Genomic DNA, 124,039 nt, shown 5'->3' with positions numbered 1-124,039 from the left:
CTGATTTTCATATTATGTAATCTCCTTACTCTACGTCCCCAAGAACCCTGAACTCCTTGAAGTCATAGACTGTGGCTTACTTATTATAGCAGTTACTGCAGGACCCTAGCATATTGCTAGATACCCAATCTGATATAGAAACTTGTTTAAAAATCTAGTTATTGTAAAGAGCTGTTATAGTCACAGAATTTATAACCTCTAGGATCTAGAAATTTAGATAGATACATAGATACATAGACAGACAGACAGATAGAATGAAGATAAATTCAAAATTTTGTCCTCCAATTTTAATGAACAATTCAAATAAATGATTTTTAAGATTTATGAGATAGAGAAAACTCTAGAAATAACAATGCTCCGACACAGAAACACCTACATATGTACCGGATAGAGAATCCTAGTTAAACAGAAGATATAAACAGGATGTCTACATGTGTGACTGTTCCCACACGTATATGCACAAGTAAGGTGACTAGATACCCCTTACTTCTCTTTTCTCTCCAAGTGTTCATTCCCTTATCACTTCAGCTACCTCTGTCTCAAGCTTCTGGCCCTCTGACTCATTTTCAGCAATGCTTTAGTCCACCCATCCCTGCCGGGTTATTTCTACCTCATCGTTAATTCAATCGGCACATTTATTGACTGTCCATTTTCTGCTGTGCCCATGTTAAGTACTGAATGGTGGGAAGTCACACTGAAATAAACACTAGGGGCCTCTTCATTCTGTTGTTTGGTCCACATACACCTCTACCAGATCCTACTCTCCTCTAAATTCCTACAACAGCCACCCATTCGTGTGTTATTTAGTATATTCTGTCCTGTTGGATTCTACAACTCTGAGTAGGAATTCCAGCTTGAAGACTGGTGGGGTGGCCACTCCTAAAACCTATTGACGTGAGGCATGGAGAAATCCCTGGGAAATTATTCATTGTAAGGAAAGAGTCAGGGCAAGAAGGCTTTGCCCAATGACAAGAATAGACTGATGTTCAGCTTTGTGTCTGTCTCTTTATAAAGTCCTTCAGCTGAGGGCTTATAGCTGAGTCCTAGGGAAAGGAGGCTGTAAAAGCAGAACTGGTTTCTCAAAACAGAAAAATGAAACAAAACAAAACAAAACAAAACAAATCTATAATAGACCTTGGGTAACACTGCTTTGGAATTGTTTCAAAAGAATTTAACACTAAGGCGAGGCAGATAGATTCTTCCAACTTAACTGAAAACAACCCAACTTCACCATAAGAGGGCAGGAGGGTGCCACCAGCGGAAGACATTCACACGCCCCAGAGGCTTCCTGGAGGAGGTTTGCAGGGCACCGGGGAACAGAAGCTGTTGACGAAGCTGTGGACAGAGGCAGTGATAGAGTCCCTGCCGCAATGCCCGCCACCTAAACGGGGCGTCTCGGGCATTCTCAGGAAAGGACACTGCCCACTAAAAATTGTCGCTCCCCATCTGACACTACAAGAACGAAGTCACCAGCCACTGAAGTCCCTGACCTGCAACACACCCTGTGATGGGAGATTTATTTCATGCTTTTTTTATACCTTTGAATATTTTTGCCTTGTGCATATTACCAATTTTGACTTTTCTAAACTTGCAAAGCAATACAGCTCTTGAATAACCCATTTTCTCCAGCTGGCCACATCTCAAACCGGCCAAGTACGGTCCCGCCCGAGAGCGACTGCACCTGCTCCCTCTGCCTGGAATGTTCTTCTCTCCAGATATTCAAATGGTATTGATCCCTCACCATAGGACAACATTTATATATTTCCTTATCACATAGGAGAGACACCTTCCCCCCATTTAAAATAAACATACCTCACACAATTATGCCAATCTCCACCCTTTGCCATGTTTTGTTCTTCTTTATGCATCTACTGCCATCTGACACTACATGTCACATGTGTTTACATATCTGTTGATTCTCTCATTCACTCCCTAAGACACAGCTCAGGGGGACCGGGGTCTTTTGTTGGTTTGTGCCTCTAGAGTGGCACTGGGCACAAACCAAGGCTCCACATGCACTTGAGCTGAGGAATAAATCTGCAAGGTGCTGGTGGGTCTGAGAAGTAACCACACAGAACTCACACACCCTGCAGAGCTGCTCAGCCTGGGACCCAGCTAACTCCCTGGGGGAAGGAATCTGAAGTGCATTTGAAACGAGGCCCCCTTTCTCTGTTCTGAAAGACACACGTAGACAAGCCCGGCGCTGCAGTTGGTGTTGAAAACCTCCGCGGGTACCAGTTCAGGGATGTCGGCGCTGCTAACTCCTCCGCTGAAGGAGGCTGATCACCTGCGTGCCACCAGTCCCCTCAACGAAGACGACTCCAGAGACGCAGAGCAGCAAGCCCAGCACGCCTCCTGCCGGGTGCAGCCCTGAGCTGGTGCCAAGAAGAACCCCCTTCCCTAAGGTCTCAGCTCGAACGCCCGCGCCTATCACACAGCACAGCTCCACCTGGATGTTTGGCTGTGCACTTGCTATTCAGTGAATGGGGCGAGGAAAAAAGATGAAGCACATGCTGAGGTCGGAAAACATACTTCAGTTATACATCCTTTCCTTTTAAGGGTAAAAATTTTATTTTTGAGGAACTTCAGACTGCACATTTTCAAAGAGAGTCACATCAGAAAGCAAAATGTTACCCTCCCCTCATCCTAGAAATAAATAAGAAGGGCATAAAATTTCTTTTTAAATCACGACACTTGGAAGTTTAGCACCAGCATCCAAAATGAACAAAAAAGGAAAAAAAGCATTTACTATATATTTCAGATTTCTTTGGTTGGGGGGGGGGGTCTCCCCATGTGGTATTAATAATTCCTCTTTCAATTCATATTACCAAAACAGTAAAAACCAGAAAAAATAATAATAAACCGAGTGGTTGCTGAAAGCGGGGAGGTCACTCTCTTGCTCTGTGCAGGCATTCCCAGGGTCTCAGCTTGCTGGAGACACCGGCTGACGCTTTCCTTGTGTAGCTGTTTGTCTTGTCAAGAACAATAGTAAACATTCTAATGTCCACATCTTGGTTACTAGTCTTCCACTTTATTGCTTGGACGTTTCTTTGGTGTTGGTAAGGTCGTGGTCTGTTTTTTGCTTAGTCTTATTTTCTGAATGGTCATTAATTTCTTAGGTCACCTGGAAAAAATTCAAATCGAAATTATAAAGAGTGGCACGATGACCGAGAGTTAAAGCATAAAAAGGCAAAAAATACAAAACAATTATGTAATTCAAAAAGCAGTATTTCAAAAGCTCTAAACAAAATCTACATGTGTATCTTTTATAGATTTGCAAACTAAAACATTAATTTAATGGAAACCTTTAAATATTTTTAAAAACCAGAACAGTCAGGACATAATAGTAAAAATTCTGTACAATTATATAAAAGAAAATTACCATCATGAAGCCTTTTCAAATAAATGACACTATAGCATTGATGATTCTTCATAAGCATTTTAATGGCTGTACAGTATCTCCTCATATGGATATACCACAATATTAACCCCTTCTCCAATATTAAGACTATAAATAGTAGAAATATGTTTCCTGTATTTTGGATCATTTATTTCCTTAGAGAAAATACCTGGAAATAATGTTACTAAATAAAAGGTTATGACCAAATAACTGAAACATAATTCTGTCAGTAAATGCAAGCAAGTCTGAATATGGAATTTATTTCTATGATAAGCTTTCCATGCTACCCAGAGATAAAACAGAATATTCTCAGCATAGCAAATGGTCACCAGTGAAAGGCTAATTTAAATCCCAAATCTCTGCGTATAAAAGCAGACGGCATTTATAAAGTAGAAACTTACGGGGAGGGTATAGCTCAAGTGGTAGAGCGCACGACTAGCATGCACGAGGTCTCTGGGTTCAATCCCCAGCGCCTCCTCTAAAAATAAATAAATAAATCTAATTACCTCCCTCCCACTAAATAAATAATTAATAAAAATTTTTTAAAGTAGAAACTTAATAATGATCGCAAAACTTTATGAAATCTTAATTTTTGGAAAAATAACACTGAGACTATGAACTTTACAACATCTCTTTTAACTAACAGCTAATTCTTTATTTACTTAATGGAAAGGGCAACAATTAAGAAACAGTGAAAAATTAAAGTCTCAGGACTTACTGGATGAAAAAACTAGAATGAAGCCAACTATGGCTTCTAAATTCTTTTAAGACTGGCTCCATAACTGAGTCAGTCTTTCTAGTATATGTCTACCTGTATAAATGCAATTTCCAAGATCTTTAACAAGAAGATAGAAAAAAGCAGGAAGCAACAATGAACAAAATCAAGCTGGCTTTTACGGAGCGGCCATCCTTCCCCACACCCTGCTTAAGTACATCGTATGCGGCACCGCACTAGATCCGTGCAGCGACCGCAGTGGGCAAGTCTGGCGAGCAACCTCATCCTACGGGCAGCATACATTCCTGAGGCCGAGGATGAAGCAACTGCCGGCGACCACTCAGGACACGAGCAGATCCTGCACTGCACACGTAAACCCGGCTCTCACGCGCCACATGCAGTGTCTCAAAATAAATGGTGGTGGCTATCAAAGGGAAAGGGGAAGGGAAAACCACTCTGGTTTATTCTACAGATCACAGTCCTGTTCCTCAAATGAGGCCTTTAAATGGTCAAACTGGCCACTAGGTGTCACAAAGGTAAAACTTTTCAAAAGTTTTCTTAATTGGTATTAATAGTTAACAACTGTCTATCTAGAAAAAAGAAGTTGACTCTCCTTAACCCTGTCTGCGTGTTTATGCCCCTAAAACTTAGCAAAAGCAGGTCAGTCTCAGGGAGGCTGACCGCCAACACCACCACCGAAACCGCTCTTTCTCCAGAATCCTGATGGAGACGAGAGGTTGGCCCAGATGCATCTCAGAACCAGTGTCGGCCGGTCGGCGCAACTGTCGAGAAGGCAGCGCTGTGTGAAAGGCACAGCGCTCCTACCTGCAGGTGGTGAGGTGCCTGGGGAGCCTGCTGTCACTCAGCACTGCTCTGCTCGGTGGCCGGAGCGGGGTTCTCAGATGGCGCGTCGCCTGCCTTGGTCTAAAACACACAACAAAACCACAACCCAGAAACAAATCAATTCAGATGGAGGTGGAAGGTCCAAGGCTAAAATCTCAAAAGTTGGAATCTTCCTGCCTGTGAAGGTAAAGCACTGTGCAAAATCTTAACGATGCTAAAGTATGCGTCAAAAATTAGAACCAGAGAAAAATGGCCTCTAAATGGCGATGAAGCCCCACTACTCCCCTGAACAAAAAGCTGTAAAAAATTATACAGTTGCTTTCAACACATGCTGAGAGGTTGAGAGGCTCTCTGTAAATGCTGTCTTTTGTCCAGAGAGCCCTGAATGCTTCAGCTCTGAGTCCCCACTAGTACAGCTAATTAGTTGAATTTAAATATTTGATTTGTGTTATGTGCAGGGCATCCCCTCCACCACATACATATACATGGATCTTAAGCAAAATGTTAACTATATATAAAAATATTATATATATTATATGTATCTGAAGTCTCAGTTTTCAGATTACAAAACCACTCTCAGAAGGGATACTGAAGTTTGACATGGTTAAGGATGCTCTGGCCGCCTCCCCTCCGGCTGGCTGGCTTCTCGCACCTCTTTGCCATCTTGTGCAGGAGCGTTGGGAGGGCGGGGGCGGTGCCGATAGTTATAGGGGCGCCGGTATCCACGGCGAGCAGACGGCTGGTTGGGACCACTGGCAGCTTGTTGATTCTCTTTATCTTCAGTCTCTCCAACAACCGGGGCGGGTCGTGGGCGAGGAGGGCCCCTGGAGCAGGGAACACGAGAGAACAGAGGACACGTGCAATGGGATGGGGTCCTTGAGAACATGAGGTTTTATTCTCAAAGGTTACTAAGTCAAGGGATTGGGACTCACTGCTAGAATTAGACACAGACTAATGCGGCAAAGGGAACAAGGTGTAAAAAAAACTGCTTTTCCATTATTTTCCCCCTTCACCCGGACACCTGTTTGTGGTGAACAAACGTATGCTGAACACAGCAAGGTCCTGGCAGGCCCTCTGGCAGGCACTGAGGATGGGAAGATTAAGAAAGAAAATGGCCTGGTCTCTGCCCTCCGAGGACCGTGTGTCGGGGAGACTCAGGGGGCTGAACATGGGGAGAAAACTAGCATCACTCACTTTGCGCCAAAGCCTGTGCTGGGATGCTTTCGTGTTAAATATTTAATTCAATTTCAGCGCTAATTCTGTGAGTTAAGATTTGTAGAGAGAAAACCAGGAAGTTTAGAGAGGATAAGTATTTGGCTGAAATATACTGGATTACTGCTTTTATAGGTCAAAAAAGGTCAAATATCACTTCCCCAGGTCCCACAGCTCGGGACTCACAGAGCTGGGATTCGTGTATGCTACCGTCTTTTTTCTGTTTTCATTAAGACATTTCTATGAAGCCTCTTCTATTTGCAAAATCCTAATAAATCATTAGAAGGATTACATCTAAAACTGAAATGAATCTTACGAGAAAAAAAGACGCAGAGTGGTACAAATCCTCTCCCAGAACCATACACTCACTCTCCTCTCAATAGACCCTCGCTGCCAAACCCTGAGGTGGTATGAATGAAGCTCTATTTTTTTTACTTACATCAAGGGTAGGGTGAGGAAACAGGAAGGCTTATATAATATAAAAAGCTTAAAAGAACTTAGGGAGTCTAGCCCAATTCAGTCGTCACAAGGGATAAAGCAGAAATAAAATAACACTCCCTTACTAACACTAAGATCACTGGTAGTAACAATAAGCAATATTTACTGAGGGCTTTCTAGACCAGGCACCGTACTGATTATCGTAAATGCCTTAGTGCATTGAACCCTATTGACAACTGTAGAATATTGCTTATAAACCTGGGGACTAAGTCTAAGAGGATTCTAGAAACTTGCCTAAGTAATTGTAGGGTGGGAATTTAAATACAGACCAAATTTCATCTGTATCCTGATTTAGACATCTGTATCCTGTATTAGACTGCCTCGGCTATCAGAGTATTCAGTGTCCCAAATACTCCCTGGCACTCAATTCTTCCTCCGTTTGTAGCACTACCCATCAATTAATTTCTGTTTGTCTCATTAAGTATAAGAAAAATTAAGCATTAATTTATATCATGTGAAACAAATAATGCTTTTGGTTATATCATGTGAAACAAATAATGCTTCTCTAATTGTTAAGTAGGGGGAAACGTCACACAGCCATCTAAAATAAAACACCCCAGAGTCCAACCCCAAACCTGGACGTAAGGTCAAAGCAGCCACATCTTCAGTCACATAGTAGACCCACAAAGCTGACCCACAACTTCCATCTCCATCCCACTGTCACTCCCAAGTCCTTCAGCCAGTCGCCGTCAGTAGGAAACACATACCTACGGAACCTCGGGCGGTAAGTCGGATTCCGATGGACTGGTCCCTGAAGTTGTGCTCCGTCTGGGACTCCATCCTTTATCTCCCCAATCTCACCAGCCTAGAAGGGGGCAAGGAGAGTGTTACACTACAGGACAGAAGAGATTCGGCACACAGCTGCGTTCAGAATTTTTCTTTTAAAGGAAAAAAATAGAAGGTTTCATCACAAAGCTGGGAACCCTCAATTCGAACAGGGAGCTACGCACTGATTGGGTCTTTGTGAAAGACAGGATTGAAGGAAAGATTCTTTCCCACTGGGCAGTATTTTGCCTGATCCCAGTGCACCTAATTCTATTTTAAAATATTAAACACTTTGAAGTGTTCCATTCATCTCTTGAAAGAGAACCTCTATTCTAAAAGGACAAGGAATGACATTCTCACTGGAGCAATGAGCATCTCTTCAATCTTTTCCAACTCAGGCCCACCGATCCTGCAGACAGGGTGTCCCCTCAACAGGGTGACGCCTTCTCCACTCAGAGGTTCTCCCACGCCTCCAAACCACAACTTCACCAGATTTCTTCCTTTCACTATTTTTTCCCTTTTATCTGTTTCATTCTTTACTTAAGTAAAACATTTAAAAAAAAATAAAATAAAACGTACTTCCTTGAGAAATTTATTTTAAGCTGGGGGGGTAAAATTAATTCACTGCAGAACTTCCAAGAGAAGAAAGAACGAAAAAACTAACAAAAAATCCAAACAGCAATCTCTCAAATTCTTACAATACAGCCACATCTCAACCTTTTTTTTTCCCCTCAAAATGAATATTCCTTCCTTCTCCGTACTTCACCAAGAAAAGAGAAGCAATCAGAGAAGAATTTCCATGTTAACTATCAAATCTACCAACTTGCCGGCCTTTGTTTTCCTTCTCTCATGACACTGATTAAGCGGTCCACGCTCAAAGCCAAAGCCGACCACCTCTCTCGCCTACCTGAGCCTTCAGCTCCGCCCCCTTCACTGGACATTGGTTCCCTTCTCCCCGCCATCATCTCCATCCAGGCATAGAAATGAGCTGAAATAGCACCCATCTTCTCCAGCTTTTTTCTTTAAATAATCACAAACTTACAGGAGACTTGGAAGTATAGGATCTAGTCCTCAGACCCCATTCAGGCTTGCCACTTGTCCCCAAAATGCCCTTCACAGCAACGAGACTCATGGAGAACCACACCTTGGACTAAGCTGTCTCTCCACCTGGAACAGTCCTTCGGTCTCCACCTGGCTTTCGTGACCTTGGCACTTTTAAAGGCTACAAGGCCAGTTTATTTGTAAAATACCCCTCAGTTCTGGTTGTTTGGTGTTTCCTCGTGGTTTAGTTTATGCACCTTTGGAAGGGAAGCCACAAGAGTGGCACTGAGTCCCTCTCACTGCGCCCTGTCCCACGGCGCCTGGTTTCACTTCCCACCATTACGGACAACACTGACCTTGAGATGGAGTTAAGGCTCCTTGCTGTGAGTTTCCTCCTTCCCCCCCTTTGTAATTTATGCAGATTTTGTGAAGAAGTACGTTCAAAGTCTGTAAATATCTCATTTCCCCTCAAATTCAGTATCTGTATTTCTTTCTCTCTGCAAAGATCGCATGGTTCTCTGTTTTATTCCACGAGAGAAAGTCTGTTACTCTCATTACTGGCCGGTGGGAGCCCATTCACGCTGGCTCGGGCCCCTCTGACCCGGCTCCAGCACTCTCTGAGCACTTCCGTGCTTCCTGGCACAACAAGATGTTCCAGGCTCATATTGTGCTTTCTCTGGCCTGGCTCTGAAATCAGCTGTTTCTCCAGAGGAGCTTCTTTTTATTGGGGAATGGTATCTATAAATGAAAAACTGGAGGCCAGGCATGCTTAATGCTATTAAGGTGTCATTGACTTCACGCCATTTTGGGAGACAGAAAATAAGGAGCACACAACACACACACAAACACACACACACTGCACAAACACCTGAGTTATACGCATATAAATGGATGGGTGTGTGTGTGTGTGTGTGTGTGTGTGTGTGTGGCATATTTGATCTGGCCATCTAATGGCTTCAGAAGTAAGCTGTTGGTGAGGGAAAGGGTAAGGGAGACCAGGAGTGAATTCATTCAATGTAAAAACAAAATCAAATCAAACAGAACCCTCGCCCTGACCCACACCCTCCCCCAGCCCCTGCCCCATCTCCCTGAGCTCCCTCACAGACATACACGTTAAACCACTTCTCCCACCACAGAAACCTCCTCAAAGGGGAAATGTGATACCCCTTCCTCCTCAGTATGCTGCCTCCTTCCGGCTCTTCCTTGAATTCATTCTAATCAGACTTCTGTCCTCACCACACCACTAACCTCCAAGTACCAAAGCCACACATCAAGTCTCAGCCTCACTCCCTCCACTGACCCACAGCACTTAATACAGCACCCACTCCCTTCTGGAAGTACGTTCCCCTGCCCACTCCCTTTCTCGAGTCCTCTGCTAGACTCCTCCCCTCCCAAATCCAATCCTGAAACGTCGGGGTGCCCCAGACCTCAGTCCCGGGCTCTGTTTCACTTGTTCGACAGTGCCTCTCACCTGCACCATGCCCCTGGGTGTGTTTTGATGACTCCACAAGTGGCTCACAGCCTGGTCTCCCCCACTTGGGGCTCCCCTCGGCCCTTGCCCTTGTACGTGCCCTTCCCTCTGCCTCTCATGCCCTTCCAGCATGTGAGTGCCTCACTCCATCGCTCCTTTTAGGTCTCGCCCCAAATCCAACCCCAGGACTTTGTCAGCCACCTTATCTGAAACCACACCTTCTTAGCCAAGCCACTTTCTACCTCTCGACTGTTTTATTTTTCTGCCCACTTAGTATCTCCGCTCGGAGGCAACACTGCCTGTGTGAAGATGGCCTCCAGATGACTCCTGCCTCTCCCCTTAAACCCGATCTCTCGTCACAAAGGCTTCCTTCACTCCTCACACCACACACTCACTCCATCAGAAAGGCTGTCACTTCTGTGTTTGAAACGCTTCCTAAATCTGACCTTATCACACCTCCACTGTGGCGGCTCTAATCCACGCCACGGTTGTCTCTCCACAGGGAAATCCTTAGAGCGGGTCGGCCGACTCCTCCTGCCGACTCCTCCAACAGTCCAATGAGTTCTCAATTACGTTACCTGCCTTAGCAGGTCAGTAGTTCTTTTCGTGGTCTGCCGGGCTCACTTCAGCTGCTCTAGGATGTCACCTTCACCTCACCTCCTAGCCCTCTCCTCTTCACTCCTACCATCCCAGCACACGAGCTGCCCTTTGGTTCTCAGAACGAGCAAAGCTGCTGCTTCTTCGGGAACTTTGATTCACACACACACACACACACACACACAAACAGCAATTAAACATACAAAGGATGAGGGGTCACCAGAATACTAGACTGGGAAGAGACTGAAACACACAGAGTAAGTTTAAATCAAGCTCTGCCCCTTTTTGCCCATGTGACCTTAGGTAAAAGTGGCTACTTTTTTTTAACTGCTCAAACCTTTTCATCTGTAACGACGACAAAAATACAGAAACCACTGCCAACTTCCTAAAGCTGCAGGGAAAGCTGAAGAAGAACTGATGTCAAACATCTGTCCTTGGTGGATGCCAAACGACGTTGCTCCCTTTCCTCCGTCAGATAATCCTTCTCTCAAAGACTACAAATATTTCAACTATGAAATGGGTAAGAATTTAAACCTAAGTTAAAACAACTGAGTGCAATGATCAGAAAAAACAGACATTTTCAAAATCAGTTTTCACCCTGCCTCTGGAAATGATGCCCTGCACGGCACTCAACACTCCCTGCGCTCTGAACCTTCAACCCCTCACGTGAGATACACTGCATTTCCAACAGTTTGGAAAAGAATCATCATATTCTCAAAAAAGTACAGCACATACGTATACGCGAAACAGCAAGGATTATTTCAGGAAGGCACTACTAACGCCCTAAAAATAAATGTGTATTACATCTCCCTGACTCCTCCTGCCCCCACTTCCTAGAAGCCTGGAGTCTGCCCTAAAGAAACCCACTACGCCTCAGGCACCCAGTCTCTCCATGTATGCAGGGCTCCTGTTATTTTTAGCACATTTGTCAGGGACAGCTGCAGAGGAGAAGGGCAGAAAGCAAGAAGCAGCGCGGAAGGAACACAGCCGTGCATGGCAGGCCAGGAGAAGGGGAGCAGAGCACAGACTGAACACAATGTTCAGTCAAAACACTTGGTGGAAAAACAAAAAACAGAAACCAAGGACATTAAGAGGAAAAAGCTGTGGCCAGTAGTAAAGAAAGCGACGTCCTATCCCAAGATGTCCAGGTTTCCTGGGAACTGCGAAATTGGTAAAAGGCTTGTTAATGGCAGGTCAAGCTCACAACAGCTCTATCAATAATTTGCAGTGAAAAAAGAGAAATCAATCAATAATCAATCCTATGTTAGCTTCTCTTAAAAATCGATACTCTCTCATCTCAATTAAGGCCTTTATAGCTGTTATCTCTCCTGGGGGCCTCATGCCAGCCTCTGCCTTTGATTTGCTCATCACAACCCCACGGAGGAGGCAATTATCCCCATTTAAAGGATGGACAAGTGACTCTCAGAAGCTCACAGGTAATAAGCAGCAGAGACAAGATTCACATCCAGGCCTGCCTGGCTTCAGAGCTGAGCTCTGACACACACTGTCTGTCTCCACTGCATGTCTTTTATTCTTCCACAAGCTAGAAGCCATGCCCTACCCACCGGCGTCCCCAGTGACAGGCAAGGCTCCTGGGGTCACACCTTTAGAAGTGTTACTGGAATGATCATTCTGCAAAAGCAGACTGGAGGCCTTGCCCCCGCTCTGGGAGCATTGGGAAGCCACAAGCAAGGTTTTATTTCCGGCAGCTGGTGTTGGAGGAGGAGGAGGAAGAGGATGCAGAGGAAGGATGGAGGGGTGAGGACTGCTGAAGAGAGGTCCCAGGTGCAATGTTACCTGCATTCTGCTGGGATGGGGAAAGGCCCGGGAGCGGCGGTCAGAGGTCTGTCCCACGTGGTAAGGCGGGAACCGCCGCCGGTACTGAGGGCGATACTGGGGGCGGCGCAGCTGACTCCGGGCGCCAGGGAACTGCCCGTCAGTGGCAGGGGGGTCAAATCCTTCACTGCTGCCGCTCCCTTCCTCCTCCTCCTCCCCAGCGTACTAGCGAAGCAAAGAAACAGAGGTTCAGAAGGAGTTTCAGCAAGGAAAGAACCAAAGAATACCATTTAGGGTGAATATCACCGAAAGAAAAACAATTTCCCCCAAAGGAACAATTCTACTATACAGGCAAAAATGCATTTAACCCAGATTATCAGGTGACTTCCTGGGATAAACGATTTTAAGATTAAAGTAGATCTGTGCAGATAAAATACCAAGAAGCAGAAAAGCAAGTGCCATCACTCTGTAACGCATTTGGTAAGCATCCAATAATTACAATCGGTGAGTTATCAGTTGATCAACCACCCAAAAAACATCTACAAGGTTTATAATATTTACCTCCACCAAATGTGTCTCCATCAACATTTGCCATCCACTGGGGCAAAGTCAAGGGAAATATATTTCTTGGCGGCTGGTGCTACCAACAGGTTAGTCCAAAGTGGTTTGCTTCCTGGAGCAGTTCTCAAAGTGTGGACAGGGTCTCTGAAACCCTTCCCAAGGCGTTATCATAGTGCTAGTAAGGTACTGTCTGTCTGCCCCTTCCCCTCTCTGAGTGTTGAGGGGGTGGTGTTGCCCAGAAGCTAGAGTGACTCGTGGTCTCTCGGCAGCCCGAATGCAGAAGGGCTGTGGGAACCCAGCTATCTTCTACTAAACCAGACATCAGAGATTTGCAAAATATAAAGCAACACCACTCTTCTCACTCAATTTAAAAATCTGGTTTTCATTAAAAAAAAAAAAGTTACTTATATTTATATGTAAGGAGTTTATTTTAAATAAATTAAATGTTTTAAATTTCTGCCTTAATTTCTAATGCATTAAATATTAAGATATAAAACCACACAAATAAAAGCTCTGGGATCCCATATTTAAGCACAAATGGGTCCAAAAACCAAAAGGTTTGAGAACCACTGACTTACGTCATGGTTCTCCTTGTATGTTTAGGAATAGTTTTAACTGCACTTTAACAGATAGTAGTAAGTAATAGATACAGACAGTTTCTAAATATAGTCCTTATTAACAAAGCAAATTATTGACTCATTTTATATTTTTTCCTATATTTAAACTACCATATCACATACTAATGTTTTATATAAAAAAATATGTTAGCAAACAGCTAAACACCCCTCAAAGAAATTTTTACTTTGATTCTTACTTTAAAGAGGAATTGCAACGACACAGGCAGGCTTAAGGGAAGTAACTGATTTTTTTAAATGAAAAAAAATAAAATGCCTGCTTTTGAGGGTGAGGCCATTTACGGTTCAGAACCCTCCAGAGCCAAGCCCACATGGGCAACTAAACTCCCAAAGAGGAAAAACTTCGATTTTAGCCTCAACTGGTCTAATTTCAGAAAAACCAGGCCCTTCTACACTTTCTGAAACTGGTATCCGATACAGTCCCCAACGACGTAAAGACACGTCAGCACAGAAAACGCCGACCAAACTATCCAAGTGAGACTCAGTAAAGCGCTTTCTCTGTAGGTTTTTCTGTGTCTTTTGAGCTGCGTAGAGCCAAACCCTTCATCAGGAGTTCCACTTTACAGAGCAAGAGTAATGGCACCACCACTGCCAAGCAGGCTCTTGACAGACACTCAACAAGCCGCTGGGACTTAGAGGCATCAGAGCAGGAAATCTTCCCTTATGTTTACATTCAGAATTTTGCCAATTTTATTTCTAAGTATTTTTCACCTGCATGACTTTAGAAATTTCCAGCTGAGGAGGAAAGTCTTTAAAGAGAAAATTGGCACTAAAGGTTTTCTACCACTTTTACATCTAAATTAGCCTAGAAATCAAAAAAAAACTAAAACTTGAGCTCCGTGAATCTGGTGAACTTGAGTTAGCAGTAAACTCTATGGTAGTGCAATCTTACCACCCCCTACACAGCTTATTATTAAAAATTAAATACAAAAAGCAAAACATAGGTAAGAAAAATATATAAAGAGAAAAACAATATGCCATGAGGCATCTGACAAAAACCAATGTGGGCTGCATTCGAAGATGGCAGAATAAAGAGAGGAAGCACTCAGGGCAACAGAGATACGAAGCTATCAATGTGTAGAGATAAATCATTCGCAGTCTGCAAATACTTTCTTCTGGTGAGATTTTTTCAAAAGTATTCCTTGGATAATATACATAGCCCCAGTCCTGGGCTTACAAAGTGTCCTCAGTTTTATTCTATAGCACGAACCTCAGGTACTAATTCTAGAAATGTCCAGAAATGACTCAAATCTAACAGGTTCCCCGTGACCACAGATGAATGGGATTCTTCTGGGTGCCTTGAGAATGCTTTAAACTGAGCCTCCTCAGAAAACTCTGGCCAGACAAGGTTGTAAACCCTTCCACCTGGATTGGTACCAATCTAAAGAACTAAAAATCTGGAGAACCACTTATTGCCTCTTTGCTTTGAAATAATGGGAAATGCTATGCTAAATAAAACAGCCACAAAACTGAGGCAAATTACTGACTATTTCTATGGCCCACACTGTTTATTGCTTATTCCTCAGCTATTCCCCCTTCCTCTTTGCCAACCAAAGGCTGATTTTCTTAGAAGTTAACGGTACCAGCGCCAAGGGATGAACAACAGGTTTAAGCCAATCACAGAAATCCCATTCCTCGGTCCCAGTGAGTGACTAGGTTCCAGCCAGACAAGAGAGCCACATGAAGAGAAAGCCTTTTGGACAACCTTGGCACAGCCCACCTTAATTAAGCCTTCTTGTTACGGGATAATTATATGTCTGCTACTTGCAGCCAAATAACACAGAAACTGATACAACTTCTGAATGGTGAGTTTCCACTAGGACCAGTGGCTACAGATCAATTCTGGACACTAAAAATTTCCCATCAAAAAAAAAAAAAAATCATTGTGTCTCCAGGAGAAGATACAGCATTTTTCTGCTCCAAGTATCTACACTTAATTTTAGCTGTGAAGACATCTTCAGTCAACATTAGGCTGGGGGACCACGTACATTGCGGGGCGGCCCCCGGCGGCGGCCGTAGTAGCCACGGCGGTACCGGCGCCGGTCCGCAGCGTAGCGGCTCCCTTCCACGGGCACTCCATCCGGGCCGGTCACGTTGGCTGCTTCTGCCCCCTGAGAAAGAAAACAGAGGCGGCCTCAAAATTAAAAAGAAGCCAACCTAACTACCAACAAAGCCCCCGTAGACCGCCAGAGTTACAGACTGCCAGAATGTACCAGAAACTCTGATCATGACCTCAAAAACACATCCACGTTTTCCAGGGTTAGCAAAATGCTTGCTGTCCTGATTTAAATGTACACAGCTGGTATGCTTCCACAGCCTGAACCGTGCCTTCTTGTTTGGTTCAAGAGCAGGACTCGCCTCTTTAAAGAACAAACTGGTAAATATAAGGAAACTGTAAGTGCAGAAACGCTAGACTGGGAAGAATACTCCTCAGGAAAATAACTGAGATACTGTTATCTTCCTAGAGAAGGTTGCAGCCCACGTGTTACTCTCCGAGGTACTAAGAGAATCCACTGGTGGGCTTCCATGGCTCTGTCCAGCATCAAGTTATCATGAGGGAAACTTCTCCCATCTCAGCAGCAGCAGGAATGAAGGGTCCTTGACTGAGCTTCCACATACATATGGTCTCCACAAATGTGGTCACTCTTTAAACCTTCTTCTTATCCTTGAAACAGACTTGGCATTCTTATTCTCATATGGACAAATGGATCAAATGGTTCAAAAATATAATTCGGACAAAGGAGATTCAAAAGAGTGTATTACACACTCTACATCAATTTGTATAACCTTAAATTCTGAAAATACACAGAGGTAAAATTAACCTAGCAGAACAAAATTTTAAGAGCTGGATGGGACATCAGAGATCACTATCGGCCAGCATTTGCTGGTAAATGATTTCAAATTCCATGAGATTTGCAAGATACCTGGGGGATCACATTGGTAAAGAAGTCATTTAAATTTCTGTATTAGATGAAACAAAGTGTTTTTCTTTTAAAATAGAAAATAGTTTGAGAGCTGCTAAGAACATGGGCTGTGGAGTGGTGCGTATGTGAAAAGAGCGCACAGGAGGTGACTAACCATTCACTCAGCTTGTAACTCAGCTGAGACGGCTGGTAATCTGCCAAGGCAGCTCCACCATAGACAGTTTTAAAATGTTTTTGTCCCTCTTTAACATCATTTTACTGACCTCTATAATAGACCGCTGATTGAACACAAAGATTAAAGGACACTGCTAATATTGGAATTAAATATGTAACAGCATAAAAAAAAATTCTGCAGATGCACATCAAGATGATCCATTGGCCCCTTGGGTTGTTCTTCATCTGAACACAGTTGTCATACAGGCCACAGGCGCCTCTGGCTTTCCAAAAGCCAAGCCAAAGAGAAAACACAATGATTATATTTGATTTGAATCTTCTTTTACTGTGACTAAAACACTATTTACTGTGTATTATTTGGGCAGAAGAGCTTGCAAATCACAGCCTAAAATCTTTAGTCTTAGAAAAAGAAATCTTTGGCACCAAAGCAGCTTTTATCTATTTTAACACTATAAAACCATTTAATTTTAATCTATACTTGAATATACACTTGGTGCCAAAATAAAATATGCCATGTTAAATCTTGAGAAATTAGCTTTTCCTTCCATAATGAAATAGGGTTCATCATTTATTAAAATAGAAATTAAATGTCCTTTTATATTATATCAAACAATGCATACGATGCCATTCAATAATCAGAAATGTTTTTACTTGAGTCCCTTCTTTCTGTCATTCAAAAACTCCAAAGCACTGTCAATTCATTAAGGGCTGAGAGACCATTTACTCTGCGAGAAGGCCGTACCAGCACCCTGGGCACCTAACCACCGCCTCCTCTCACCTTCTCTCCTTCGACCACATCAAACTCTACAGTTTCTCCATCTCCTACACTGCGCAGGTATTTCCGTGGGTTATTCTTCTTGATGGCGGTCTGTCAAGAGGATAGAAAATTCCAGATTAAGTATATGCCCAAACTGGCCACAGATTTCATCACCTTCAAGTTTCCCAGTTATACTGAAGAAACTGTTGCTCTAATATTACTTTTTAAAATTATTCTCCCAACAAACCTGGATCTCCAAAACCACAACAAAAACAAATCAAAAAAGCACTATAAACCTACGTTCCACATTACTTTCCTGATTCATGCTATCCTTCAAAATCCATCTTGATAGGTGGATTAACCAGTGCGCAGTCACAGCCTGACACCTGGCTGCGATGCTGGGTAGATTACTTCCCCCGCACTACTAAGTGTCTAAGATTCACACTTTATCTTCATGAGGGGAGGGCGGGGAGGATGCTTTCATGAAATCTTACACGCAGAAACACACAAATACATTCTAGGGCAGAGATTTCATAGATGAGAGAAACTGCTAACCTCAAAAGAAGTTTTAAAAATGTCAAGGGGATAAATATTTCTGATAAAATATACAAAATTACCTCAACATTAACATTAACTTTAACATTACAATCTTCCCCCTCCCATGTTATGGCTGAGGGAACCATCCGGAGGCTAGTAAGTGATTTATCTGAGATCACAAAAGACAGCCTGGGGAAGACAGCGGGGAGGAGGAGGGAAGGGGGGGCATGTATACCCCTGTGCTCTTATCTATATGCTAGTTACTCAAAATTTTCCCATCTCACCATTCACATGTCACCTCATCCCTACACAGTCCCTGATAACACACTGAAAAGTTAATGAAAATGCTCTCCTGCACTGAACACCTGCACCTAAATATCTGCTTGTGAAACCGGCCCGTTTTTTTCAATCAGTGGAAGGAAGAGAATGATTCCTGCAAATAAAATTTTCCATTTCTTTAGCTGGTATCTCTAAATAGTTAAAGGGGCCTCTGAGTTTCTTTGGAACTAGGTCAACCTTATTTTATAAAGCGATTAGGCATGTGTAATCCAGCCCTTCCCTTACTCTGAGTAGGAGGGAGGGGAAAAAAAAAAAAAGAATGAACCAATAGGGCAGAGACCTCACCCACAGAGGAAAAAGGCAGTTCAGGACAGGATATACGCGCAGGCAGCCTGAACACTCAGCCATTCCAAAAACAGCCCCTCCCTGCCGGCTCGCTCCCTTTTTCCTGTCAAACTGGGCGAGCCTCGGCACACCGAGGTGACTCACTGCACAGCCTCCCTCCCGGGGCTGGAATCAGGTCACAACTCACAGGCAGATGAAGCTGGCCATGGGTACAGAGACTCCTTTCACTCCAGCCGTCCCCAAAACGCCGAGTTCTTACCCCAAAAGGCCTACTAGCCTCTAGGTGTTATAAGCAACACTTTCTTTCAGTCTGTTATGACTAAAAGTCACTGTGTCTGGACAAAATAACCTACTCCAGCGACCGAGGTACAACTGAAATGTCACTCATAGAAACCACAACGGGAGAGTCTATCCTTCCATATCACTATCTCCAGGAACCAGACTCCACCCCGGTACACACGTGGTCCTAAACAGAAGGAAACACACACACACACACAGCCAGCCAGCTGCTGGCCAGCCTGCAGGTGCTGGTACCTGCCTCTGCGTCTCCTTGTCGTTACAGACTAAGAACTACATACACGTGAGACAATTCACTGAAACCTAACACATGGAACGAACAGAGAGCACACCTACTCCTTTCAACCTATTTTGTAAAGCCAAGTCCAGCACACATAATGTCCTATTAGAACAACATCCTAGGCTAATACGGTGAAGAAAGACTGAGGTTCCTATAGCAGAGAAGCCCACGTTTTCCAGATTTTACCAATTTGCTACATTTCCTTTGAATCTAGGGGAATGTGGGCCTTTTTGCCCCGCCCACATGCTAACCCAGCCTGGTTTCAGCAGGAGTGAGGACCAGCGTGGGAATCAGGAGCTTTCTCCAGTCTTAGGTACACACACCCTAACCATCGGCTTTGCTGTGCTGCGCTATTCACTTCAAGTTCCAGCTGCTCCAACAGGGAACCCTTCACCAATGCCCGCCCAGGCCGAAGAGGACGGGTCCCAGTCAAACACTATGGAGGAACCACAAAGGCAGGAGAATAGGATGCTGACATGGAGACCCAAGGGCTTTTGCTAAAGCTTTAAAATTCAGAAAGTGGTCTGACTAGTACTTCCTTAAACTACAAAAATAAAAACTGTGTGAAAACAGTACGATGGGACAGAGGAGCTTATGTGCTAATCTTCAGAAGTGGAACTGAGCACTCTTGCCAAAAGAAAACCCCAGAAAGAGCTGGAGTAGAGCAGCAGTGTGCAGGACCTCACCTTGGGAAGGGGATGACAGCACATTACAGAAGCCCCTCCCCTCAAAGAGCAAACGTCACATTTATTCTCCCACTTACCTGATGGACAAATACATCTTCTTTGGTGTCATTTCTATTGGAAGATAAAAAGTTCACAATTAAAGATACTAGGTATGTGAACAAACGTAAAAGAACAGATGTTTTGTGAGTTTGGATTCCCAGACCTCAAAACACAACATGTTTGTTTATCCTTGAAACTTAATTCAGATGCCTCAAAGCATCCTCATTAAAAACTTCTAAACCCTCAAGATACCCACCCTACTCCAGGTGACCCCAGTGCTTCGAAACAGGCATACAGATTCAACAGCCAGAAACATCCCTTTCCTCTCAGCTCTTCCTAAATCACATGCTGTGTAACCAGAGCCCCAGATTCCCCTCCCAGCAAAGCAAAGCAAAGCAAGATGGTTAAAAGGACAGGGCACAGCTGTGAACGAGGCTCTCCTTACACTGAAACCTAAAACAGCTCCATCCTCGTCCTAATCGCCCCAACGCACCCACCAAAATATGCAAGGAAGAAACTAGAGGAATTTTTTAAAGGGGGGGGGTATGGGCAGGGGAGTAAAGAAAATGAGGATATCATGTGGAAACATTATGACACCCCCAGCAGCTCACAGTTGTGTTCTCATTCCTATATGGCTGGAAGTTACCATGGCTTCAAGAAAACACTACGGTTTCCACACAGGACTTGGACCAGACCTGGGTTACAGATCCAGCTCAATTACTCATTAGTCGTGAGACCTTAGGAAAGTTGCTTAAGCAGTCTGAGACTCCACTTCTCTGTCTGTGACACCGTGGATACCGACTCAGTCATCCCCCGGCCCTTCCCATTTCTGATTTAATCCTCCCCCCACCACCTCTTGTCTTTTCATGGCCAGACTGTGTAAAATACGTTATTAATTTATCAGTGTTTTAGAAATGTATTTAATTAATATTTTCTGATCAGCTTAGAAATGAGAATATTTACAGTGCTCAGAAATCTTAAAACTTAACACCAGCCATCAATAAAGGATGGGAAGAGACACCAACAGCAGGTGCCACAACATAAGTACACATTGAAAACACGCAGAGATACACACACCTACCGATTTATAAATCCATATCCATTTCTGACGTTGAACCATTTGACAGTGCCAAGGACTTTGGTGGCTAAAATAGGATTAAGCAGATAAATTAGTATCTGACCTACAAAGAGATACAGCTCATACCACTAAGGTCTTGATAGCATTATTTAAAGCCTAAACATACCTGAGGAAACCATTAAAAGCTTAACTCCAAAGTATATTGGGAAGGAAAATGGAGCAAGTGAAGATGTCACAGGGAAAAACTTTTCAGAAGACTAAACCTTTCTTCCCTGTTAAACTTTTCAGTAAAGTCCTAAGATCAGGAATGGGCATAAGTCTATATAACTCTGCAAGAGGCAAAATTGAGAAACACCATTCAAGGAAAAACAAAACAAAAAATGCTCTTTAAAGTTTTGTTTGTTTGTTTTGTATATTTTTTTAAATTGACGTATAGTCAGTTTACAATGTCGTGTCAATTTCTGGTGTACAGCATAATGCTTCAGTCATACATATACATACATATATTCGTTTTCCTCTTTAAAGTTTTAACACAGAAAATTTTTCTGAGCACAAAGGAAAGGTCACAATGCAAGAGACTGCAGACACACAAAGTATGTACCAATGACCTGACACATAACTTTCACACTCTCAAATAGTGGCCAAACTTTAAACAGTGAAATAGTAGCTCCTTGTTAGTAGCTAATCTACAAAGACCTGAAGAAACTTGTCTCAGTGCCAGACGGGGCCTATCAGGGAGTCAAGAGTAATAATAGAAGTGATGCGGTCTCAGCCCAGTTCTGTCCTTACCACCCTGAGACATGATGTAACAGGCCTTTTCAAAGCAGTGATGAATTTGGGATTCTGTTTCATTGTTTACCCTACTCTCCACAGCTGGTGGGAATCAAACAGCATTTTCTTAATAACATCCCTCTCTTTACCTTGATGATTGTCTGTACTTTGTGTCGTGAGTACATTTCTGCACAACACTAGATTTCAATACATTTAAGAGAAGGAATCCAAACAAACAGTATGGCCATATAACTTGTACTCGCAGATTCATATCTATTTCAGCCACTTATGATTTTAGATGACTCCTTTGAATCGACTGTGAATAGCAAATCCAGTACTTCTAGGACATGCCTATGTCTAAGCTCAGGACATGCATAAAGCAATGATCAAGACTCAGTGAAACAGGAACAATAGGGAACTTTGAAAAAGAAAAAAAAATGCTTAGCAGAGAATGGAAGTAACAATTAACATTAATCCAAGCTGCCTCTCTATGAGATACAAAGTTTTTAATTTCCAAGGATAAACAATAAGGATTCAGTTTTTAAATTCAAGACTAAAACAGTAATTAGGACTGGTTTTGCTGTGGGCGGGGTTAGTTCTGAGTTTGGTAGACTGATATGCTTGGGGAAGTATTTTAGCTCTCTTTGTAAAAAGAGGGGGAAAAAACATCTTCCTGCCTTCAGAGTCACTCTGCCCACCACTGACTGAGCAACCTCCAGACCTAATTCCAAGTAAGGAAGATCTTTCCAATGAAGAGATTAAACCCTTAAAATCTTCAGTTTTAGGCCATTCTAATAACAGCAGCAAGGCAAAGAAGAAAAAAAAATTCTGTATTTTAAATCCAAACGTACACATATGACTGTTTTTGATAAATTACATGCTTTTAAATCACACATTATTTCAAATCATATGCTTTTTGTCTCTCCTTTCATTTGCCCCACAATTAATGACCCAGAAGAACATAAGGAAAATGCAAAGCTAGGAACTCCTTTGATTCATTTTCATACAGTTAATGTCCCTAGGCACTGTCAAAGGCATGATCTTCGTTAGAAAAGCAACAGTACTCAGGAGAAAGATCAAAGTGATTTCCAAGTATCACTTCCATCTAGGCTGCAGGTTACTTTTACTCCCAGTGTAGTTTTAAAAAGTTTCCTAATTCCACAAACATTCCCAACCACTTCATAAGGCCAAATGCATCCATGCACCCTTCTTGCCTTAAAACCATAAACTCACTTCACATCCACGGAGGGGGACATGGGGGCAGAGGAAGAATGTCAAGCTTCTATGATGTTCATTAGAAGGGAAATTTTCTTTCGGGAGGTGGACTCTTTCCCCAGCCTGTGGCTAAGCACTCAAGTTCAAGACCGTTTGTAAAATCGAGAATGGGAGAATCCCAAACTGGAATTCCATTTCAGTCGCTTTGTCCCTGGCACATTTCAGGCACCCATGTGTTTGCTTGGCTAAGGAAAAGGAGATGGCAGAACACACTGGACAGAGACAGTGTTGAAATGTCAGGTAGAAGGCTGTCTGTCATTTGAAGAGCTGGAGTGACAGTGGAAAGGTCAAAGACCTCCATACTCATCACCAGGGATGTTAGAGGCTTACGAGCAGTTGGTGGTTGAGGAAGTTAATTTATCTGTTTCCTTCATCTTTAAAGATTTCTGTTTCAGCTTAAAATTTGAGAAGATTAGTCAGACCCAGAAGGATACAAGAATCAAGTGAAAAACTGCAAAATTTCTTTACAGGAAAATAAGTTATCATTAAGAATATATCTTAATACTGCTTTGGATAAGCCAAGGCTGTCTCTCTGACATTCTGCACGGAAGTGTTCCAAGAAACACTTGTTGGAAACAGTATCACAATGCAACACCGAGGAGATACAAGCAACTTTTAGTCCGGTGAACTGAGGCTGTTTCGTTTCTTAACCTACACAAGTTACATCGAACATGTTGACAGTAACTAAGTAAAATTTAGCCCTTGAAAAACATGAAAACAGGCCCCTTAAGGCAGGAAACATTAGATGGCACTTTTCTTTCTTCACATTACTCCCCCAGTTTTCTTCCTAGAAAATTGGTCAGGCAAGACTCAGAGTCATCAAACAAATCCCACCCAAAATAGTGAGAATTTCTCTAAAGCATCCTACACGCTCTCTTAACTCTCCTGTTTAAAAAAGAGTGAATGAAAAAACAAACACTCACCTTTTAGAGACCTGATTCCCCACCCACCTGCTTTATGAGCCCGTTTGGGCCTCACACAGGGCGTCACTTAAGGAGAGAACGCGCCAAAATACATGACAAAACCAACAATGACCACAGGACACCCTTTGTAATGCTCTGCCCCACCCCGGACCTGAACATCTCATCTTCCCATTTCCTTTCTTAAGTTACCAGTCCCAAGATAACGATGCTGTGAACTAACGTCATATCCACACTTCCGAGGAAGTTTTTTCAGCTGCTGCACGAAAAGCTTTCCCACAATCCAGGAAGAAGACAACGTGTAGCGATTGGTAAACACTGAACGGTTCTCTGCAGCAGCGGGCTCAGAGAGGGCGGAGGACGCGGGACCCAGAGCCAAGTTTCCCGGAGAGGATTGCAACACCTCTCTGCCGGCATGTGGCCGTCAGCAGCATGGCCTGGTTCCCGTGCCCCTGTGGGAAGGGCGTCAGGGACAGACACCTGAGCCTTCCCGGCAAGAAGCTTTTCCAACTTCCCCTCCCGGTCTCCGAGCGCCTTCCTCTCCCCCGAAAGAAATGCTCTCCCCGATCCTAAGCGAGGACCCCTAAGTTCCCGTCCGACATATGTACCTGTCCCATCCCTCCATCCACATGCATCCCAACCCTGGGTCCTTCCTCGCGACTGCCGCTCCTTCCCCCTTCGCATCCGGGCCTGCTTCGCCGCGGGAGCGTGCGACAGTGCCCGTCTCGGGGACCCAAGACCCCAGCTTGCGGGTCCTGGACCAGGAGGGCGCGCTCGGGGGGCGGGAGCGCAGGGCGTCGCGCGCTCACCTGGCAGCGCCAGCGGGACAGGCGGAGCCCGGGCACCGGCCCCTGGGACCCGACGTCCCCCGGGACGCGACGCTGTCCGCTCTCCCGTCGGGTGGGGGAGGCGGCCGGAGCTGCCCACACGTGCTCGGCGGCCGCCCGCCCCGCCCGGGGCAGCCCCCACGCTCCCGGGCCTGACTCACCGAGAACTTTCTTCTCCGCGTCTTCACTGCCGGCGGCGGCCGAAGAGGCGGGGGCCGCGGTGCCCGGGGCTGCGGGGGCCGCGTCCCCCGCTGGGTTTCCCGCGACCAGGGCGGCGGGCGCCGGGGCCGCGCCGCCGCCCGCGGGGCTCTTGGGCGCGGGGTCCTGGGGGGCCGTCGGCGGCCGCCTCCGCCGGAGCCTGCGGGAGGGTGGTGGTCGCGGTGGTGGTGGTCGCGGTGGTGGTGGTGGTGGTGGTGGTGGTGGTGGCCTCGCCCGCCTCGCTCATGCCGCCTCCTCCGCGCTCACTCGGGCACCTCGCTGGCGGTTGGTCGGCGGTTAGCGCGGCTGCTGGTCGCGGCGGCCGGGGCTCGCTCTCGGGGAGGCCGGTGCGGATCTCGCGGCGCGGGCGGCGGAGGCGGCTCGAGCTCTCGGGCTGCGCGCTCGCTCTTGGGCTCCTCGCTCGATCTTACTGCCCCAAAAATGGCCCCGCACAAGTTTTTCTAGGCGGCGCACCGGCCCGGGAGGGAAGAGGGTGGGGAGAGTTGGCTCCGGAGTTGGGCATCGACTTCATTAGCATTTAAAGGCACCCGGTGCCTTTCCGCCCACCGGTCAGGCCGGGATGGAGCGCAGGGGCCGAGCGGCCGCCAGAGGAAAGCAAGGGTGGATCTGAGCTTGGCGGGGTGTCTGGAGTTCTCTGCCGAGCCCGCGCGGCCGTCCCTTTGTTGGAGCCGGGCAGCGGGGCGCTCCTGCCTCCCCACATCTTCTCGGAGAGGCAGACTCGGGCGTCCAGATGACCTGGCGCTCCTCCCTCCCAAACGCTGGTTTTTAAATCCTTTCCAGTTATTCAGTCAACTTTTATGAAGCACCAGAAACTATTTCTGCTACAGCAATGAACTGGAATAATCAAATCTGAAGGCGGTTTGGCTCCTTACTCCGGAGAGATGATTTACGGATCATTTCGTCTCTCAGCCACAGGTGAGGAGACTGAAGTCCAAACCTCCGAGAATTAATATAAATATCCGAGTTTACAGCAGATTAACGGCAACAAGTGAGCTGTTCAGATGCATAAACTACTACTACACTTCTTTAAAAATGAGTAAATCCACACCCCACCTCCTGTTCTAATTACCTCTGCCAGCTGGTGAGAGCCTCCGCAACTGAGCCCTCTTGGCCTCAGCGAGGAGAGGTACAGACAAACAGATCACCCAGTAAACGTTATTCCCAGTTGGAAGAGCCCACGTGGCCTTTAGAGAATGGACAGGATTATGCTAGGCACCTAGCCAGAGGGACTCAAGAACTGAGATACAGGATATTCGGTGTTCTTTGCCTCCAGGGTCTAGACAGAGTGTAGGTATGCACTCCAGCGCTGCTCTTAATTAACCGAGTTGACTTGAACTAGGCGTTCAATGTCCCAGAGTCAGTTTCCTCCTTTATGAGCGTCTCTCAAAGGCACCCTGGAAGGTAGATGGGATTACCATATGTAACTCCAGTATCTGGGTCCAACAAAAGCTCCCTTTTTTCATCCCCTGTTCCCCCAAACCATTTACCTATTACTTCCCGCTGGAATTACATGTCATGTGGCTACATCAGGAGGGTAGCTAGCAAGTGTAATTCACCACTGTATCTCCACTGGTAAGCACGGGATCTAGCATAGAGCTGTAACATAGTAAATGTTTGCTAAATGAAAACAAACCAAAAGACCAACATTTTCCAAACTCAATTACTTCTCAACACGTTTATTATCGATGATTATAAAACTACTCTGTCTTATCACTTTCTTACTTTATCCATGAAAAAATACAAATTCAAAAAGAAATTCTTAGGAGAAATAGCAAAATATGGACTATTTGGCTTTTCCATGTAACTCACCTACATTTTTAAAATTGCAAATTTGTAAATGTTAGATTCCTATTTTGGACTGACTTCAGTATGGACCATATGGCAATATTGTCTATATTTGGGTGTATTTTTTTTAAATGCTGATCTGATTCTAAGCATGATTAAATTATTTCTTAATTTTTAAACAGTATAGTATTAATTAAAATTAAATTATATGCGTGATTTATACTGGTGAGGACTGGCCATTGACTTTCTTATCTGGCAGAGTGATTATTGCTATGCAGAATTGGGTTTGCAAGAAAAAAAAATGAGAGGGCTTGAACTCCTCAAATTCAATTTAATAGTGAATCCTTAAAAAATATATATATATATATGTATGTATGTATGTATATACACACACATATTCACACACACACACAGAGTCTTCACCCTTTGAAAATAATTCTTAACAGGTGTGGTCTCCAACCTCTGGAAGACCCTAAAATAATTACAGATGCATCCTGAGATTTCCTAGAATTTTGTGCTGGAATGGCTCCCAAAACTACTACTCATTTTCATCCCAAAAAAGCAGTGAGCAGCTGGGAGTTCTTGGTTCTGTGCTAAATAAATGTAGAGAGAATTAATTAGAATAAACAATGATCTATGTTCTTTTAATAATCATAACTGGAGCACAGCTATGATACAGAGGCACACAAAGTCTTCCACTTCTTCACTCATTAATTCACATGCTCACTCGTTAGTTCGTGTTTACTAAACACACACTCTGCATGTGCCAAGTGCTACATTATGAGTATCCAAAGCTGATCAAAATGGAGCTTGCTGTAAGGTTTTTTTTTTTTTTATGGGATGTTAAATCATTTTTCCCCTATCATTTCTACTGTAAGAAAATGTCATTTCTTAAATTTGAGCTCAAAGTGGAACAATAATGAAAAAGAATCATAATCTAATTGTTGACAACAATCATTTTTAAGCTATGACTGGTTTGGTCATGAAAACAAAAGCCGCTCTGTTGCGAGTATGAAGGGAGTCAGAGCTTGCACAACTGTTGGAAGGGCTGGGGCGGGGAGAGAGTCCCAGAGCTCCACCGACGACCTCAGACTCCAGCCCCCCCAACCTGGTGGTTCTCAAGAGCTTTCCTAAAGCCACTAGAGTCCCGGAGGCTCCCAACCATATAGGGCTAGAGCGAGGTTTTGTGACACATAAAGTTTACACAATTTAGAGAGCTCTCTTTAAGATAAAATAAATGAATTTATGAATACAAAGTCACAAGCCACCTCCAGAGTCTTAGAAAGGGTCCATGCAAGAAAGGAGCCCTGAAGTTTAAACTTCATTAACTTCGCTGTGAGTCTGCCCACGCCAGCTCTCTCAGCAGCCACATGGATGCTGGATGTCCTCAACAAGTTTATCTAGAAGCAGCTTTGAAGCTCTATCTGCCCATGTGTCTTCCTGTAGCTGACTGAGAAAAAATGGTGTCCTCTTCTGCCTTCTAAATCATGAACTAGTGCCTCTCATTGACAGTTTCCAACCTGGAACCACACAGGGAAGGAGATTCTAGGAAATGTAGTTCCTGCGTTCCAGGGGAATAAAGATGCTGCTGAGTTGAGAAGAGACTATGCTGCATACACCCCAAGGTAGACAATGCAACTAACTCACTGAGGAGTTTAAGGAGAGTTTAAACTATTCAAGGCACTAAAGCTTAAAGTATGGGAGCATTGACATACGTGCCTATCATCTGAAACCAGAAAACAGTGAAGTATTAATCTACACCTGATTGATTCTAAAACAACACAGAAAGGAAATGGTTGGTTTGGAATAAAAAATAGAAAAGTAAGAAAGCAAACGTTTTTCACAGTCATCAACAATGTTCATGGGAGAAGGTACCCTGAGTGTGTCTCTCATTCACTAATAATGCATTCAATGCATTTATGGATTATTCACATGAGGTGCTAAGGATAACATGCAAATCAAGACCAGAATAGCCCTGTCTTCAAGGAACTTATGGTCTAGACCAGCACTGTCCAATTGAAATATAATTTGAGCCTCAAATATGAACCACATATGTAATTTTAAAATTTCTGGCAACAACAGCACATAAAAAGACACAAGTGATATTAATTTTAATGCATTTTACTTAACCCAGTATGTCCAAAATATATATTATCATTTCAACATTTAATCGATATAAAAATTACTAATAATCTATTTCACAGTCTTTTTTTTTTTGGTACTGTCTTCAAACTCTGATGTGTATTTTAAATTCATAGCACGTCTCAGTTTGAACTTGCCACATACAAAGTGCTCGATGTGTTTTTTTATATTCTTATTCATTCATTGTAGGTTATTACAAGACATTAAATGTAATTACCTGTGCTATGCAGTAGGACTTCACTGTTTCTTTATTTTATATATAGTAGTTTGTATCTGCTAATCCCAAATTCCTAAAAAAATAAAGTGCTCAGTGTGGCTAGTGGCAACCCTGTTGCCACTGGAAGAGTTATACACATCTCCTGGACAATCAGAAATTTAGCCTGAACAATTCTCAAGAAACCCATTGTGAAAAACAGCCTGGCCCTGCAATCTGGACTGCTCATCAGTCTGCAGTGACCCACCAGGATAATACTGCCTATCACACTCACCCAAGCTTCCTTCTGACATGTAATACCCGAAGATTTTACATGAACAATAATTCTGAATAGCTGTATGATGACAATAAGTTCTAGAGCACGCAAATTAATTTACAACATCCATTCCATGCCATCACTGCCTTTGCAGACATGCACTCTTCTTCTTTAACTTTAATATATATTGGCATATCAAAGCAAAGATGTATTCTGAGCTTTCTTCCTTTTCATTAAAAGAACTAGGAGCAGGGTGCGAGACTGACTGTGACTTAACCCTCTCCTGTGGGAAACTGGATTTAGGATTTAGAAAATGTTGCACTTCTAGATCTGAGATTATTGAGAGGGGAGAAGGACTTACTGAGAACTTCAAAAAGCAGGTTTTAAAAAATATGATTATTTCAGCATATCTTGATTTTATATAAAAGTTCCAGCTTTTAAAAGACTTTGTAGTGTTGGTTTTGCTTCTGTTGGGTTTTTTTCTGAACTAGTTTAGATAAATTCCTAATTTTCTCTAAAGACTAGCAGATTGGCATCCTTTTGGTTGAAGAACTTGGAGAGATTCTCTGATAGATAAATAAGAACTGGAAATAAATCTTAGACATTATCCATTTCAACCCCATTCATTTTACAAATGAGGCTCAGAGAGATTAACCAACTTTCTCAAACTCATTCATCTCTTTCATGGCAAAGCTAAAGCCCAAGCCCGAGTCTCCTTACACTCAATCCAGGGCTCTTCGAACTGTACAATCCTGGCTGAAAGAATCCCCGTGTTCTGGCATGGAGTCTCGTGGTGTTTCAACTCTCCACTCTGATTAAGTACATAATAATTGAATCTGGTAAAACGTAAGAAACATGCAGGGAAACGTGTAAACACTCTGAACTCACCTCCAGAAGAGAGTGAACCGAGCAAGGCCCTCTGGACGCTAAAAAATGTTCACATCTTCCCAATTAAGAGCCCTGGATAGGAAACCAAGCAGCTGTGTGCGATTTTATTTTAGAGTCTTTTGGAACTAACTCTCTGAAACCATTAGTAAAGTAGAGTCTCCTCTTCCTGAAGAAACTTCCTCAGTCTCTTTCTGCAGATCACTTCTCTTTTTTTCCTGTCTCATCTGCCTCTCTATTTATTTTCATCTTCTCCATTACTTCCCTTAATGTCCTCACTTGTTTAGGAATTAAATCTCATGGGATAGCTAGTCTAAATTCTTGTCTAGAAGATCTAATGTCTGTGTTTCCTGGTGGATATGATAATTCTGGGAAATAAATCCAGCAAAAGACAAAAGGAAAGCTTCCAATAGATCTCTTCCAATTCTTCTCCTCTCCTCTTTAATCTGAACTCTTCATCAGGCTTTTGTTTTATCTCTATTAACATCCCCAACTACTTCTTGTAACTGATCCATTAAGTACGCATTTTTGGGGGTAGACATCTGTTTAATTTGATTTTTGTACTCCTCCAACATGGGAACTTTAGGGTAGAAATTGAGAATGAGAAAATTGGGGAGGGTAAAGAAGAAACTAGCTCCTAACAAAATTGCAAGAGAGAAAGATTAGTCAAGTCCCATCAGAATTTTGATTTCCGTGTAAGGGCATAACGTGGGAGAAAAAAAGTATTTATGCAAAAAATTACAATAAAGTAGCAATATTTGCAAGTGTAGATCTGTGTGTATTTATTTTGATATTATGAACTAAATATACACAAGGAGAGTAAAATCTATTTCTTCCAAGTATTTAGGTCTCTAGAAATCTTGTGAGAAATCGATTTCTAGTCCTCTTTCTTTTCTTCTGCCTTTGCCCGAATCCTTTACATCCATCCCTATTGGTCCTGGCCTTTTAATAACATGTTGGATGTTGAAGAGCAGAGTTTGAGCAAAAATAAGTATTATAATAGGATTCCTGTAAGCCTTACTAGGTTGCATTGTACTGCAATTTGCAGAAACACATCCACCTAATACTCGTTTGGGTTAAGGCATGAAATATATTTTCAAAAATAGTTTTAGTAAAATAATCTTTGTTTAATTTGTACTCTTGTTAAGGCAATTTACAGTAATTTTCAACATCTTGACTCTCAAGCCAATTTTTTTCCTCCTCTTTGGCTCCTTAAGCCATTTCAAGTGAAAAGGGGTAATAAACAAGAGTGATTTCATTGGCAGAGATGGAACAATTTTAGAGTTTTTAAACATAAAAGTGGAACTTTTATAGTTTAAGCTATACCACGATAGGATTCCCCACAGTGAGAGTTTACATGGATGGAAAATGATGAAAACTAGGAGTTGTAAAGTATCAACAGGGGAAATTTAAGTTTGGGTGGGCTAATTTTTAAAAATAAGACTGTAATAAACAAGTGGAGTGGTTTTATTTGTTTTTTGAGAAGACTGCTTTGTTTTGATGGTGATTGGGGTGATGATTTTTTTGTGTATGTATGTATGTATTATTATACATATTTTTTACCATTGTAAAAAATAAACCCACCAAGCTAAAAAATCATGTCTTCGGGACGGCGGACAATATCAAGAAGTATGCTGTGGTAAAGACCTATGTTACACTGTTCGGCTGTAGCTACTCCAGTTCTCCTGTATCTCAGTTTCATGAGTTTCTATACAAATTCCAGGTCCACAATCTATAACTATAATGAAATGAAACATTGTCCTAAAGCTGAAGTGTGGAACCTGACATTTAAAAAGACCCAGAAGAGATGTCAGGCCCTAAGAAAGTAGAAAAATGTCATTTTTCTTTGAATTCACTAGTGTACAATAGTATAGCTGGCCAGCTATTTCATTATCTTTAACAAGAGTAAGCTGAAAGATCCCAAGTTTAGTTATTCCAAGAGGGATCTCAGTTTAATGACATCTAACTATGAGATGATGAGAAATTCAATCATGTGACAAACGACTTTGAGGTGTCCCTGATTGGAAGGGTTCTAAAGTCAACCTTGGTGGACGGGAGTTTGTGGATATAGCCTTGACTTACTGTGAAATGCTCTGGGGGATGTGTATTTTATTACCTGGACTTGCCAGGAGCAGGAGTCTGCTCTCTACTTCAGCACTCAACTCCTCTTTGTAGCTTAGGAAATACGATTTCCTATGGCTGTTCAACAGGTATAACTGGGCACGCTGTAGCCTTAGTTTCTGACCTCAATGAATTCTGGTCCCTCAAGATTAGCTGGCACTTTCCTGACCTCTATTCTGGCTGAAACTCTTAAGTAAGCCATACATACCTACAGAAATAGGCCAGGGTGTTGTTTGAAGTGGAAGTCTGTTAAGAAAATGCTGGACTGGGATTACGGATGCCTATTCCTCCAGATGGAGACCAAACTCATATTGAGACTAAGTTCTGTAATCAGAGAATCTGGCCTATCCCCATCTCAGACAAAAACTGGAAAGAAGAGAGAATGAATTGGGATATTTATTTCAAAGGATCCCGTATGGGTGGACTAGGTCCCTTTACTGAAGACAGCAGATCCTGTCTGGTGGCCCTTCTTTATGGTTATTCTGCCTGGGTTGGGTTCTGGCAACCATTTCTTCTCCTTGCCCTCTCAGTCTTAAGGTCTTTGGAAGCATCCTCATTTTTATCCCCTGGCGGTGGGGGAAGGAACGGGGCACTGCACCATTCCTAGTTCATTTCCTTTAATCGTATCATACCTTTTATATATATCTTTGTTAAATCCTCCTCAATTAATTACCTTTTATCATGCCATCTTTTTCTTGCCAGGACCCTGACGAATGCATTGTGTGGATTTATTTTTTTCACATCAGGGAATGTGAATTTATAACCCTTATAAGATATGCCATTTTTTTCTGGAATTACCAAAAGTCCTTGTGTGGTCCATATCAGAGTTATGGGTAGATTACAACTCCTAGCACTGAAATAAAATCATTGAGTTTTTTGACACTGAAAGTCCCACATCCTGGGAAATGACTCTGTCCCCAGCAAATAGGATGATTGACCAACCTGGTTATGACTCTCATGTAGAGTTGGGTGTGCACCCTCAGAAGTCCCTAGTGATTTGTGTCTAGCAGGCTATGATAAGAAAGAATTTGAAAATTACTACGTAATTATTTCTACGTGTGAGATTGTACAAAAGGAGTCAAAGGAAATTAGGATAAATGCCACCCTGCTCAACAGTTGTTTCAAGAAAACTTTTTAGTGGGGCACAGATACAAAAAATTCATTTCAGCATGAATTGTTAAAAATTAAACTACTTCTTGGAGATGGAGATGTTGTCAGAATCCAAGATACAAGGTAAAAACTATTCTCCAAACCTGGACAGGCCGTCAGAGGCATGGTTTAACGTGTTGGAACAGATGATAGAGCTAGGAAAAGGTATTTAGCTTATGATGGAAATGATTGCCAGACAGTGAGAGGGTTTTTAGGAGATGCAGTTTCCATCCCAAGAGAAAAGACAGTTCTATCTTGGATACTACTAACATTGAGATGACAGAAGCTAAGGAAAAGAACATGATCTACAGGATGCCTGAGGAGGTCACCCTGAGGAGGCCACGAGTGCTCTCAAGTCAAATATTTTAGTGGCTGTGGTTGTAGGTATTTAAGAGCTGGTTCCAGGGGCTTAAATCCAGAGAATATGGTAGGTAAACCTCCTAAGTGTTGCCAGAAAGGTAAGGAAAGTTGACTGTATTCACAGTGAGGTTAGAGATTTTTTTTTTCTTTTTACCAAGGAACCTCCCCTAAGAGCCTGGGGAAGAGAGGAAATGACTCACTTAGCACAGGTGTGGGCAGGGGCAAAGATGAGCATCCTTCCCAGAGCAAAGCTGAACCTGACTGAACTCAACCCGTTCCCAAGCTTCTCCCATATAGGGAAGCTGTAGAAAAAGGAGAGAAGAAGAAGTTATTTCCTTCCATAACAGGGAGGTGGAGTTCAGGAAGATGGGTCCCATTTCATCCATGGGCCCAAACTGTGCGAGAGAGTAGATGGGGAGTTAACATGGCAGATAAAATACCTGAACACCAGCTACTTTTCAAAGTTGGAGGTAACTAGGGGCAGATATCCTTCTTGAATTCTCCCTGAGAGAACCAACTTCTGTAATGAGTGAAACTTGGTGCTTCCACCAAATTGTCATCGACTTTAACCTGCCGTCAATATGGGGGCAAGAGGCACCCACTTGAAAAAGGCTGGACCCCATAGTGAAACTAACATTGACCAGGATCTTTGCTGTTAAGAATGGAGGTCTGGGCCTCACTTCAGCAGTGCATATACTAAAATTGGAACAATACAGAGAAGATTAGCATGGCCCCTATGCAAGGATGACACACAAATTTGTGAAGTGTTCCATATTTTTATGCAATGTATGGCACAGGGAATATAACCAATAATATTATAATAACTTCGTATGGTACATAATCTGTAAAAATATTTAATCACTGTAGTGTACATCTGAAACTAATACAATGTTGTATGTCAGCTATACTTCAATTAAAAAAAAATGGATGTCTGAAGCCATATTTCCTGGATTTCTACTTTAGAAGCTGTGGGACATATTTGTAGGAGAGCCGTTTACAGTTTAGGGCATACAATCACCCTTCTTTTAGCATGCTTTTGAGGAAGATTGACATTCCATGGTTGACAATGCCACGAGCGCTTGTGATGAAAAAGCTAAAGTGTGCTTTGAATTTCCTAAGGGAACACCCATGAGGCTATTCTCATCTCAGTAGAGGCCTCGTTCAATTGGTACCTCTTTTGCTTGACTCACAGCCCCCTAACTCCACCCTCGAGTGACCTGCTTTCTGTGCCTATGAATCAAATAGCATTAGCTCTACAGAGTCTGCTCAGAAAATGAGTTACCAGTTGTTACCAGGTAATTTTTCTTTACTGGAGAACTTTTTGTGCTTTGTTTGGTGAATAGTTTTTAGGAAGTCATAAGTAAATTGGAATTTGGAAAGAGAAGGAGGCACAGTCTAAGGCTTCACCAGGTAATGGATGAAGGTCAAGGATGGATAAAGGACAAGGGCCGATATACCACCTTCTCACTCTTCCCCCAAACACGGATGGATGTGAGCAGGTGAGAGGTGAAGGAAGAAGGTGGTACTTCTAAGGATAAAGGATGGTGTCTCTAAGGCTGAAGAGTCTTGGCTAAAGATTTGACTTCAGTTGAACAACTCACATCACTTCCCAGCAATAGACCCTACATTTCTGCCTGAAGCCCTTATTAAATTAATTAAACACAGAGACCATTAGACTGAAGTGGCTTTAATGCCTTAGTAACCTATGTAAGCAAACCAAAACCGAAGCCTGTAACGCCTCAAGGTTGAGAAATTAAGACCTAGGCGTAACCAATCACAAACAGCCAATGAGGGTTTCCCAAATAATGCAACCCCTAAAGCTATGGCCAATCAATTTTCTTGCTTTGTTTCCATGTCTTCTCTGTAGAAGTCTTTCCACCCAGCCCCGTGGGTGGAACACTCTTGACCATTTCTGGTTTGGCATTGACTAATTTGAATCAAGTGTTGTTCAGAGTCTTAAAATGTTTAGTATGCCTCACTTTATCTTTTCTGATGTCAGTTGTGATGTCCAAAGGAGACCCTCACTTCACCCACCAGTAGCCCTTGGGAGCAAAGAGCGATAAGCAGACCTGGGTACCAGCTGAGCGCCCTGCGCTCACTGCTTTCTCTCCGGGTCTGGAGGTTGCGGGTAGGTCTCTCTCAGATGTGTGAGCTCTGCAGCTTTTGCATCATGAGCTCTCAGATTTTATTTGAGTATTTCTTTTACCGGACTGGGTCTGGAGTTGGGCTACATACATCTTAAATCAGAGTGGGTCCAATATGAGGCCTCGAGTTAATTAAAAAACAAAAATTTGAAGAGGGGGGAAAAAGAGAAAAAGGATTTCTTCAAGTCCAAAGAATCTGAGACTCCTCCATCTGGGACTCTGGCTGACTATATGAATAAAATTATGGGCCCAGAAGTTGTGTTTGTTTGAACAAGTAGGTTAACTTTATGAAAGATAATCTTGAATTACAGTGGCCACAGTGGAAAACTTTCAACCCTAGATAAGCTTATCCATTATGAGGTAGGTGCCCTAGAGAAAAAGGAGTCACAGCTAAGACCTCACAAGGGCAGAAGGAAAATTATTTTTCCTCCTCTACAGTTTCTGGTCACCCAGAAGGGACCTGCTGGGAAACCCACTCACTCTGGAGCCTGCCTCATATTGTCTTTATTAGGTCTTTGATTACTTGGGAGAACTGAGTCTTCTCAATATTAAGAAGAGCTAAATTTTGTTTATAACTATGTAACCTTCCGTATTTGCCTTTAAAATCTTTTATTGTTACTTTTGCTAGATAGATAATTAAGCATTATTTCATAATGACCTGTGATCCTATTTAATCAAATGGTCAAACCTCTTGATATTTTTTACAGCTTCCCAAATCAAATCTAAATGGAGTCTGTTAGACCTCAAACTAACTTTGAGATTTCCCAGCGGGCCCCTGGAAATTCTCAAAGAATTTGTCTCTCACATTACAAAGGAGATGCTAAATGAATTAGGTTTGTTTGGCATATTAATTTACATGCAAAGCATTGTCAAATCGGAAGTGATAATGAGCCTTCTTAATTGTATGTATATGGATATAAGTTACTAATGTAAGTATTCCAGAAATTGAAGTGCATAGAAATTTATCAATACCTTCATTGTCTGATTGTCTTCAATTGTTGTATGCCACAGAAATAACTGAATTTCCTTGCCAAATGAACTCTTATCAGATCTTGAACCAGGGTCATTTAAAAAGGCTTTGGTCATTGAGAGACAGTTATTGTTTTACACGGATGCTTTTGCAGAAGTGCTCCATCTTCAGAGAGATTCATGGGAAAGACTCAGACAAGTACTCTGTAATGCAAGTTTCTGATACTTTCTGATCATACCACAGAACTGTATAAGAATTTTCAGAACTTTAATGGAAAAACTGGATTCAAGCAGAACAAGAATTAATAACATGGGATTGCATGAACTGATGAGGATGATCATAAATTTTAATGCCTTTATGTTTGAAACATTGCTGGCTCTTTGATGTTCTGGCTTTCCAGGCTTAAGGAAACCCTTCTCTCTTTTCTTTTAAACTGTCTTTTACTTACAGCAATTTGGTAAATTATACCTTTGTAAACAGAATTGAAGTATTAACTTTTTCTCCCTACCTGATCCCTCCAGAATTTGGATTATCTTTGATAGGAATGATGGTGACAGTAGAGAGAAAAATTATGTTTCAGTGAAAAACTACAGCACAACCTTGTGGGAATTAAATTCTAGTCTTGTTCATTGTCTCTGAGGCTTTGTAAACTGGACTGGATCCTGAATTCTTCCAGTTTCCTCAAACATCTGGCTACAACTCTCCAAACTAGTGTTTCCAATTTTCTCCCACCCTTCTGACTTGGATTCACTAAGAACAAAGACTGCCCTTGAAACTGTTTGGAAGGTCACTACCTAGTCAGAGGCCAAGCTTCAGGGCCTTGAACCGTGGGTCCACATCTCTCAGTTAAAAAGGACTCCTCCAGACTCTTGGAACTACATGCTACCTGGAGAGCTAAAACCAAAATCGACTAGAAAGTTTCCTGCCCAGAAACAGACGACATCTTGAGGTGGACATTTCCCCCAAATCACAGATCAGGATCCTCATCTCCAATATGAAAACTTTATTCCTTTTGCCTTTTCTATACTTTCTTTGTCTCACTATGAATGCATGGGAAGACAATGCTTTCTAATGCTGGCGACCATCCTGGAATCTACTGCTAAGGCCAGAGCTATACAGCAATCCCCAGGCTTTCTTTCTAAAGTGGAGATCAATTTATATCACGAGTGACTAATGATTTAATCAAGCATACCTATGTAATGAAGTCTTAAAAAAAAAAAAAAAACCCAAAGAATAGGGTTTGGAGAGCCTCTGGTTTGGTGGACAAGGATGTCAGGAGGGTGATGCACCCCAGACTCTAAGAGGACATATGATCCTCTGCTCAGAACTCCAGCTTTTTGCCTCTTGTATTTCTTCATCAGGCTGGTCATTCCTATTTTTCAATATCCTTTGTAATAAATTGGTAATCTAGTAAGTAAACTCTTTTCCTGATTCCTGTAAGCCACTCTAGCAAATGAATCAACCCCAAGGAGGGGGTCATGGGAAGCTCAGATCTATAGCCAATGGGTCAGAAGCACAGGTTGGCATCTGAAGTGTGTGTGTATGGGGCGGAGGGGGGCAGTCTTTTAGGACTGTGGGATCTGACACTATCTCTAGGTAGATAGGGTCAGAACTGAGTTAAATTGTAAGACACCCAGCTGGTGCTGAAGAGTTGGTTGGTTGATGTGTGAAAAAAAACCACACATCTGGTTTCAGAAGTGAAATCTTCTGTGAGTAGACAGAAAACAGGAAAAATTTTTCCTCTATGATTACACATACCTCCAGGCAGTGATTTTTCTGACAGTTCTTATCTTTGAAACATCTCTCATTCAAACTTTAAAAAAATTTTTTTTCTAATGCTTTGAAGAGAACAATGGAATAAAAGTAAATTTTCTTTATAGAAATGTGAAGGCGAATAGTGGGAAGGGGGAGAGCAATGTATTAAAATATAACATGAAATTACATGTATTTTTCCAGTCTGGTTAGATAAGAGGTTGGATTTTACTTAATCTTAGTTAAAGAAAGTAATTATTTTAAGACAATTCTTAAATATCTGCGTTTGTGAAGATTTGTGTCCTCATATTATTATTTCCTCAAAACCTTCTTGAAACCACAGAAATTCTCTAACAGGTAGAGATGTCTGGGTAACAGTTAATCTATCTTCAGCATTCCTCCAGCAGTGCACTGTGGAACTAATTCCAGGAGTTTATCTGTACACCCAGCCAGTGGATCACAAGAAGATCCCTTCCCCCCCTCCTCCTTGGGCCAGCTCAGGCCTTCTCCCCGGGTCAGCCCCATAGGAGGGCACCTGCCACCTCCGTCCCGGGCAGCACACATCCAAGGCCAGAGCTCAGGCCTGCAGACTGGGATGGTGCCTCCTCTGCCTCAGGGGCATGGGAGCTCGGGAAGGGACTTTAAAAGAAAAAAAAAAAAAAAAGAAAGGAAAAAAAGCAAAGTCTTTGGCAGTTTCCACCCACTCACATCCTCGAAGGCTGCAAGGTTTTGCTGATCTGGGTTCACTGGGAACGTTTCCTTGCCAGCCGGGGCCAAGACCCAGGCCTGCTGAGAGCAGAGGCCATCCAGGTTCCCAGGCTGCCACCACCCCGGGGCCTAGTCTTACAGAGGCTGCAGACAGCTGGGACTGCCACCATCAAGAAGCCCCTCTTGGGGGCCTGAACTCCTTTGCCAGCGTGGATTCCTCATGTCAGGACTGCATAACTAAAGCAGCTGAAGGGTTTTTTTTTTTATAGTTTTTTTCCCGAAAATGATTTGTAGTTGGGGGCGCAGCTCTTCGCCCTGATATGTGTGCTCTACAATAAAAACCAAATCTAGTATATTTGAAAAAAAAAAAAAGTCCAAAAATCATTAGTTCAGAGGCCAAACGTCATCAGGGCAAATTCATTACTACTATTGGAATTATAATTCCCCACATTTCTCTTTCTTATATTAGCTTCTTAGATGTACTTAAGAAGCAGCGTTAGGGATGTCCACCTTGTCAAGGCCACGACACGCTACCTCCAGAGTAACCCAAAGAAATCTTCACTTTCTAATTTTTTCATTTGATTAAAAGAACAGTAAGAGGGAAAACATGTACTACGTATGTTAAAAAGTTTAAACAGTAAAAAATAAGTTAAAATGTCCCTTTTAAAGCCTTTCCCTGTATATCCCACTCACCAGAGAGGACCATCCTTAACAGCTTGTTTTACACAATTAAGTTCAGTAATAAATTATAAACCATTGAAAAATTAGAAGTTCATGAGTGATACTGGTAAGGAAGTGGGGAGAAGGGAAGGTTGCTACTTAACAACAAAATGCTGAGGGCTGACTGGTGGCCGTGGGGCACGGGCTGGGGTCGTAAATCGGCCTTTTGGAGCCATCACAGATTGGATCGGGTGGGGTTTATCGATGGACACCACAGGGAGGGGGAAATGTTAATGAACTGCAGGACATTTCCGTGGACTTAAAGTATCTCCCCACGGATCATTTATTAGTTGGAAGAGAAAACATAGTAACGATATCGTGGAGAATGAACTATATGGTGACCAAGTGACCAGAACACCACCAATGAGGGACGGATGAACATCTCATGTCTCCAGATAAGGTTGCCTGTGATCGCCCCTGAGACCTGCTGCGTAGTATTCCGGCTGCAAGGGCACACTTTGAATCTAAAAGTCAGGAAAAATCAGACAAACCCAAATTGAGGATCCTTTTATTAAAAAGAGGGGGGACTATATTCTTCAAAAATGCCAATGTTATAAAAGACAAAGAAAAACTGTCGAAATACTCCAGATTAAAGGAGGCTGAAGAGACATGACAATGAAACACAGTCCTGGATTGCTTTTATGTGCTGGATGAGACCCAATAAAGGCTTAAAAAGACATTGTTGGTTTGATTCACAACATTGGAATTCAGATAATAGATTAGACAAAAATATTATACCAATGTTAGATGTACTGAAGTTGATAACTGTACTGTGGTTATGTAACAGATTACTGTGATTCTTAGGAAACACACACTGAAAAGTTTAGGGGTAAAAGGCCATGATTTATATAATTTACCCTCAAATGGTTCAGGAAAAAGAGAGAGAGAATAATAAAGCAAATGGAATAAAATGTTAACAAGTGAATCTGAGTAAAAGGTATGTGGATTATTTTTGCACTATTCCTATAGTTGCAACTTTTCTGGGTGTTTGAAATTGTAGATAATTTCAGAATTGTAGATAATTGTAGAAATTATAGATTAAAAAAAGTTAAAATATTTTTTAAAACAAGCTTTTTATCCTCTTTGGCTTTTTACATGTTTACAATGTTTGTATGTGTCCACCATACATTCAAACACACTTTTCTGTCATTACAAATCAAATTTAGCTTTTAAAATTTATTAATCAATTGCTATGGAAAAACCACAGAGTTAGGCACCAAAGAGGTGTTCTCAATGGTGCACGAAGAAATTGAAGTCCTTGAAGCAGACAGCGTGGCATCTTTGTAATTAATTATGATTGTCATGGTCTCGGGACAGGTGGGGAAGGGATCAAAACAAGAGTGATGGAGAGAAGAGTATCGTGTGAATATCTTACCCTGTCTCAGCATCCAAATTAAAATATACAGCACATTAAAGACAGTAAGTATGCGCCATTACACACTTTCCATGTAGGTCACTTATCCATCTTAATATATGGCAGGGTAAACTGTGTTACATGTAATCTATTATATATAATCTGGGTAACAGCTAACATATTGTGGCGATTTAATAAAATTCCAAGATCACTAAGAAAATATAACATTATTTATTACTTCCTGCTGGTCAGTTACCAGGATCATGACCAAAAGGCAAAAGAGATTCTAGTTATAAGACAGACTTTGCTATTGATTGTCAGTCCCGCAGAAAATAACCTGCAAATGGACGCCTCTTCTTCCAGTCTGTAAGAAGCCATGACAATGCTGACCCATTTCTCAGCATTGCTCTGAGGAGTAGCTTGTAAAAGAGTGCAAAAGACTTCAATAACTTGGGAGTGCCTCATAAAACTGAGTTAATAATGACAGGGCCTCTCTGCTCCACACCAGCACTGGAGGCTTTGAATGTCAAGGGTGGAGTGAAGGGGTGTTGTGAAGACCCGCCTGCCAGAAGCAATCAAGAGCTTTATGTTATATTGTTTGTGCACATTGTGACAGTGAAGATGTAAGTTACTGTTATTGTTTGGGGACATAATTCCCGGAGCAATGTACTATGTACCTAAGCAGAATCAAATAGAACAATGAAACAAAAATTCAAAACAGCTACAGCTACCGCTACCGAAAGGTTGGTGATCACATAGCTCAAGAAGCTTGTTTCAGAAGCTTACCTACCTCTCCAGTCAAGTCTGTTTGCCCTCACTCACCTCAGTGGTAGGAGGAAGGAAAAAATGTAAAGGAATCTGCAGAGCTTGACTCTGAATGCTTTCTCTGCTCCTTTAATCATTCTTCCCCTCTCCCAGCCCCTGGTCCGCCTTCAGCAACACCAACTAGCATCTCTTTACTCTTGCCTGACATGTAGACAGAAGGCTGCGTGTCACCCATGAGAACTAATTTGAGTTATTCATACTAAAAGCTTCTCCTACTATAAAATGTCTGCCCCGCTAGACTGAGATTCTACCAAATAGAAATTCGTACATTTCAATTAGGTAGTTCTGGCAAAAGCTGCATATTCGTGCAAACTTCAGTTGATTGGTAATGGCTACCTAGACTTCCTTGTTGAGAGGGACTCCGAAGTAAGGGCTCATCTGAGCTCAGCGCGGAGGAGTGGTGTCTATCACGAGTGGGTCAGTAAGGGGCTTGTTCCTGGGTCAGATCTGACATTGTAGGCAAATGTATTGCCTCCTCTGGAAATCTTTTTATTCATGTGCTATCATGTCTCCGTGCACTTTTACAGACTGTTTCATCTCTCTGGAATACCCTTTCTCCTTCTACATAGCTCAGAGCTTCCATTTTTCCTTGAAGACTGTGTTCAACCTTTACTTTGCCTGTGAAGCCTTCCCTAGCCTCTCCAGTCATCTTCGGAGATCACCAGACTGGGAGCCTCTGGAAATCTGGCTGCTAGTCTTCCTGACCGCCCCGGCTCTGTGGCACCAGCAGAGTGTCTGACCAGAAGCAGGTGCCAAAAGAAGGATGAATAAGTAAATGTCTACTCTCAGGAAAAACCGCAGTCCAGTAGGGGGAGGAGGAAACGGAGTGTGTTTGATACAGAAAGCTGAGCATGAAAACAACAATTAAAAAAATGACCTGAAGTGTTGTGGGGATTAGGAGGCTAAGAAAAAATTGGGGAATAAGGGGAAGAATCATGAAGAAAGTGACTTTTGAGTGACACCTTTCCATATTTTCCTGGGAAGGGTGGCAGGTCCCATTGTTCAGGTTTCTACTGCCTCATGACGGAAGAGCAGCGGAGGATAAAAACGCCCTCCAAAGGCATTTTTATCATTTATATTATTGACAATACAATGCTAACTAGTTTATGCCATAAAACAGACTCTTTTGTACTGAATAGTCAGAGAGGATGCACAACTACATTGTAGAAGTTCAGGGTCAGATTCCCACCCCCTCCCCATCCCTAGGAGCAGATCTCAGAGCAGAAAGACTAAAGGATTATTCAACAATGTAGGGAAAAGATAGAGGCTAGATTGTGAAAAATAAAGTTTCCCTAATTAGGTCCGCCAACAAAGTCTTGACGAATTAAGATATAAAAACAGTGACCATTACTCAGAGAGAGGAAAGCCAAGGGCAAGGCATAGGAAATCAACTAAATGAGGAAGTCATTCTGGTGTAAGAACCTCTGGTTCATAACTGCAGCCAGGAAACTTGGGAGAAGCATGATAAGGGGGACTAGAAAACTCATCTTTGTAGAAAGGCAAGCATTTGGCCTCAAACTGTTGTGGGTTTGACCCTGAATTCGTGCCTAAGTGACCTTGGAATTCTGTTTTCTTGTTTGCAAAATGGGAATGATGATGGTTATGATGATGATGACTGTTGGGGTTCACGGTGGGCCAATGTTATGGGCAGTAAAAGAATTTACCAGAGACAAAGAAAGGTTTAAGAGCAAAGAAAAGTTTAATAGATACGTTGCTATAGGCAACAGCAGGCCACACAGAGAGGTGACTGTGAGCGCTGGGGTGAATGTGCAGGGTCTTTTACTGAGGAAGGGGCTGTGAACACAAAGGGATGGGGAACAGATTTTTGATTGACTGTGACTGAGGTAAGGGGCTTTGATGTATGGCAGGGTAGGCGGATTTATGACTGATAAGGAGGAAAGAATGGGCTGAGACAAGTCACCCTGAGCTATTGTGAGGTTAGCCATCTCCCAGGGCTCTTAATTCTGCCAGGGCAAACACACACCAGAAAAGGATGTACTTTATCTTCTGAAGAAGAGCAGGTGGATACTTAGGGGCTGGAAGTTTGGGAGTCACGGGGCCTCACAGGCACCAGCTGGCACTGCAGTGACAATTCTAGGGCCCTTATGAAGATTTAAAAAGCTAATGCACCTAGTGGAGTGCCTTGCACGTAACAGGACTCTTAATATACGGCGGCTATTATTTTGAATGCCTACTACGTGCCAGACCTTTTAATGTATGTTATCTGATAGTGTTCTCAACATCACTTTAAATAAGTATTATGAAAGCCAATATTCTTGGCTTTCCAAGATTCTTGGGAAATGGCAGACCTGGGCCTTAAACTCTGGATGGCCTGACAACAAAATCTGTAATGATTCTGTTATACCATGATCCTTCACAAACATGTGACACGCTGGACACATATTTCTTTGCTTTTTATTTTGCCTGGTACTAGCCTGACTACAGCCTTTGTGCTTTCACTCATCTCTGAGAGGATATGAGAAGTCATCTGTGAATGTATCTATACATTTAACTTCCCCACCCACCGTTATCCCCATCTGTGATTGGGATAAACTAGAACCCTGAGAAGTAAAGCCAGTGATCGTATGTAGCTGCTTTTTTGTTTGCTTATGGTTTTTGGTACTTTGGGTTGTGTTTGGTATAACTCTGCATGAACCCAGAAAAATGTTAGTTAGAGACAGTTCTGTCCTGAGATTACAGTGAGAGTTCTTAAAGTTCTCAAAGCTTCTTGACATCAGTCTTGGCAATAATTTTTTTGGATCTGACACTAAAAGCAAAGGCAAAAATATACCAGTGGCACACATTGTAACTGACTATACTTCAATTAAAAAAAAAAAAAGTGGGACTATATCAAACTGATAAGTTTCTGCACAGCAAAAGAAATCAATAAAATGAAAAGACACCCAATGGAATGAGAGAAAACAGTAGAAAAGTGGTTGACAGGGGCTGAGAACAAGGGAAATAGGGAGAGGGTGGCAACAGGGTACAAACTTTCAGCTATAACTGAATAAGGTCTGAGGATCCAGTGTATATCATGATGACCACAGTAGTAACACCTGTATCGTATAGCTGAAATTTGCGAAGGGAGTAGAACTCACATGTTCTCATACATGCACGCACACACACACACCCACACACACAAACGTGTGAGGAAGAAAGAATAAATGGAAGGAAGGAAGGGAGGGAGGGAGGGAGAAATGGTACTGTCCTGAGGACAGAGCAGGAGGTTTCAAAGAGCCATCCCTAAACCAGCAACATCACCCCCATCTGGGAACTTTTAAAAATGCAAATTACAAATGATCAGACCCTAGCCAGGCCTAAAGAAGCAGAAACTGGAGGAGGAGGGGCAGGTAGCAGTCCTTGTTTCAACAAGATCTCCAGGCAATTCTGAAGTGCACTACAGCTTGAAAGTCGCTGATGCAGGGTATAAACAGCATGTAATTTAGTTTTTGATAGAAGCTCGCATTTGTAACGCATTGGTAACTTTTACATTTCTCTTTTGCTAAACAGAATAAATGTTGGTTGTTAACAACTTAATGATGTCTCTTAAAAAAATTTTTTTTTCACTGACTTGGTTCTAATCAGGAAGTTAAATATCCTCGCTAGGTCTGCTCTATTATTTAAGAATCATTTTCCAGGAAAGATGTGTTTGTTGTAAACAACAACCTTACTTTCAATGACCCCAACTTTAGTCAGAAGTCTTTCTGTATGTCAAATTTAAATCAGACTTTTGTCATTTTAAGTGTATTTCTACTCGATCTATCATCAAAGCATTTTAATTTTTATAATTCATTTTAAAATTGGTAGGCTGAAGCATAGCTATTGTAAGTGTAAATCCAGAATTTTCTCATTTTGGTCTAACTTTAAATATTCTGCAAAATTATCCAAGTCTATGTCCCAAATTATGGTTTGACAGTTATCACCACTAGCAAGGGGGAAATGGAGAAATGCCAATGGGTTTAGTATTTCATCCTGATATTCTTTCAAATTCCCCAGAAAGGTATTCAGCCAGTGGTAACACACATTTTCTAGGGTGGCTGCCTGGCTTAGCACATCCTTCTCAGATAAGCATCATCCTTGTCTGTGCTCAGTTACTCTATGGCCACAGCCAGACCAAGCTGGATTCTTTCTCTCAGAGGTTAGGGATCTGGATTCAAAGACGTGGGCAGTCCCTGCTAGCCTCCGGAGCTGAGGGTGTGTGAATTCAAGAGCTGTGAGGTCTAGAGAAAAAGAGAAAGCCAGTTAACAGAAAGAGGCAAGAGCCCCGACATGCTGGGAAAACCGTGGGCTAAAGAACGTGGAGAGAGAGAAAGAATGAGTGTGAGCAATTGGCCTTAATTCCTAACGGTTTTATGGTTCCTGAGTGGGAGAGTCCCTGAGTCGACTGTGCGTGTCTAATAACTTTGTCATGAGGTCTGTTTTTAGATGGATGGTTCATGTCTTCTCTATGTGCGCTGGCTGTTATTCCCTTGATTGGAGGATGGCTGGTGTTATGGTGACCCCACACTTGCCCTGGTTGTTGAGCGGGGGCCTCATCTTTGCTCTGTGGTTGTCACAGCCCAGACAGGGGCGGGGTCTGCTCCCCTGTTCATTCTAGTCTTGCCTATCACCTAAAGAAAGTTCTTGTCTTTGGATTCTTTGAAATGCACCTTTATTCCATTGAAAAATCATCCTTTCACCAAGTTTGAAATTCTGTTCTTTCTAACTCAAAGGGCCTTGATGAAGATGACAGCCAATGAAAAAAATGTTCCTGCCCCACTTAAGTGGCAGGAAAGAAATATGAGTGACTCTGAAATAAATCCTAAAATTGAAGTCGCTTTAGTGATCAAAACACTACTTAATAGTGCCCCCTGCTAAAACGGAATCAAATCTTTTAAGTGTCCCTTCAGTTAGAAAGAAAAGAGGGAACATCTCATTTTTGTATCAGTGAGGAGGGTGGTGAGGAAGAAAGGTCGCTTTGTGTCAATCAAATTCGTTTTCCTCAGCACTCCCAGCAAATGTGATGAATCGACCGTGGACTTTGACGGGAGACACAAAATGTTGAATTCTGGCTGGATCACTTACTATCTCTGCTACCGTAAGTAAGTTACTTTATTTCTCTCTTCCTAGTTTCTTATGTAAAATGAGGATGGGGATGGTAAAGTTTCCTTTGCTGGACAGGAAGGACTGTGGAGGGTCCAGAGCACAGCGGTTCTCCCGGGGAGCCGTCATCTCCGGCCGTCCTGCTGGGTGTGCAGCCTTTGTTCTCCCAGCTTCTCTGGCCTCGCTGACATCATAAAAGCGGGGGAAGAGCTCTGTGTAAACTTTAGCCATTGAAGAAGCCTGTGCCTTACAATTCAGCTGTGAATTTACTTTCAACTCAGTGTTACCGCCACCTTGTGGATTTCTTGGGTAATGAAACTCAGTCTGAGCCATTAAAAGGGGGATTAGGGTTACTTTAGAAAATCTCAGTTGTCAGTGTGAGTGCCTTCTGAGCGTTGGAGGGGGAAAGCACACTTATTCCATGATGGTTTGCAGAGATGAAGGCAGTGCTGGAGCATGAACGAGATCGTTAATTAATCTGCCCTCCTCCGTGGACACCCCTCGCTTCCCACCTAATTTTCAAATATTAAAGCTGAAACACAAATAATTCGAATTTCACGGCTGAGCAGTCGTAAATCTAGGAAGAGAATTTGGGGTCTCTTCACTTCCAACCAAATATACTTCCCACTTACACAGCTGGATAACAGAGGCTTGTTTTAACAACTAGCCGATGGGTTTTGTTTTTTCCAGTATTTACTTATTTTATAGGCAGTCGTTAATTGATCAATTAATTAATTTCCCTTGTAACATTGTACTTACATGTGCTTCTGCTCTCTCCTAGTCTGTTTCCTGGGTGCGGCCAGTTTCCCTCCTTTAGAAGTATTCTCTTGCCATTATTTCTGTGGAAGTACTGGGTGATAGTTCAAGAGTCTGCCCCTACTTGCTGAAGAATTTCCACATTTGTGTATTCTTCCTGCTTCCTCAAAGATCCCTCCACTTCTCTGGTACCACGCAAACCCGACTTCTTCTAGGCACAATTCAAGTTCCACCTACTTCCGAGCCTTGCAGGCTGCAGTGGCCTAACGCCGCATCTTTCAGAGCTCATAACACTGACTTATATGTTATTTTAACATGTGCATTATTATTGTTTTAGCTCGACTATGATCTCTTTGAAAGCAAAGATGTCTTCTTTGCATTGCTAGGAGCACCTGAATTCCCAGCATATACATGACTAATATGTATTTTTGGAACCATCATGGGTGTCCTGCTTTCATTTCCCCTTTCTCTCAAGTTTTCATCTTTCCAAGCAAGCAGAAAAAAAAAAAAAAGTAGCAGATGATTGCTTTTTGTTTCCACTGGTTTTTACTTGTGGTAACCCAGTTCCTCACTCGTGCACATGCGTGCTGTGCATGGTGTGTGTGTGTGTGTGTGTGTGTGTGTGTGTGTGTGTGTGTGTGTGTGATTTCTCACGGAACTCTTCGGTTCTGAGCATTTTTATCTATGGATATTCTCTAGGATCTGTGTTCAAGTTACTTTCTTCCACAGAGGTTTTCTTCTTTGCTTCTTAGAGGCAACTGACGCTAAGGCTTCAAAACAAATTCTTGCGGGTTGCGGTTTGGAGGACTAAAGGTAGCAAGCGTGTGTGAAGGCTGACTTTGGTTATGAATTCTCAATGGAGATTATTTTCCCTCCCTCCATCCCCTCATTTCCAAGGTTGAAACCTATAGTAAATCTGCTGTTCCTTTTTCTGAGGAGGGGAGTTTTTTGGGTTTTGTTGGGTTTTCATTTGTTTGTTTGCAGTTCGCTCTGACAGTGAGAGTGCAGCCTTCTTGTATTCCAGGTGCACGTATGCGTGGAGGGTTGGTTTCCATTAGTCTCCAACTTGACTGATGATTTCACCAGTGAACTGGAGTGAGTACTTGGTTTTGTGCCGGTCCTTTTTTCTCATGGGCTATAAATTGGAAGCTCAAGATTCTCCTGGTTGGACAGATCCCCTCAGGTCAGACCCTAATTTCAGGCTTTACTTCCTACCATGGAGCATTGCTTTCACTTTATTTTGTTAAATCTCTGAGCATTTCCTTTGATTTTTGCTAGCTCAGCAATGCACTGAAAAAGATTTTTTTCATGTCGTATCTAGAATTCTTAGTTTTTGAAGTGGGAGGGTTGTTCTTAACATACCGTGCTGATCACTTGATCTCTTAGATATATTTGAAGATTGATTTGCAAATTTCACAGAACAATTCTGGTATGACTTTGGATTAAGATTTCATTGAATTTATAGAGGAATTAAGGAAGATTTAATATCTTTACCGCATTTATTCTTCCCATTTCCAGTTATTGCATCTTCATTTGTGTTCTTCAGTAACATTCATGATTTTCTTTTAAACCTCTTACACTGAGGTTTTGTGAATGGTTTTTTAAACTGGCATTTTCTATAGGTCAGTGCTGTATAAAAGAGTCAGATTTACATAATATTTACGATGTGCCAGGCATTATTTAAATCCTTCAGTAGTGGGGTGATTATAGCTCAGTAGTGGAGTGAGTGCTTAGCATGCTCAGGGTCCTGGGTTCAATCCCCAGTACCTCCATTAAAATAAATAAATAAGCAAATCCTTCAGTAATCTTTTACCTGATGAACTTGCTTATTAACGTGAATAGTCTGTCACTTAACTCCTCTTGAATTTTTCAATAAAGGCAATTATATCACCTACAGTTATTGACTCTTTCCTTGCTTTCTTTATAATATCTGTGCCTTTTATTTGTTTATTCATTTTTTTCTTATTGCTGTTGTAGTTGGTCCCTCTCTTTAATGAAATTGTTTCTTCCCTGTGTGTTTTGTTAGTCTTGATTGCAGGCTTATATTTGCTTTCGAGAATTCCTCTTTCCCTGACTGCGGACACTTTTCAAATGCACTCCCGCCCGCCTCCACTGCTGCAGTGGAGAGGGCTGGAACCTACTAGCACAGAGTCTTCCAGTAGTTTCTGTTAGGATTTTTCCATTCCTTTTGGGTGTTGCCAGCCACCTGGAAGACTGTATTGCCTCTGTGACCCAGTTATTCATGCTGACTTCTCCAGCCTGGAAGCAGATGCTGAACTGTTTACTGCTTGGCTGTGTGTCTGTGTCTGTGTGTGTGTGTGTGTGTGTGTGTGTGTGTGTGTGTGTGTGTGTGTGCGCGCGCGCGTGAATGTTTGTGTTTGTGTAGGAGGGGTGGAAGCAGGGCCAACCTGCTTGACTGCTCTACATTCCATCTCTAAGCAGTCACACTACTCATTGTCCTTGGCTCCTTACTCCTTGTAATTTTAATTAATTATGAGTTATAAGAGTCTTAAGAACTAATCTTGCTCATATCGGTCATTATATCTGGTGTCTACCTTTGAGCCAGATTTCCCTCCTCAATTCAATCCTGTCAGATTTCTATCTTTTAGACATATATAAACATTTTTGTTTTCCTAATGACATTCTTTTTTTTAATCCAGTATGGTTAAGGACTTATTCCTTATTTTAAAATTAATTTTCATGCAAATCAAAACTACAATGAACTATCACCTCACATTGGTCAGAATGGCCATCATTAAAAAGTCTACAAGTAACAAATGCTAGAGGGAGTGGAGAAAAAGGGACCCATCTTACACTGTTGGTGGGAATGTAAACTGGTGCAGCCACTAGGGAAAACAGTATGGAGAGTTCTTTAAAAAGTGACAAAAGACTTACCATATAATCTAGCAATCCCAATCCTGGGATATATCCAGAGAAAACTCTAATTCAAAAAGATACACGCCCCCCAATGCTCACAGCAGCACTATTTAAAATAGCCAATACACAGAAGCAACCTAAATGTCCTTTGACAGGATGAATGGATAAAGAAGATGTGATACATACACACACACACACACACACACACACACACACACACACACACACACACACAATGGAATACTACTCAGCTATAAAAAGAATGAAATAATGCCATTTGCAGCAACATGGATGGACCTACAGATTATCATACTAAGTGAAGTAAGTCAGAGAAGGACAAATACCATATGATGTCACTTATATATGGAATCTAAAATATGATACAAATGAACTTATTTACAAAACAGAAATAGACTCACAGACATAGAAAAGAAAATTATAGTTACCAAAGGGGAAAGGAGGTTGGGAAGGGATAAATTAGGAGTTTGGGATTAACAGACACTCATTACCATATATAAAATAGATAAACAACAAGGACTTACTGTACAGTACAGGGAACTATATTCAATATTCTGTAATAAACCATAATGGAAAAGAATATGAAACAGAATATAAACATATAGATCTGAATCACTTTGCTGTACATCAGAAACTAACAAAACATTGTAAATCAACTACACTTTAATTTAAAAAAAAAGAAAAAAGGAAATTCATTTTCAAAGATTTGTTGTGAGGTGAAGTTTGTTGCATTTGCCCATTCTGTTAGTAATACTTACTTACTGGTTTCCTTATTTCTAGCTATTTCTCATTGGCTCAACTGCTAGTAAAACATATATTAACAATATGAAATGAATGATGTAATGAAAAAAAATTTGTATTCAGCAACCTCTGATCAATGCATAGATCAGGGAAACACTGAACTGAGTACAAATTAATAATTACCATAGCCTATCCTGTATGAATTGATACCATCTTGCATTTTCTGAAACATTTATAATTTATACCACCAATTATCTCCACGAGTCTGAGACAATCATTATAATATCAAGTTGAGAAAAGTGTGTCCAAGGATTAACTGAGATTCAAACCATTAGTATGCAGCAGGGAAAGAGTCACTGCTCAGGGAGGCAGAGCTGTTAAAAGTACAAAATCTATATCCAGATGGTCTGGGTTCAAATTTCACCTCAATTACCAACTAGTCGTGCCTCTTTTGAAAATGATTTAATTTGCCCTTCTTTTACTTTCTCGTCTGCGAATGTTGTGAATTACAGTACTGCCCTCAAACTATTGTAGTGGAGATTAAAGAGCTTAGAACTGTTCCAATCACATAATACGCACTCAATAAACTGTCACTGTCGTTGTTGTTACTATATTGCTGCTGTTTTGAACTCATGTCCGGCAACTTTTACTACATTGTATCATTAGATGTAAGACCAGTTTTGAATTTAGAGATAAGGTCAGAAAAAAAAAAACAGAACTTTGCAAAAGGGCAAATATACACAAACACGAGTGCGTTCAGAGGTCCCGAGGATCTGTCTCTTGCTTCAACAGTGTTTGGATGGAACAGACCCAGGGACGCCCCTTGCTCCAGCCTCCGAACACCCTTCAACCTTTTTTTCAGTCGCATTGGTCAAAACCAGCCACTACCTTCAGCCTCTGGGACCAGCCAACTCCGTTTTGTGAGCTTAACTCCTTATTACCCATCAACCATGAGCTCCCAGATTTGTCAGAATTATCCCAGCGAGGTTGAGGCCTCTGTCAACCACCCGGTCAACATGCATCTGCGGGCCTTCTACACCTGTCTCTCTCTGGGCTTCTATTTCGACCCCGACGATGTGGCTCTGGAGGGCGTTGGCCACTTTTCCCGCGAATTGGCTGAGGAGAAGCGTGAGGGCGCAGAGCATCTCTTGAAAATGCAAAACCAGCGCAGCGGCCGCGCCCTCTTCCAGGACGTGCAGAAGCCATCTCAAGATGAGTGGGGAAAAACCCAGGACGCTACGGAAGCTGCTATTGTCCTGGAGAAGAACCGGAACCAGGCCCTTCTGGATCTGCATGCCCTGGGTTCTGCCCGTGCAGACCCACACCTCTGTGACTTCCTGGAGAGCCACTTCCTGGAATGAGGAGGTGAAATTCATCAAGAAGACGGGCGACCACCTGACTCACCTCCGCAGGCTCTCTGGTCCCCAGGCTGGGCTGGGCGAGTATCTCTTCGAAAGGCTCACCCTCAAGCACGACTAGGAGCCCCTGCAACCCAGCAGCCTTTACAGAGCCCTCTGGTGTCAGGGCTTCCACCTGAAGGCTCTCTGCAGTCACCAGGCAGCTTTTTAACCATCCTGGAGCCCTCTCCCAAGCCTTGGACCAAATGGAAACAATAAAGTTTTTTGCAACAACAACAACAAAATATATACACAAACACACACAAGCACATATGTGTGTGTGTGTGTGTATGTAAGTATCCTCTAACCATGTGTAGTGGTAACTCCACCTGGTACTTTCTTGGTTCTAGATAATATAATATGTGTCAGGAAATAGTGTTGTACAATTCAGATGCAATCCTCTCTCAATGAGCTTACATACCAGAAGAGGAGACAGATGTTAAAGAAGTGATTATACTTAAACAAAATCATTTCTAATTGTACTGAGGGCTTTAAAGCAAGAAGTCATTTGGCAATGTACTGCTCAAAAGACTTAGAAATACTCAAGTTCAGTTACAATGACTGGAATTTTATCTCCCTGAAGGCATGTCTGAAAAGTAATTGCTCTTTAAATTGCTGGAAAAAAAGTGTTATGGCAGAATATCCATGGTTTTTATTAAAAGAATGGAAAACAAAACTTTATCCTTTTCATCTTTTACTATTCAAGTGTGGGAAACAAAGAATCTGATGGGCATTGGTGGGTGTAGCTCAGTGGTAGAGTGTGTGCTTAGCATGCATGAGGTCCTGGGTTCAATCCCCAGCACTTCCATTTTAAAAAAAAAGAATTCAAAAAAGAGAATCTAGTGGAGTAATTCAGGTCTTCGGAGACAGGTACTCTTATTACGAAGAGGACAGATCTTCTGTTGTTGCAGGGTTCTGGGGGGAAGTGGCTAGAACAAATATGCATTAATGGGTTCATGGATTGTAAGTAGTATGTTAAGAAATTGCTGTGGTCTGAATGCTTGTGTCCCCCAGATTTCACACGTTGAAATCCTAGTCCCCAAGATGACAGTATTAGGAGGTGGCATTAGGTGGTGGGGGCCTTTGGGAGGGCTTAGGCCAAGAAGGTAGAGCCTTCATGAATGGGACTAATGTTCCTATAAAAGTGAGATACTGGCATTCTGCAATGCGGAAGAGGGCCTCTGCCCAATCAGGCTGCCACCACCCTCCAGAACTGTGAAAAACAACATTCTGTTGCCAATAAATTACCCAGTCTGTGATATTTTGTTATAGCAGCCTGAACAAACTAAGACCAATACAAAGTAAAAATTGCCTATGTATTGATCAGCGATCTCTGAATACAAAAATTCTTTCATTACATCTGTCATTAGTTTATGTTTTATTCCCAATCGAGCCAATAAGAAATAGCCTTGAGGTTCTAATGATTAACATTACATAAAGTGATCAGATACATACTGACTGCCTACTGTGTCTCAGGTGCATTTCTAGGCATCTGGGGCATACTAGTGAGCAAAATGCACCAAGATCTCTATTCCTGGGGTACGTTAAATAATTCAGTGGAAAATATCCACCTACCCTGTCTTTGTGGAAAGAGAGGGAGGGGGAGCAGGACCATCTTCTAGGGTAGAATTGAGGGCAAACTCCAACTAAGGAAGCTCCCATCAAGGAAAGGGAAGGCTGGGATATTTGAGATGTTCCTCCTGCTTGTCTCCGTGATGTCTGCTGACCCGAGGTATTGTCACCGTTTACCCCCCACAAGCAATGACACTGGGGGTTCACTTGCAGCCAGGTCTGTTGTCCAGGCAGTCACTACCTGTCCCAAGCATCATAGGCCATCGGTATTTCCAGACAGAATATTCAGGGCACGTGGAGAAGGTGGACCACCTTTCCAGAGTGATGTTGCGGAGTCACGGGAGTCGAAGCCCGCACAACGGATTGAGAAGGGAAAGACTGTTAAGGAAGTCTTCTTAGAAGACGGAGCGAGATTCAGTGGCTTTAGATGTCCTGAAATCAGCCATCCTGGGTGCTGCCACTCAGATGTTTGCTTCAGGACTCCTGACTAAGGAGTTTACATGAAAGGAACAGTGGACCAAAGAGAAGCGCACTGCAGTGGGGCTGCGTCTGACACCAAGTTAAGAACCAAGGCCAGAATACAAGGTGAAAATCACGTATGGACAGAATTACCCACAACAATCCCATACTCGGCCCAGGTTAAAGTGCTTGGCCCCTGTTTTTATTTTTATAACTATATTTCACATCCTATATCCCTTTGCTAGTCAATTTTTTATGCCCTTAGTTAATTCTTCAATGTCTCCCTCAAGAATATCGACAAATCCATCACCATTCACATGTCTGGCCACATGAAGCAGGCATTTCCTTCCCCCTGTCTTTTTCTTTCTATCTCAATAATCCTTTGAATCAGTTGCATGCTATTTCCTTTGGTTTGCTAACACATATCAAATCTTTTCATCTTTGATTGTACTTAGCATAAGTGATGGCCAATTATATACAATATTTGAGTAAGTTAAATGTGTATATGGCAATCTTTCATTGTAACATTTGTAATTGTCTGCGGAGGCTCAGGGAGATGCAGACTATCTGGGACAAACTGGATTGGAAAGAAGGAAGTGAGGCCTCTGATTCTCTATTTCTCTCTCTAGAGGGCTGAGCACAAGAGGGGACCCTTGCCTGCTTATTGACTTAACTAAATGACCGACTGACTTAGCCACATGATGGGGAGAGAAAATGATCCGTCTGCCCCAAGGGAGCAAACCCAGCCAGGATTTACTCCAGGATGCAGATGAACAAGAGTGTATTCTTATGGATTCTGAAAAAGCAAACCTACCCTACAATACAGCCCAGCTAATAGCCTAATATCCTTGGTCTTGAACAAGCAGATTAGCAAATCCTCCTCTCCTGAGAGGGAGCAGAAAGGGAGGTGGGAAGAGAGGAGAAAGGATGGGGGAAAGGATTAGAAACATGGGAAGAAGGGCAAAAGTGTGTGGAGAAGGGTAAAGATTCCTCTCTCCCCAGAAGTCCTCCATGGCAGAGCCATTGTCCTATAGTTACAAAATGAACCCGAAATTTACAATGAAAAATACCACCAAAAGAAATGTCTCCTAGGGAGGAAGGTACAGCTCAAGTGGTAAAGCACATGCTTAGCATGCATGAGGTCCTGGGTTCAATCCCCAGTACCTCCTCCAAAAGTAAACAAATAAGTAAACCTAATTACCTCCCCCTCCCCCCACAAAAAGAATGAAAATAAATTTAAAAATGAAATGCCTCTGTGAGCTGGTGTTGAGATGAGTTAAGGCCGTGGGACCCAAGGCCACGATCAGAGCATGTTTGTAGTATGCAGTAAATAATTGCTCCACGCATGCGTCAATTATATAAGATTTAGAACAAAGAAAATAGTAGTACGCATGTGCTAGAGATATTCTGTAAGCCTAATGAACAAAGAAACTCAGACCGCGCATGTGCTGACAGAAAACAGATAAAAGCAGGACAGGTGCATCATAGGGTGCACATCCCTGTGGCAATAAAGTGTTGTTAACCCCATGGTGTCTCCAGCTGAAGTCTGTCCAGCAGTATGGCAACTCCTTGTGCATTTTTTCGTTTGGGCTGCTCACCTCCTAGAACCCCACATCAGCCTCCCTCGGCTGACAGCCTCCTATTATTAATTTTTCAATGAAATGTTCCTATGCCTTACAAATACAAATACAAAAAAAAAAAAAAAAAAAAAAAAAAACTAAGTTCCAAAATGCTCTGCTCTCCAGTGTCCTCTTCTGTTCATCTTATTTAAACCATCTGGATACCTCGTTAGAATGTATTTTCCTTTAGCTATATCTTTCACTTCAGTGATTATAGGTCCTTAAATCTCCAAAGTTGAAACATAACCCCTTGCTTTCCACCCACAGTGTCTTATACGTCCTATTTCCCAAAAAAGAAAAAGGATAATTGCACATAAATGAATATTACAAAAAATATCTCTATACTTAAGTTTATAAAATCTGCCTGGAGCAATAATATTTAATGAGCAAAAGCAATGTTTCTTGATTACTATTGCCAGCCACAGTGGTAGGGAAATGGAAAAAGAAAAACAAAAACAAGGAGAATGTGGTTGTTTTCAACCTAGACTGTCAGTCAACTTCTACCAGATGTCCACAGTCCACACACTGTGAGCTAAAAATCAACCAGAAGAAATATCTCCTTTAAGAAATTAATAAAGATTTCATGCCTTATCTATGTATTCTCTGTCAGGGGCGGGAGGAGGTGAAACTCTGTCCAAAGTTTTATAAACATTGTCTAAAGTTTACTTAAGGAATTCTTCCCATTAGTTTATGATAAACCTCTAAATTTTCTTTTCATTTTTGAACCTCATGTTCCTAGCATCACAATATTAAATGGAGTCTTTCTTCTACAGTATTTTTTAAGCAGGGTACCCTTATTTGTAATAGGCAAGTCTAAGCACCTTAGTCTTCATTCATCTTTTGCTCCGGAAGGTGTATATCTTCACCCCCAGCAGGAACCTCAGAACTTTCAGCGCTATGTCACAGAGCCTGTCACTATTACCTTCTGTAGAGACATTCTTTATGCCTAAGAATCCTGTCCCCTAGAGAAGGTGTCTTTCTTGCTCCCAAGGTGACTGGGAGTCTGTTCAAATTTTACCTTTTATTGTACGGGTTTTCTCATTTTTGCCTCCGTTTGGCGGTGATGGCTCTGATTCTTCTCTGCCAATGACACCCGTCCCTTACCACTGCCGCCACAACGCATTGTCTCCGTTGCCTTGACTCTCTTCTTGTTTTAATTTTCTTTCTGACTTTCTTATCAATTCACTACCCCCTTCCTTATATACATGCTGTCAGTAGATGCGAGGGAATCCACTCTTTCATCCAGCTATAAACACTCTTAAGAAGGAATTCATGCACTCTAAAGAACCTCCGGGTCATTACCACCAGCTTCCTCATTACTAACACCTATCAAACATGTTCCATATGCCAGGATAAGCGCTTTACATTTGTAATTTTACTCAATGCTCACAAAATGTTATGTTAGTTACTGCTACTTCTTTTTCATAGGTAAAAAGGATGAGGCTTAGAGTGGTTAATTAGTTTGCCCAAATTACACAACTAATAAGTGATAAAGACATTTTGAAGCCACATCTGACTTCAGGACACAAATGCCATCTAACTAGTCTATCTCTTAGAACCAAAGGAAAGTTTTATTTTTTAGGTGCATTGTTTCAATCAAGCATTTTCCTTGTGCCCATAATATAGTCTTGCTTTTGGTAATTTTTCACCGCAAATGGATAAAATAGTAGCTTCTATCCTTAAAAACTCCGTTCAGATTCCCAGCATGGAGATAAGTATGGCATTTCCTTCAGTTACTTCAGTTTTAATGTTCAAGGTCAAAGAGATAATGAAAGGAGGAGCCAAGTCCTGAGTTCACGGAAATCATTAATTTGACCTTTCATTGTTTGTGCAAGAAAGTCAACTCTTTTTTAACGGAGAATTCCCCTCCGTTGACGCCAGTCTGTCTTCAACTCCTTTCATTTTGTTGCTGTGGTAAGTGCCAGCCCCACCAAGTGACTTTCCACCACTTCCAACTCCTCACTTCCAACATTTTTTTGTGAAGAGAATCTGATGTCATACACTTTATCTTCACTTATCAGTTTTCCATGAACTAAATTAATCCTGCATCAGACATTGTCTATTCATGTGGGTCTCTCCTTTACAAACCTCTGTCCTGGCATCATTTAATGACCCTCTGGCTCTGCTGACAAATCAGAAAGTTCTTTCTAAATCCTCCCCCAAAGTAGTTCCTGGGCCTTCAAGCAATTACATCTGTGTTTTCTTAATCGTTCCTTCTTTTCTTTGTCATTCTCATTGCAGATAAGGAAGACAGCAGAAGCCTATACTATCATGTGACAATTTGAGTAACTTAGAACACAGTGAGGTTGGTGATAAATCTGGAGGAAATATTCTAGTTGAAGCAACCCTGCAGGATAAAATACTAGAGGTCCTTCTTGTGTAACAGCATAGCTTTTATTGTTCTTTATAAACTATATAAGTGAGAAACCTCACATTTCTCCAGAAAAAGGAAAGTATAATTGATTTAAAGATGCTTCCCTTCTTTCTTTTAGCTACCCTGCTGCCTTTGAGCAAAGCCCAGCAAAAAGTTCAAGACCCAGGATGGTAAGTCCAATATGGTGACAGGTGTGGTAAGGGTTTTATTTTTCTTCCCCTTCTTTTTTTTTTTTTTTTTTTTTTTGTAATTGAAGTATAGTTGATTTACAATGTTGTATTAGCTTTAGTTTCTGGTGTATAGCACAGTGATTCAGTTATACATACATACATATATATATATATATATATATATATATTCTTTTTCACCACAGGTTACTAGAAGCCACTGAATATAGCTCCCTGTGCTTTATAGTAGGGAGCATAATAAACCTTGTTGTTTATTCTGTACATAGTAGTTTGTATCTGCTAATCCCAAACTTCCAATTTATTCCTCTCTCCCCTCCCTCACCCCAATCCCATAACCATAAGTTTGTTTTCTGTGTCCGTGAGTCTCTTTCTGTGGTAAGGTTTTGATGAGCAGACAGGTGAGCATTAAGACTGTCTATCCTCAGTTTTTTGGGATTTTTTTGTTTTTGTTTTTGTTTTTGTTTTTGTTTTTGTTTTGCTTTCCTTTTCTTTACAGCAAACAGAGAACAAAGGGCTTAGGTACAGAGGGAAGAATAATATACCATATTTCTCTCCCTGGCCACAATTATTCAAATAATCCCCACATTCAAAATATATCCCCTTCCTCCCAAGACCACCAAGGGGTTCAGCTAATCGGAGTGTCATGTTTGATATCTAGAATCTTGTGAATTAGATCAATATATCAACCCCCATTCCAAAAAAAGCAACTGACCAGGAACAATTTACTCAGCAGATAATTGTTAAACAGTGATTCCATTTCATGTTTGTTCTTTAAGTCCGTTGATCCTTCTGTTAATTACTTAGAATGCCAATTATTCTAATCATTAGGACAGATTAACCAATACAGACTAACATTTCTAAAGTTTCTCTGATTCCCTCCCCAGAGTTGTACCCGATTACTTCAGTTACGTGGTACTGAAATTTTAGGGAAAGATAGGTTTATTTTGAGTAGTATTTCTAATGATTGACTGAACCAATCAATCAAAAGAGAATTTCTTATTGATTTACTTGTCACTTTGGTCAATGCAAATCAATTTTTATGATCTTAAATAATTAATTTGATCAAATGGGGTTTTTTAAAATATAATTTTAGAAATACAGCCTTCCACAACCTATTAACTTTAAAGATGTGTTTACATAGGGGCTTCAAAAGAAATATGTGACATGGCTTATTGTCCTCAAGGAACAATCTGCAGGGGAGAAGAAGGCTTGAATACACTTAGGGAGGTAGTAAATAAAGAAGTACTACATTCAACATTTTACTGCTAGACTATATGATACAAACAAGTGATGCAGATTCCCACAGACCTGGAGTACCAAGACAATTACTAAGTTGTTAGACTCAAATAAAAAGAGATTTAAAAAGCTAGATGAAATGAACAAGAACGGAGTATACTTGATTGGATGATTCTTCCACAGCTAGGTTTGCAGTTATTGTAGAATGTGTGTTATCAGAATGAATACAAAAGAAGTCATGCTTGGAATAAGACTGAAAATAACCATTGTAGTTATTTGAACCTCTGTATCCTTATGAATTCCATTATTCTAAGAAGTCATATTCTATTTTAACAGAGAAAAAAATGTAACATAATTTCAAAGTTAATCTACTTTACAAGTTAATCTCAGATGTCATTATAAGGTTTTCAACTAAATTTTAAAATTGTATATTTAGGTCTTATAACCCACTTATTGATTTTTGTAACTTTACCCTCATTCCTTTTTATATGTTGCATTGTTTGTTTGGCCTTATACTTCTTAATGCTATGTAGTACTCAAAAAGAAACTTAAAATAGGAAGCCATACTAAGAAAAAAAACATGAAAACTGTTGCAATGGATATCCAGAAATATGCTAACATATGACATGATACAGAAGCCATATTTACAAAGACCACAGTGTGGCATCCTAGAGTCATGCATGGCAATACTACTACATCTACAAGCATCATCACGATATAATGAAAACTAGCTCAAATTATTGCAGGTTCTTCCCTCCATGAAAGTTGTCAAGAGAAGCCAGACTTTAAACATTATTCTTATTTGTGTGTATGTTTGATTTTTCTTGACTCGTATCTCGTTTTACCCTTCCCTTGGCAACTGCCCTTTGCCCCTGGTCAAACCTCCCCTTATCTACAAAGAAAATCTACCAAATCCTCAAAGTAGCTACATATCATTAACTCACTGTTTAATTTCTTGAACAAATATCCTTCATTTGTAGAATCCACTTTGTGACTACCTTTCGGCCAATAGCAACGATTGCCAGTGCCATCCAGTAAAAGTAGCTTTCAGTGAGCCTCAAAATAAGCCTGTATCTGACACTATTGTTCATCTGCTTCTTTTGGAAACTCTTTTCTGTTCTCCCTTGGTGACGCTACTCTCTTCTGAATTTATTCTTACTGTTAAATTGTTTCTGTTCAGTCTATTTCACTAGTTCTTCCTCAGCCCCTTCTGAATACAGTAGCATCCCTCAGAATTTTACAACAAAAAGATCTGTCAGCTAGCAAGTCTTATATACAGAAGCCCAGAAGATGTTTTATCAATCCTCTCCTTCAAGTTCAAGGAGCACAATCCAGCCAATACTGATTGCATTGGATCATGGGGTTTGGGCAGTGAATACTTTGTCTCCAAGTTCCACTCAAGATTTAAGGTTTTCGTCCCTGAAAGCACAAGATGCAGATGCAGAGCACATCCCCTCTGAGTCTTCTGTCTCAGGCCCATCACAGCCCCCTGTCTTTTTAACCCCTTCACTGGTCCCCACTGCCCTTCTTGAGTCTGACCTCTGTGAGCAGGCAGTCATTTTCTGCCCTTTCAGATTCTGTTGTTGGGTGGGTGGGGTGTGTGGGGAGAGAAGGGCAGTGGAACCTGCGTGTGGCAGTGGGGAGGGACTATGAAGACGGAAAAACTCAAAGGGATGTATTATTATCTTAGGTCAGGTTCTTTAGAAGTCAAGTCTGAAATGGGAATGTTTTCAAAACGTTTATTCTCCTGGGGGTGGGTGTGTGAGGGAAGCAGGGCAGGGAATAAAGCTAAGCAAGAGTGTGGTCTTACACAGAGATTAGCTTATTCTGACCCCACAGGGAAAGCTCAGGAGCCCCAGTAGCTCCACAGCTAGTCCCTCCCAAGGCTGGGAGACTGGCCTTTTGTACCCTCATGTCAGAGGGTCACTGCCGAGGGCAATTAACCGCAGGAGGGGGCAACTCTGAGTGCTAGCAGCCAATAGTCACAACAAGCAGGTGTTGGGGGCACCCATCAGCGAAGGGGATCCGGGCAAGGTACCCATACATTCACTGTCTGTTGCCTTAAGACCAAGAGTCTGAGAGTCTCACACCTGTTCAATGCAAGGAGTACCCCTGGCTAATATGCTAGGGCTAGACAATTCTCTGTCTTTGTCTCAATACTGACTCACATTAAAAAGACTCCATTCAAGTACGGAAGACAAAAACCTGGCAGACACCAGTCTAACCAAATAACCAAATTAACATCTCCAGCAGAAGACACAGTGCCGTCAGGTCCCCCCAATATGATGCGAGCAGATCACTTCACCTCTTGATATTCCTTCCAAATATCCAGAACTTCAGTCTAATTATAAGAAAACATCAGACAAATACAAACTGGGAGGCTGTCTTTTAAATACCTGACCTAAAGTATCAGATCACAAAAGATAAGGAAAGACCGAGGAAGTCTCACGGATTCGAGGAGACTAAGAAGTGACAGTTAAATGCCATGATCCTGGAACTGAAAATGAACACTAGTGAAAAAACTGGGAAATCTGAATAAAGTCTGAATCTAGTTAAGAGTATTATACTAAGGTTACTTTCTTAGTTTTGATCACTGCACTGCGGTTATGTAAGATGGAAGCATCAGGGGAAGCTAGGTGAAGGGTGTGCAGGCACATTTGCAACTATTCTGAAATCTAAAATTAGCCCCAAATCAAAAGTTTTTTTAAAAATGCTTTTCTATTTCCTTAGACTCAGAAGTGTGGCACTGGGGTTGTGGAGAAGGAAAATCCATTCTTCCATATTATACATGCATGAAATAATACTCCTTATGAACAGTGAAAAATAAAGAACATAAAAGAACATTTATATCATTTATAACTTCTATGCTATATAGTCAGTGAGGTGAGTTATCAAGATTCAGGAGGCTGATGAAAGAAAATCTTGTAATAATTACAATTCTTTCATAAAAAAGGATTGTAAACTGGTCTCAAACTCTAAATCCTCTAATTCTGTTACTCTCCCTACCAAAGGAAAACAAAAGTTATAAAGAAAAAGGAAAGTGGGTTTTAAATTGAACTTAATACTTGGTTGATTCTATAATTCTACTACTTTCCCCCTTTTTCCTTTAGAAAGTTAACTCATACCAACAAGTAAGTTTTTTTAATTTTCTATTTTCTAATTTTTCGTTTACTCTTTTGTGTGCAGTGTTTTTTTGATTCTGTGGTACAATGACCAAAAGGGATTACTAGTCTCACACATTACATTTTATTTTTTATAGTGTCAGATGCCATAGAATCATTATGAAAGTTTCCAATGCTTCCTGGCATTCACTAATTCCTAAGGATACTTACTTACATTTTAGTTAACCATCTATAACCCAGCTGACCCCATGGGAAGTAGACTCCTGTTAGTGGTGGTAAAAGTTTGATCAGTGCTTCTTGAATGGCAGTAAGTGTGAAAAGACAAGGAGTACAGTGCACAAAGGCTTCTGAAAACAACTGGCTTGTAGAGATTAAGGCTTATATACCCTGAATTAAAGAATCAGAGACTTTGGATTGCAAGGAATGTTTAGGGATCTCCTTTCTTGATTTAATTATTCTCTTCAACAATGCATACTTTGTCTAACATACTATATATTTTACTAATTCATTATTTTTATTATCTGTTTTGTCCATGAAAGAAAGAACTTCTGTTCTGTTTACTACCATATCACGAGTGCAAACAACTCTGGTACATGCAGTAGGCACTCAGTAAATATTTCTTAGAAATTACTAAATAAAGATGAATAAATTAAAGGTATCTACATCTGCTGATCATCCATAATTTAGAATTCCTATACCATATATCAAGTAAGCCTGCATTTAAACACTTCCAGTGATTTAAAAAATGTATAAAGGTACACAAATATTTTGTTAATCCTAGATAGAACTGTAATAAGACAGTTCTTATAAAATAGACAAACATAAGTTGAAAAATCTTTCCCCATTGTATGAGTAATTTCTTGATTCCAATTTATTTCATATATATATTATAAAAATACACATAAATTCTTAATCCATATAGTCTGAATATATATTTTCCCATTATATATATATAAGTATTCCAAAAATATATATTCCATATATATGTCATACAACTCATATCTCAAAGTATTACCAAAACCAGATAAGACTGATTTAACAGCCAGTTTATAATTACACCTTAAATGTACTTTGTAGTACTTTATAGTAAAGTATAGAAATGAGCTGACAGAAGAGCATAGGAGACTATGGATAAATCTGGATTAAATTCCTTGCAGAAACACAGAGATGGTAAAAAGTCTCATGGCTTTTCTTTTTTTTAATAGATAAGGAGGGGCCATGTATATGTCCTGGATATATTACACAATCTTTTGAGGCAAACCAACAAAGCGACAATCAAGACACAAGTCAAAGCAAATTTAGATGTCATTTTGGCAAACAGCACTCTAAGCAATGTTCTAAACTTTCCATATGTTGTTCTGAGGATCTCTGCACAAAAGACGATGCCGGAAAAGGTGTTATGAAGTGCTACGGTGCATCTAGGTGTGGCCTGAGGGACACACGCACTCTTACAGTGACCCTGTCATTTTCACTCCACCTCCCCCATCTAAGCCATAAGTATCAGGCAACACTACCCCCTCGTCAATTCTTCAGTTCTCTCATCTTAAAACACCTTCTGTGTCTTCTGCCTTATTTTCTTCTAACTCACACTCATATTTTATAATCTAATTACTATAGCACAGAATTTATAGTTAGAATGGTCTAGAATTTAGACCACTTTCTCCATGATATATAAAAGGGTGTGCCATCTCACAAGAACATTCTAGGTATATTCCACCTGATTTTGTTTATCTATCTATCTATCTATCTATCTATTCATTCATTCAACTAACATTAATTGAAATGGCCACAATATGCCAGGCAACGAGAATATGGTAATGCACGGACAGATGTAACCACTCACGCAGTTGATAATTTTAGCAGTGTTCTTTGTCCTTCACTAAGGAACCAGGACTTTCCCCCTCCTTTATGTTTCCTGCTGCTCCCCTTCCTTTTCTAAGCCAGTATAAATCCCATGGGGTCATCTGAGGGTTAGAGATCAGTTTTCCACTCTTGGTTGAACTATTCCCTTCTCTGTTTTATTTTCCCTTAGATACTGGATGGAGAAATGGGTTCAGAAGGAACATCAATGAGCTTTTTTAAATGACTCATCTCTACCAAAATGTTACCCTCTAAAGTATTGTTCTTAAAACCCACCTCATTAGTGCAAACCAAAACTACAATGAGGTATCACCTCACACCAGTCAGAATGGACATCATTAAAAAGTACACAAACAATAAATGCTGGAGAGGCTGTGGAGAACAGGGAGCCCTCCTACACTGTTGGTGGGAATGCAGTTTGGTGCAGCTGTTATGGAAAACAGTATGAAAATTCCTGAAAAAACTAAAAATGGACTTACCATATGATCCAGCAATCCCACTCCTAAGCATATATATATGGAGGGAACTCTAATTCAAAAAGATACATGCACCCCAATATTCATAGCAGCACTATTTATAATAGCCAAGATACAGAAACAACCTAAATGTCCATAGACAGATGACTGGATAAAAAAGTTATGGTATATTTATACCAATGAATACTACTTAGCCATGAAAAAGAATAAAATAATGCCATTTGCAGCAACATGGATGGACCTGGGACACTCCTCAAGTCTAATTGGAGCTCCAAAATTTATAACCTGTGCCTCAATTTATTTACTTTTAATATTGGAATGATAATAGCACCTACTTCCCAGGGTTGTCAGGATTAAATTAAACAATAAAATGGCTATAAGAACTTACACAATGCTTTGGGCATAGAACCCAGGCTTACTAAGTTTTCTGTATCATTAGATACTGATTATTGGTCTTAAGGATGGGCGTGGGTCGCTGAAACCAAAGTCATGACTATTAATTCTAAAGAGCAGGAGGTGAAAGTAAAATTACATCTGGAAGGAAGGCCTGAAATTGAGAAATAAATTGCAGGTCAATTATCAGGTTGGAGCAGGCAAATGTCATAGCCTAATTCAGCCAAGTGGAGGGAAGAGTTGAAATAAGTTAATTAGTAGATGACAGAAAGGAAGGGGCTCAGTGTTGACTGGACCTAGACTTGAGGTCATGGTAAAAAGCCAAGATCAGCACCTGGCAGAAGCAAATGAGGAAGCAGGAAGTTGCAGTTTGAGGCAACTTGTGGGGCAGTCCTCAACCATGTTGTCAGACAACAGCTGGCTGGCAAGGGTCTTCATTTTCATTAGTATTTTTTAAATACAAAAACCCACATCATTATAAAAAGTTTAAACGCTACAGAAGGCCAAAAAGCAAAAGGTGGTTTTACTCATCTCCACCACAACTTCATTTCAGAAAAAAATCACTGGTAAAATTTTGTCTATATTTTCAGATATTTTCTGAACACAGCTCTCTCTCTCTCTCTCTATATATATATATATGAAATTATATAAATAGATATACAAAATAGATATAGATTATATAAATAGCTATGTAGAATTTATGATATATATAAACGTATATAAATATGTAAAATATATTTTAGATTATATAGAATAGCTATATATAACATTTTATACATATAAAATAGCTATATATGTGTGTGTGTATAGAGACAATTCATTTTCTTTTATATAGAAATGGATCATGCTAACCTTTGTTCTCATTTAAAAATATTGTTTGAATATGTTTTCATATGCATGCCACATGTATATATCTACTGAATTGTTTTTAATGACTGAATTATATTCCATTGTATTGGTAGTCCATAATTATTTAACCAGTTAGATCAACGTTTATATTGTTTCCAGTATTTTGTTGTTACAAACAGTGCTACAATAACTTTTTCTTATTTATTTATTTATTTACCTACTTATGCAGTAACACATACAGGATAAATTCTAAGAATAATATTTCTGAATAAAATGCCAAGTGATAGATCATACAACTTAAACCTTCTAAAGACTATAAATTTGAACCCCCCAAAGGTGTAAGAGAATGGCTGTTTTCTATATCCTCGCCAATACAGTGTAAATAGTTTATACAGTGTACATAGTATCTGTATTAATAACTTTAAATATTTTTTGTTAAAGTATAACATGCCTATGGATAAATGAACAAATTATAAGGATGTATATTGACAAATATTTACAAAGAGAACATGTTCATGTAATTAAAATCTGCTCAGTAAATAGTATATTGATAATATGTCACAGTAGCCCAAAGGAATTCCTGGGTCCTTCCTAGACATTACCCTCCATTACTCCTACATTCATGTCTTTCCATGATGAATTGTTTCACCATGTTAAACTTTATAAAAAATGCAGTAAAATAGTATATATTTTTCTTTGGTTTCTTTCATTGAACATTTTATACAAGGATGGTAGTGGTGTGTTCATTTTCATTGCTGTATACTATCCCATTCTGTGACAATTCATTCTTCTATTTTTCTGCTGACAGACATATGGGTTATTTATACTTTGGGGTATTTCAAATAAGACTGATAACTATCACACCTGTCCCATCACACACATATCTTATATTACGGTTGTATCTAAGCGTAAGACCAAGACTGCTAGGTCATAGAGTGTGGGTATGTTCAATGTCAGTGTATACTGCCAAGCAATTTTCTAGGGTTCTTGTGTCAATTTGGATATGAGACCATGAGCTTGGCTGACCAAAATTTGACTGAAATGATAGCATAGCAACTCCTTATCTAATAAATCATTGCCAATTATTTTTAATGTCTAGCATTACTATGAGGTTGGTTGGTTTTTATTTTTTACATTTTTCCCCTATGCTTCCAATAAATAATGTAAAATGTATGAAAATATATAAGCTTGAGGTAGGAACATTTGAAAATGACTTGGGTGAGGACTGGAGAAGAAATTAGCAGCTTTCTCTTTACCATGCAAGCAGGGTAGGAGCCCCAGTTGTCACCTTTCCCAGTTTTCCATTACTTATTTATATATGTATATTTTAATTCCAGAAAATTGCAAATAGCATAACTTGAATTTTACGTATGTTGGCAATGTAAATGTTATGTAATTTACAACTATTTACATAGAATTTACATTGTATTAGGTATTATAAATAATCCAGAGATCATGTAAAGTATGGATATATGTAGGTTATATCCAAATTTTATGCAATTTTATATAAAGAACTTGAGGCTCCACAGATTTTTTATCTGCGTTGGGGAGGGGGGTATCCTAGAAACAATCCCCTGTGGATACTGAAGGGTGACTGTACCAGATTATCTGAATCTTTTCTACATACTTAGAGATCCTAATCAGATTTAGGGAAGAATTTTCTGCACACACAGTGATGATGGGTCTGTACTGAGACTCACAATTGGTTATCTGTACATATTTTGTCTTTTGGAACGGAGCCAAGATGTTGGTCCCAAAGCAGGCAGAGAGATTACGATCATCACTAGTATCTGCTCAGAGAGGCAAGAATCAGACTGACCAAAAACCTGAACATCCACACTTTACTATGCAAGAATTGCTTTCCAAAGAAGCAAACTGTATGTGTATTTCTAGTTTTCTGGCACCCAATTAGTACCTGTCTTTCAACGTCTACTCAAAACTTGAATGACTGAAGACAAAAGCTTGCTGACGTCTACTAGGTGAGACATTCTGTCCAACCAAAACTTAAGAACTTTCAATGTTGTGTTCTGACAGATGTTTAGTACATCCATGCTAATTTCATTCTTGAGAACTAGGGAGATAGCCACAGGTGGGTATGTGGACTCTCTGGAAGCAATGAAGAATTTGTTCCCCCCAAACCTCCACTCTCACTGTTAGATCATGATGGCATTTTTGTTGCTCTGGTATTAGTGTCAGGTCAAATTCTGTATTTAAGAGTTCACAAAATATCTAATGATCCCTTTTCCCCTAGTTCACAATTACTCTGTCAAAAGAGTTCCCTTTGAAGAGAGTTGAAGATTGGGAAAATATCTACCATGAAAACTTCAGTGGCTTTGCAAGGTCATTTCTCAGTAATAACTGGTCTCCTCTCCAAGTAATATAGACTTTCTATGAAATGACTTAGAGCTGGAAGCTTGAGAAGGAATAGCAATTTTCTACTGAGGTGACTTCTTGGCATTTCATGTTTCCCTTACATAATTCAAGAAGCACCTTATGTGCCTCTATCCACCTGAATCCTAGGAATAATATTTATCTTAGTTCTCAACACAGCTTTCTGTGGGTCAATGTATAGCGACTGGCACTCTGGCTAGACTTGCAGTCCAATATGGTTAATGATGGTTAAGTGCTGCAGTTGACAATTCCAACGACATTAGGAAGCCCAGCTTCCTGGCAGCCTCTCCCACCAGACAATTCTGAACTACAGAGCACATCCCATCAGAGCTGTCAGTGATGCCAGTGCTTCTTCACCAGAGCATTCATTATTGCCTCCGTGAAACGGATATCCTCAGGGATCTCCTGGGGACCATAGGGAGGTGCTCTTATAAAGGTGTTGGGTCCTATATAGTCAGTCCTTTCTGACATTATGACATCCCTGAACTTTCTGACCCTTCTTAGTACCATGTCAAGGAAATTGCAGCCACTCCACCATACGTATGAGGCTATCGTTGTGCCCAAGCTTCATGGACCTGTCCCAACAGAGTATCAAGACTGGAGTTACGTGCCCTTGCCAGAACATTGAGTCCAAAGCCATTACTGAGGCAGTAAATTCATTATGACACCAAGTCATTATGTCACCATGTCAATAAATTCTCCATATACAGACAAAATGAAAAGGACTCCTCGATCCACCACCCTCAAGCCCCATTTCCATCATGTCCCCTTATTCCCACTGATAATGTTAACAATGTGTGTAGTATTAACTTGAAGCTATTTTCTTTTGGAACAGAAACTGTACGTGACTGATCGCAGCTGTGCTGAAACTGTGTCCTGAAGTAATGAGGAGTGGTAGGGCATATCCTGAGGAGAACAAATGTTAACTTGCCTCAGATTGAGTCAATTGACAGTTTCGAGGATGGGGGAGGCTCTTCTGCTCTAGTAAGGGGTAGGGGTCTGCTTCAGGTGGCTTTGAAGTTTCCAGGAATCTGGAATTTCCATACTTTTAGTTCTGAGGGTTCCACCTTTTTACGTCAGTGCCGTGATTTTGACATAATTGCTCCACGACTGCTACCCCGCTCCTGTGTTATTATTATCTCCCTCTCGATTGAACCTACCTGAGAAACTGAGCTATGTCACAGATGGCTTATGTGTCATCCAAATGATATTCTCCATATATGTAGAGATCATCTGTATCGAATCAGTGTCTCCTTTGTCAGTTCTGACATCTCAGTACATAAGGTTTTGCTTGAAGGTCTCATCTTATAGTATCTTGACAATTAATGCCTGGTGCAGTCCTGATTTGCTAAAAGCAAACTTTCACATGTCTTTTGCAGCAAAAAAAACTCTCCAATGAGCATTAAATAGTTCTATTTAGGCTCTTTCTTTAGCCAAGTTTATTTTATAAAAACTTTCTATAAAAACTCTCCTTCTCTCCTTCTTATAGAATGTCTTTCTTCCATTGTCTACAATCCTAAAATAGTTTTTAAACTTGCTGTGACAATATTTATTTCAGTCATAATGTTTGTCTTAATTGTAATTAAAGTCAGTATTAATTTCTGTTATATTCATAGAATTGCATAGCATTTGGTTAAGAACTGTCAACTTATTGAGATTTGCCCAAAGGTGGAGCTGAGTTGGATAATCTAAGAAGAAGAATCTAGCTAGGATCACGAGGATGAGTGAGCTGCTTTTCATACGAACGCAAATAACAGCAAGGTACTATTACAGTTGTTCTAAATTAGTCATACAATTTTGCATCTGGAGAAACAATTTAGAACTAACTATGAAAATACGCCCTCCTCTCACACTTACTGTTAGGATATCAACTTTTTAATATTCTGAAACATATTTTAAAAAAACAACTCTGAACAGAGGGAGGGAGAGAAGAGAGAGAAAAACAGAGGCAAAGAGAGATAGAGAGAGAAAGGCAAAATCAGATCTACATGAGATTTTCTAAGTTATAATTATAAGTAGACTACATTTTAGGAGCTATTAAACAAATGAAGCCAACATTAATGCAAGAACTAAAGATAATTAAGAAAAAGAGTAATTGAACATATGAAACCAACATTAAGGCAAGAACTAACGATAATTAAGAGAGATCTTGTCTTCTTTTGTCCTAGAAAGTGATAGTTGATCTTCAGATCTGTTTATGTTGTTAGCAACTCCTTTTTAGGACATACTTTACTTTCCATAGAACCCTTAGAAATGCTTTTCTTAATTTACTGTTCTCCAGAATTAGGATAAGTGAATGGCTTGAGGGACAGATTAGAGCTGTCACCTCACCAACCATCACAGCTAATTCAGTCTCTGGTAGAAAGTAGCTGGAGGTGGCTACAAGATAGGCCAAGTAGTAGGCAATGAAAAGGAGGAGGAAGGAGATGACCGCCTTCATGGCTCCCACATGGGCTTCTATGCTGGGGTCTCTGGACCCTGTGGCATTGAGCTGCATTCGCCGGGTGTGTCTCCACAGGGAGAGAATCAAGAGGAGAAACGAGATCAGGGACACAGAAAAGGGGACTAGTGTTAGCAGGTTGAGATATATCTTGGTGGAAGCATATTGCGCTTTATTTATTTTGCATCTCAAAGTTAAGTTTGTTTTCAACTTTGCCTTGACACAAAACCTGAAATCATCATTCAAATTCCCAGAGACAGGAAGGCTAAAAAACACAGAGAGGGCCAAGCACCCCAGCAGGATCTTAGGAATCGCATTGTCAATTCTCAGCTTCATCCAGAGGAAAAGGGGATGGAAGAAATTAGCTATCTTGAGGAAATAGAAGATGCTCAGGCAGGTGGCAAACCAGACACTTAAATGGTTGGTTAGTGTCCAGAAGCAGTCAATGATTCTCATTTGTTTACCGGCAGTATAGACGTCTGGATACTGAACCAGTATAAAACAGTCTAATAGTATTATACACAATAGAGAAATTCTGGATATGGCCAGACTTGTGAGGATTAAATCAATGGAGGCGATCTTCCTATGCTTGATCCAGTCCACAAAGTTTACCAATCCAATGAACACATTCCCTAAGATCCCCAGCGAAAATTCTCCTACTGCTATGAGGATTAAGGTGTTCTCCACCTTACCTGGCATGTTAAAATGCAGAAATATCCAATTCGTTTCTAGTTGAACTGATGTTGTTTGATATCTGCACCTACTTCTTAGATTTTGCTGTAATTTTCTTCACCTCTTTTTGTTGTCGTCTGTCTTGGGATGGAGACTGGAATGATAAACGAAGATGGTAGCTACCTTCATTAAATCCTAATTAGTCCTGAGCAAGCAATGTGGTTGGCTATCCCTGGCCTGGCCACCCTCTGTCCATTTACCTTCTTAGCAGATTTTACTTTTCCACATATGGTTCATTTAGGCTGAGCTACAGCTTGCTAAGATGCAAATTAGGCTGATTCTCTTTCATGGTGTGGCACTTTCTCAAGCTACGTTTTGCAAATTTTGGATTCATTAATCTGTAATGCACACTAGTAACCTTAATAAGATTGCCAGATTTAGCAAATAAAAATACAAGACATCCAGTTAGATTTGAATTTCAAATAAACAATGAATAATTTTTGAGAGTGTCCCAAATGACATGAGATTAGTACTTCTGGGAAGTACTGAAATTCAAATTTAATTGGGTGTCTTGTATTTTATCTGGCAAACTTAAACCTCAAGGATTTGTTTTTGCAATTAGAAAATGCACAAAAATTGAAATTTGAAGAAAAATCTTCATTTTGTTGAATGATGATATTGATTACTACTAAAAATCCAAATTTCGGATTAACGTTGAGAGCTATATATCTTCAGGCAACTTAAAAGGTTAACACAAAATACAGTTTATTTGGTTCCAAAATTTTTTTTAGCTCATTTATCTTGGTTGTTCAGATGAACAGTTGTATGCCACAGGCCTCAGAATAATGCATTACTAGTCACGTGACATTTAATGATCATCATTTCTTGGATTTGCACAATCTTTCTCATTTTAAGCTCTGTGCATTTTAGATTCATCAATCTACGTCATTGACAAGAGCTTCACAAAAGGAATCAATTACTTGGAAAATATGGCTAAAATTTAATTTGGAGATGTGGCATCATTACCCTGTCTAATGACTGCAAAGTACCCCAAAACCATGGTTCGTTTTGTACAAAAGCAGGTTTTGTAGCTCAAAAATAATTATGAATTTAAAGTGTAGAGAGTTAACATCAATAATTTCAGCCTAGTTGATCATGATGTCTTTAGGAATGAAAGAGAGGGTAGCCTACTAAAATTCGACTTGATCTTTATAGCAGGAGAAATTATGCATCTGATGGATCAGAAAACTGACACAAGCTGCCACATGGAATTTTAATCTGGTTTCTAGTCCTATCACATTTTACAAATCCAGAGCCCTTTGACCAATGAAGGGCCCTGCAGCACTTCGGATCTTCTTCCAAGATTTCCCTTGCTGCCATTTACTAGAATGACTCTGAAAAATACCCAGAACTTTTAGGGGTTGGTGGACATTAACTATGAATTGACACTAATTCTTGAGGACTCCAAATATCACTATGGCTAACCAATAAAAACAGAGGCTTACATTGGTCAGGTATTAAATCATAATGGAATCAAATAGGTCTCATGGGCCTATTCAGTAGTTATTTTTACATTTCCTAAATATATAATTGGAATAGACATCCATGAAACCAGAAAAATCCCCACACTGTTTCTTATATTCATGGAGTGAGAGCTAAATGGTCAGAAGTCCAAGTGGACTCCCTTGAATTTCCTGCTCTACCAGCATAATACCACAGGAGAGTTGCCAACATTAGCTCCATCATGAAGGACTTGAAGCATCAGTGTTTACATAAAGGGGAAGAACAAATCTGACTCCATATTAGATCTGTTCCTTTGGCTCAACCCTGTGTTCTATTTCCTGTGCTTAGTCAAAATGTTGTCTATAGCCTGAAATATACAGGATGGCCTATTCTCAAAGCTCTGACCTTTAAGGGTATAACACTTCCCATTCATATAAAGATAAAAAGATGCAGAAGAGAAAATAACACTTGTCTTGCTGGAGTTTACAGGGACACCATGACCTGACCTACATGGACAGCTGCAAGAATGAGGATTCTGACACCAAGAACCTTGAAACAACCAACCATATTCCCCACCCCCTTGGTATAAAAGAAGCCTAAATTCTGACTTGGAGAAGATGGTTCTCCAGGACATTAGTCCCCCATCTTCTCAGTCTGCCAGCTTTTCAAATAAAGTTGTTATTCCTTGCCCCAACACCTCATCTCCCGATTTACTGGCCTGTCATGTGGCTAGCAGAAGGAGTTTGGACTCAGTAACATCAGGTAACTAAATTCTATTAATAATATGTTACTTACATATCTATAGATTCCCGTCTTATTGGATGTTGCTATCTCTTGAGTGAAATATCTTTTACAAGTTCATGGAGATGACAATATATTTTATCCTTTAGATTTATAAATCTAGTCAATCATTTGAACAGATTTCCTAATATTGGCTTATTCTTATATTCCTGACATAAGCTCTGCTTAGTCTTGGTGAACTATTATTTTAGGAAAACTGTTGGTATTTCTGTGTGTTATTATTCTATTTACATTTTTATACTGGTATTCACATCGCAAAGAGAAGTAGATTAGACTAGTTTTCTAGAGTCAGTTAGGCCCTGCTATCAATATAAAACTTGCTTCATAAAAATTTTTTCATGGACTGTTTTCTTCTGTTTATACTCTGGAACAGCTCAAATAGTACCAGAATTATCTGTTCTTCAAAGGTTTGGTAGAATTTTCTTTTCATCTGACCTTAGAGCAATTTTTTCATGGTAACTCTTATTCCCTTATGCAAATCAGTATGTTTGTCTTCTTTTCTTCTAGAGTTTGAAGTTAGTTAAGATATGTTTCTATCTAGTTTCATACAAGTTTCAACATTTCTTTGAAAAGAATTAAAGTTGTATATTTGTGCTTTGTTCCTCACCACAATTTTTAAATTAGGTTAGCTACTAGCTTATATGAAGCTCTCCACATTTACAAATCAAGAACAGAATGCTGCCATGCTGGTCCTATTTTCAGATAACTCATATTTTGAAAAGTCATGGAGTCATTTCACGTCCCACTCTACACCAGACTCCTCACTATGTTCACTAAAACATTGATGACTTATGACAAGACAAAAGATTATCAAATAAAAAGTTTTATTTCAGATTGATAAATATACAGGTGCTTTAAAAATGCGCCGAGTTGATAGCATTAATTGGAACCTTAAGGAGAAAAGCTCAGACAAATTCTTTTTTAATTTTCAGAAAAAATAACAAAATACAGGTGGAGTAGTCAATGTCTTTCAGAACTATTTTAGAAAGAACAAGATGCTATGAAAACACTAACTGTGTGTACTGTGGCTGAACAAAATAGATTTAAGCAAGATTTTTACATCTAGAATTCACTCGGAAAACACTGAGATTAAATACTATGGAGTTTTATTCATTGAGAAACTCTTATATAGAGAGGTTGAATTTATGTTCTAAGAATAGAACAAAAATCAAATCCAATGGAAAAAAATCAAAAGAACTTCATTTGTTTCAGTTTTATTTGAGATGCATCAGAGTATCATCTATTGCTGTTTCATACTGAAATGTACTGACTAGCCAGTTTTTAAAGAGTTTATGAACTAAAAGAATATCTGAAATGAAAAATTCTTGTGAATTATTGTCCTTTGTGTACGTGGTAAAGGATAGTTATTAGTGCCAAGAAGTGTTTTCTGTAACTGATTTTCTGAGAACTAAGTAGCTTACTAGTGCTAATTAGCTGACAGCAAAATTTCAATCATAAGAAAAAATTATTGATAATAATGCAAAATGTTCTTGAGAAAAAGCTCTAATTATATGGAAATGTTTAAAAAGAAAATATTTCAATGGATTTGAAATTAATTTCTATTATTATTAAAAATTTCACATTCTATTTCCAATGAAAGGGAAAGATATTACTTTTTTAAATGGTTACACTTGAAATATAATTTAAGGCAGTTAAGTCATTCAAATTATAATCAGTGACAAGAATAGAATTTCCATCAGAGAAAAAAATAAAAAATACTATTTGGTCGTATATTATAATCCCCTAGAACAATTGATAAAAATTAAGAATTTGACGAGATCATTATTTAAAACAATTTACCTTATAAGATAAATAAGTACTAGGGATGTAATGTACAACATGATTAATATAATTAACACTGCTGTATGTTATATATGAAAATTGTTACAAGAGTAAATCCTAAGGGTTCTCATCACAAGGAAAAAATATTTTTTCATTTTCTTTTATTTTGTATCTGTATGAGATGGTGAACATTCACTAAACTTATTACAGTAATTATTTTAAATCAAATCACTGATGTAAGTCAAATCATTATGCTATACACTTTAACTTGTACAGTGTCATATGTTCATTATATCTTAATAAAACTGGAAGAATAAAACAGTTTAAACATAAGTATTTGTTGATATTTAAAACAATGTCACTTTGAGAAATATTTCAACTTTCTGTAAAAATTTGAAAATACATTAGAAGTTTTAAACAAACTCAGTATTATCCTCCCTAAAATTTTGCATTTTATTTGTATTATTGTAATTATACAATAAAAAGAACATGTGTTAATCAAAAAATCAAATCATACATAGATATCCACCAACCAGAGAGGGGTATAAATATTATAATTTCTACATGAGCAAGATTGAAAGCACTGTATAGGAGAGACTTGTAGAAATGTTGGGATTAAATGAAGTCTTAAATTGAAAGCACTTAGAACACAAAAGTGCTTATATACTCAACAAATTTAAGATACTATTATTATTGAATTTCTTGGCATGACTCTCTTAACAAATTGTTTTCCTATAGAGCCTTTATTGATGCATCTTAATTACAATTCCCTATGTTTGCACAAATTTCAAGGTTCATAATAGTTACCTGAAATCATGAAATATGGCCCTACAGCAATCAAGATCACATGGTACTGCATGAGGACAGACATATAGACAAACAGAATGGAATTGGGATTCCTGAAATAAACTCATACATATGGTGAATTGATCTTTAGAAAGAATGCCAAAACAATGCATCAGGAGAAAAGTCTTTTTAACAAAGGTGCTGTGACAATTGGATATTCATATGCAAAAGAATGAAGTTGGAACCATACTTTATACCACATACAAAACTTAATATGGATCAATGACCTAAATATAAGAACAAAAACTATGAAATACTTAGAAGAAAATCTAGGGGTAAATCTTCATGACTTTGGATTTGTCAATGAATTTGTAGATATAATACAAAAAGCACAAGCAACAAAAGAAAAAACAGATAATTGGATTTCATCAAAAATAAAATCTTATGTTCATAAAGGACATTACGATAAAGTGAAAAGATGAGTTACAGAATGGGAGAAAATATTTGCAGATCAAATATCTGAGAATGGTTTAATAATCTGAATATATAAAGAACATCTACAATTCAACAACAAAATGACAAATACCTCAAAGAAATAGGCAAAGAACTTGAATAGACATTTCTCCAAAGATTTACAAATGGTCAAGATGCACATGAAAAGATATTCAACATCCATTAGTCATTAGAGAAATATAAATCAAATGAGAGTATCACTTCATACCCACTAGGATTGTTATAGTGAAAAACTCAAGAAAATAAGGCAGACATAATAGATAGTGGTGATGGCCACACAATATTGTGAATATAATTAATACCACAGAATTATACACTTAAAATGGTTAAAATAGCAAAATTTGTTATATATATTTTACCACAATAAAAACATATTTTAAATACATAAATTTGAAAACTTAAAACTGCACACCATAAAAACATGAGGCTTGGGAAATACTTGAAGTAGATAAGACAAGCTAAATTTATTGTTTTATTTGGAATAATGATAATGACATATTAAAACCAGTATATGAAGATTTGATAGCAATAAAAGGTAAGAAAAGAGGGGAAAAATCTCAAAGAAGGCTTGACAAATAGAAAAAGAGAAATAAGATAGAAAATTAATGTAACAGTAATTACAAGTATAAAAATGTTTACTAAATGATCGTAATTTTCATATTCTAATATCACAATACCAAAAATCAGAGATTTGTTTTCTATAGGAGACAATAAAAGAAACATGTAGAAATGTTGAAAATACACGAGTGGAAATACACACAAATGGAAAACACATGATAATGAACTATAAAGCAAAGTAACAGAATTCATATTTTTACCATGGACAAAATAAAATTTAAAGCAAAAACCTGCATGACAGAGGGTTTTAATACCAGTAATTAATAGTAATAATAAAGTAATGGCTATAATAACAAATATAATTATCAATATTGTTTCAAGTTAAATAAAGCTACAAATGAAAGAATTATGAGCAGAGACAATAATTTTGAATGCACATTTATTATCTGTTTCAAATTGATTCATAATAAATACGGATATAGAGAAGAAATATATTTAATATGGTTCATCTAATGCATGTAAATTTGACTTTCACATTATCAGACCTCTTTCAAGAAAATATGGACCATTCACAAAGATAGATCATATACTGGACCAAATAAATCTTATCTTAGGCCAGCTATCACATAAATATGTTGCTTAACCCAACTTCAGTAAAATAAACTATCAGTATGAAAAATTACCTTTACAAACCTGTTCATACAGCTAGAAAATTATCCTGCTAAGTACCCCTTGAATTAAGAGGAAATTGCAAAGGGTATTTTGAGACTCTTTGAACTGAATATGTGTATAAGAACTGCGTGTCAACATTGTGGAATGTATCTAAATCAATATTTAGGCAGAAAATATACAGCTTTGAATACATTTACTTAAAAAAAAAGAAAAATTGAAATGAAGGTAGAAAAGAACAACTAATCTTTGTTTTTAAGAGTATGGCAAATATGTATGTCAATTATATCTCAACAAAACTGGGGGAAAAAAGAATATGGCCAACCAGATATCTGAAGAAATATGGGAAAACAAGTCTTCAGAATTATTTTAAATGCATGGCCCAGCTGTCAGGAAAAAAAATAAAGAAAAGATTCCTCAGATGCCAAAAATAATGGGAAAGTGCAGATTTTGAGAGAAAAAAAGTAATGAAAATAGGGGCATTTTCAAACTCCTCTAAATTAGAGTTTAAGTTTTAAAGGATCGTGAGCATATGGGACATTCCCTAGCTTTGGCCTCTCGAAAGCTGGAAGTGAGATCGGATACTATCAATAAACCAGGAACCTTGAAAGGCAATTTGTTAAAGGACAAACGAGAAAATAATATATGCTCAGCAGAAGGTTAAAATTAGAGGTACTTATCTCTCGACCATGACACTGAATTGAAGGGAGAATGCAAAGGAGATTTGTTGTTCTGAAAATTTCTGATAGTAATCTTGAACACATGTATATTTGGGACCAAATTTGCACTACTAGTAGAGCCAAAAAAATTAGACACATAAGTTAATTTAAGAAGTTCAAGACGAGCTTTTATCTCAAATTACTGGATTTGAAAAATATAGACTCATTTCATCGGCACTCTGATCTTTCCCCATGCTATGACTATTGCTACTGCATCACAACACACATTAGCTTTTTTTCTTAATGACATTAGGATTCAAGTAGTAAAAATAAAAGCAGTCCTTTAAAGAATTAAAACCGCATGCTCAAAAGAAGCACCTCTTTCTCTGTCTCTCACTTCCATGTTCTAAATGTCAAGATTCATCATAACTGTCTTGGTTTCTTTTCCTGTGGGTTTTCTTGGTGAAGGGCTGTCAGTGCTTCAAGAAGTCAGGTAAAGCACAAGGAGAAATCTTTAGATACTTATTCCACCGTCATTATCGTCATAGTGAACAGCTGTTTTTCTTCTGGGGGTGGGGGATGTGGGAAGAAGCAATTGCAAGGGAGGGAAGCTGACTGAGCCACTTAATTTGTATGTGGGATTAAAAGCTCATTGGAGAGATTTAGTTAAAATCTGAGATGCAGTCAAAATAATTATGGAAGAGTCTAGTGATGTGCAATAACACCGTTAAAACCAATGCAAGAAAGTAGTGCAAGTGAAACAGATCTTCAGGGATTTCTTCACTGGATTGTTCTCTTGGAACATCCAGTTCTCCCCATGCCCATCATGGAATTCTGAGAAGTTTCTCTCTTTCCCAGCACTTTACATGCTTCAGTACCTTCAAAGAGGCTTGCTTCAGTTTGCGGTTTCCTAGAATTAGGATAAATGAGTGACCCCAGGGATAGATGGCTGTGGTTGCCATACCAAAAATAAACAGCACTTTGTTTTCTGGCTGAGTATAGTGATATGTTTCTATAGCAACGCCTACAAAATATAAGAAAAACAAGATGACAAAAGATATCAAGACTTTCATTGCTTTGATATGTGCTTCTGTGCTGGGGTCCCTGAATCCTGTGGCATTCAATTTCATCTTCCTGTTGTGCCTCCAAAGGGAAATGATCAATAGGAAACATGTAATCAGGCAGAGTAGAAAGGGGAGAATGGTCCCCAGATTGAGAGAAATCTGGTATGTAAGGAATTTATCTTTGTGCATGTTGGTTACCCCGGTTGTACTTCCATTTCTTATTCTATTATCACTAATAATCCTCACCATCTGTGGAAAAGTAAATAACCATGAAATTAGCAATAATCCCATTGGAATGAGAAGAACCCTGTTGAGTCTTCTCTTCAACCAGAGAAAAATGTGGTGGGAAAATTTTGCTATCTTCAGGAAATAGAAGACACTGAGGCTGGTGGCAAGACAGACACTTAATTGATTCAGAATTATCCATGAGTAACTAATATAGTCAACCAGGTTACCGGAGGAATACATTTCTGGAAAGAATATCCTTACAAATCCGTCTGTAATTATTAACCATAACAGACCAATTCTCGAAGTAGCTAAGCCAGTGAGAATAAAGCTGATCATAGAGAATTTCTTGTTTCTCACACAGTCAGTGCAGTTTACAAGTCCAATAAATCCGTTCCCTAAAACCCCCAGTACTGTCTCACTAACTGCTACAAAAAGAAGGAGGCCTTCTCCTACACTTAGCATATCTGACAATCCCTAATATTTCTTTGTCACATCGATTTTGAATTACCTGCTGCAGAATGAGGCATATATTGCTGCTTGATGGAAGAATGATTTTCGTCTCTTTCATTACATAAACACTTAAAATTGCCCCAATTAATGCCTTGTGATGGAATCCAAAAGAGCTTCATGGAGACCCTTTCAGTTATGTCTATAAAATTCAGCTTCTCTACAGAATGGGTGTCCAGACTGTATGCTGACCTACAATTTGTTAAGATGCAAATGAAAGTTTCTGTTTCATGGATCCTACCTGTCCTTCTGAGACTATTTTGCATTTGTTAACCTGAATTCTGGAGTAGGAAGTGGGAAACATATACCCGCAGAAAGCAAAACACAATAGAAACAAAAACTGGACTACACCTTTTTCAATGTCAACATGAACATTGTCATTTATATTAAGTGTTTATGATGAAGGTTGAGATATATAAAGAGGAAATAGTATAAAGAAGAGATGAATGGATTTAGCCATTGTAGATAATTACTCTAAATAATTAGACAAAGAAACACATTTTTTTCATTTTTCAAGTTATTCAGGCAGGGCACACTTCAAGTTATAATATAAAGGAGACAATAGTTTATGACTCAATTACATAGGAATACTGAACAATTGCCACTTTGCATTAAAGCAGTTAATTTCATGTTACTCAGTATGTTTTATCTTTTAATTTTTAATTAGAATTTAAGCTCAACTCTGGGTATGGTAAACATCACAAATATTATCTCACCAAATTGTTGCAGTGTTGTTATACTCATTGTTATTCCATTAATGAATGCAGATTATGTTGACCACTCCTGACATGAAAAGCTCTTAGGAACAATCCCTTCACTTAACATATTCCACTTTGACGGCATCCGTTCATTCATTTTTTTCAACAAGTATTTTACTGAGCATCCAAGTTTATCAAGGTCTTGTCTGGCCACCGAGGGAAGATAACGGTAGACAACTTCAAAGCTCATGCAATTCATGGAGTTTACATTCCAGTGGAAGAAGGAGGGAAAAATCACTTAAACCAATATATTGATTCAAAATTTAAAAGTGAAATTTAACATTTATTGAGCCTCTATTATGTCTCCATAATAATAGCATTTAGTAGCATAGTAATAGCATTTCATTGTATTCATAAGTTAACACTTCGCCCCTGGGCAAGTTTATTCTTTATGTCTCAACTCGAACTTGATTTTAAGTAAATTTTGACATGTTAGATTAAGTTCAATCTTCTTTCCATGATTAAATCAATCATGTAAAAGTCACATGTATCTTAAGTTCACGTTTGTTTCTCATAAACTTTTCTCTCTAATCTTTTCTTATGTCCATTCTTTTTTTCACTCACCAGTGACCCAGAAGTGCATGAATAAATAAAATATACACTTAAAGAAATCCAGAAATTAAGACTTCAAACTCAATGACAATTATAAGAAAAAAGGTTGGAAATTTACACATCACAGTCTATTGTGCATATGTATTTAAAGATTACAATGGGAAATATAAACCAGTGAATTTCCAAGGAAATTTGTGGCTTCCTGATAATTTATAAATATATATATGATGAATCACTGAATGAAAAGGTAGAACAAGTAAGCGAAATACAAGTTGCTTCTTGATTCTGAGAAAATCTACAAATATTTATAAATTGATTCTCATAACTTGAAAACCAATAAGCATTAAAAATATAACTTTCACATTTTAGTAAGTATATGTCTACCATGTATATTTTTGACATTTTAATGAAAATTTTCCAGAGAAGTAAAAACTGAAATACCACCTATGGCATTTGTTGCTGACATTCTTATAATTAGATAATCCAGTTAATTTTTCATTTGTATGAATGTGCTAAATATATATATATATATATATATATGTAATTAACATTTCATAAGCATAGAAAAAAGCCTATTACAGATAAACATTAAAATATATTCACATCACGCATTACGGAAGAATGGTGAAGAAAGGTGAAATAAAATTCTTTAACCTTTTCTTGTAGATTACATATGATGCTCTCCAGAATGGTTTATGAGTCTGAAGGTTTCCCAGCTTTTAAACTGCATTTCAGCTGCCACAACACCGAAAGTGAAGCCCTCCATAGCTCACTGTTTCCCAGAATTAGGACAAATGAGTGGACTGAAGGATAAGCATTTGCAAGAACCTGACCAAGCATAAGGGTCGATTTGTTCTGAGTCATATCAGAATGGAAGGCTGTCATAAGAATAGACAGGAAGTAAACAGCAAATAGCATGAGGAAAGATATCACCATTTTCATGGCACTGAGGTGGGCTTTGATGCTGGGATCTCTGAATCCCATTGCATGGTGCTTCATCTTCTTGAGGTGTTTCAATAAGGAGATTAGCAGGAGGAAAAACATCAGGGATATAATAAAGGGTATGAAGTCTCCCATACTGAATATAATCAGTTTCAAAAAGTTTTCCGTGTCACTCCTTTTAGAACTCAAAGTCACATTTCTTTCATATGGATGTATCTGGATATTAATAAGAATACTTATCATAATAAGACATAAAAGCAACAATACTAATGCCCCCAGAAACATTACCAGAACTACCATTTCAACTCTATGCTTTAAGTGAAGAAAAACAGCATTTGTATAATTGGCTATCTTGAGAGAATAAAAGAGGCTGAGGTCTGTGGCAAGCCAGGTGCTAAAATGGTTGGCCAAGGTCCATGCAATGGTAATAAATAATAGTAATAAGTATAACATTCTTTCTATTCAAATATAAAGATGGAGAAAATTCCCTTGTAAACCAACTCACCACTATTACCAAAATCAGACAAATTCTAAAGATTGCCAACGTGGTGAGGATTCGATCAGCTGAGGAGATCCTTCAAGTCTTGAGCCAGTCAATGCAGTTCACCAGTGTTATGAATCCATTCCCCAAAATACCAGTTACTAATTCTGAGTGTATTAAAATGATGAAGATGATATTCAAGACATTTACCATGTCCTCAAAGAGAGAGTTTCAATCTCTAATTGCAATATTGACAATTTCTTGATTTACTATGTTTTAATGGTATGTATATATATATATATACACTTATTTATTAGATACGCAGTTAGTTTCCTCCTTTAAGAAAAATTGTAGGCTTAAGATCAAAGCAGAAACACTAAGGTGTATTAATGGATGAGCACAAAGCTCTCTTTGTAAGAATTGTTTTCTCCCAGACAGCTAGCTGCACTCTATGTTCACTGTGTGTTTTCAAAATAAAGTGAAATTTCTCATACTTGATGGTGAAAGAAAAACTGAACTCTCGTTTGCTAACATGCAAATAAAGATATATTCTCTTTCATTATTTTGCAATGCTTGCTTTATTTAATCTTTAACTTGTTCACCAATTTGAGGTGGGCCAGTAACACTTAAAAATATAATGCACAGAGCTCTAACAAACAGCAAATATCTACATTAGTAGATGGAGTTTGGTAATCACTAAAATCGTCACCACTGAGTTGTGATGAAGGAAGACTAAGGGACATTTCCATACTTTATCCAAAGCTTTTCCTATCCAAAGCATTCTAGTTTCTTGAGTGAATCCAGCAAAGCCACAGCTCCCAAATGCTAGCTGCTGATAATTTATATCTATTTGTCAATGAATTTCTTGCAATTGCCCCCCCCACACACACACACATACACACAAACATATATCTTGAGGAACAACCTTATGGGATTATTATCCAGGAATGATTGTCTTCTCTTTGGCAACAGAAAATGAGGCTCAGAGAGAAATCATCTGGATTCAAAACCTCTTGCTTTTTTCTCTAATAATTCAGACTTTCATTCCTTCATTAATATTTACGAAGCTTCTCTTGATGTCAAAAATCATATTTGATAGCAAGATATTTTTAAAACATGATTAATCTTTGTATTATTCAATACTTCAGTGAAAACCATTTACAGGGCTTGTGACAAGTGATAGAACTCTGTCTTCACCCCACAACAGTCTCTCAGTTAAAGCCAGATATGGGCAGTATTGAAAAGAGGAGAGGATCATCTGCAGGGCATAAACTGGCCTCATTTTGTGCCTCTCCATCACTTGATAGTACCACTCCCTGACAGTCAACAAAGGTCATTTAAGAGAATTAGAGGAAACAGTGCGCAGCGCACAAAGGATATGGAAGAGTGCCTGTCCCCAACAATAAGATTAGATGCTATATGGATCTGGTCAGGATGGCAGAGTAGTAGGACCACAAGCTTGCCTGCTTTCACAATCACAACAAAACCACAACTGACTAGTAAACAACCAACAATTAAAAAAGACTCAGACTTACCAAAAAAAGATCTTCTTCAGCTAGAAACCTAAAGAGGAACCACAGTGGGATGGCAGGGGTGGTGCACTCGTAATGTAATTGCGTCCTATACCTGCTGAGCAGGCAACTCACAAGCTGGAGAAAAATTATACAGCAGAGGCTCTCCCACAAGAGTGGGAGTCCTGAGCCTCACGTCAGGCTCCCCAGCCTAGGGTTCCGGCATTTGGAGAAGGAGCCCCCAGAGCATTTGGTTGTGAAAACAAGAGGCGCTTGAGCTGCAGGAGCTCCACGGGACTGGAGGAGGCAGACATTTCACTCTCTTGGGAAGCACACACATAATCTCGCATGTGCTGGGACCAAAAGAAGAGGCAGTGATTTCATAGGAACCTGGGCCAGACCTGCCTGCTTGTTTTGGAAGGTCTCCTAGGGAGGTGGAGGGTGGCTATGGTTCACTTGGGGGACATAAAAGCTGGCGGCAGACATTCCAGGAGTATTCATCCACATGAACTTTCCTGGAGGCTGACGTCTTGCTTGGGTCATTAGCACCACCTGGCCCCACCTGACAGCCTGTAGGCTTAAGTGCTGGGATGCCTTAGGCCAAACCACTCTCACCACTTTTATTCAACCTAGTTTTGGAGGTCCTAACTACAGCAATCAGAGAAGAAAAAGAAATACAAGGAATCCAAATTGGAAAAGAAGTAAAACTGTCACTGTTTGCAGATGGCATGATACTAGACTATACAAAGAAAATCCTAAAGAAGCTACCAGAAAACTACTAAAGCTCATCGTTCAATTCAGAAAAGTTGTAGGATACAAAATTAATAAACAGAAATTAGTTGCATTTCTATACATTAACAACAAAATAGCAGAAAAAGAAATTAAGGAAACAATACCATTTACCATCGTATTAAAAAGAATAAAATACCCAGGAATAAACCTACCTAAGGTGGCAAAAGACCTGTACTCCAAAAACTGTAAGACACTGATTAAATAAACTGAAGACAACACAAACAGATAGAAAGATATATCATGTTCTTGGATTGGAAGAATAAATACTTTTAAAATGGCCATACTACCCAAGGCAATACACAGATTCAATGCAATTCCAATCAAATTACCAATGACATTTTTCACAGAGCTGAAACAAAAAAGTTAAAATTTGTATGGAAACACAAAAGATCACGAATAGCCAAAACAATCTTGAGAGAGAAGAACGGAGCTGGGGGAATCATGCTCCCTGACTTCAAACTATACTACAAAGCTACAGTAATCAAAAAAGCATGGTACTGACACAAAAACAAACACATAGATCAATGGAACAGGATCAACAGTCCAGAAATAAATCCACGAACTTATGGTCAATTAGTCTAGGACAAAGGAGGCAAGAATATACAATGGGGAAAAGACAGTCTCTTCAATAAGTGGTGCTGGGAAAACTGGACAGCTACCTGTAAAAGAATGAAATTAGAACATTCTCTAACACCATATAGAAAAATAAACTCAAAATGGATTAAAGACCTAAATGTAAGACTAGATACTATAAAACTCCCAGAGAAAAACATAGGCAGAACATTCTTTGACATAAATCACAGCAATATTTTTTTTTCAAACCAGCTCCTAGAGTAATGGGAATAAAAGCAAAAATAAACAAATGGGACCTAATTAAACTAAAAAGCTTTTGCACAGTTAAGGATACCGTCAACAAAACAAGAAGTCAACCTACAGAATGAGAGAAAATATTTGCAAATTATGTGACAGTCAAGGGACTAATTTTGAAAATGTACAAACAGCTCATACATCTTAATATCAAAATAACAAGCAACCCAATCTAAAAAAATGGGCAGAAGGCCTAAATAGACATTTCTCCAAAGAAGACATCCAGATGGTCAACAGGAACATGAAAAGATGCTCAATTTTGCTAATTATCAAAGAAATGCAAATCAAAACTACAAGGAGGTATCACTTCACACCTGTCAGAATGGCCATAATTTAAGTCTTCAAATAATAAATGCTGGAGAGGGTGTGGAGTAAAAGGAAGCCTCCTACATTGTTGGTGGGAATGTAAATTGGTGCAGCCACTGTGGAGGACAGTTTCCAGGTTCCTTAAAAAACTAAAAATAGATTTACCATATGATCCAGCAATCCCACTCCTGGGCATGTATCTGGAGCAAACTCTAATTCAAAAAGATACATGCACCCCAATGTTCATAGCAGCACTGCTTACAATAATCAAGACATGGAAGCAACCTAAATGTCCACTGAAGATGACTAGATAAAGAAGTTGTGGCATACACACACACACACACACTGGAATACCATTCAGCCATACAAAAGAATGAAATAATGCCATTTAAAGCAACATGGATGGACCTAGAGATTATCATATTAAGTGCAGTAAGGCAGACAAAGGAAGACAAATATCATATGATACCACTTATATGTGGAATCTTTTTTTTAAATGATACAAATAAACTTATTTACAAACCAGAAATAGACTCACAGAAAATAAACTATTATTACCAAAAGGGAAATGGAGGGGACGGATAAATTAGGAGTTTGGAATTAACATATACACACTCCTATATATAAAGTAGATAAATGACAAGGACCTACTGTATAGCACAGGAAACTATGTTCAATATTTTATAATAACCTATAATGGAAAAGAATCTGAAAAAGATTATATGTGTGTATATGTATAACTAAATCACTTTACTGTACAACCTAAAACTAACACACAACATTGTAAATCAATTATATTTCAACAAAATAAGTAATAATTTTCTGCTTTGTATTTAAATCTTACATAAACGCATACATGTTCATATTTCATAATTAAAATGTAAATAAATGAATCTGAATGGAAGAAGGGCTGGAAAAGCAAATTAAGTCACAGAAAAGAAAAAGACTTCAACTTGTTAAAATTTCTCTAAGAAGCCTTAAACAAATTGGTTGCCAAGGGGAGAGGGGTGGGAAGGGATAGAATGGGAGTTCAAAATTTGTAGATACTGACAGGCATATGCAGAATAGATAAACAAGATTATTCTGTGTAACTCTTCACTTTTGAATTTGTATATATTCACTTAATAAGAATCCCATCATAAAGAAATGTGTAACACAATTAACCACAGGGAATGGCCATGGTTTATCTTCCTCATGTTATTTTTCTTCTTCATCGTTTTAATACAACTTGAATTTTCTAAGTGTTTCACCTACTTGTCTTAAATTTAGTCTTCCTTATTTGTACCAAGTCATTATATTTATAGTCACACATACACAAAGCTTATAAAGACTCAGTTTGTTTTCTGCTAGAAGATACATGACACCCACTTATTTCCTTTCTTTTAGCCAGCACCTCAGCTGCCAAAGAAAAGACAGGAAGGCCTGTCTTAGCTTCTTGTTTCCCCAAATCAGGATAAATGAGTGGCTTACAGGGTATATGATTCCAAAGCCTGGCAAGCCATCATAACTAGTTTGTTCTGCTGCCTACTGGAACTCCAAATTGAGAAAATTCGAGCCCAGAAGTAAAGGGCAAATAGCAAGAGACAAGAGATAGTTTGCATGGCTTTTATATAGACTTTGGTGCTGGGATCTTGGGATCCTTTCCTACTGAGCAGCATCTTCTTGAACTGTTTCCATAGGGAAAAGATTCACAGCAGAAAAGATATCAGGGACATAGTAAAGGGTATGAAGTTTATTAGCATGAACAGAGTCATATTTGAAATGTGTCAAATGGCCCTCAATTTGGTCCTCCAAGTGATGTTTCCTTCATATGCATTTGTCTGGATATTTTCATCTATGCTTACTGCTGCAAACTGAAAAACCAAAAAGAACAAAGTACCCAACGTTATCACGAGAAGTACACTTTTAATTCTTCACCTTAGGTGAAGGAAAATAAGGCTGGAGAAATTGGCTATCTTGAACAAATAAAATATGCTGAAGGCAGCAGCAAACTAGATGCTATAATGATTGCTATTGTCCAGGCAATAGTAGTAATTCTTGCTCTTAAATTGTCTAAATCTGGATTAAACATATTTGCATATCAATTTATTAATATTACCCAGAGTAAGCCAATTCTGGAGAGTCCCAAAGCAGTGTGAATTCCATCAGCTGAGGAGATCTTCGGTCACTTGACCCAGTCAGTGCAGTTCACCAATGCTATGAAGCCACTGGCAAAATTCCCCAGAATAAGGTATGCTATTAACAGGATAGAAAAAATGCTTGCTAGTAAATTCATCATGTCTGAGGGGAAAAAAGCCAAACTTAATATCACTGCTTTTGACTCCTTAGTGTCCTAAAGTTCCACCAGTACCTGGATTCTTAGTGTGTAGTGAAGTCCATGTTTTCTTTTAAATTCCGAGATCAGTGTCAAGGAGGAAAAAACCACGGGGCACTGCTGGATTTGTTTAAATATGTCTTTACAAAAAAATTTTCCAAAATAATTTAAAAGAATTCTTATTCAAACACTTATGTCCTTGCAATAGGTTGAAATATTTCATAGACGATGTTGAAATGAGAGCTAAATTCTCATTTGCTAACATGCAAATAAAGACATATTCTCTTTCATTGTTTTGCAATAGTTTTCCTTGTCTAAGCTCTACATAATTTGAATTCATCAAGTCTTGATGTTAGCTAGTAAAAATTTAAATCTAGTACATAGAACATGCAGCAAATATCTAAACTGATAGATGGAATTTAGCAATTCATTGATGATGTAATAAGTCTTTATCACTGAAGATTTATTTTAACAAAAACATTAGATCCTCATAGGATGATTTAAAGGACTTTATCTATAGGTTTTCTAAGTTTTTCCTATCAAAAACTTTTCACATTCCCTAGGACCCTCAGAAAGGCTAATACTTCCTAAAATTGGGTGCTGCTAACTAGTACTGACAAATAGCTTTATTGTTTACAAGCTCATAAACACACACACACACCAGCTAATATTTCACTTGGTTTCCTGAAAAATTCTGAGGAACTGTATCACACATATTATTGTTCCATATTTCCAAAATGAAAAAAATTAATCTATGGAGGTCATCTAGATTTAAATCCCCTTCTCTTACATCAGGTTTTATAACCCAATTTTTAATATTTATCAGGTATATCTCTCATACTTAGTTCTTTTATAAAGGTTTCTCTCTTGGGTCTATTTAATATTAAAATATTAATTATTTACTTAAATATTCAGCAATTTTATTAGCATTCCTGAAACTCCATTGCGATTTTGATTGGAATTGTATGGAGCATAAGGATTTGGACATAATTGCTATCTTAGGAAATTGATTCCATCTACCCAAGAACATAAAATATATCTACATTTGCTCAAATCTCCTTTTATGTTTTTCAATACAATTTAAGAAACATCTCAATCAAATATGATATATAACTTCTGAGACTTATTTCCAGGCACCTTATATAGATTTAGTAGCTACTGTGAAAAATTTTTATTTCAAATTCATATTCTAACTAGTTATTACTGGTAAATAGATAAACATGAATATCTTATTTGGCAATTTTGCTAAGCCTACTTATTTTATTTGATAAACCTATTATTCATTTCTTTGTAGATTGCTTTGTGGAATATCCACAGGTAAATTTGTGGCCTACAAGAAAAAAATAATCTGTTTTGTCATTTTATTCAAATTCTCATGTGAGTTATATCTTTATTTTTTCTCATGCATTGGCTAATGCTCCTAATACAAAGTTTTTATTAATCCTGGCATTGATGTAAAAGATTCTACATTTTACTATTAAGTATAATATTCCTGCATTTTTTTTTTTTTTTTTTTTTGGTATACACCTTTTATCAGGTTTGAGAAGCAACCAGGTTCTCAGGCAGGGCTGGTTGATAAGGTTCGTCTCCTACATGAGGCAAATCTGCCAAGACTAGGAGAGGTGGCAGTTTTACCTATGTGTAAAAACCAACACCATCAAGGAAAATGAAGAAATAGGGGAATATGTTTCAAATAAAAGAACAACATTAATCTATAGAAACCAATCTTAATGAAAGAGAGATAAGTGATTTACTAGATGGAAAGTTCAAAATAATGGTCATAAAGAGGTTCATTGAAGTCAGGAGAACAAGGCATGAACAAAATAAGAATTTCCACAAAGGCAGAAAATACTTTAAAAGTACCAAACAGAAATTATAGAGCTGAAGAATAAAATAACTGAACTAAAAATTTTAATAGAAAGTTTCAACAGAAAGCTAATCAAGATGAAGAAAGGAATCAGTGAACTCAAAGACAGGGCAGAAGAAGTCATCCACTCAGAGAAGCAAAAATAAAGATGAAAGGAGTGAAGATTCCTTAAGAGACTTGTGGGCCACCATCAAGCAGACCAATTATGTGCATTACAGATCTCCAGATCCAGGAAGCCCAAAAAGTTCCAAAAAGATAAATTAAAGACCCATACTCAGACACATAATTAAATTGTCAAAAGTTAAAGACAAGGAGAGAATTTTAAAAGTAAAAGTGAGATGAGACTTGTTATGTACAAGGGAACCTCCGTAAGATTATCAGAGCATTTTTCAGCAGAAAACTTGAAGGTCAGAGGGAGTGGGGTGATACAAAAACAAAGTGCTAAAATAAAACAACCACCAACCTATAATACTCTACCCAGCAAAGCTGCCCTTTAGAACTGAAGGAGAGATAAAGATTTTCCCAGACAAACAAATGCTGAAGACGTTCAAGACCACTAGACTGCCCTTAAAAGAAATTAATATACAATGGGGAAAAGAATGGTCTCTTCAATAAATAGCTTTGGGGAAAGAAGACATCCACATACAAAAGAATGAAATTGGACTCCTGTATAACACCATACACAGAAATCAACTCAAAATGTATTAAAGACTGAAGCCATTAACTCCTAGGAAAAATGTAATAAGTATAATCTCCTAAACATTGGTCTTAGCAATGACTTATTGGATTGCCAACAAAGTCAACAAAAATAAAAGTAAACAAGTGGGACTACTTCAAAGTAAAAACCTTCTGCACAGCAGAAGAAATCATCAACAAAATGAAAAGGTAACCTATGAAACAGAAGAAAATCACAGATCTGGTAAGGGGTCAATATCCAAAATATGTAAGACACTTGTGCAAATCAATAGAAAAAAAAAAAAAAAACCCCACAAAATCTGCTTTAAAAATAAGCAAAGGATCTGAACAAAGATTTTTCCAAAGAAGACATACAAATGACCACTAGGTACATGAAAAAGTGCTCAACATCACTAATCATCAGAGACACGTAAATCAAAACCACAATGAAATATCACCTCACATCTGTAAGAATGGCTATTATCAAAATGACAAAAGACAAGTTCTGGCAAGGATGTGGAGAAAAGGTTACACCTGGGAATAGGATAGTGTCCCTATTCCATGACTTTATTTTCCAGGAGTCCTTATACCCTACTTCTAATGTTAGAAACAGAGCTTTGTGCCTTAACTCTGTAATTTTAAGATCATCTATAAATAATTTGCTCAAGTAATACATTTAAACTAAAGAACACTCAATTTCTAAATGTATACAGCTTGATTTGAACTTTGCTATTCACTAAGGTGACGTACCCATAATGATCTTTAGAAAATCATTTAGACATTTTTCCACTTATGTATGTAAACATTTCAAATACAAATCATTATATATGGTGTAATCCACATAAATCATTAAATGTGATAATTATGATGATGATGTTAGTAGCTAAATGGAAGACCTTTAGCTGACAGATGTGTGGTCATGCAGGTTTCTAAGTGTCGGAATTCCCTGCCACAGGAGAACACTGCTATTCTTCTCCATGGTCTTAGGATACTTAACATCATTCTCATCATCAGGGCTAGTTTTAAAGAATACCCTTACTAACTACTTCGTCAAGAATATTAAAACCAACAAATTTATAATGATTTACTTGCTATTTTTTTCTTTACGTCATTCTAAAAATTATGGTAAACAAACAGGAGTTGACATTTATTGAATTTTCAGAAGGGTATGCCTATATACTCTATTTGATAATACAGTAGTACATTATCTGTCTTTCATATTTTAATGGCATCATTAGCAAGCAAAATTCTCCCACCTGCCTATTTGCATTCTCACTTACTATAAATGAATCTGAGTTATTCTCTTACATCAGTCAAAGAAGCAATACATATACATACGTATATCCAAACATTACAGTAAATGTGTACTATGACTTTAAATTTTACCTTTCTATCTCTATGACTTTTTTTAGCAAAGAACTAAAACATATTATGGATCTAATTTGTCCATTTTCATTGCTGTGTCGTATTCTATTGTATCAGGATGCCACAAATTATCTATCCATTTTATCACTGATGGACATTTGTAGAACTTCTCAATTTCAGTTATTAAGAAAAAGAGTAATATGTACATTTTTGCATATATATCCTGGTGCACATGTACCAAAGATTTCTTAGTGTATAAAAATAAGAGTGCAATGAATACCTTAGGTTAAGCATTTTTACTTTAATTGCATAATGCCATACTGTTGCACAACGTTGTTTTACCAATGTATAATTCTATTATTAGTGTATAAAAATTTCAGGTGTTTCAGATCCTTTCCAAAATTAGTAACATCAGACTAACATTTATACTTCTATATTTATATAAAGATTTATTTCACTTACAATACACTTAACATTTTATAAATCCTTTTACTATTCTAATTTTAAATTTACCTTTACATTACATTGCTCTTTCCATTTCTACAACTGTGATTTCATTTACATTTATTCCTATTGCAGTGTATATTATACATGTACTTATTAATATTCCAGTACATTTTTTATAACTCTTCTTCCGCATGCCCCAAATAATTTTTTGTTACCAGCAAGTGTTATTATAGCAGAGATATTTCTTTTAATTGAACATTATCATGTCAGATGACTTTGAGAAAATATGATTAGGCAGGAGCATGTGGTAAGGGGAACTTCATCTATTTAACAATACCTAAAAGGATCCAATGGAAGCAATGTTGAAGTTAAAAGTGAACCTACAAGGTCTTCTATTCAGGGGTTTTCCCATAGAATACAGAAAATGTTTTCAAAACGTCTATTAAGCTAAAGGTTTTGCTTTTTTTAGAGAGAGTGTAAGGTACCACAGTAGTTTCAAGGCAATCTACCCTAGCTTGCTAGTCCAAAAACTGAAATTCATAGAAGTGAACTGAGGGAAAGAGAATTGAAATCACCATGACAAAACATCATGCCCTGATAACTTTGTACCTTAAGAAAAATCCAGCTTGCCATTAGAGTGGAAATAAAATAAATGATGAAGAGAAGGAGGAAGGTTGTCACCATTTTCATGGCCCTTTTATGGGTCTCTCCATTCATTCGGGTGGAGCTATAGATTCTTGGTATGCTTCACCAAGGAGAGAAATAAAAGCAGCAAAGGGGCCAGGGAGAGAAGGAACAGGATAACACAGATCAAGCTAAGAAGAACAAGGCTTTTAAGACAGAAAAGTTTACTTCCATCTAAATACAAAGTCGTGTTTCTCTCACGTCCTCTGTAGCTATTCACCCACAACTCACCAAGAGCGTCCCGCATCAGGAGGGTAACAGACAGTAAGAACAAAGAGCCCAGGAAAAGCACAAGAGCCACTCTGTTCATTCTCCACTTCAGCCAGATGAAAAAAACTGGGAGAAACTGATCACATTAAGAAAGACGAAAATGCTCAGGTAGGCGGCAAACCAGGTAGTTAAGCGATTCATTAGTGCCCAAAGAACACTTTCACTAGTTTGCCGGTGGCATACACGTGTGGAGATGCCATACTATAAATGAATCCAATAGTGTTACCCACAGCTGACTGATTCTGGCCACAGATAAACTGGTAAGGATGAAATCAGCTGATGAGACCTTCCCATTCTTGACCCATTCCATGCAGACTACCAGTCCAGTGAGCCCATTTCCCAGTATTCCTAAGATCAGTTCTCCTGTTGCCACTCCCAGAATGGAGACTTTCATTCCCACTGACATTTCAATGAAAATGTTTCTCATGTTGCGCCTCACTGACAACCGTATAGTTAAACAGTTACAAACTGACATTCACGATGCTTTCTTTAGTCTTTTCATCATAATTCCAGAAAGTACAGCCAAAATTGTCTTGTGTAATATAGTTACAGAGATCATCACAAAAAGAACAGTTCACTCTATTTATACTAAATTCCAGTGCTAAACAAAACAGTTCTGTTAACAGATACAAAGCTTCATGAATCTCTTTCTTATTACTTACAGTCAGTTGCTGTATAAGTTCCAGAGTAAACGCCGACGACATTCTCTTATCCTTGACACCGGCTGCAGTTCCCCATTTGCGCTAATGACCAAAAGGATGAAGTCAGGTATGTAAACATGCAAATATTAGAGAGACTGGTTTCCACTATTTCATATTTTCATCTCCCCTGAGCCATACACTTGAATTCAAATATTTTAGATTTTGAATAGGAATTGCTAGGGAAAAAATGTATATATTTCAGTCATTACTTGTCACTCATTAATAAGATCCTTCTGCCTATCAAGTATTTTTGTAGATGCAATATGATTTGTAGGAATAATTTAAGGAAATTATTTATAGTTCAAATTGTACCACCACATCCCACAACAAATAACTATAAATATTAGTATGTAATATTATGGGAGCTAAATCAGAAGTTACAAGCAAAATAGACTGGCAATATACATAAGGAGTCTACAAATGCTACAGAGCAGGATCAGTTACGGTTTTATGAAGAAATGAACATTCAGTGTGAACTGGAATTCTTTAAAATTTATGAAGAAATAGCGAATAGAATCCAAGACTGATGTAAGGACCTATACAAATTATCAACGTGACATGGACAAATTATACCATACTTCTAAATGGAGGACTTTCATTTTACAGTAGCTTATTGGCTTTTTCAATTGAAATGTGACTAAGTGCCATCCAAATTCCATGTCCTAAATTCCATGCTTTCCTCTTCTTTCTGGGCTATAGAGTGGCCACATTTCCCAGCCTCCCTTACAGATGGTTGTGGCAATATGACTGAAATCTGAACAATGTCATGTGAGTGTAAATTATGTGCACCATTTTATGGGTCTGTCCCCCCTGCAAAATCTCCCCGTGCACGTGCCTCCATATGCCTTTCTGCCCTGGACTGTCTGGAAAGGGGATGACTCCATGGCAACCTGAGAAGCCACATGTTAAAGACGGCAAGCTTTTGATCAACCTGAATTCTGGGTAACATCACAGAGAAGGCTCCTCAGACACATCAGTATTTGTCAAAGAGCAATACTAAGAGCATATATTGTGTATGACTCATTTTATGTTTTGGAGCCTATTTGTGGCAGCACTTTGTCTACCCAACCTAATGCAAAAATTGGAACTAAAAGTGAGATTTGTTTAGAAGCATTTGAATGGTGCAAAAATGAACAGATTTTGAAGGCTGGAAACATGCAGACCCCCATTACGCAGTGACAAACTCTTTCAAGATGTTACATACAACAACTTTGAGGCAGGCCACATTTAATGAGTTCATGGCCTTACTGGAAGTGGTTGATAAGAACTAAAATGGTATGCCAGGGTCATTCTCCAAAGCATTTATGAAAGTATATTAACAAGATGAGAAAGAAATAAACTGACTGACTTGCAAATAGAAAAAGAAGGGAAGAGTTCAGAAATTGTGTTTTGTAGAATTGTAAAATCTCACAGCTCTTAGGTCTGAAACAGTAATGACACTGAAGAAAAATCCCTATCAAAGGCCCATTTAGACTTTTCAGGTAAACATGAGACTATTTCTTACAGCAAAAGCAAAATCAAGGGAGGAAGCTTCTAACATAAGTCCATAGCTTCAGATGGCTTCTAGATAGCTGCCATTGAAGTGGGAGAAAGTGTCATGGAATATGTAAGCTAATTAATTGATTAATTACTCAGGTAACTAATTAAAGGAGACATTTACTTTTGTGTAAAGCAAATCTTTATGGACATCTTTGTATGTAGAACATGAAACTGACTGGAAGCAAATTTTTGCAGCGATTGTATTTGTCAAATAAATCACGAGTTTGACTTAATAAAAGCTGTGATATTTAAATGACTGACTTCCAAATATGTATTGGGACATAGCCTTGAAATCTGTACCTCCTTCAAGGGGGTATCCTCCCCAACATCCACTTCAGATGTCGCCAAGGAGGAGAATAATGAGGAACATTCAGAGGGTGGAACCTGGAGCCACAGAGAAGGATGGATAAGGAAGTTCACGACTACTCTTTTTTTGCCTAATTCCTTTCCACTTGGAACACGACATCAGCGTAGCCACATTATAAGTAAATGTTTGCTGTTTTCCCCATGGGCTCAAAGGAAGACCTTGTTTTCATGGAGTTAACCAAAGCTGAGGTGAGGGGGAGACATGGAAGCAGAAGAAGGGTGGAAAAGAACGAGTCCACATAGTTTTATATAATTGGAAATGGAAGATCCAGGGACTTAATGACTTCTGTGACCCTGAATACCTCTATTATTCTTTGAATTTTCAGGAAGGATAAATCATCTTATACTATTCTTCAGTCTCTATACCAGTACTTCAGTTGTCTTAAGTGACCAGTAATCAGTTTCTCCAAGTGCTGTCTAGTGTCTGGGTTGGTACTGGTACAGCAAAGTAGCAAAAGAAATTCTAGCTGAGGATACACAAGTGAGTTTTACAAATTGCACACTGGCATGTTATCTGTACCAGTCTTATCATCAGTAGGATGCATACAGTGTCTTCCTGGATACATTAATGTGCTTTGAATAGTAACTAGATTTAATCAGTGCTGGGTAAGATGTGGGATTTTTGAACAATGCTTTTCAGAACTAGACTGTAATCTGAAGGTTATGATCAAGGTCACATGTCTGAATAACTCATGAATGTACAGGTTGTGTATGAGGAAAAATACAGTGCTTACTAGTGAACATAGGTGATTATAGAAGTTAATGAAACGCATCATTTAAACACCAGAAATGTTATGTGATTATGGACGATCCATTATGATGTTACCCTAAGGGTATGAGTAATTTGTAAGTAAATATAAGTACCATTCCAAGCCTTCGGGCCTAGCCACCTATTTTACAGGTGAAACTCCATGCAGAAATGACAGAAGCCTCCATACCTAATCTGGATTTTTCATGGGTTTATGTGGGTGGAAATCTGATACTGTATATAGTATAATATGTACTGCAAAAAAAAAAAAGTATATATGTGTACGTATGTGTGTGTTTGCTTAACTGTGTACTTTCTGACACTTGCAATTGAAAGTCCTAAGACACAGGAAATCCATTGCCTGAGATTGTGATCCTTTAGGTTATGTTATTAATACGGAGACTTTATACCCAAACTGGCTTATGCAAGGAGATCATCCTGACCTAATTCTAGAGTTAATGTTACGAAATCAAAAGGGTAAGAGTCCTGGCCCAGATCACAAAGCAGACAAACCCGAGTTTTAATGCAGGCTTTAAGTGGTGCCTTAGGGCAAATTACATAATTTTACTTGGCTTCCTTCCTTCATTTTAAAATGAAAAGGTATGGCTTTCGTGTATGCCGTTAAAATAACTGTCTGGCATATGTATATATAAATGACCTGTTCCGGACCTACCAAGAGTTAAACTCTAAACGCTGAACACCATTTTTAAGCAGCAGACAGGAAGGGGCGGAGCGCCAGCGGCTGCCCGGTTCCCAGCACGGCTCGGGAAGAAGCTGCGGCTGCGGGAGGCGTAAAGTGTGGGCCCGGCGGCCACTTCGCCCCGGCCCCTCCCGGTCACGGCCGTCAGTCCGGGGCCCGCGGGTCTACGGACACCCTCGGCGCGCGAGCGGCGACACCAGGTCCATGGCCACCGCGGCGGCTCCGTCATCCTTGGCCCTGAGGGCCTCGACCCCGGCCGCGGCCCCCAGCTCGTATGGGGTCTTCTGCAAGGGGCTCTCCCGCACCCTGCTCGCCTTCTTCGAGCTGGCCTGGCAGCTGCGCATGAACTTTCCGTACTTCTACATCGCGGGCTCCGTGGTCCTCAACATCCGCTTGCAGGTACACTTTTAGCGCCCTGATGAAGCGGCTGGCCTGGCGGGCCTGCATGATGGCCGACTCCCAGGAGGCCCCGCGGCGCGGCGGAGCTGAGGGCGAGGAGGTCCGCTGTCTCGCGAGAGTGCCTGGGCGCCGTCCGCGGCTGCGCTCGCCGCTCGCAGCTCCCAGCCCGACTCCGGGACTGTCACCGAGACCCTGCCCAAAGAGGAGGAGGAAACTCGCGATTCCGGGAACGGGGAGCTTTTTAAGAAGCTGTGCGTCCTTGAAATAAAAACAGGACGAACGGGGTGCGTTGTAAAAAGGGAAGGCTACTAAAATTTACAAGACAGAAGTGTGCAACGAGCTCATGGTCCATTTTAATTTAATCCATCAATTTCGGGAGTGTGAGACTGGAATACAATAAGCAGGACGTTGAATGAGTAAGAAGCTGAAGATCTTGAGGATTTGCTGCGGAAGGCTTATATTTCTTCATCCCACACAAGAAAACAATGACAATCAGAAACTTTCAGTAGGAAAAAAAACTGTAGAGGAAACACAACCTTCAAATACAAAACAATGTAAAATGCTGCAGGATTTTGAACAGAGGGTTGGAGTGTAAGAAAGGGGCCTCTGTTTCAGGGTCCCTGTAAGTAGCATGCAGTTCAAGACCTTGGAGCCAAAGAGAAGGAAATCCAGTCATAGCACAAAGCTTGGCGATGTACTGACTAACGTTTAAATTATCATAATGCTGTTAATGCTGTTTATGTTTTTCATCTTTTTAAGAGAATGCTTGATTATGGTTACAAAGTTGAATGCAAATGTTATCAGCCTTCATGATGTAAAAGTACGGTTTACAAGTGAGGATGTGGGGCGGGGTAGGGGGGTTGAAAAGGTACATGGAATGGTAGTAGTCCTTATAAAGTGGGAAGATGAGAGATACAGTCTTCTGTCGACAGGTGAAGAGGGCATTTTATTATTTAAAGAGTAGCCATAAAGTTGCTAAAATAGTAATATAACTGTATGAAAGGAAGGAGAGGGAGAACAGCATGAGGTCAGTAAGAAGTGCCTAAGATGAGAGTTCAGGTGGAATGTCTCAAAAAGAAAAATGTTAGATTACCAGCTGTGTTGAATATAGAGTCAAGAGATTATTTTAGAGAGTCTGGAGACAAATTAGTCGTCTGCAAGTTTTTTTCTAATTAAGGGAGCAAAACTGAGGTAATTATGAACCCCAGGAAAAATAAAAAGCTTTTCAAGTACTACACCCGCTTAACTCAACCATGAATAACATTAGTCAGAAAGTCAGTCATAATTATGTAAACACAACACACATTATAACATTACTAGGTATCACTGTGGGGGAGTTGGAGAGGAGAGAGATGTGTATGTAATGGAAAACAAATCAAAATTTGATACAGAAAAGTTGATTTTAAAAAGCAGTATAACATTTGTTTAGAAGTACAATAAGAAACAGCTTAGAGTTAAAAGTGATTGTCTCTGAAGAAGGAAAATCTGGGATGGGCAGAGACCGGTGGAGGACTGCTGTTTTTCACTACCAGTCTTTTTGATTTTTCTTAGCCATGTGTGTAATGTATGTATCAGGCAGACCTGGGTTAAAATACAAACCAATTTTGTGGTCCAGGTGAGTCCATTAATCTGCCTAAACTCCAGTGTCCTCAATTCTATTAAATGAGAGTAAAACTACCCACCTTGAAAAGTCAGTCTGAGAATTAAAAATAAACCTGACTTAGTGCTTGACATATACACAATAAAGAATACTTGTTATAATAAAATATCTCATTAACTTGCAAATAAAACTTACAAACTCTCATATGGAGCCCCTGCTTTTCCAGTGGAGGGTTTTAGTCCTGAAGATTTGCAGGGTACTGACCCTCAAGATGTGGGGAAGACCCTGCAGGAAGATTTCATGTGAGACATTTGAGCTTAAAGGGACAATCATTTGCCAAGGTAAAGATTTAAACTACTTGTAGTATTCTGTATTCCACGCACTGTGTCCAACAAACAAGTGTACTCTAGAGTTGTAAAGTAAGTGCCCCTCTCCAGCACCCGCTGGCAGCCTCCTCCAGCACCATGTGTGGCTTTGGGTTATTGTCCTTCCTGCCCTTCATTTCTTATCTCCAGCCAAACTGGAGCACATCTTCCTCTTCCTGCTTGCACTTTCTTCTTTCTTCTGTAGTTTTTTGTTTTGTTTTTTTTTTTACTTTTTTCCCCCACTGTGGTCATTCTACCTGTGTTTTAAGGCTAAACTTAGACCACTTTTTTCATTAAGTTTTTCACAGATGCTCCTGACCATATTAGAGTTCTTTTTTTAATCTTTCTAAGAGATGTGTTAATATCAACCCATGCCATTTTCATAGGCTGCCTTATTTGTGCCTAATTGTGCATTAATTATCAAAATGTGACTTTAAACAATGTATCTGAGAAGACAGGTTTCCTGGACTGTCATCTTTTCCTTGGTAATTATGTATTGCTGTGAAAGCACAAGAACTAAAACATTTTGGTCTAAAATATTGGAAGTGCAATTGGACCGATGAGATAATGTGGTATTGCCAACAGGGTGACACACGGTGGGCATCCCTATTTCCTAGAAGCACTAATGTCCCAATCTAACACGAAAGAATGTGGCTGCCGTTAGCCTGGGAATGGTGACATGCTGGGATGCTCCGTTTGAGTGGCTAGTGAACATGTGCCTTCTTCAACCTTTTTCCCTAACATTAGTCTTTTGCTACACTGAAGAAACTAAGGCACTTCAGCGGATTTACTGTTACATCTTCCAGCTAGATTAGAAGCTCTCTGAGGGAAGATGCCGTATCCTATCAAATTTTACAGGCTGTAGTATCAGCAAGTTTATAGTAGGAACCTAAAGAAAGCTCCATGACTTACCATCTATTCTTCACCATTGCTCTTAAGACGAGATGCATTTTTTTCTCCTACAACTCAATGGAGCGTCCCACAGCAGAATACAAGATTTTTGCCTTGACCACTTATTACTGACCACTTTTTACTCTCATTTACAAGTAATTTTATCCCTCTTGGCATCCTTTCAAGTCACATCCATGAAGCCAAAGATTGGTTCCTTGCTCTATCCCCAGCCTAGAGAACTTTCTAATGCAAAGTAGATAAGTTAATAACTGTTGAATGAATGCCAGATTAGTTGGTTTTTCTGCACATAGCAATCAATAAAGGAAATAAAGATACATTTGCCCCTGATATTGAAGTCATCTACTTTATCACCCATAAACGGAGATTTTTCAGGCCATGATGACTTTTGACTGGTCCAGAGATATCTCAAACTTGAAGAAGCAAAGAGGTGGCATAATTATGATCAATAAAGGAAAAACTTGTTTATGCATTTAACTGACCAAAAAATGCTGGGGGATGGTGACTGTTACACTTTAAAGAGAAATAGTGATCATAGTAGCATATAACCTCACATTTAGGGGACAGGATTTTTTTTTTAAGAGTTTTCTTTAATTCGAGATAAAAATACATGTGATTACTTTACTAAAAGCATATCATCACTATCAGCATTTTTATTTATTTTATTGAGTTTTTAATACTTACCAGAACTGTGAAAAGTCCTTTACTTACATTGTCTCCATAATTCTCATGTGTACCCTAAGATACTTTTGTCATTATTTTTCAGATAAGGAAACTAGGATTTAGTGAGGTTAAGTAACTTTCCCCAAGGTCATAGTAACTGGCCAAACCACAAGTGAATCTCAAGTTTATTCCTAATGATACATTTGATGAGGGATTCAGTGTTGTTTTTTTTTTTTTTAATGTATAGATAACTCTGAATAATCCCATTGCTTTTCTCAAACAGAAATATTACCTGGGTAATACTTGATATCTTTTTTTAAAACATAATAACTGAGGGCCTTTTGTATTAGAATATAGCTTAACATGATCTGACATGTAAATTGAAGTATTGTATACTCTCTGATACCAAAAGTCATTTGGCTTATTTGCAGGGGACAGGGGTGAAGGGGATGGAGGAGACAGGGGAAAGAACATTTTCCCTAAGATGGAAAGAAAACACTTTCCTTTCTGTGACAGAATAGCGATCAGACATAATCATGAATTTTGAAGCTAATTCATCGCTGTCCTGGGGAGGCCTAATTGAATTTTTTGTTACAAAATTTTGCAGCCTAATTTTAATGGGGACTTTTCCTGGTGGAGTATCAGTGGCATCTGATTGAGTCAAGAAAGAAAGTAAGACTTAGGCATGGATGTAAAAGGGTAGGAATGGAAAGTTTAGAGATACAAGCACAAAGGAGAGGGAGAGGAAGTGTCAGAAACCTTGAACCTGAAAGGTGGTCTGACAAGTAGATTTCTTAGGTTCCGGGCAAGTGGACCAAGGGGAAAAAACCTGCAGTAACTATCAGAATTTCCAACAGCTGGATTGGATTGAGTCACATCAGTCCACTTCTTGGATTACCATGAGTGTGGGAACTTTCTTGCAATTTTAGCAAGAACACTTGATAACCTGTTGCCCAGCAGGATTACCACCAGCTCAGGTTTTGAATTTTTTTGCAGCTGAAGCCAAGTCCTCACTTTCCCCACTCCTTCAATACAAATCTCAGCAATGCTCTTGGGAGAACAGAAAGGCCAAAGAACATCCCTGAGTGCCTACAGCAAATGAAGAAACTGGAATTCTTAGTAAAGTACATCTCAGTTGCAGTATACCTGAGGGCATTCCTGCCAGTTTCTGTCCTAATTAGGGATCTGCAGTGAACATTACAAATTCTTGATTATCCTTATGTTTTCAAGCACCAAATATGTGGACTTAGTCTGGTGGTGGAGTACATCAATGAATACTAAAGAAAAATGGAGGACTTTCATATATTGAGTGAGGGAGAGTGGGCATAACTTTTCATATGAACCAAAATGAGGAAAAATCAATCATCACAGAATCGAAAGGCAAAAATAACTAACAAAATGCTGTACCTAGAATGTCTTGGCTCTGAAATCACTGGCACAGTAATAGACATGTCCGACAGGTAAAGAAACAAGAAGATGTTTAATCTGAAAAAAGCTATTTTTCAAAAGACTATTTTAGCTTTCAAATTGATAAAAAGAAAAAGCATCTCAAACTGAGGTCAAAGAGGAATGTAATTAATAGAAGCCTTAAAATTCAGAGGTCAGTTTAGATCTACACATGGAAGGTTATTTTTAAAACTAACTCATTTAAACAAGGGACCAAAAGTAGAGGTACTGACTGACATACAAGTTAAGAGAGTGCCTCTGTCTAAGGTTTAATTTCCAGAATATCTAAACAGCTCATACAACTTAGTAATAATTTTAAAAAAACCAATACAAAAACGGGCAGAAGTCCTAAACAAGCAATTCTCCAACGAAGACATACAAATGGCCAATAAGCTCATGAAAAAATGCTCCATATTGCTGATTATCAGAGAAATGCAAATCAACACTGCAATGAGGTATCACTTCACACCAGTCAGAACGGCCATCATTCGAAAGTCCACAAATGATAAATGCTGGAGAGGCTGTGGAGAAAAGGGAACCCTCCTACACTGCTGGTGGGAATGCAGTTTGGTGCAGCCACTGTGGAAAACAGTATGGAGATTCCTCAAAAGACTAGGAATAGACTTACCATATGATCCAGCAATCCCACTCCTGGGCATATATCCAGAGGGAACTCTAATTGAAAAAGATACATTTGCCCCAATGTTCATAGCAGCACTACATAAAAAGCCAAGACACGGAAACAACCTAAATATTCATCGACAGATGACTGGATAAAGAAGCTGTGGTATATTTATACAATGAAATACTACTCAGCCATAAAAAATAATAAAATAATGCCATTTGCAGCAACATGGATAGACCTAGAGACTGTCATTCTAAGTGAAGGAAGCCAGAAAGAGAAAGAAAAATACCATATGATACCACTCATATGTGGAATCTGAAAAAAAAAGAAAAAAGAGGACACTAATGAATTCATCCACAAAACAAAAACAGACTCACAGACATAATAAACAATCTTATGGTTACCAGAGAAGGTGGGTGGGAAGGGATAAATTTGGGAGTTTGAGATTTGCAAATGTTGGCCATTATATATAAAAATAGATTTCAAAAAGCTTCTTCTGTATAGCACTTGGAACTATATTCAGTATCTTATAATAACCTTTAATGAAGAAGAATATGAGAACAAATCTACATTCTATGTATGTATATGCATGAATGGGACATTGTGCTGTACACCAGAAATTGACACATTGTAACTGACTGTACTTCAATAAAAAAGGGGGGGATTGCCTTTGTCTCATGAACTTGTATCTACATTGGTGTCCCTCCAAATTACTAAAATTGAAAATAATGCATCTGTCACCTCTTGATTTTTTTTCTGCAAATAATTGCCCTCCAAAAAAATCATCTTTTTTTGAATTGATCAAACCAAGCATCTGATCCATTTTTCAAATAAAAGTTTATCCTGGGCAATCCACAGGGCACAGTTCGCCATAGACAGCATTAACCAGTGTCACAGGTGAGTGGACTAGTGAACGAATGGATTTTGCCCATGCCCTCCTGAGCCCCTGGCTCAGAGGACATGAGATTGGTCAAAGCAGCAGACAAAATACCTGAGCCATCAGAGATTTCACACTGTCCCACTCTGATATCTGTATTGTTCCATGCAGATTTCCACTGGGAGCTTTTCCTTCCGTAAACTTCAAGATATGACTTAAACACTTAAATATCTTTCTAGTTTAAGTTCTAGGCCTAGGGCAGGGCTCAGGCACAAGCCTCTTTTGACATTAGAAACAGGTTTTTATTTGCAACCCTCCTGGTCTCAGGTATGGGCAAACTGAAAAAAATAAAACTAGTTACATCCAAGACTAGAAAAAGTTTATTTTAGGGGGAAGCGATCAGCATTGATAATTAGTTTATGTCCTCAGTAATTTGGTCCCAGAATAGGATCCAGTTCTCTCCAGATTGCATGGGATTAGGTAAGGATGTGACAGTAGTAGCTTTTCTTGGATCGTGTCTGGGGTCTGTAACACAGGTTCTTGTTATGGCAAAGGGAGGCACAGAGCTTAATCTCTAAATGCCATTTTAATAGGGAGAACACAATAAATCCATCAGTAGTCACTGCCTGGCCTTTAACCCAGCCTTCATCCTTCAACACTCATTTTCAGTGCTTCTATGATCAGGATATAGGCCCCCTGCTTCTTACAGCTTCATCTCTCCAAAATTAGTACATGAGAAGTGAGGACTTAATCCTAATGAGACATTTACTGCTAAATTCCACTCCTGAGAACCAAGGGCTTAGACATAGCTGTTTAAATCTTTTGTCATCTTGGTCATTAAAGAAAAGTTTAGTAACATTGAAATATAAAGCTAAAAACTAAAACTATGCTTATTTCTAACCACAAAGTAATTTTTAACCTTTTTTTTTTTTTTTTTTTTTTTTTTTTTTTTTTACTGAAAGGGATACGTTCTAAAGCAAATCATCCTTGGTATTAAACCTAAATATAGCTAGTGTGATTAGAGTTTCCTAAAACAAGATAATCCCAGTGACAATTTTTAAGAAATTTTTTCCTTCAGTTTTATTGAGATATAGTTGACATACATCACTGTATAAGTTTAAGGTGTACAGCATAATGACATATACACTGCAAAATAATTACCACAATAACTGTAGTTAACATCCATTATCTCGTATAGCCACCCCAAAAGGGTCTTTTTCCTTGTGATGAGAACTTTTACGATCCGCTCTCTAGCAACTTTCAAATATACCACACAGCAGTGTTAATTATAGCCATCACATTGTACATTACTTCTCCAGCACTTACTCATTTTATAACTGGAAGTCTGTACCTCTTGACCTCCTTCACCCAATTCCTCCACCCCCATCCAGAAAATTCCTTGTGTAGTGTCCAAAATAATGAATGCAGTTTAGAAATCTAAATCTTTATATTGGTCAGGATATACATATATTAACATCATCATCATGAGTACATTAGATTTTTTTTCATTTTTCAGTTTTATCAGGTAGATTTCTTACAGTTTGCGCACATACAATATACTGCATGTAAAAACATATACACAATATATGGCACTTTTTTTTTAATTTACATATAGGGCGAGTATATTAGATTGTCATGAATACATAGCACAGTTCCCTGGAGTAAGAATATACTTTACAAAGTCCTTATGGTTCTTATATTCTTCCTAGTACCAGACTGATCTACTGCTCCATCAAAATTAACTTATAACCCACATATTTTCAACAATTTATTTTCTAGTTAGTGTTTGGTTTTTTTGTTTGCTTCTACTATCGAAAAAGTATGGCAATCGTAAATCGTAACAAAGATTTCCTCATTATTTATGGTTTTTTGAAATATGTTTACAATTTCAATCTCTAAAATCACTAGTAAAATTACAAACTGTCATATTCAACGTTGTAATATCATTAGCAAGTGCAATTCTGCCACATGCTAGCCTTAAGAAGGATATACATTTTCAGCTGCTGTGACTTAATTATTATAAAAGTCAACTCAGCACTATATATTATACACAAACATGTCTAAAACTTTTACAGATGGCTGATATTCTCTTGTAAACTTCCCTTGATGTTTTTATCTCTGGTGAGTTCATTGTTTTTAATCGTCCCTGACCAGGGACATTACTGTTCACATAATCCTTACACACACACACACACACACACACACACACACACAAATTTGGTGTCAAAGTATGACTTTGATCCTTGTAAAGTAGACATATAAGTATCATTCTACACTGAGGGATAATTACTCAATTCCTTTTTATAAATTCAGTTGATTTTTTTCTCATTCTACAAAGATAAGTGTTTATTCTAGCTTGCACTCCTAATGATATAGCCTAGTCCTCTGTTCTAAAAGTCGTCTGCTGTTCTAAGATTCTGTGCTTCTAGTATTCTTATTCCTTGATTTATTTTAACTTAATATTGTACAAATATTTCACTTACTCCACCTTGGAAAGGATTTTCATTTCTAAATAATCCTGGGGTTTTTTCCTTACTTATGACTATAGCAAATATTTTCTAGCACACGTAAAATTAATACATACTGTATTATATATTTTATATGCACAGTTTCTTGTTACTAAAAAGCATTGTGATGACAATGATGCTTGCTTTTTAAAAAATCTACTCACCTAGGTGAGTTGATTGTTAGTTTATAAGCCATTCTAGGGAAAGTTTGTGATGCTCAATGTATCTAAAAGAATTCAGTGAGGAGAACAGAAGTTAAAATGGATCTTCAGTGTTTCTTCACTAATTCAGTTCTCTTGGAACACAGAAAATTTTGGAAGAGTCTATGAAGCTAAAGGTTTCACTCTTTTCAGGTGACAATTAAGATACCACAGTAGTCCTAAGGCATTTTGTCTCAGCTTGCTGTTTCCCAAAATTAGGGTAAATGAGTGGCCTGAAGGAAAAACAATTGAAGTTAACATGACAACCAAGTTGACCTGATGCTTCTGCAGTATAATGAATGCCCAGCCCACCGATAGAATGGAAGAAAAGTGGACCAAGAAGAGTAGGAGGAAAGAAATTATCATTCTCATGGCCCTTCTATGGGCCTCTGTGCTGAAGTCCCTAGAGCTGGGGTTCAGCTTCAAAATCTTGGTGTGTCTTCTCAAGGAGATGAATAAAAGAAGCAGTGAGGTCACGGACACAAGAAAGGGCATTAAGCAAATCAAGCTGTAAACAATCAACCCATTAAGATACAGAGTTTTCATTTTGCCCGAGGACGCAGTTGAGTTTCTTTGATCTATTTTATAGATACTAGTCCAGGATTCACCAAACGAATGTATTAATTTAGAGTTGAAAACCAGTAAGAACAAAGACCCCAGCAGAAGGACAAGTACCACCCTGTGAATTCGCCAGCGCAGCCAGGTGAAGCAGGGGTGGGAGAAACTGGCTATTTGTAAGAAGTAGAAAACACTTAGGCAGGTAGCGCACCAGGTAGCTAGGTGATTGGACAATGTCCAAAAAATGCCAACAATACTTATTAAATGTTTATCAGTGGCATAGAGATGTGACCAAAACAACATTAAAAATGATTCAAACAGCGTTATCCAAAGCTGACTGATTCTGGAGATAGCCAGGCCGGTGAGGATGCAGTCGACTGATGAGAACTTGTTCCTCTTCACCCAGCCAATGCAGTTAACTAGTACAATGAACCCATTCCCCGACGTTCCAATTATGACTTCTCCTATTATGGCTGCCAGAAGAGCATTATCAATTCCAGATGGCATCTCTATAGAAAGAATCCGGAAAGCAAACACTATTTTTCTTTTTCTTTTTGCTGTCAAAACGTTGTAGAATGATATCCAGTTTGACACTTTTCTCTTTTATACTAAAAAGTGCTCAGTGAAACTCCAATACTATCTCACTTGTTTTCATGAAGAGCTTTCTCTTTTATTCCAGCCATAGGTTTGAAACTTGTGCGAGGAGATGCAGCTTCACAGCTCTTAATGACAAACTTTTAACATTACTTTCAAATGGCTACTGATTTCCAAATTAAACAGTAAACGTGTCCACTCATCCTGGGCACTGACAGCAATTTTCCACTTGTGAGGACACCTGGAAACGTCAGGTGCGCAAACATGCAAATGTGAGACGGACTTCTTTACACTGATTTGTATTTTCTTTTTCAACTGAAACTCAGTACCATTTGGATTCAAGTTTCTTCATTTTAATAGAATTCTCTAAGAATAACCTCTGCAACACAGGCACGATTTATCAATTTCCTTTAATAAAATCTGTAACATGTCACATAATGTTATACATGAAACAAGAGTGACAAAGGGAAGCAACATCAAGGAGCTCACAGAGTAGTGGGAAAAGCAACATTAAATAAATGATTACTATTGAATATGACAAAAGTTTGACCAAAATGCAATTATAACACTGAGGAGGAGGGTGCTACAAAATCTGCAGTCAGTAGTTACTTCTAGTTTCCTGGTGATAGTGACAATGGGCTTAGGTCTTGAAGCTTTGTAGGATTTCTTGAAGAAATAGGTAAAAAGGAAAATGATTTTCCAGAATGATGTAAAAGCATATGGAAATGAACCAAATTCACATCTGATTAGCTGAGCTATTACTCTGAATTTTGGAGCTTTGTTTCCAATAAGTTACTGCCTACGTGATTCTCAGTAAGCTATTGTCAGCGGGGAGGGAAAAAAATAGTAAGAAAAAAAATAAGGTAGAAAAAAAAAATGGCAGGGGCTGGATGGGTAGGAGGGAGGTTCCCCTTTTCATTAATTCTCCATTTGGTTAAATTCTTTGTCTCATAAAAACTAATTTATAGCAAAAATATATTTTAGCTTGGTTATTTTGCTTCAACAAGCAGGTAGTGATCTACCTTGACTGCAAACTGGAGTTACCTAGGGAACTTTAAATATATATAAACCTATCTATCTCCTAAGGGGGGAGGGTATAGCTTAAGTGGTAGAGCACATGCTTAACATACACAAGGTCCTGAGTTCAATCCCAAGTACCCCCTCTAAAAATAAATAAATAAGTAAACCTAATTACCTTCCCCCCAAATAATAAAAAATAAAAATAAATAGACATTAAAAAAAATGCCCAGGCAAAAATCTGTGTACCCACAAGCTGCCAGTCTATGAAGGTTCTCCAGGAACAAGACAGGATTTTGCCCACTGTCCTCTGACAATGCATTCATTCCCTATTCTGCCAGTTTTGACTCTGGTTGACAAATTAACAGTTTCATGTCAATCTCAGCCTCTCGATAGTGATGTTGTTGGCCAGGGATGCCTGAGACCTCACCGGGGCCCAAACGACTGTGGGAGCCTTGCAGACATTTTCCCACCAGAGCCGGAATTGTGGCTGGACCGGCCCTTGTGGTCCTTTGTGATTACAAGTCCCACCTCAGCAAACAACCATTAGGGAGCTTTTAAAAAAAACAAGGCTTATTACTCACAGGTCCTGGAGGGTACACGGTACAGTCAGGGGCACATAGTGGTCACAGGGAGAGAGAGAGAGAGAAGGAAAGCACAGACCTGGGGTTTAGGGTCTTTACTGGGGTTTAGGGTAGGGTGTCTAGAGACTTGTGGTTTCACTCTTTATGGGCGAATCTTAAAAGTAAGAGTGGGAATTAGGGCTTGGGAAGGGAAAAGGGGGGGTCCCTTGAGGGAACGGTCAGTTATCTAGGTTACCTGGGATTTTTCTAAAAGGGGAACTTCACGGGTGGGGGTCAATCTGGATCCTTATCCAGGCGTTTTACTAGTAGCTGTGTCAGACAGCTGGCAATGTATCTGTTCAGGATGGACGTGTTTGAAATGGATGCCTTGGCAATCAAAAGCTTATTGTCAGGCACTTACACCACACAACCGTAGCCACCTAGGCAACCACATTCGCTCCGTGAGGGGAGGGACTACTTTTCTGTTGCTGTTGTCCACTGATCTTTCTATTTCCAGTTCCTAGAACAGGGAGGGCCTGGCAAATGGTAGGCCTTCAATAACTATTTGTCAAGTCAGTGGGTGCTGAGCTGGTTGGTAATTCTACAGGGAACACATAAAAGAGAAAAGAAATAAGACTTGACTGTGAAGCTAATATTAGAGCAAAAAAAAAAAAATGGTAACCCCTTAAAACCAGAGACAATTTTATAACCTGTGTATGAATTCTTGAGAGATTTCTGTGCTAACCTTGAAATAACCAACTGCTTCCTTGTTCAAATCAGAACTGCCTTTATATGCTTTATTCTTAAAATGGTTGATTTATTCACGGTAAGGAAAGAGCGTTATTGTATGTATCAATAAAAGGAATGTTGTTACAAAATGCCTGGTCAGATAATGATTAAATTTATCTGTAGGTTTTAGTAAGAATCCAAAGTAATTAGTCTAAACATACAACGATGACTATAATTGAAATCAGAAAACTTATGAACATTGATTTTATAATTATCAGTAGAAAGAATGGCGTTTCCTCCAAGAAATAGAGAGAAAATACATTCCGAAGTCCACTTTTGCCTATCCTGATTTCTGGAGTGATACTGAGTAACACTAATGTAGTTAACAAACTACTGCTTATGTAACTATAAACATGGTGATTCAACTGAAGATCTTATGAATTCCTATCATTAATACTATCTTTTTTTGGCCTGAATTCTTCCTGTTTCTTCCCCGAGTCTGCTACATCACCAGTGAGCTTTCTATACTTCTCTTTCTGTTTTCTTTCCCCTCCCTGAGCCCGCACTTTTAGCTCTCCCGATAATCTCAGAAGCCAACAACAAATACTCCCCTAGTGATGCTCTCACTGATCCTATTAATGGCAAGATTTTCCGTTTATTTGCAATCAAAGAAACAGCCCTCCAGTTCTCTTTGAATCACAACATCAAACTTTAATTTATTGAACTCAACAACTCTTTTGCTAGTCACTAACTAAAGTACTGGCCTTTGTGATTTTTTTCTTAGGTGGAAGAGAACTTTAATGTTTCTTTGACAGTTCCCTAGGCCAAGAAGCATTCGGCCGGGGTCACACTGAAGGGATAACCATTTCATCTTTCACACCTGGAAGATGTTTGCCCAGTTTAATCACTGCTGTCCATGAACATTTCTTGTTTCATGGTAGGTTTCTGTTTCACTTAGCATATTCCTTTCATTTTTGTAACTGAGGGCTACAGGATTTTTCTTCCCACAAATCCTTAAAGGACAAATATATCCCCTGGTTCTTCCCCATGACAAACCTAAAACAGTCTAATTTACCAACCTCAGTCCCCACACTGGCAAGCATTAGCATCTCATGCTCAAAATAAGCATGTCTGTGCATTTTTTAGTCTTCTGAGGCTGCATTTATATTGGTGCCCAAGGAGACAAAAAGGCTTGCCTATTTATGTTCCTCAAATTCATCACATTTTCAGATCAATTTGTTTTTGTGAGGCTTGGTCTTAAAGTCCTGAATAGGACGTAGGTTGCTCTAGACAACATATTCAGTGTCTTAAATGACAGAACTGGGAATGACTGTGTGATGATGCAAATGCCCCTTAAAGGATGTCCCTGGCTCAGAGGACATGGGGTCTAGTCAAGATCTTGCTAGGAGATGCCAACCACTGAGAGACGGCAGATAAACCATATGAGACATTAGGAACTCTGCATGCCTCCTTCTCAGAGATCAGTAAAGTTTGGGGTTTCCATCTGATAAATACATTCAGTAGGGGTCAAGAAAACATGCCTCGATGGGCTTGATTCATGTCTTGTCAGGTGACTTCAGCACTAGACCTAGGGATCAATGATGAGACGACTTCAGCAGTAAAAAACAGGTTATTTGTTTTACTGTCCCATAAATCTCCTGAGTGAACAAACTGAAGTAAAGTAAACCACAATCACACCCAGATTCTTAAAATGAATATTTATTTGGTAGGTGAGAAAAGGATGGTTAGCAAACCAGTGATAATCTCCCTGTTTCCTCAACGCTTTTGCCCAGGGTAGGATATAATCATGTCAGTCTTTCTCCTCCAGACCATATGGGGCTGGCAACACACGTGTTGGGAGCGGCTCTTCTTGGACTGTGGCTTGTCTGCTGCTGGGTCCCCCACAAAGGCTCTTGTTATGGGGAAAGTGGGAGGGCAGAACTTGATCTCACCCGCCACTCAAACATGCAGCTTACAATACATCAGCTGCCATAACCCCAGCCCACGGCCTGTTCTTCTTTCCCCAGTCCTTTGGTGTACATCTTTGACAAGAGTAAGACTCTGTTCCTTAGAGTTCCATCTCCCTAAGGTTGCTGCAGAAATACACACTTACTCCTGGTTAGACATTTACAATGAAGGCCCACTTAGCAGAAGCAAGGGTTGCTCATTAGTGAGCTCAATTGCTTTATCTTGCTTACCAAAGAAAAGTTTAGTAACATTAAAAAACTAGTATTTTTGGTTATCATCTTATAAAGAGTATACAATTATTTTAAGCCATTTATATGAAATATCCAAAACAAAACAAACTCTGTATCTGAATCTAAATGTATGCAGTTTGATTTGCATATTACTTTTTACCAAAGCAAGATAACTACAAGGATAATCTTTGATAAAATACTAAGTGTCCAAAATAATATATGTACCTTTTATTTTATAAAATGCAAATTGCTTAGTATAATAGACACTCAATTTCTTATCATTAAAACCATCATTAACATCATTATTGTTATTGACACACAAGAGCACCACGTAGCCTACATGTACTTGCAGTTTAGTTTCGTTTTCTACATATGGTGTGTGAGGGCGGGGAGGAATGTTACTAATTCTAACATCATTCCCAGCTCCAGGAAACAGCCCTAGAGCCTTGTCCTTACCTATGGCTTTACCAAGATAAACGTACAGCATACACGTTTATCATCATTTAATTGCACTTTTTGTTTCTTTATCACAATCTAAAGAACACACCAAAGGTAAACCCTAACAAAGAATTATTTGTTTTTAAAGAGTTCCATCATACATATACACGTAAAGCATCTGCATAATATTATAATCCATTCCATCATATTCAAAATTTTATAGTAAACTTTCCTATCCTTAAGCTTATTTACGATTTGTAATCACCTTACCTAAATTTAGATTATAGTCAAAACAACACTGTATAAACATTTGCATGCCCAAAATGTACACTAAACATGTGAAGTTCTGTTAAAAACTTTGCTCTCTGTGTCTTCCCTATTGACCTGTTTCCATTCATTTCTGTAAGAACTCTGGTGATCAGATTACAACGAAATGCATGTGCACAGACACAAATGTAATCTTTCTCAAAATGAAATTCTCATCTTTTTGCAATAGCAATGAGTGTGGTTTTGAATTAAGGAATAATTTTTCTATACAGTTTTAATTCTACTACAGAACATGACAGAAAGATTTTCTACCACTCTGAAAAGGCATAGCGATGCATATCCTGGAATTTAGCAAAATTAGGAAGGGTCCCAATACATTAAAAATGTTCTAAATTTGAGGTTATAAATTAAGACTAGCATTACAAGCACGTGTTTCCAATTTCTACTTAAAGATAATTTATGTTATTTTGCTCTGTGAATATTATTCTTATTCTGAAATATCTCATTCCCTTGTTATCAACAAGACCTCTAATAACAATGCAGTGCTTTTTTTATTCAAAAAACAGTTAGGCTTCTAAGCTATGAGGTAATGTTTTTTCCCACCTATGACATCAGTTTCTCAATTAACATTTTGTACATCTTCTACCTAGTGAAGTTTATGATTTATCTTGATTTCTAAAGAACTACATGCCTCTTCTCTCCCATATGAACTGCAATTACATATCTCTTTTGCATATAAAATTAAATAATTTAGATTCTCTTTGAAAGAATATTTGAGATTTTAAAATATTGGTAACCGATGCTTTAAACAAAAATGACTACCTTAAAAATTATATTGACTGACCATGTATGAATTATCATCAAAAGCAACCTGCTCTAGGGAAAGTTTCAATTATGCTCAACAATGCTTAAAGGATTCCAAGAGAAAAAACAAAAAACAAAAAAACAGCAGAAGTGAACATTGATCCTCAAATTCTCCTCATTTTTATCTTCAAGAAGACTCTGGGAAGTGAATCTGTAAAGGTCATGGATTTTCTCTTTTCTAGGAGATTTTAAGATGACTCAGTACCTTCAAAGCTCCCCGTCTCAGCTTGTTGTTTCCCAGAATCAACATAAACGAATGGCCTGAGGGAAAGACATATGCTGCCAATATGATGAATTTTGTGAACTTCTTATCAAAAAACATAAAAAACATCCAATTTGCCAACTGCATGGAAAAAAAATGAATCATGACGACGAGGAGGAAAGACATCACCATTCTCATGGCTCTTTTATGGGCCTCTGTGCTGAGGTCCCTCGAGCCCACAAAGTGGAGCTGCAAATTTCTGGTGTGTTTCACCAAGGACAGAAATAAAACCAGCAGTGAGATCAGGGACAGAACAACAGGAATGAGATAGGTCAAGCTAAGAAGAATCTCACTTTGTACGTGGAACATTTTCCTTTCATCTAAATATAAAGTCAGATTACTTTCATCTGCTGTCATCCAGAAGAGATCGTTAAATGTTTCTAGCAAGAGAAAGTCAAAAAACAGAGACCAAAGAAAATACAAATATTACAAGAATGACTCTGTTCATTCTCCACTTCAGCCAGAGGAAAAGGGAGTGGGAGAAGTGAGCTACCTTAAGGAGGCAGAAAATGCTTAGGCAGGTGGCAAGCCAGGTAGCCAAGTGATTAGTGATTCTCCAAAGCAAACTAATAGTTTTTGCTAGTTTAAGAGTAAAAAATAAATGTGGATCTAGTCCCATTAAAAAGGACTGAAAGAAAAACACCAACAGTTGACCAATTCTGAAGATAGCCAAGGAGGTGATGATAAAGTCAAATAAAGAGATCTTTTGGTTCTTGACCCACTCAGAGCAGTTTACCAGTCCGATGAACACATTCCCCAACATTCCGATTACGAATTCCACTACTGACAGCATCAGGAAGATTGCACTCAACCCACTGAACATTTCCACAAGAAAAAAATCCAAATTTCTAATATTCTCTCAATGAAAAATTTACAATGAAGCTGTGGCAGAACAGCATCCATTTCTGATACTTATCTTCATTGCTTTCATTGCAATTCCAGTCTTAAGCTGAACCTCTTGTTGCTGGTTACAGTCTCATATATCTGTAAGGAACTCTTTCTGCTTGTACTGTAATGTCATTCTTAATCCAAAAAGATCGCATAAGGTACGCGGGCTCAAGTACTGTCATGAAAATGCTTTTATTTCTTTCAAAGAGCTACTAATTTTCAAGCCAAATGGTTTGTGTGTTCATTGGCACAGACTGAAATTTTCCACTTGGGGTAATAATGAAAAGGTTAAAGTCAAATATGTTAGCATGCAAATATGGTCCAGATTCTTTTTCACTGATTTGTACTTTCCTCCTCACCTGAAATCGTGTACCATCTGGATCCAAGTATCTTAGCTGTTTTTCACAGAAACCCTAGAAATAATCTAAATAATTTAGTTATTATTCAATGATTATACCTTGTGAGTGCCTACTGTGTGTCACAGCTTTTTCCAAAGGCAACTTACGTTACTTCAAAAAAAAGAAATATTAAGAAATCCATGAAATAGTGAAAACACATAAAGAAATAATGAGTTAGAAGAAAGAATAAAATGTAATGTGAACATAGAAAAGGTAACTACCAACATTATTGTCAGGGAAAGAATGGGAGGTGATATTTGCCTTGGATTTTTCAGATGTTCACTATTTCATAAGGAACCTGGCAAGTCATATTTTGGACTGATTGAACAATTCACAGAAAGACACCAAAACCCAAACCACTCTTCTGAAATACAGGTCTCCTAACTAATAGTTTACTGTGATTTCAACCTAAATGTTCCTCAAGTGTCCCAGAGTAACACGTTCTCAGTTAAACGTATTCCCCAGTTTTGCTCTTTATCTTTGTACTTGATATATTTGTTTTGGCCTGAGACATAATTCTGTTAATTTAGCCTTAATAGACAGAAAATAAGTAGAAAACCATTTCAGTTTAAATAGGAAAATAGTAAACAAAACTATCTGTTCTACACCCTAGAAGCAATAATTTTGACCAAAGCCATTAATGCATCAGAAGTGAGCTGAGCTTTATAGACTTTGTGTCTTGGTATTTAGGCAGATATTCTATTGTTAGTGTTAAGTGTTCAAATGTTGCCAAATAACATCCAAAAGGTGAATAAAATCATTTAAAAAAAAAACTTGGCCCTTTTCAATGTTACTGTCACACTCCTCAATTAAATTCTATTAATTTTTAAAGTGTATTTTTCAAGAACAGTGATGTGTAATGAACTATTGGTAAATTATTTGGTATGAACAAAATATTTAAATTTAGGAAAAATATTTAAAATTATGGAAAGAGAGGAAGAAAGGTAGAAAAAAGTGGAGGGAAGGATGGAAGGAAGGGACGGAGGGAGGGAGGAAGGAAGGATGGAAGAAGGAGGGAAGAAGGGAAAGGAAGAAGGAATTTATTGGGTAGAGCAAGGCTAAATGAAAAAGAAATTTGGTAGAAATTCTCAAGAAGACAATGATAGCTTTGACTGGATTAATGTCTAGACATGGAGAGGAATTCATGGCCATGAGAAGCGTTTAGGATCAGTAAGGCTTGGTGATGGATTTGGGGGCTATAAAAAGGAAGAAAAGTCAGCAATGACATTCAGGCTTCTTCTTTTGCACCTGGATGCATGGAATCCTGTGACCTGAGGGGACAGGTTTAGAAGCCAATGGGGTAGGAGAAAGAAGAAAAGCTGGAAGATGGTGAGTTCTTTTTTTTAACATTTTGGACTATCTGTAAGTCATCCAAGTGGAAACAGAGGGTAGGCACTTGGGTATTTGTGACTGCAGCTCAGAAAAGGAATTTGGACTCCAAGCAGACCTTTAAGGATCATCAGCATATACTCGATTTCATAAGAGGTGATGAGCTCCCAGGTCCCCGAAGAACACCAGAGGACGAAAAAACCAAAGAAAGACTAAGAAGTAGTCAGGATGGAAGAGGGAAACCAAGAGACTAGGGTTTCGAAGCAACCGAGAGCAAGGGATGTTACAAGGAAAGAGTAATCAATATTTCCTGATATTAATGAGAAGTCACTTACAAGGAAGTACCAAGGAGATCCTTAGTCAACACAGCAAGAACAGTTTAACTGAATAGAAGCCAAACTGCCATCTGTTACATAGTCAGTGAGATCCCAATAGTGAAGCATTAGGAAACCGATTAATATAATCAAATACATTAACGATTAAAGGAGAAACACAGGCTGGGGTTGGTGGGGAAGTTTGGTACAATTCTGTATTTATTCATAATAAACGTTCTTAGCAAACCAGGAATAAAGTGAAATACTCTTTTTCTTTCCTGATAAAAAGTTGTCTATAAAAACCTAGAGTAAATATTATACCTGCTAATGATATACTGAAATCACTCTCCTTGAGTTTGGGACCAAATCAGGAATAAACATCTTACTATGTCTATTTGGGGGAGGTTTTCACCAATCACAGTGATATAAGAAAATGACATAAAATAAATAAAACGATAAAGCAAGAAATAAAACTGCCTTTATTCACAGATTGTGATTGAGATTACATGGAAATCCAAATGTGTTCTTTAATACACTGTTAGAATATGATCAAGGTTTTGGGACAGAAACTAAACGTGCAAAAATCTGTTCCATTTCTTCATAAATCAATGGTTAAAATGAAATATTCTTTTAAAAGATAAAATTACTATAATCTCCACAAATATCAAGTATCTAAGAATAAATCATACACCAAAAAAAAGTATGCAAAAACTTCATAGGGAATAGTAAAAAGTCTGAAATGGCCTTAGCTTTCTTAGCCATATAATTAGCTTGTAATTAATACATACTCAATATCATCAAACACTAAAATTTTAAAAAATATAAACCATTATCACACACACTTTCCCATTTTAGGTATGTTATCCAAAGATATTAAATTCTCTGACTGTGTGGTTGGATATATTACAGCTTCCTGCCTGATATATAGATCATAGATCTGTCTGAAATCCAAAAGCAACCACTTCTGGCTAAAGTGAAAAATAAAATAAAATAAAAGCAACCACTCCTAATATAGTAGTGGCCATTCCTACCTCCATGAATACCAGCTCTTTTCATCTAGTCCAGTCACTTGATAATTTTTCTTTTCACCATAGCTATAAGCTGCAATTTTCCATGCGAAGCGGTAGGTGACTGGATAATCTCCTGTTTGCTAATATGTAAACACAGACTGGTATCCACTCCATTTGCATTTTCTTTGCCTAACAAATTTGTGCCTGTATCTTTAGCTGTGGGAGACAACCTAAGGTAAGAATTTACAGATTATAAACTTTAGACGTCAACTTAAGCGTAGTTGGTGAGAAAAACATTGATCAGAACATTGTCCAGAAGAGGAAGAATAGGGTCTGTGGTATGCTCTCCATCCTTACCATTAAAAAGAGGAATCTGACCATTTACAAGTATCTCTAACTGCACTATTCTAAAGTTCTTATCCTGTTTCCTCCACAAGGATCAGAAGAATCTATATCTGAAACATTCCTGGAGTCAAAGTATAAGACATCAACTCTTTCCTCTTATCTGTAAGCCTAAGAACTGTACCCCACAGGAAATTTAGTTTGCCAGAACTTACCACTCTTACGTTAGCATAAAGGATGTTGGTTCTAATTAGAGTGGTTCTTGTCAAGGTTTAGAGTGGTACTGATATGTTTTCTATGCTCTCTTGTTCAGATATGTCTTTTAAAAAATATCTCAATGATTTTTAATTAATTAAGTGGGAAGAACTCAATTTCTGGTGTGGAAATTATAAACAGTTTCAGTCATGTGTTTTACCAAATATAAAAAACAATCATAGCGATGATAATAGTAACAGGTTGTATTTATACAACACTTCTGTCTGGCTATATGTCTAGCTCCGGGTAAAAAAAAAATTTTTTTTTTGCATTTATTCACATAGTCACCTAAGAGCATATGTAAGAGTATTTATAGCAGTGTTCATATTAGAAAACAACATAAATAAACTTCAGTTAAGTAAAATGTGAATGAATCTCACAAACACAAAAGTTTACATATCCATTTTTATAAAGAGGCAAAAATACAATGTTAGTGATTATCATGGGAAACTGGGTGGCGACAGCAATTAGGCAGGGACACGAAGGGAGCTGTTGGGGTGCTGGCATAGTTCTACTTCTCTCCTGTTGAGGATCTGGTCTTAAACATGCCTCTGCCTCACTGAGAACTTGAACTTTCTCTGAACTGTACCAGACCCAAGGACATCACCAGCTGTATTCAGAACACATGCCAGCTGCACAAAGGGCCATTTTTGGAAATCTGACTTCAGTTTCAACAACTGTAGTTTTTAAACCTTATGTGTTAACATTTTACTTGCCCCTGCACTGTCATTTCCTAAGGTGGTATTAAACCTATTATCTATGAATTCCCTCCCCACCCCAACCCTACAGACCAGTTTAATACCAATAAAATACACAATGTATGTGTAGAAATAAGACAGAAATTTTGTATTGAAATAACTGATGTTTTTATTTACAAAAATTGACCTACAAAAGACTCTCAGAGCCCAAAGAGTTTTGTTTGACTTTTTTTGTGTGTTAAATCTCAAGTCAATTGTTTCCACTTAGTATAATCTTTCTCTTCAAACCCCATGGTAGAATAGTAATAGTAATAATAATAATAATAATACAAATAACAGCAAACAGTATGTGCCAGGCACTGTTTTAAGTGTTTAATATGTGTTAATTAATTCAATTTATTAAATTAATGTATGAATTATATAATTAATTAATTATTACAATATTACTCTCCCTTACTTTTTAGAAAAGAAAAACCAAAGCACCGAGAGGTTAAATGATCTGTCCAAAGTCACAGTGATATTGTGATTTATAATAATAAATATATATCTGGTCTTCTGGAACAGAGCTCCTAAACCCTTGGGATTTCCTAAGTGAGGAGCCTGATAGAGGTATCTTTTGTTCTGTTAATAAGGTTAATTTGGGGAAGCTCCTAGGTAACCTAAGGATGGGATTGGTTGCCAAGGGAACCGACCACGTGATTAGAGGGTTGGACCCTTCAGTCCCACCCACCTGACTTCTGTGGAGGGCAGCAGGACTGGAGGCTGAATCAATCAGCCGTGCCTATGTAATGAAGTCTCCTTAAAAAAACCAAAAGCGGGGGTGGGGTTCAGGGAGCTTTCAGGTTGAGGAACCAGAAGGCTCCCACGTGCCACCAGGCCCCAACTTCCAAGAGTAGAGACGCTCCTTTCCTCAGGACCTCGCTCTATGTATCTCTTCATCTGTTGATTTGTATCCTTTAGTATCCTTTGTAATAAACCAGCAATCTCCTGAGTAAACTGGTTTCCTGAGTTTTGTAAGCTGCTCTAGTAAATCAATTGAACCAGGAAGAGGGAAGTGGGACTCTCTAGTTTGTAGCCAGTGGGTAAAGTGCAGGTAACAACCTGGACTTGAGACTGGCATCTGAAGGTGGTGGGCTGGGGCAGTCCTTTCGGCTTGAGCCCTTAACCTGTGGAATCTGATGCTCTCTCTGGGTAGATAGTGTCAGAAATGAGCTAAATTGTAGGACACCCAGCTGGTGGCAGAGAATTGCTTGGTGGTATAGGGAACAAACCCACCCATTAGAACTGGTGATTAGAACAATTGGTAACAAAGCTAGTTACACACTGAGCTTCAAGTGCAGACACTTTGACGCCAGAATCTGGGCTCTCGATATCTACATTTTATGCCACTTTTCATGGTTCAGCAAGACCCTTTGTATATTGTCTTATCTTCCACAGGGACCCAAAAGCTTGACTTAGGGTGGACAGCTGAACCTGAATGTATCAGAGTCCTTCCTCCTAGCTGGGGAACAGGCAGCCTTGTGTTGTAAATGCCACTTTCCCATTGTGCTCTGTGTCTGTAGACCAATCCTGGCACCTCCGAGTGAGTTAGAGTCAGTGAGCTGCATCTCCCTGCAGTGCCACTAGCTCTTGCTCTCTGCTGGCATTTTTATTAATTCACTCCTCCTTCGGGGACTCTGATGGCATTTCCCCACTCAAAGGCCTCAGAGTAAAAGAGCAATGCAGGATGTATGGTGTCATGGAAAGCCCTGGGTGGCACCTAGAGTTGAGACCAGCTTCCTCACAGACTGGCCCGTTTCTCTGAGCCTCAGCATCTTCCCTTATGAGAGGAAAAGTACACTTAGTCCTTAACAGCTTACTAATGGGATTTGCGAACATTCTCCTTTAAAAGGGGGCAAAAAGTTCCCAAGTCACAAAATTAAAGATTAAAAAAGGACGTG

The 124,039-nt window shown here is 39.1% G+C and overlaps 7 protein-coding genes, 1 long non-coding RNA gene, 1 other non-coding gene and 2 pseudogenes across 9 annotated transcripts; 3 read left to right on the top strand and 8 right to left on the bottom strand.

Annotated features, from left to right (window-relative positions):
- Positions 1–2,547: 2,547 nt before the first annotated feature.
- Positions 2,548–25,363, bottom strand: YBX3 (Y-box binding protein 3). Its single transcript, XM_032473223.1, is given in 11 exon segments — positions 2,548–3,124; positions 4,941–5,039; positions 5,611–5,782; positions 7,376–7,473; positions 12,340–12,543; positions 15,503–15,625; positions 17,391–17,480; positions 19,871–19,904; positions 20,914–20,977; positions 24,865–25,039; positions 25,041–25,363. Coding segments are annotated over 10 exon segments (1,134 nt in total). The 5' UTR covers positions 25,149–25,363; the 3' UTR covers positions 2,548–3,124; positions 4,941–4,973.
- Positions 25,364–25,540: 177 nt separating this feature from the next.
- LOC116661334 lies at positions 25,541–52,675 on the bottom strand. Its single transcript, XR_004317212.1, has 3 exons — positions 52,528–52,675; positions 44,379–44,381; positions 25,541–25,554 (listed from the first exon to the last, which is right to left on the bottom strand). It is a non-coding gene; the product is annotated as an uncharacterized LOC116661334 (long non-coding RNA).
- On the top strand, positions 34,511–34,613 carry LOC116661392. The gene has a single exon (XR_004317283.1). It is a non-coding gene; the product is annotated as a U6 spliceosomal RNA (small nuclear RNA).
- A 56-nt stretch (positions 52,676–52,731) lies between the features above and the next one.
- On the top strand, positions 52,732–54,224 carry LOC102520875 (ferritin light chain-like). Its single transcript, XM_032473225.1, is given in 4 exon segments — positions 52,732–53,139; positions 53,141–53,293; positions 54,062–54,067; positions 54,197–54,224. Coding segments are annotated over 2 exon segments (528 nt in total). The 3' UTR covers positions 53,261–53,293; positions 54,062–54,067; positions 54,197–54,224.
- A 17,696-nt stretch (positions 54,225–71,920) lies between these two features.
- LOC102520645 (taste receptor type 2 member 7-like) lies at positions 71,921–72,864 on the bottom strand. Its single transcript, XM_014565505.2, has one exon. It carries the CDS (start codon positions 72,854–72,856, stop codon positions 71,921–71,923), a length of 936 nt encoding a protein of 311 aa, XP_014420991.2. The 5' UTR covers positions 72,857–72,864.
- Positions 72,865–78,738: 5,874 nt separating this feature from the next.
- On the bottom strand, positions 78,739–86,594 carry TAS2R10 (taste 2 receptor member 10). The gene has a single exon (XM_032473224.1). The coding sequence runs from the start codon at positions 81,852–81,854 to the stop codon at positions 80,925–80,927; it is 930 nt and encodes a 309-aa protein (XP_032329115.1). The 5' UTR covers positions 81,855–86,594; the 3' UTR covers positions 78,739–80,924.
- A 2,389-nt stretch (positions 86,595–88,983) lies between these two features.
- Positions 88,984–93,165, bottom strand: LOC116661333 (annotated as a pseudogene).
- A 1,494-nt stretch (positions 93,166–94,659) lies between these two features.
- On the bottom strand, positions 94,660–96,434 carry LOC102511052 (annotated as a pseudogene).
- A 3,388-nt stretch (positions 96,435–99,822) lies between these two features.
- On the top strand, positions 99,823–103,387 carry SMIM10L1 (small integral membrane protein 10 like 1). The gene has a single exon (XM_014565545.2). The coding sequence runs from the start codon at positions 99,989–99,991 to the stop codon at positions 100,193–100,195; it is 207 nt and encodes a 68-aa protein (XP_014421031.1). The 5' UTR covers positions 99,823–99,988; the 3' UTR covers positions 100,196–103,387.
- Positions 103,388–109,328: 5,941 nt separating this feature from the next.
- Positions 109,329–110,695, bottom strand: LOC102520159 (taste receptor type 2 member 42-like). The gene has a single exon (XM_006192130.2). It carries the CDS (start codon positions 110,438–110,440, stop codon positions 109,499–109,501), a length of 942 nt encoding a protein of 313 aa, XP_006192192.1. The 5' UTR covers positions 110,441–110,695; the 3' UTR covers positions 109,329–109,498.
- A 5,962-nt stretch (positions 110,696–116,657) lies between these two features.
- On the bottom strand, positions 116,658–117,780 carry TAS2R42 (taste 2 receptor member 42). The gene is given in 2 exon segments (XM_014565480.2): positions 116,658–117,271; positions 117,273–117,780. Coding segments are annotated over 2 exon segments (906 nt in total). The 5' UTR covers positions 117,689–117,780; the 3' UTR covers positions 116,658–116,781.
- Positions 117,781–124,039: the final 6,259 nt, after the last annotated feature.

The sequence above is a fragment of the Camelus ferus genome, chromosome 34 (genome assembly GCF_009834535.1).
Source record: "Camelus ferus isolate YT-003-E chromosome 34, BCGSAC_Cfer_1.0, whole genome shotgun sequence".
Classification (NCBI taxonomy): domain Eukaryota; kingdom Metazoa; phylum Chordata; class Mammalia; order Artiodactyla; family Camelidae; genus Camelus; species Camelus ferus.
The sequence above is the reverse complement of the archived record's forward strand: the minus strand, read 5'-3'. Positions and strand labels throughout refer to the sequence as shown.

Bases quoted from the DNA above. Each gene is read 5' to 3' on its own strand.
- LOC102520159 (XM_006192130.2), bottom strand. From the start codon at position 110,440: ATGCCATCTGGAATTGATAATGCTCTTCTGGCAGCCATAATAGGAGAA.
- TAS2R10 (XM_032473224.1), bottom strand. From the start codon at position 81,854: ATGCTAAGTGTAGGAGAAGGCCTCCTTCTTTTTGTAGCAGTTAGTGAG.
- SMIM10L1 (XM_014565545.2), top strand. From the start codon at position 99,989: ATGGCCACCGCGGCGGCTCCGTCATCCTTGGCCCTGAGGGCCTCGACC.
- LOC102520645 (XM_014565505.2), bottom strand. From the start codon at position 72,856: ATGCCAGGTAAGGTGGAGAACACCTTAATCCTCATAGCAGTAGGAGAA.